This window comes from Chiloscyllium plagiosum, unplaced genomic scaffold (genome assembly GCF_037043375.1).
Source record: "Chiloscyllium plagiosum isolate Xiang-an unplaced genomic scaffold, Cpla_swu_hap1 HiC_scaffold_10, whole genome shotgun sequence".
NCBI classification, from domain to species: Eukaryota; Metazoa; Chordata; class Chondrichthyes; order Orectolobiformes; family Hemiscylliidae; genus Chiloscyllium; species Chiloscyllium plagiosum.
Window position 1 is genome coordinate 49,463,929 of NW_028270148.1, and position 144,179 is coordinate 49,608,107.

The 144,179-nt window shown below is 39.8% G+C and overlaps 1 pseudogene; it reads left to right on the forward strand.

The window, feature by feature from the left end:
• Positions 1-43,894: 43,894 nt before the first annotated feature.
• LOC148148956 (usherin-like) lies at positions 43,895-119,365 on the forward strand (annotated as a pseudogene).
• The last annotated feature ends 24,814 nt before the right edge of the window (positions 119,366-144,179 follow it).

Sequence of the window (144,179 nt, forward strand, 5' to 3'; positions counted from 1 at the left end):
CCGACCAGATATCCCAACCCAATCTAGTCCCAACTGCCAGCACCCGGCCCATATCCCTCCAAACCCTTCCTATTCATATACCCATCCAAATTCCTCTTAAATGTTGCAATTGTACCAGCCTCCAACACATCCTCTGGCAGCTCATTCCATACATGTACCACCCTCTGCATGGAAAAGTTGCCCCTTAGGTCTCTTTTATATCTTTCCCCTCTCACCCTAAACCTATGCCCTCTAGTTCTGGACTCCCCGACCCCAGGGAAAGACTTTGTCTATTTATCCTATCCATGCCCCTCATAATTTTGTAAACCTCTATAAGGTCACCCCTCAGCCTCCGACTCTCCAGGGAAAACAGCCCCAGCCTGTTTAGCCTCCCCCTATAACTCAAATCCTCCAACCCTGGCAACAACCTTGTAAATCTTTTCTGAACCCTTTCAAGTCTCACAACATCTTTCCGATAGGAAGGAGACCAGAATTGCACGCAATATTCCAACAGTGGCCTAACCAATGTCCTGTACAGCAGCAACATGACCTCCCAACTCCTGTACTCAATACTCTGACCAATAAAGGAAAGCATACCAAACGCCTTCTTCACTATCCTATCTACCTGCGACTCCACTTTCAAGGAGCTTTGAACCTGCACTCCGAGGTCGCTTTGTTCAGCAACACTCCCTAGGACCTTACCATTAAGTGTATAAGTCCTGCTAAGATTTGCTTTCCCAAAATGCAGCACCTCACATTTATCTGAATTAAACTCCATCTGCCACTTCTCAGCCCATTGGCCCATCTGGTCCAGATCCTGTTGTAATTTGAGGTAACCCTCTTCGCTGTTCACTACACCACCAATTTCCTGATTAAGGGCTTTTGCCCAAAACGTCAATTTTACTGCTCCTCGGATGCTGCTTGAACTGCTGTGCTTTTCCAGCACCTCTAATCCAGACTCCAATTTTGGTGTCATCTGCAAGCTTACTAACTGTACCTCTTATGCTCGCGTCCAAATAATTTATGTAAATGACAAAAAGTAGAGGACCCAGCACCGATCCTTGTGGCACTCCACTGGTGACAAAAAGTGGCCCGAGGCTGGAATTGAATCTGGGACCCTGGTGCTGTGAGGCTGCAGCGCTAACCACTGACCCTCTGTGCCAATGATAGGTTGGAGTGCAGGGTGGAGTGGATAGGTGGGAAGGAAGATGGATAGGGAGGACAGCTCAAGAATGCGGTGCCGAGTTAGAAGGTTGGATCTGGGATGAGGTGGGGGGAGGGGAGATGAGGAAACTGGTGAAGTCAACATTGATGCCGTGTGGTTAGAGGGTCCCAAGGAAGAAGATGAGGCGTTCCTCCTCCAAGTGTTGGGTGGCTTGAATTTGGCAGTGAAGGAGGCCTCCTCTATATTGGGGAGACAGGATGTCAACTTGTGGAATGGTTCAGGGAACATCTCTGGGACCCACACACACCCAACAATCCCAATGCCATGTGACCGAGCATTTCAATTCCCCCTCCCACTCCACCAAGGACATGCAAGTCCTGGGCCTCCTCCACCGCCAAATCCAAGCCACCCGATACCTGGACGAAGAACGCCTCATCTTCTACCTAGGGATCCTCCAACCACATGGGATCAATGTTGATTTCATCAGTTTCCTCATCTCCCCTCCCCCCACCTTATCCTGGATCCAACCATCCAACTTAGCATCACCTTCTTGAACTATCCCACCTGTCTATCTTCCTTCCCGTCTATCTGCTCCACCTTCAGCTCTGACCTATCACCATCATCCCCCACCTTCATCAACTTATTGCCTTCTAAGGTACCTTCCTCTCAGCCCCACACCCCTCCCATTTATCTTTCAACCCTTTGGACTGCCCCCTACCCTCCCCATGCCCAAAACATTGACTCTCCTGCTCCTCAGATGCTGCCTGACCTACTGTGCTTTTCCAGTGCCACACTTTTTGACTCTGTTCTCCAGCATCTGCAGTCCTCAATTTCTCCGACAAAATTGGCCAAACTAATTTAAACAGCAAGATCATAGAGGTTATAAAACTTCAGGGGAATCAGTTACAACCAGCCCGAGGGTTGTGTATTGGAGAACTTTTGATCAGACTTCCAGGCATCTTGCCTTCCAGCCAATGCCTGAGACCATGCACTTTACACCTCCTCAGAATGGCAACAGTGACTGGTGTTGGTGCGACCCCATTGGATAACTTGAACCCAGCCCATGATCCCATTGGTCAAAGACCAGAGAACATTCCCGAATGTCAGGAGTAAGGGGGTCTAAGAGCACACACCTGGATGTCACTCCCTCAGTACAAACCCAACCTGACCCAGCAATGGAGCTCCAACCATCTGGAGGGAGAGAGAGGCAGAGAGACAGAGACACAGAGACAGAGAGGGAAAGAGAGAATATCCATTCTGACCTGCAAGTGGCACCTTCATAGGAGACAGCCAGCCCTACATTGGAGAGGAAGGAGATTCCAACAGCCCAGCTAAAACGCATGAGTCATTGTAGGTAAAATCTTTCACAGATTGATTGAGCTAGACAAAGAATAAATATTGTGGTAATTTGGGAAAGGCTCACAAAGTGTTTTTAATAAGGAATATTTCATTAATAAAATCGAGTTGACCTGCAAACAAATTTTGTGTTCCCTTGTCTACCTGATTGACAAAACTGCATGGGTAAATTATTTTTAATACATAAACAGGTCAAACTGTCAAGACCACAGACAATAACGTGAAAACAGAAGCAGAGTGAACAGAGTTCCAAGAAAACTCACACTTGACTTGACCCTTTAACTCTTTTTTGCTCAACACAGATGCTACCAGACCTGCTGAGTTTCTACAACGTATCCTGATTTTGTATCCATTGATTGCATTCACCTATGATAGGACAATACATAACTTGGATAATGCTACAACCAATACAAAGATATTCGCAAAATTTTGCCCAGAGAGAGATTACTAGTGTTGAGAATGATTTACAACAACCTTGTAAATCTTTTCTGAACCCTTTCAAGTCTCACAACATCTTTCCGATAGGAAGGAGACCAGAATTGCACGCAATATTCCAACAGTGGCCTAACCAATGTCCTGTACAGCAGCAACATGACCTCCCAACTCCTGTACTCAATACTCTGACCAATAAAGGAAAGCATACCAAACGCCTTCTTCACTATCCTATCTACCTGCGACTCCACTTCCAAGGAGCTTTGAACCTGCACTCCGAGGTCTCTTTGTTCAGCAACACTCCCTAGGACCTTACCATTAAGTGTATAAGTCCTGCTAAGATTTGCTTTCCCAAAATGCAGCACCTTGCATTTATCGGAATTAAACTCCATCTGCCACTTCACAGCCCATTGGCTCATCTGGTCAAGATCCTGTTGTAATCTGAGGTAACCCTCTTTGCTGTCCACTACACCTCCAATTTTGGTGTCATCTGCAAATTTACTAACTGTACCTCTTATGCTCACATCCAAATCATTTATGTAAATGACAAAAAGTAGAGGACCCAGCACCGATCCTTGTGGCACTCCACTGGTCACAGGCCTCCAGTCTGAAAAACAACCCTCCACTACCACCCTCTGTCTTCTACCTTTGAGTCAATTCTGTATCCAAATGGCTCGTTCTCCCTCTATTCTATGAGATCTAACCTCGCTAAACAGTCTCCCATGGGGAACCTTGTCGAACGCCTTACTGAAGTCCATATAAATCACATCTACTGCTCTGCCCTCATCAATCTTCTTTGTTACTTCTTCAAAAAACTCAATCAAGTTTGTGAGACATGATTTCCCACGCACAAAGCCGAGTTGACTATCCCTAATCACTCCTTGCCTTTCCAAATATATGTACATCCCTCCAACAACTTGCCCACCACCGAGGTCAGGCTCACCAGTCTATAGTTCCCTGGCTTGTCTTTACCGCCCTTCTTAAACAGTGGCACCACGTTTGTCAACCTCCAGTCTTCCAAAACCTCACCTGTGACTATCGATGATACAAATATCTCAGGAAGAGGCCCAGCAATCACTTCTCTAGCTTCCCACAGAGTTCACGGGTACACCTGATCAGGTCCTGGGGATTTATCCACCTTTAACTGTTTCAAGACGTTACATACAAGTGCAGAGTAGCTGCTTGGAATGCTTATAGATAGGACATTAGTGACGTCTGCAGAGCTACCACTGTAAAAGTTGTGCCTCAGAGTATGAATCTGCCTGACGGAAGGACAGTAGACAACAGAAATGATATGATCTTGCTAAATTAGAATACTCCTGCACAATCAATGATAAATAAAGTGACACATTAAATAAAGCATTTTTTAATAAGAATATATCCTGCACCAAAACCATATGAATACTAATAAATTCTGAGTCAAAGAGTGTGATGCTGGAAAAGCACAGCTGGTCAGGCAACATCCGAGGAGCAGGAGAATCGACATTTCGGGCATAAATCCTTCTCTTGCTCCTCAGATGCTGTGCTTTTCCAGCACCACACTCGGACTCTGATCTACAACACCTGCAGTCATCACTTTCTCCCAATAAGTTCTGAGCACTGTTTAAACTAATTTACTGTCGAATACAATTGCGAAGTAAAGTCAATAAAATAGGTATTGCAGTACTTCTTGTTGAAATTCCAAAACAAAAATATGCACAGTTTTTATTAATATACTCAACACTGGCCAGATTTTTGTCATGTTTTCAGAGGTGCATTTCAGTCTATGAATGACCATCTTTGGCTTTCTTTCGGGAAATCTGATTTTCTGCTGTATTCCCAATCTAGTGCCAATTTTCTTTAGCCCTTTTTGAAGGTCAGGAAAAACAAGTATGCAAAACAAACCTGGTTCCCCCTGAAGTTGGGTTCACTGTTTTGAATCAGGGATGAAAATTAGTTTTCGTACTGTACACTATTTTCATATGATGGTACAGGGTTTCGGAAGCTCGTTAAAAACATACCAGATTTGAGAATTTATGAGAATAATTCAAGGCCTCTTGAGTAGTTCAGAACATTCTAAAATGTAAATATATAGTGTTTTCACACCTTCAAATGTCACTATTACATGCCTGTAAAATTACCTTTAAATTGAGGAAAAAAAATCACTTGAAGGATTAGTTTATTGGCTCAGAGAAAGGACATTATAGAAGCAGAAATGGGTGGAGGACATAGGAAAACTACAGCAATTATGCTTGATAACTTTAATTTATGTGAACATTAAATTAATCAAATTAGCAAAGGTAATCTAAGTGAGAAGGGCAATTAAAATGGGCGGTAACTAGGAGGTTCAGTCGGCCCCTGTGGGCCCAGCTGAGATGCACGTCGGGAGCATCTGATGCAGTAAACCTGTGTTAACTAGACATGGTCTTCTTTACGTCTGGGAGATCAAACGGAAACTTAGGGAACGGTTCACCGAACATCTCAGCCAGGCCCGCAGGAGTTGACTGCATTCCGAGTCACCCCCCATTTTAATTCCCCTTCCTATTCCCTTTCCAACATGACCATGCTTGGCCTCCTCCATTGCCACAACAAGCCAAACCACAAATTGGCTCATCTTCCACCTTAGCAACCTACAGCCTGGAGGACTCAACATTGAGTTCTCCAACTTCAAATAACCTCTCCTCCCTTCCCCCAACTCCCTTCCTAGACCCTCCTCTTCCCTTCCACTCCTCCCATCTACCTTCCAGATTCATTCCTTCCATTGACCAACATGGTCATACCTCTATCTGTTTTCACCTATCCCCACTTCACCACCCTTCCCCTGCCACCCCCTTTATCTACAGCTTCCCCCAACACCCACTCCTCAGTCCTGAAGAAGGGTTACGCTCGAAATGTCAACTTCTCCATCTTCTGATGCTGCCTGGCTTGCTGTGTTCTTCCAGCGTCCTGCCTGTCGACTTTGGATTACAGCATCTGCAGGGTTTTTTTTTGTCTCAAACCAATCCCAGTGTCTGGATCATTAATGAATTCTTGGAATCAGAAATAGTGCTGCAGGAGTGGAACACTGCCTGTTTAACAGCCTTATTCACTAAAGGAGGGAGAAAAAAAAACAGTGAATTATAAGCTGTTTAGCTTAATGTCTCTCATTGGGAATTATTTGGTGATTATTATTAAGGATATCATAGCAGACAATTGAAAGACACATAATAAAATGAAGCAGACTATGGCTTCATATAGGAAAATTATACCTGACTAATTTATTGTAGTTCTTTGAAGAGGTAACAAGCAGGATAGATGAAGGGGAATCATTAGATGTAATATATTTGAATTTCAAAAAGGCATTAAATAAGGTATTCACATAAATCTATTTATAAATGCATAAGAACCCACCATTTTGGTGGTACTTTATTAGCATGGATAGAGGATTAGCTAGCTAATAGAAAATAGAGTCGGGATAAAAAGGGCATTTTCAACATGGCACACTGTGACTAGCGCACACAGGGACCACAGGGGAGTGCCACACAGCCCACAATTATTTATAGCATATATCAATAACTTGAATGATGGAAGGGAGTATACTATCACCAAGTTTGCAAATTACACAAAAATGGGTAGAAAGGCAAATTATGAAGATGACATAATAAGTCTCCAGAGAGATATTGACAGGGTATAGACAGGAGGAAATTGACAGATGGAATATAATTTGGAAAAATATGTGGTTTTGTATTCAGTCATGAAGAACAGGAGAGCTGAATAACATTTAGATCAGGAAAGACTGCAAAAAGATTCAGCAGACAGGGATTTATGATTCTCAAGCATCAATCACAAAAAGCTGAACATGGATTATGGCAGGCAGAAGGAAGGCAAATGAACTGCTGGTCTTTATTTACAGGAAAATAGAGTATAAAAATAGGGGGGAGGTGTTAAGACTATGCAAGACTACTGCACACTCTGGAATACAATGAATAGTTTTGATCCTCTTATCTAAACAAAGATATTCTGATATTGGTTACAGTCCAGAGGCGATTCATTGGGTTGCTTCTGGGTATGAAAGGATTTTTCTTCAGAGGAAATGTTGAGTGGGCTGGGCTAGTTCTCATTGGAGTTCAGAAGAATGAAAAGAGACCTTACTGAAATAAGGTTTGTGATCCTGACCATAGAGATGGAGTGAGATTGATTCCCTCAAAGTAAGGGGTCACTCATTTAAGGCAAAGATGAAGAGGATTTATTTTCTCAGAAGGTAGGGAATCTGTGTAAATCTTTGCCAAAGAGGATTGTAGACATTGGGTCATTAAGTATTTTCAAGGCTAACATATACAGATTTAAAATCAGTAATGGAATCAAAGGCTATGGGGATTTGGCAAAAAAATTGAGCTGATGAATATCAGATCAGCTATGATCTTCTTGAAGGGCAGAATAGGTTCAGTAGGCCGAATGGTCTGTACCTGTTCCAACATCTTTTGAAGTATAAAAATGAATGGTGTTTGTCACTGTCAGGTTGCTGTGAATAAGCCAGAAAGATATTCTGCCCATAACACAAAATGAGTAATCTGCGATATGAATTTCAATGCCAATGTGATGCTAGGTATGCAGCCTGTACACCTGAAAGACTGGCAGCTCATATCAACACCATATTGTTTATGGCTGTTCACAACAAAGCATTTGCAAAACTCACAACTCAGTGTCCGACATTGGATGTGATTCCATGATGAAGAAACATTTGCCAACGACTCTTGTGTGTGTAAGAATTATTCTGACAACCAATTTAGAATTGTCATTTGGTGCACTTGTGTGTATTGTTTGCTAACACATTAATACACAGGACTATGTTCTTTACGGATAGAAAGAACATACACCTAAACTGCATTCAACAAAATAGGTGACAGTCATTCTCTGGTTCATTTATCAGGCGATGCCTTGACCAATTGATCAATCTTTCATTGTTTAAAATTTAAACAAAACTTAGTCGTTGACTTTCGGTTATCAATAACTGGGTGCATTCTCCATGAAAATGCCTGTATCACTCAGAGTCCACTTCACACCCAATCAGCCGTTTCTTCTCATACAATATGAATGTCCTTCCCCTTTCCATTGATATTTCTTGTGAATGTTCTGATGAGTGCAAGGTAAAATTCTTCAATGAAATGTGTCTTTTCTCAGAATAAGCTCAAAAATTAATCTGTTATCAACAAACTGTGCAAGACATGTTAGAGGAATTAAATATAGGAAAGCTTTTTTATTGCTGCAAATGAGTAATTTACACAAGTCAAAATTGTACAGACTGAACTATGAAACCTGAACACAATTATTGCTTCATACATTCACCTCAGTATTTAAAAAAGTATTTGAATGATTCAAACCAGCTTCACCTAACTCAGTCTGCTTTCAGAGAGATTGGAGAAACATGGATGTCCGGTTCAGGTCACAAGAGGGTTCCATTGTCACCATTCTGGATTATGCTACTGTATGAGTAGATATAGGGCAGCGTGAGGCAACTCCCACAGCACAATATCTACGTGCACAATAGTATAAATGGTAAGATGCTCAGACACTCAGACCACTTTTGGGAATGACTGTTGCCACTGAACTTGCAAAGGTATTTACAGCAGACTTAAATTCATAACATCGGTACTGGACATCATTAGGAAGGACCAGCTGAAGCATGCATCCTGCCCAAGAGCCAGGGGAGTGATTACTGCACAACACAGACACATCTATTTGTATTTCAGAATAGGCTGCAAAAAACCTGGAGCATGCACAGAATTCATTCTTCAGACTTTGCTGATATCATAAAATTGGAAGCAGCTAATGAGAAAACAGCTGCACTCTCCAATCCCAAGAAGTGCATCCTAATGAGGTAAGAACCCAGACCTGGAACTGGTGCATTATGACCATTTAAGCCACTGGTTTAAGTAAAACAATCCTCTGAATAGTGCTGACCATGCCTGCTCTCATAAATTATGGCTGCAGTGACAAGAGGTTCTTTTGTGTAAATTACTAGTTTTCAACTTGCAAAAAAAAACTTTGCTAATGACTTGGCAGAAGCATAAATCATATGAGTGGGTACCACTGGTCTGACCTAAACACAATCAGTATTACTTGCTTAAAACGTGTGGAAGAGAACTTCTGACTTGTGGAAGACAAATTTGTAGCACATTCTGCAATATTGGCATTTCTGAATCATAACAGGTATTCAAGTACAAAACTCAAATCAAATTTGAAGGAAGAGCTGCAATTACTTTATTTGATTAGTGACATGGAAGGATCAATGATACTATTATTTGCTTAGCAACACCAAATAACTGACGATGGCATCATCAGAGGAGAAACAATAAATTTTCGAAATTATTATGACCTCATTTGTTCAGCTAGCATTCCAGCCTCACTATAAAATGGCACCAGGCCAGTTTGTTCATTACTGGCCCCAGGATGCAAGAAATACCGTTATTTAGTCCAAAGCCTACAGAGTGGCTCTATTTTTAATGGAACTGTTTGCAGAAGAGTGAAAAGGTACTAAGAATGACAAAAGCCAGAGATATATTTAAAAGCTGGCTGAGTAATTGCTAGCTCGGAGCAGATTTACAGGGTATTGCATGCTTTTAAGAGTTGCCGTTCAGCTGATTTGTTGCTTTTTTGCATCTAAACAGTATCTCTTATCGAACCAGGCATTATCATACATTACATTGTTCTACGCGATGGGACTGTTTGTTTTTGTGGGACAGGCTTCTGTTTCACGGACACTGGTGGCATTCAGCCATACCAGGAATACACCTAGAACTGAGAGCTTGCACAATTGCTCAGTGTGCAGATAGCAGCAAGGAGGGTGTGCCACATGGAACACTTTGAAGGTCTGATAAACTGTGCATTACATCTGGTAATTTAATATATTATTATTTATCAATAATAATATAGTTCCTTCCTTTCTGCTATCTTAAAGCCACATACCAATTTACATTTCTTCCCTTCCCTGCATCATAAATATACTAACACTTCTTGCATTATTCCCTACACTATTTCAATTTTTCCAGTTCAAAATTAGGAACACCTTAATTCACGCTCGGACTGGATTTTCACAGATACAGATGTGTTCAAAACTCACAGTCGGGATCCAATCCTGAGATTCCAAGACCTATTCCAGCAATTTTCATTGGTGCATATGAAGTGTGTACTCCACTTCGTTAAAGGGCCAGGCATTTCCTAATCTTTCCGCATCCTTCCTCACCCCAACACCCACACAACCACTACTATTGCCTCCACAATTTTCTCCACCATTCATGGTTCTTGGGCCCTAGGATGAGTCTTGAACCAAATTGCATTCAATAACATTTTCAAAGATATGCTCTAAAGATCAGGCCCACAACCTCAGCTATTCCCTATGCTCCCCCGTACTCTTCATGCTGAATTAATAGATGCTGAGGCTCCCCTGCCACTCCCATGACCCCCCAAATTCTCCATGCTAACCTGTTTCAAATTCACACCCCCTAAGACTTCATTTCATAATATTATTTGCTGACAACTACCTTTAAACCCATTAATTGGTGCTTAAATGATAAGGCACAAATTGAACATGTGCCTTACTAGCAGCAAATAAACATGTCCACTGATGAAATTGTCAGGAATTGACAGCTTAGCCATTCCATCTCACATTTGAAGATATTCCTCAATCTTATTGCCACCGAAGAGAAATAACATTTCTCTTAATGCTGTCTTACATTTTGTTTCCTCTTCCCTTGATTTTGAAATAATGCTTATTTTCAAACAAAGAACTGAAACATCATATTTCTACCCTTCCACATCCAAGTTTTCTGATGAAATAAACATGATGTGCTTGTTGTGTAGAAGTCCACACTCTGAAATATTGACATGGACATTGGCTGTCAATAACAGAGACAGCAAACATAATTGCTCACACTACAAATCACCACCACTCCCAAGCCTTCCATTCTCCATGTAACATCTCAATGTCAACTCATCCACTGACAGCTACTTCCCGTGGTCTTTCATATTCTCCATGTCAATGAAATGCTAACTTCAAGTAGATGGTGGGCAAAGGGTGAGAAGTGAAGTCCTACTTTAGTTACGTTTGGGATAAAGTCCCAGTCAACTGAGGTGGGCCATCTAACCAGCCTGTGTCAGCATTGCTCACTTCTGTGGCCAGCTAGGATCTGTTTTCAGTATCAGCAGACTCGACTGTATCCCACACCTGCCTGCCCACTAACTTTACCTTAAAAGGAGCATTGCGTATGACTGGGAAATTTAAACTGCGCTGGGCCTGCCAAATCAGGAAATGTCATAGAACCCCTAGTGTGGAGACAGGCCCTTTGGCCCAACAAGTCCACACTGACCCTCTGAAGGGTAACCCACCAAGATGAATTCCCCTGCCCTATTATCCTATATTTACCCCTGACTAATGCACCTAACCTGCACATCCTTGAACTCAATGGGCAATTTAGCATGCCAATGTACCTAACCTGCACATCTTTGGGTTGTGGGAGGGAACCAGAGCACCCGGAGGAAACCCACACAGACACGTAGAGAATGTGCAAAGTTCACACAGACAGTTGCCTGAGGCTGGAATCGAACCTGAGTCCCTGGTGCTGTGAGGCAGCACTGTGTCGCCTCTGACTCGAGTTATTCAGCTCAGTATCTAAAATCTGGACCTATGTCTTCTTGTGTGTCCTTGTGTGTTTTAAACCCAAGCTTGACAACACATCATCATCAATTCTCAGTTTATCTCATTCAACTCCTCTGTTCTCTTCACCCTTTGCCTCTAAATTAGTATCTCAATTTGAAAGAAAGTCAGCCCACCTACAATTTCAAAATAAATATGCTGTCATGTGTGGAAATTGTAAATATGATCAAAAAATGTGTTTTGAAACAACAAAATAGAAGTTGTGTCTTATCAATGTAACATCAAATGTGTTTCACAAACATAAAAGGTCATTAATCTGAAGTGTTAAACATCATTTTTCTCTCTCCAGATTCTGCCTGACATGCTGAGGATTTCCATCATCTTCTGTTTCTATTGTCTTTCAACTATTGACTTTTTGGATTCTCATATGACTTCTGCATGGCTGTTAATGAATATATCCAGGGAAATCATGAACATGACACTCATTCAGAATGTTTTGTATGAGTTCATGAGCTTATATTCTGGTACATTAACTGATGGTGCGTGATAATTGATAACTGCTGTCAAACTTCTTCTCACGTCATAGGTGGGTGTAGCAACTTTCTAAGGAGTCCCTGAAAGTTTCTACTCTCCAACAGTGGTTGTCTTCAATGCAACTGCTATACAGCTTTTGATGAGATCTCCAGCTAAGTTTAAAGGTGTAATACATAAGAGCCACATCCACCAGACTGAAACATGACTGATCTATACAGACACAACTAATAGGATGAAGTTTATTGCAGTAAGTATAGAATGTCAGGATGTTTAATGGCTAACAATCCAAACTATCTTTTGAATTCTTAGGTTTAAAGTCTAGCAATCCAATTGTATGGAGTAGTGGCATACTATAGGATTGAGTAAGTCTTTGTGAGAGTGGAAGAAGCATGTATGTACTTACTTTTTCTGATTCATACTTTCCATTGAAGTATCTCCAGGCTTATGCAGATAAATTAAAGGGCTATTTATTGGGATAAGTTTGCTTTTTCCCATCCTGCATACAAGCACACAAACTCATACCTGAACGCACATTTAACAGTAATAGATATTAATGTGCCAGAAACTTCAGTTCGAAAAAATTTGCTTAAAGCTTTAGCCTGTTTGGATTGCTCCCTTTCTGATCAAAATTTACTCTGTTTACTACAACTTTGTTATACTAGGCTTCTAAGCAAACTGCTAAACTCAGTTCCCCATGTGAATTTTGTAATTTTCGAAACTACAAACGCGCAATGCACTTAATTAAGATATTTGATCAAATTTCCAGGAACTTTTTAAAGGAATATAAAAGGGTGAAAACGTTAATTTTGATTTATTAGCTGCATTTAAATAAATTTGAATGGTAACCTTGTAATGTTAGTTTATTAAAATGCAGAAAACCCACTATATCCCTTAAGGGTTACAAACAGGGAGATAAAAGTGCAATCTGTTTGAAGTATGACCTCCGGTAATTGCCATACTTTACAGACACTTACTTATTTTCCATAAACATCCCATATATTTTGCTGCTGTCAACCACAAGTGAATTACGTGCACATATTTTTCACATGCAGATAGGTAAAATGTAACTTTTTGCCTTTTGAAGGTTTTAAACAGTTGTCGTAAAATAGTGGATTGTTTCTTTAATCTTTTTCATCATTGTAATATGAGCATCATTTGAAATATTGGTATAAATGGCTTGTAATCCAGTAAATCAATGTACATTTCCTCTGGCATGATTTCTCTTTTTTTTTTGGCTGCTGTGAAGTGTTTTCTGACAGCTTATTTTTAATTACATCTGAGCCTAAGAAACCTGATCTTATAAAGTGTTTCAGGGGGAAAGGGCAGAGTGAGCAGACATGCCATGTGAAATCCAGAAGTCATTCATAATTCTCTTAAGACAAAAAAGCATTAAGTAATTGAGGACAGGAAGTTCTCACTTAATTATTTAGGGGTGTTATCAATGCTTTAAGTAAACTGAAGCATTTTCTACTGTCTCAACGAGCATAATACCTTTGGGACATGGACAGCAGCCATCATCTTCTCATGTTCTTTAATGCAAATAGCAAATGGCAGCTTGTCAATATCGGACCTTTTTATATCATTTATTACTGAACACTTCCAGTATCCTGTAAAAAACAATTTAGATGACAGTTATGGCATTGTTTCACTTTGTGTTATCAGTATTTAACAAATGGGCCAACTAATACTCCAAAGGAGAATTGCAATCATCATTTGTTTTTGATGCTGCTGGAAGAAAGGCTGATACTGCCCCCTTCAGTTCAACTCCCTTCACAAATATTAAAAGGGGACATCACAATCCTGAAAACTGTGGTTCATTTAAGCTTTTTTAAATGCATTGCTTTTGCAAAATTATAACATGATATTGAATTACCTTCTCATCATGCATTACCTTCTCATCATGCATTCTGACAAAAAAAAATGCTTGATGTAGCTTTGGATTCTTTTTCCATTAATGGAAGAATAAAAATATTGCCGTGAAGCTGATAACCTTGCATTTTCAAAACAGTCAAAATGCATTTTCTTGTAATTTTGTAGGTGCATGCAAAATCACCAGAAACCATAAAATATTAACTTTGTTCAATAAAGTAAAAGCACAACAGATTTCAGTAGACAATAAACTTTGGATATGTTTCCCATTGTTCTCTGTTTTCTGATCAGAATGTATGTCTCTGAGGATGAAACTTGTGCCCAACACAGAGAGATTGTATTTCTGGTTGTCCAGTCTCTTTGAAGGTGTTCATTCAGATCTGGGGACCTGTTGCAACAAGAGAAATTGCACTGAGCTTCTGAAAATAAGTTTTGTTTTCTCTACAAAATTTTTGCAGCAAATATCTAACAACAAGAGGTCCTTAACATACGACTCCAACAATCAGGATAAGCTATTGCTACCTGTGGGAAATACAATAAAGGCCACAGTTCCCTCATATTACCTTAGGTGTTCAAGTACATTTTAGGCAGCCCAACAGGAAATGGGAGCAAGTGGGTGTACTTGTAGAGCATACCCCATACTAAGGTTTGGTTCATGGGTGTCTCAAACTATCAAAATAATTGTGAGAAGCAGGTAGAAAATTTGCTCAGTATTTTCAGTAGCATTTGTTAAATGTATTGCATGGCTATGTTACAAACGCCTCTAAAAATAATGACCTACTGCTGCTTCAAAGCTGTTTTGCTCAACCTTGTGAAATGTGGAGTCTCTTTCTCCTGCATGGGATATTGCACTGAAGGGTAGAACCAAAATCTTCCGAATCAAATTACCACAATTTTTAGAATGGAAGGGGACCTTGTATAGTGACTACTGTGCACATGGATATGGATTGACCTCCATAAGGGAATATAAGTGTTGTACTAGTGAGGATGAGGTGAGGCATGTGATCTGGTCTCCTGAAGAGATGTAAATTCTATCTTAACAATTACTCCCAGGTTTGAAAGGGTACCCTGTATAACTGCCATATTGGTGAACTGTCAAATTTACAAAGGTATGCAGAAGAAGATACTTGCATATGTCTTCATTTGCTCTGAGATGCCCTTCCACTAATCCGACAACACTGATAGGATGAACACAAGAAGTTGTTACCAGGCGCCATTTAATGTTACTATTGCAGTTCCATTTTGGGCCTGATGAGACTTATTGGGACCAATTTTAACTCTGAGTGGACTGAGTTTGAATGAGTTAAGATTTTACCAGTGAATGTGAACTCAGCAGTTGAAACTGAACTTAACATATACTGTTTTTCTTGGCAATTCAAAGTCATATTCTGTTAAGTGGAACTCCAAAAGAATAATTTTGATTTAGGCATTAAGATATTATTGCCAAAATCCTCCAACATCAGCAGAGTACAATCATTGGTTGCACTGCTATTACTTCAGTAGGTTAGTGCGCTCAGTGGAAAGGCACCTAATCTGAATAAGCCACGTTTGTGTAAGTTGCACCTTAGTGGCAGTTTGGCCCATGTATGCGTGAAAATTTGACTATTCACTTAGTCCTTGTTGAATTACCCAAGCATCCTTCCTGGCCTACCATGGTATTGATCAGCTTCCAAGAGGGGTAACTGACAGAATTTGTTTTTAAAATTCTGTTAGGGCTCCAGTTTTGGAGTCACATGTGCCTTTGTAAAGGTCAATTTGTCGAATCTGTGTTGGCATTTTGACTATCATTGATGTGGTCAGCACCAGGCACTTTCACTCACTATAACTGCCTTACATGGGTGGTCAGAATATCTGTCCCTTTCAAATCAATACAGAAAGTCTCAAAGTCATGGTGGAGAGTAGTTGAATCCTCTTGGAATTTCAGGAACATTATTTTATATAAAATCTGAAAAGGTAGGAAATTAATATTGTATATTAATTTAATCCTTTTGATCTATATAAAATGATTTAAATTCAAGTGTCTGAAAGTGGGTTTAATTCCATTTGGGTATTGCTTTAGCTCACTTGTTAACCCATTCATATCCATTTATATACATTAATCTGTTTACTTTAAATAGACTACTGTCTATGCCAAAATAGAACAGCAATGAATTTATGCAAATGTGTTAAAAGGGGCTAAAAATAGCATAGCAAGGGAATTAAACACGCTGATCACAAGATGTTTCGTGCTATGAAGTTGAAAGTAGTGTGTAAAATTGATTACAAATTCACGGAAACGTTTGTATTTGTTAGATTTACCTGCAATTGATAAAATAACACTTACAAGTTTCACGCCTATGCATTTAGATTTTAACACTAATATTGTAAAATGCAGTTTTGAACTTAAATCCAACTACTTTAAATGATACCACAGCTACTGTATATTTCCCATGCAAGTCCAGCATGATCTTGACTCTAAGAATTCATAAAATCAGGAAAGTTGTTGTGTAGAATTTTAATCCCTCAGAACAGGACAAAAAGAGTTAGGGGACTGGGGCATTGTTATGTTTATACAAATGGAACCCTGACCCCGATCCACCATGAAAGCAATTACTTCCAGCTTAAACAGGATTGGTTGTGGGGCTGTGCCAATGACCTGATCTCAAAAGGTGACTCTAATTATTTGTTAATAAAGTTACATGCCTCAGATTTTAGCAAGTATCTGGATTTTTTAAATCCTTTCATGGGATACGAGAATCACTGGCAAGGCCAGCAGTGGTTAGCCATCCATGATTGCCCTTCAGAAGACTCTGGTGAGCCACGTTCTTGAATCACTGCAGATCTTGATATGAAGTAAGAGCTGTTAACATAGTCATTTCTGCTGCCCAAAACAATGTCAGGAGGTCAGACTGATTTCATTTCGTTTGAGTTTGGCACAATTGAGTGACTTGCTGAGCTATTTCAGAGGGTAGTTCAAAGTCAGCCACATTGCTGTGATCCTGGAATCATGTGTATATATCAGACTAAGACTGTAGATTGCTTTCCCTATAAGGTATCAGTGCATCAGACAGATCTTTATGATAAAAAAGTAGTTTCTTGGGCACAATTCTTGAGAGTATCTTTTAATTCCGGATTTAGTAACTAATTGAAATGAACTTGCACCAGCTGCCATGATGAGATGTGAACAAAGTGTCTGCAGAGCATTAGTCATGAATTCTGGATCACAAGTCCAGTAATATTACTTATACACCACCAATTTTGAATCAACTTCATAAATCTCAGGAAACCAAACATCCGAAGGGAGGATGTAACTGTCAAGTTCAGTAGTTAAGAGGTTTTCCAACGTTGCTTGTGGGGTAGGAGAAGTAGACATGCTATTCCTTTACATCCCAGGTTAACATGTTGGGATTTCCCTAAATGTGACCGTCATTTTGATCTGTGATCTTTACTCCTGATTTTTTCCCTCCCTCTGAGAACTAATGCATCCATCAATGAACCTTTCCATCCTCCACAAGGTGTCTAATTCACCTGCCTCACTGGGATTTTCTCCCCTCATCTCTAGAAACTAGGACAAAAGGTCATAGCCTCAAAATTAGGGGGAGCAAAGTTAGGACTGAATTGTGAAGGAACCTCTTCACCAATAGGGTTGTGAATCTGTGGAATTCCCTGCCCAGTGAAGTAGTTGATGCCACTTCAGGAAATACTTTTAAAGCTCATGTAGATTTTTTTTGGACCAATAAAATAATTTATGGTTACGATGAGAGGGCAGGGAAGTTGAGTTGAGGCCACGAAAAGATCAGCCATGATCTTATGGAATGACAGAGCAGGCTTGATGAGCCAGATTTCCTACTCCTGCTCCTAGTTCTTATGTTCTTGACTTCAATCTATATTCAACCTACCAACTTCTCCATCAGGCCAGCTACTGAGAATTGTTTTTGACGATATTGGTCATGGCAAAAGTTATTTGAATGTTAACAGAAATGATGGGGTCAACCTGAGTGCCCTTGACTAGTCATAGAATCATAGAATCCTACAGTGTGAAAGCAAGCCATTCAGCCCATTGAATCCACACCAATCCACCCATCTACCTTATACCAGTAGCCCTGCATTTCCCATGGTTAATTCAACTAGCCTAAACATCCCTAGACACTATAAGCAACTTAGCATGGCCAATCCACCTGACTGCATAGTTTTGGACTGTGGGAGGAAACCAGAGCTCCCAGGGGAAATCAGCGCAGACACGGGGTGAATGTACAAACCTCAACAGACAGTTGTCCGAGAGTGGAATCAAACCTTAGTCTATGGTGCTGAGAGGCAGCAGTGCAAACCACTGAGCCACTGTGGCCACCCTTTTGGGGTGATGCCCTCCAGAATTAATACCTGTTAGCATTGCCATATCGGGCAGGTTCCATCTTAAAAGAAACTGACTGTTGGATTTCTAAAACTCACATTTGTTTCAGGCAATAATCCCCCTTTCAGAATGTAAACTGATGTCTCATGCCATTTTAAGTTCAGAACTGGGCAACTCAATGTGATGTGACATAGATGAGATCTTCTAAAAGCAAATAATTAAATGTTTTTACACACTCTGGAACAACAAGAGCATGTGTACTGATCACACAAAAATAAATTGAGCAACATCCATCCCAAAACATGCATCTATTGGATCACACCACCATCACTGAATCCAGAGTCAATCTTCCTGCTGGTAGGTTTCAATCTGCGGGACTGCATTGTTATGGACCAGACCAGAGTCCCCAGAATGTAGTGTGAAGATAGCCTAGACTCTAACTTATGCATTTTTTTCAAAGGCAAGTTTAAGACACTGTGTTCCAGATGTGATTTGATTTGATCTTTAATCAAAACATACTATTTTTCTCATAATGTGATTAAAGTACAACAAAAGGAAGAATTGGCACTTAATGAGATAATGCATTATTTAACCACTAACTACCAACTGTTCCAGTATAGGCAGTATCCCATAAACACACCTTTTGGCAATAAATGCCATTCGGCAGAGCAGTGTAGATTTACACGTGCTGATTCTCTCTAGTCCAATCTGCCCCTTTTGATGTTGAAGAGTAAGCCTCACTCTATCAGCAGATAATTCAAGGTTTTAGCTCCAGCAGCCAGCAGAAACCTTCTCAATTAATGCAAAGCAAAAGTACGTTTTCCTCGATCTGACACTGCCCACTCATGATTCTTTTGTCTTATTTTTTGAAAAAGCCAGGTAGAACTCAAAAACTGTTTACCAACTGCCTGTCTGAAGGAGATATTTCAGTAACCCTGTGACAACACCCTTTGCAAGAGAAACAGGACATAACACATCTTTTAAAGGAGCAGTACCATCACAGCATTGTGATACCTTTTGAATTTAAATAAGAGAAAAACCTTAAATGGCATGAAGTGTCTTTGCCACTGGGTTGTACAGTAAATGGGTGCACAGACTGCATTAAAATTCACAGTTGAGTAATGAAGATTGGAAAATATATGTAACACCCCGCTAAAGGGATTTTTTTTTTCTCTCTCTCACACACACACCCCACTAAAGGGATAGTCTCTTTCTCTCTCTCTCTCACACACACACACACCCACCCTGCTAAAAGAATATTCTCTCTCTTTCACACACACACACACACACACACACACACACATTCATCCTGTCCTGACATCAAACACACACATTCATCCTGTCCTGACATCAAATGAGGCCCCAAGTTTATATTTTTACTTCATTCAAGGGATGCAGCATTCATTGCCAGCACGAACATTAATTGCCCAGCCCTAGTTGTGATTGAGAATGTAATGGTGAACTGGTGCTTTGAACTTCTACAGTCTATTTTGTATACATACACCTACAATGCTGTTAAAAAGGGAATTCCAGGATTTTGATCCAATGACACTGAAAGAACATTGATATATTTCCAAGTCAGAAGGATGAGTGGCTTGCAGGGGAACTTATTGGGGAACCTGCAGGTGGTGATATTCCCATATATTTGCTGCCATTGTCCTTCTAGCTGAAAGTGACTGTGGTTTTGTCAGGTGCTGTCTCAGGAATCTTGGTGAATTTCTGGAGTGCATCTTGTTGATGGTACACAACACAGTCATTGAGCATTGGTAGTGGAGGGAGTGATGTTTTTGTGCATGCGGTGACAATCAAGTGGGCTGATTTGTTCTGCATGGTGTCAAGCTTCTTGAATGTTGTTGGTGCTGTGCTCATCCAGGCAAGTGGGGAGTATTCTATCTCATTCCCAACTCATGCCTGATAGTGAGTGGACAGACTTTGGGGAGACAAGAGGTGTGTATTCATAGCAGAATTCCTAGCCTCTGGTCTACTCTCGTAGCTACAGAACTTATATGGCAAGTCCAATTCAATTTCTGGTCAATGGTAACCACCAGGATATTTATGGTGGGGCATTTAATGATGGTAATTTTACTGAATGTCAAGAAGTGACATCTTGCTGGAGATGATCATTGCCTGACACTTGCATAGTTAGAATGTTTTTTGTCATCTGACAGCCTGAGGTTGGATGCTGTCCAGGTTTCGTTGCATTTGTATATTGACTGCGAATGGTGCTGAACATCAGGCAATTATCAGCCAGCATCGTCATTTCTGATTTTATAATGGAGGGAAGGTCACGATGAAGTAGCTGAAGATGGTTGCATTTAGGATACTATCCTGAGGAACTCATGCAGAAATATTCTGGAACTGAAATTACGAACTTGCAACAACCACAACCACCGTCCTTTGTGTAAGGTGTGACTCCAGTCAGCAGACTTTTCCATGATTCTCATTGCCGCTAGTATTTTTTTATGGCTGCTTGATGCCACATGTGGTCAAAAGTGGCTTTGATATCAAGGGCATTCACTGTTATCTGGCTTTTGGGGTTCAATTGTTCCATCTATGTTTAAACCAAGGGTGTAATGAGGACAGGAGTTGTTTAGACCTCGCCAAATCCAAACTGATTATTAATGAGCATGCCATTGCTAAGCATAAGCTACTTGAGAGCGCTGTTGATGACACCTTCCATCAAATTACTTAGGATGGACAGTGGGCTGATGTGATAATTGGCCATGTTGGATTTGTCCTGCTTTTTGTGTACAGGACATACCATTGTTGGTTAGTTGCCAGGGTTGTAGCTATGCTGGAATGGTGGGCGGCACGGTGGCACAGTGGTTAGCACTGCTGCCTCACAGCGCCGGAGACCCAGGTTCAATTCCCGCCTCAGGCGACTGACTGTGTGGAGTTTGCACATTCTCCCCGTGTCTGCGTGGGTTTCCTCCGGGTGCTCCGGTTTCCTCCCACAGTCCAAAGATGTGCAGGTCAGGTGAATTGGCCATACTAAATTGCCCGTAGTGTTAGGTAAGGGGTAAATGTAGGGGTATGGGTGGGTTGCGCTTCGGCGGGGCGGTGTGGACTTGTTGGGCCGAAGGGCCTGTTTCCACACTGTAAGTAATCTAAAATCTAAGTAATCTAAAGAACAGTTTAGCTAGGGGTATGGCAAGTTCTTCAGTGCTATTGCCAAATGTGGTCAGCACACATAACTTTTGCAGTATCCAGTGCCTTCAGCTGTTTCTTCCCATTATGTGATTGAATTGAATTGGCTGAGGATGATCATCCACTCGGCATTTCTAGCTGTAGATTGTTGCAAATGCTTCAAATGTATCAATTGCACTAAAATTCTGAGTGACTCTGTCATCTGGATGGGGATATTTGTGGAGCTCTTCCTCCACTGAGTTTGTAACTTGTCCATCAATATTCACACCTGGATATGGCAAAACAACAGAGTTTAAATCTGTTGTGGAATTGCTTAATCCAGTCTATCACATGCTGCTTACACGGTTTAGCATGTAAGTAGTCCTGTGTTGTAGCTTCACCAGCTTGACACCTCATTTTTAAGTATGCCTGGTGCTATACCTTGCTAGCACTCCTTATTGAACTAGGATTGATCATCAGGTTTAATGATAATGATAATGTGGGTTATATGATGGGTCATGTGATTGCAGATTATTTTTGAGCACAATTCTATTCTGGCTGATGGCACTCAGTGTTGAGTTGCTAGATCTATTTGAAATTTGCTCCATTTAGCACAGTGATAGAATCATGATACATGATGGAGGGCATTCTCAAGGTGGAGGCAGGATTTCATCTCCACAAAGACTGTGCGGTGGTCTCTCCAACCAATACTGTCATGGGGAGATATGTCTGCAGCAAGCAAGTAAGTGAGGACGATATCATATGTTTTTCCCATATGTTGCTTCCTACACCACCGCAGATGACCAGCTATGTCCTTTAGGACTCGACCAGCTCAGTCAGTAATCATGCTGCTGAGGCACTCTACATCATGGACATTGATGAGGCCCACCTTTTGTGTCCAATGCCACACACAGCACTTCCTTCAAGTGCTTTTCAAAATGGCAGAGAACTAATTCATCAGCCAAAGGTAGGATAGAGGAGGCACATGGTTATCAGCAGGAAATCTCCTTGCCATGTTTAACCTAATGTCATTAAGATTTGATTGGATCTGAATTTAATGTTGAGGGCTTCTTGCATATCCCATGGTCTTTGTAGAATTGTGTTGCCACCTCTGTAAAGTTTGCCCTACCTGGGACAGGAAAGGACCCAGAGGTAGTGATTTTGTTGTCTGGATATTGTCTGTAAGTTACAATTCCTTGAGTTTGATTACGTCAGCTTGTTACTTAATCTGTGTCTTTGAGGCTGTGATGTGATTAGATTATAGCCACGCTTCCCCTATTTGATATGGTTCTGGGGGGAATCTCCATACTGTTAAACCGCCAGGTGAGGAAGGATGAACTGGCGCTTCTTTCTTATTCACCTACCCATTCCATTGGTTGCAGCAGGTTTAATTTGAAAAGGATCTCTCCTAAACTCTGTGACAGCATCACGTTGGTGAGTGATGACTTACTGCCCTGAACTCCCTGTCTTGATAATGTTGGTGAATGGGGACTGATTGTCCTGATCTCCCTATTACAGAGTCATGTCAGTGAATGGGGATTGGCTATCCTGATCTCACTGTGACAGGGTCATGTCAGTGAATGTGGATTAGCCATCCTGATCTCACTGTGGCATAGTCGGGGTTGGCTTGCTATTGACCAGGGAGTCATCAGCCCCTTTGTTATCTTTGTCATCATAAGAGATCATAGTCCAGTTTGTTTGATGTTTCTTTGATGCTTTGGGTGTTACAATCCATCCATCTCTCTCCCGCACGCTCGCTCTCTCTCTCTCTCTCTTTGTACAGCCACATCTGCAGCGATTTTTGACTATATCAGACTCTGTATCAAAATAAAACACATTTTGGAATTCAAATGTTTACAGTACTTTGGAATTCTGACCCATTGTCTTAACAACAGCTGCATCAATTTTTGCACTTATCTCTGATGTTAGTAAGAAGGATTTTACAAGCTCAACAGGGCTGAATTGTTTTGTTATTTCCAGTTGTGGTTTCCAATAATTAACAGTCTCAGCCCAGTGCCACTGGGATTTTACCAGCTACAAGTGGGTCTGTTGCCCTGCTGTGTGTCCAATAGGTCAACCTGTGCAGGCAACTTGTCAGCTTGGGGATCCATGGATCAAAGGCAATCAGTCCACGATTGACAGACTGAATATGGGGCAGGGATATGTACTCTGAGAACCACCTCCTGCTATTGCTTTCAATCCATGTCCTCTCTCCCCATGACCCTAAACTCAGAAACACCCCTCACACAAATCACATCTGACCCCCTTGTCCTCTCCTGGTACTCTCCTGGCAGCGGTCACAGGCTCTTCTGAGGTGCTGTTGTGTGTGCAAGAGATGTTGACCTTGAATGGAAGGCACCTCTCACTGGGTGGGCCATACACTCCCAGGATCTTAATGCCAGGTTGAATGCTATCAGTGGCCTCACCAATGCCTGAACAGCATTAGATCTGGCCGGTCTTCCATGGGACAGGCAGTGCGGGTCTCTTTCCTGCTTTCTGGTCAGTTACCACCACAGAAAGGTTCCCCAAGAAGTCTATTCCAAAGGATTTACTTAGATTTTGTTTTCCAACTGTTAAGTTTTACTCTTTAGAAATTTTAATTCTCTTAAAATTTATTTTTGGAGTTTTCAAACAGGCAACAAACAGAAATCTAAGGAATGAGTAGGAAGAGTTTATGGGCTTGAACAAAGTTACAAAAATAGAGAGGATCTGTCAACGGAGGAATCTCAAATCACAAAGGGCAGAGATAAAGCAATGTGGACACAGAGTCAATGCTGATCAGTGAGGATGAAAAGGAATAGAAATCAGGTTTGGTACAGGATAGGATACAAGCAGTAGAGTTTTTGATGAGCTGAAACAATGAAGTTTGGAAAATCGGCTGTCAGTAAAGAAAGATTTGCGGTAATCTAGTCTGAAGATGACCAAATCATGCTCAAAAATTTCAAGAGCAGATTGATTAATGTGGGGAAGGGGGCAGTGAACAATAAGTGGGTGCAACTCTCTTTCTCTTAACTGGCCAAAATTCAAAGTTGGAAACTTAGTCTAGGGATGAACATAAGATCACTTTCTTTGCACCAATATCCCATTGTTTTAATGAAAAAATAATCAAAGTTTTCATCAACTGGGAATAAAAGACTTAATTGTTTTCACTTTGCTATGGAAAAGTCCATTCTCTCTCATTCTTTTACTGTGAAAGCAACAAAATCTAATTAATCTAATTATGGAATTTGTATTGAGTGTCTTAAAATGATGTTTTATACCACAGAATAGAAAAACTCCTCAACATCATTAGCAAACAAAAGCAGTCATCTCGATAGCTCAGTATTCAACGTACTTGTACAAATATGAAACAAAATCTGAACAACTGCAACACTTAATAGAATTACAAAAAAGCAACATTTCATTCCTTGTTAGTTATTTCTCTTTTTTATTGTAGTGACTAATTTTTCATTTTAAAATTAAGCAACACTGTTTTATAGTCAGCACATTATAAACAGTCTGATAAATTTGTGTCATGGTTCTGACTCTGATTGAAACGATTAGTGAAAATTAAACAAATCTGAGGCCTGAAACAAATTGGATAGAAAAACAGAACATTGATTAAGCATCATTATCACTCTGTAAATCAATGGATATTGCAAGACTGCAATGATTGGAACTTAAAGAAAGTTCAACATATCAGTTTCAGGCTCTATAAAGTAACCTGCATACATGAATGCTGAAAGCAGCTTTAATTTACTTTGAATGTGTTAAAAGCAAAATAAAACATTTGTAGATTTTTATTTATCTATTTAATTTTTTGCATCAAAGGAGGAAATGTATCTGCAGGCAATACTATCCCTGCTTTTTGTCCCTTTGTGAATTTTTCCAATTACCAAATATTTTGATCTGCTTTCTATTTATAAATTCACTGCTAAATTTCATCAGCTTTGCATTCAGTGGGTAGTCTCAGCTTGTTTCTGGAATTAATTTAATATTATGGTCTTGCACAAATCATAAATAAAGTGATTTTCTTTCTGCTTGTCTGCTTTGGATTTGGACTTTACTTTCAGGAGTGAAATGTCACACTGATAGAACCATCATGCAATCTATCCCCATACAACTTCCTGTTAATTAACTACAAGTAGGTAATTGCTGTTGATTGATATAATTTCGTGACATAGTTGAGGTTCCTGTTCTGAACAGATGACCTGCCAAGAAATTCGACAGCTGCCCAAAATGGGCAAGGAAATGTAATGCAACTATTTAAGCTGCTGACACACTCCATCATTAAATCTAAAGTAAGTCAGGCTCAAATGGCCTCTTTTAAGTATTACTGGTGAGATGTGGACTCTAAACATGAACCCTGCACCATTTACGAAAGGGCGGTAAGCTTGATAGGCCCATGCAGATTGGCAGAAGGGTGCGATCAAGGAGTTGGCAAGAGTGCTGGGGACCTCAGATGGGACAGCAACTGATGATTTGTGCTCTGAACTTTGGAAGAGCAATCCAACTTTTTCTTGTGCTCAGAAATTCTACATTTCCTGAACAGCTTTTAAACATGTGTCATGCTGAGATATTTGTATTATCAATAGTCACAGGTGAGGGGCCGGAAGACTGGAGGTTGGCAAACGTGGTGCCACTGTTTAAGAAGGGCAGTAAAGACAAGCCAGGGAACTATAGACCGTTGAGCCTGACCACAGTGGTGGGCAAGTTGTTGGAGGGAATCCTGAGGGACAGGATGTACATGTATTTGAAAAGGCAAGGACTGATTAGGGATAGTCAACATGGCTTTGTGCATGGGAAATCATGTCTCACAAACTTGATTGAGTTTTTTGAAGAAGTAACAAAGAAGTTTGATGAGGGCAGAGCAGTAGATGTGATTTATATGGACTTCAGTAAGGCGTTTGACAAGGTTCCCCATGGGAGACTGATTAACAAGGTTAGATCTCATGGAATACAGGGAGAACTAGCCATTTGGATACAGAACTGGCTCAAAGGTAGAAGATAGAGGGTGGTGGTGGAGGGTTGTTTTTCGGACTGGAGGCCTGTCACCAGTGGAGTGCCACAAGGATCGGTGCTGGGTCCTCTACTTTTTGTCATTTACATAAATTATTTGGACGCGAGCATAAGAGGTACAGTTAGTAAGCTTGCAGATGACACCAAAATTGGAGTCTGGATTAGAGGTGCTGGAAAAGCACAGCAGTTCAAGCAGCATCCGAGGAGCAGTAAAATTGACGTTTCGGGCAAAAGCCCTTAATCAGAAAATTGGTGGTGTAGTGAACAGCGAAGAGGGTTACCTCAAATTACAACAGGTTCTGGACCAGATGGGCCAATGGGCTGAGAAGTGGCAGATGGAGTTTAATTCAGATAAATGTGAGGTGCTGCATTTTGGGAAAGCAAATCTTAGCAGGACTTATACACTTAATGGTAAGGTCCCTAGGGAGTGTTGCTGAACAAAGAGACTTTGGAGTGCAGGTTCATAGCTCCTTGAAAGTGGAGTCGCAGGTAGATAGGATAGTGAAGAAGGCGTTTGGTATGCTTTCCTTTATTGGTCAGAGTATTGAGTACAGGAGTTGGGAGATCAGGTTGCTGCTGTACAGGACATTGGTTAGGCCACTGTTGGAATATTGCGTGCAATTCTGGTCTCCTTCCTATCGGAAAGATGTTGTGAAACTTGAAAGGGTTCAGAAAAGATTTACAAGGATGTTGCTAGGGTTGGAGGATTTGAGCTACACGGAGAGGCTAAACAGGCTGGAGCTGTTTTCCCTGGAGCGTCGGAGGCTGAGGGTTGACCTTATAGATGTTTACAAAATTATGAGGGGCATGGATAGGATAAATAGACAAAGTCTTTTCCCTGGGGTCGGGGAGTCCAGAACTAGAGGGCATATGTTTAGGGTGAGAGGGGAAAGACATAAAAGAGACCTAAGGGGCAACTTTTTCACATAGAGAGTGGTGCGTGTATGGAATGAGCTGCCAGAGGATGTGTTGGAGGCTGATACAATTGCAACATTTAAGAGGAATTTGGATGGGTATATGAATAGGAAGGGTTTGGAGGGATATGGGCTGGGTGCTGGCAGGTGGGACTAGATTGGGTTGGGATATCTGGTCGGCATGGACAGGTTGGACCGAAGGGTCTGTTTCCAGGCTGTAGATCTCTCTGACTCTATGTGAACCACTTTTCAGACAGCTGCCATTATTGTTGAGTTTGAAGACTAAGGACAATGCATTTTAAAGAAAGGAGATCATCCGTGAACAAAATGAAGAGAATATCCTCAAGAGAGCTTACCATCACACATTCCCAAATTCTAAATCTCACCAGAATTGATTGCCAACTGAATACAACATTTCAGGGCCTCGTTTAGGAACATAAATTAGTAGCAAATGTTTGTGCTTCTTTCAGTGCAAATGTTTGGCATCAAATCAGTCTTGTCTTTGTAAATGACATCATAAAGGGGGACCTGCAGAAAAAGTTCACATGAATTTTGTCAGAATCGTGAATTTGACATGGGAGATGTAACACAATTTGGTTTACCTCCAAATTGTTCATTGCTGCTCAGCTTTGAAAAGCTGATGCCAAAAGTTGTATGGAACTTCCAGTCTTAGGTCTACAAATGTCAGTTGACAGCAAAACTATACGCTAGGTTGCAATGTGCAATTAACTGGTACTCATTGTTTCTGATGGAACACCACATCAACCTAGTCCTGCCTGCTCACTACCATGATTGTAGCTTGCATCTAGCACTAACCTGTGCAGTTGAGCAGCAGTGTCACAAGAAAGTAGCCAAAATTGTGAAAGAATAGCACCAGGTATAGCTAGCCTGCACCCCTTCAAGAGAATTGGCAGGAACAAGGATTGGAAGTCAGTGTAAAACCAATTCTAACCTGGAAAATTAACATGAATGGCACACCATGGGAAAGAGACAAGGCTGCAAAAGTTTTAGATGTTGCACTTGATGCATTGGTTGAGAAGGATTAAACGAGAATGCTGTTGAGACATATTATCAGACGTCAATAAGGGCATACAGTCAGAATTAAGTCCTGAAGACTTGCAAGAAATGTTGCAAAATGTTCAGTGACCTCACGTAAGTGACCATGTTTAGTGAATGTATGTTCAAATGCCATAATCTGTCAGTAGCACGCTAGCCTTATATTCAGACCATGCCATTTCACTCAGCTAACCATAATTGCTCTCAGAACTTATACTTGATGTTTATAGTTTTACCTCACCCTCATACATTTAACACTTCAACCAGCCTCATTTCCATATCTCACTACTTACACAAATTGTCTCCCAATGATTGCCAGTTCTGCCTCTGATTATATACTGCCTTATACTGGAAGATAAAGTGATATGACAATATTGCCCAAACAGTTTGAACACATTCATTGGTTCCCTTCTCTCTGTCTTGTAGAATATATTAGCACACGACTAGATGTGACATGTGCTCACCTTTATTGATGTGCCCATGTTAAGATTATATTGTGACAGGGCTGATACAATTTAAAATAATGGTATGTTCATATCCAATCCTCCTTGTTATATTCTATTTCCTCCTCAGTCCACAATCTCTTATGATTTCAAGTTGAGGATGGGTAAGTATGTTACTTACTTGGGCCCCCATTCTACAACACTATCCTTATGCCCTTTTCCATGAAGATACTCAAAAATAGCAATCTGATCAGAGTGCTAGAACAGCAATAAGAGGGAGAGCAGGAAGACTGTAATGATGAAGAAATATCATCAAATGATCTCATACTCAATGCTTCAAGCTCAGATGGCATACATTGCATATTCTTTTGAGAATTGCTTAGAGACAGGATATACAGTGTCTGAACAACTATGCTGGTGTCCTGTACTCACAAACTTTGCTCTCCCACACTCCCATCAACTGCCAACACCTACACGTTAGTTGAAACTAAATGTATTACACCACAATTACTATTCCACAATGACTATTCAGCCCAACTACTGCCATCTTCTATCAGAGCATCCCATATGGCATAATCTTCCTGAGCAAGATCAATCAGTAGATTTCAGTTAATCCTTTGGATCAAAGAACAGGAAGTACAAGAACTCACTAACAAGTTACTTGTGACAAGTCCTATTGATTGAATCTGAGACTTTGTACTCCCACACTGAGAGTAATACTTGCTAAGCAGGTAAAGCCATGGCTCTAATGTGGCCAACCACTGCTGCTGGTGCCTTAGTACAAACCGATTGGGAGAAACAAGCAATGCTGCATAAGATCAAGCAGTGTCCCCTAAACAAACTAATCAGACTGAGCAAATCAGGAGGCTATCACTTGGTTTTGTTGATTTGCATTTGCTAAATAAAAAGAAATAATTAGGTGCAGCTCCCTGGAGCATGAGTTTTCATGCTAGATCTGCTGCAGAAAGCTCAGATGAGCACATTGATGGGACAGATTGCAGAGGAAGGCTAATGGGAGTATGCAAAGATAGAAGGGCTTAATGTATTTGCAGACCAACTAGAATGCCTGCTTTGCAATGGCAAAGAGAGAGGAGGAATCCAGAATTAACTTTGCAAATGACTTCACTTGTATGCTTGGACATAATGGCCAGCTCCATTAGCACAATAATAGACCAAAACATGATGTAGCATCTTATGGCCAAATTCAATTGCAGGACAAGTAGAAACAAATTATTCTCCAGATGGTACCATGCAAGTTCTAGTTTCTGTCTTCCATTTCAGCCTGCTGCCATCATGGTTGCCAATTGCCGTGTGTAAATGGTCTAGAAGTTCAGTAGTCGGCCCTACATAGGTTTGATAGGATCTGCTGAGGTGTTTCCCCAGGCGAGTGGAAGTGGTTCCATGGGAGGATAAACCTACTGTCCTTTCTCAGGGAAGGGTTATTCATTGACCTGCCATGACGAGTGCCCTGGCTATTGTCCCTGAGTCAGTCCAGCACTGCTGTATGGTTAGTTGGTACAGTTTGCAACTGGATCTTCCAGGCTGTTCGATACCATCTTCTGAGATTATCTGCAGTCCCTCTCTGTGAAAGTAAGCAACTTCCTATTTGCCATGTTGCAGCAATTGGCAAAGCATTCTTTGGACTACTAGGAATTACAAATCTACTTGGAAACAGCACTTAGGAGTACTCAACTGTGAAAAGCTAATTATCTGAATATTTCCTTTGCCTATTCAATGGTTTTGATGTTTGCACTGTATTAAGCAGATCCTGTGATGGTCAGGAACAGACATTTGTGAAGATGTTAGGCTCTTGGGGAATGACAAGATGAATTATTCACAAACAGCTTGGTATGAAAGGGATTTTCAAGATTTCATTCTCCGTTCCAACTCCTCTTTCTGTTCCTCAGCTGCTCCTCATGTGGCCAAGCCTGTGGCCTCATGATTTCAAGACTGTGCAACATACAGCAGACCACCATGAACCTTGACTGCCACACTATTGAGCATGGCAAAGCATGCAGAGTTGTCCAAACAGTGGAAGTGTGGTTTTTGTACAATAATGGCTTTCGCTGTCAGATTTTATGTGGAAGCATTGGCTCTGTGCATGCTATCCACGCTTGTGTCTTTTTCACACCAGAGTCATCATTAAGACTGAGATAACAAGAACTGTATTCACCCAGAGGGTGAATCTTTAGAATTCCCAACCTTAGAGATCTGTGGAAGCTCAATCATTGAGTATGGTCAAGACAGAAATTGATATATTTCCTGAGAATAATGACACCAAGGGAAAGGAGAATAATGCAGGAAAGTGGTGTTGAAGTAAATAATCATCAGCTCCTACCAACCATATTCCGGTTTGTGTGATAGTTCAAATGAGATTGGCAGAATGGACTAGTACAGAATGAAGGCAACAGCTGAGATTTTCTTGAAGTTGTGGATAATCCAGGGACTTTAAAAAATAGCAGGCAGAATCAAAAATCCCACCGTCATTTCTGACACATCCTATTTCTGTCAATAAGGGAATGGGGTAAGGACATGAATCACACAGAGGGAAGCTCAAACTCAACAGAGCTGTTTGAACTCAGTGCTGGGTTCCACAGACCAGATTTTCACTCGAGCACAGGCAGTATTCCCCAGTGTAAGAGTTATAATTTTTTAGTACATACATTAACACTCATGAAGGGCAAATACAACATTTCTGTAGAAATGTCAAGTTTTGCATCTTCTCTAGTAGGTACATCCACATACTGAATCAGAAAATTTTCTTCTACACACTTAGCAAATTCCTCTCTATCCACTATCGCAGTCCCAGTCTATGTTTGGAAAGTTGAAATCCCCTACCATAACCACCTTATTATTCTTACAGATAACTGAGTTCTCCTTACAAATTCGTTTTTCAATTCCCCTCTGACTACTGGGGGGGGGGGGGGGGAGGGGGGTCTATAGTACAATCCCAATAAGGTGATCAGCCCTTTCTTATTTCTCAGTTCCCACCCAAATAACTCCCCTGGATGTACTCCAGGAATATCCTCCGTAAGTACAGCTGCAATGTTATTCCTATCAAAAACACCACTCCCCTCCTCTCTTGAACCGCCCCCTCCCCCAATCCTTCCGATAGTATCTGTATCCTGGAACATTAAGCTGCCAGTCCTCTCCATCCCTGAGCCATGTCTCTGTAATTGCTTTGATATCCCAGTCCCATGTTCCCAGCCATGCACTGAGTTCATTTACTTTACCTGTTAGGCCTCTGGCATTGAAATAAATGCAGTTTAATTTATCAGTCCTACTTAGTTCCTTGCTTTGTTCCTCAAAAGTGGAGTTGCAGGTAGATAGGATAGTGAAGAAGGTATTTGGTATGGTTTCCTTTATTGGTCAATGTGTTGAGTATAGGAGTTGGGAGGTCATGTACAGAATATTGGAATACTGCATGCAGTTCTTGTCTCCCTGCTGCAGGAAGGACGTTGTGAAATTTGAAAAAGTTCAGGAAAGATTTACAAGGATGTTGCCAGGATTTGAGGGCTTGAGCTCGGGGGAGAGGTTGAACAGGCTGGGACTATTTTCCCTGGAGGCTGAGGGGCAACCTTATAGAGGTTTATAAAATCATGACGGGCATGGATAGGGTAAATAGACAAGATCTTTGCTCTGGGGTGAGAGAGTCCAAAACTAGATTGCATCGGCCTAAGATAAAAGAGTAAAGATTTAAAAGGGACCTAAGGGGCACCTTTTTCACAAAAAGGGTGGTGCGTGTATGGAATGAGCTGCCAAAGAAAGTGATGCATGCTATCCACGCTTATGTCTTTTTCACACCGGCGTCATCATTAAGACTGAGATAACAAGAAATTTATTCACCCAGAGGGTGAATCCTTGGAATTCTCGACCTTAGAGATCAGTGGCAGCTCAAGATTTGAGCATGGTCAAGACAAAATTGGATATATTTCTTGAGAATAATGACACCAATTACAGCATTTAAAAGGCATCTGGATGGGTATATGAATAGGAAAGGTATGGAGGGATATGAGCCAACTGCTGGCAAATGGGTCTAGATTAGGTTAAGATACCAGGTCGGCATGGATGAGTTGGACTGAAGGGTCTATTTCTGTGCTGCATATTTCTATGACTCTGTGACTGTATGTCAAGCTTCAAGTTATTTCAATTGCCTGTTCTTTAAAAGTTAAAAAGAAAGCCTCTTGTTTCTCTGTTTGAAAAAACGTTGTGCTAGGAGTTTCAATAACTATTATTTGACATTACACTAAGTAGAATTATTATCATAATATTACTTATTGACTGCTTTCCACAACCCATCACTATTATCATAATGATGAACTGTAAGATCAGAGTTTGATTGACAGTTCAAAGAGTTGATGAAAGGATTAACTTTCTTGAATAAGGGGTTATGACTACAAGTATTTGTTTTTATAAAAGATTAAGAACTTGAAGGAATGCAAATATATTGAGTAGGCTTTCATGAATTAGTAGGGGTTTATGCAGTTTAGAACTGTATTTTATTTCATTTCAATATGCTTCCTGAGGTCTGCCAATGGAGGATGCTGAGGGAAAGGATGGTGGGTTGAAGACATTCATTTGCACAAAACTGCTATTGGGGCTAACGGTTAAATTACAATCGGGTAGGTGGGAGGTCATGAGTTGGCTCAGGGGCTATAAGAACTAGTAAGGATTTGTAAGATGCATGGGTCAAACAGAATTATCATGTGTGAGCATAGGGAATAAATAGGTTGTGGTGAGCTTTGAGTAGTGCAGGAGAGAGGTGTTGACAATTAAACAAAATAATTGTACAAAGTCACAGACTTTTAATCCATCTTGGCAACCCACCACCTCCATCGCACCCCCTCCACCCCTCCCCAGACTCACCATGAAACAAAGATCCCATCAATGGGGGCACTTTTTCCCCAGGTGCGGGAATCGAACCAGGAAATTTCCCAACTGTGCACCTGCCTCTGGGCAAATTCCAACATGGCTGCTGCAAGAACACAAAACATTGACCTGCAGAGTGTTTGCATATGACTGGACACCAGCTGGACATTGAGGGAGAAGAATTGCTTCTGATTGCAACAAAGCACAGAACCGATGTGTGGCAAAGCACCATTTGCACTCTACATTCCTGACAAAGTTCACTCTTCCTTTATCTCTGTAGCACAAGAGAAAAACATATAATTAGCTCTGCTCAATTTGAGAATGTCAATGGCGTCCCTTATGCAACAATGGATGATGAACTGTGAGAACAGCAAAAATCTTCCGTTGAATTCCACAGGCTCACTGCTCTCTGGGTGAAGAAAATACATTATCTTAGTTCTGAGTGACTGACCCATATCCTTAGGACACTGTGATTGTGTACATGTGGCCTTCAGCTGTGACCCAACAAACCTGCCTCAGCCCATCTATGCCTCTTAGATTCATAGAATCATAGAATTATACAGCACAGAAACAGACCCTCTGGTCCAATTCATCCACATGAACCAGATATGCTAATCCAATTTGTCAGCATTTGGCCAATATCCATGTAAACCCTTCCTATTCATATACCCATCCAGATGCCTTTTAAGCATTGTAATTGTATCCACTTCAACATTTCCTTGGCAGCTCATTCCGTGCACGCACCACCCTCTGCACGAAAAGGTTACCTCTCAACTTAAATCTATGCCCTTTACTTTTGTACTTCTTTACCCTCGGAAAAAAAGATCTTGGCTATTCATCCAATCCATGCACCTCATGATTTTATAAACCTGTATAAAGTCACCCTTCAGTCTCCAGGGAGGAAAGCTCCAGTGTCTTCAGCCCCCTCCAATCCAAACACCATCCTTGTAAACCTCTTCTGAACTTTTTCAAGTTTAACAATAGCTTTCCTGTAGCAGGTAGGCCAGAATTGAACACAGTATTCTAAAAGTGGCCTCACTAATGTCCTGTACAACTGCAATATGAGTCCAATCCCTATACTCAATGCACTGATCAATGAGCATGAGTGCCAAACCACCCTGTCTACTTGCGACTCCACTTTCAAGGAACTATGAACCTGCACCCCAAGGTCTTTGTTCAGCAACACTCCCCAGAGCCCTACCATTAAGTATATAAGTCCTTTCCTGCTCTGCCCTGGTTTGCCTTACCAAAACGCAGCATCTCACATTTACGTAAATTAAACTCTATGTGCCAATCCTTGGCCTATTAGTCCATCTGATCAAGGTCCCATTTAACTTTGAAGTACCCTTCTTCACTGTCCATACAAATCCAATTTTGGTATCATCTGCAATGTTACTAACCATCCAAATCATTTATATAAATGATATAAACCAGTAGACCCAGCACCGATCTTTGTGGCACAGCACTGGTCACAGACCTCCAGTCCGAAAAACAATCCTCTACCACCACTCTCTGTCTCCTATCTCCAATTGATTAGCTCTCCTTGGATTCCAAGTGACCTAACCTTGCTAACCAGTCTACCATGCAGAATCTTGCTGAATACCTTACGGAAATCCATGTAGACAAAGTCTACTGCTCTTCCTTCATCAATCTTCTTTGTGACCTCTTCAAAACTCAATTAAATTAGTCAGATATGATTTCCCAAGCATAAAGCCGAGTTGGCTATCCTTAACCAGCCCTTGCCTTTCCAAGTGCACATAAATCCTGTCCCTCAGAATTCCACTCCAACAATCTACCCACCTCTGATGTCAGGCTCGCCAGTCTGTAGTTCCCTGATTTTTCCTCATCACCTTTCTTAAATAATGGCACCACATTACCCACCTCAGTCTTCCTCACCCATGACTGTAGACAATACATATATCTCATCAAAGGGCCCAGAAATCTCTTCCTTAGCTTCCCACGAAGCTTTGGAATACACCTAATCAGGTCCCATGGATCTATCTGCTTTTATGCTTTTTAAGACCTCCTGAACCTGCTCGTCTGTAATATGGACACTTTTTAAGACATAGGAGAAAGTGAGGACTGCAGATCTTGGAGAGTCAAACATGAAAAGGGCAGCGCTGGAAAAGCACAGCAGGTAGGGCAGCATCTGAGGAGCAGGACATCAGTAGTTATTTCCCCAAGTTCCTTATCTTCCATGTCCTTGTTCACAGTAAATACTAACATGAAATATTCATTTGGTATCTCACTCATCTCCTGTGGTTCCAGACATAGAGGCCACATTGATCTTTAAGGAGCCCTATTCACTCCCTAATTACTCTTTTGTTTCCTTGACCCCAGCTGCCAATGCCTGACATATGCTTCCTTCTTTTCTTGACCTGAGCCTCAATTTTTTGAGCCATCCAACATTCCCTGCACCTACCAGCCTTCAATAAATCTTCTCACAGCTTGTCTTACTCTGTGTGACCTTTGATCGTTTTCCAAATCATGTTGCATTCCAAAGGAATGTCTACTAGTGCACCTATGTCAGGAGATAACTGACTTGTTCAGAAGCCTTAAAGTCAGAACAACTGCCTTTAAAACCTGCCAAGCCACTCACTGTTTCTGACTTTAGAAATGCAGAAAAACTCTAGAAAGGATAAAATCTTGTAAACTCATAGCAACAACCCGTCACCATCTATCTACAAGTACTAATCCTGTTAAAGTCCTTCCTGATTACTGGACCAATGTTCAGCCATGAATGATGAAGAGTCAGTGTTAGCTGGAGTACTGAGCTCCAAATGGCAGCATTAGCATCAAATCAGAGTGACTTGTTTGTTGAAGCCATGATTTCTCAATTTGCATAATTCCTGCATATGCTAAATGTGTGCTAACTAATTTTGTCACTAATATGGCTTTTGGCATGACTCACATAGGAAGTAACTAAAGGAGCCAAGGACACCATTTTAAACCACTAAGGCTACTTATCACATCCCAAAAGCTAGGTCGAGACATTAGAATTTTGCATCCATTTTTGACCATGCTCTGTATGGACACATATAAATCAAATACCAATGGAGTAATACATTGTCTGATTTATTTCCAACTGTTCGTATTATTTTAAAAACTGTGCACAAATTAAGGATTCAAAGCTCGAAGTCTGAAAAATGTTTGTTACCAAATACCTGTACAAGCACTCAGAATGTGTTTATTGTTTTCAAACCAATCAGGTCGAAAAGGAAGCCAGTTGCAGCCAAAGGTGCAGACTGTCACTCAGAATCAGGGCTAAATTTATAATGGAAAGTTGACTTATCCTTTGGAGATCTTCCAATTTTGGCCACTTGCGCAATCCTAATTTTAATCACTATTATTGACAGCTGTGCTTTCAGCTGCTGTCGCCTTAAACTCTGGTATTCCCACAATAAAATTGTTCTTCTCTCGATCAGTCTCTACTCCATTAAGAAGTTCCTTCAAACACAACCCTTTGACCAAGGATAGGGTCATCTGTTCCAGTATCACATTTGTGGAGTCAAATGTTGTTTTTTGGTAGTGTTATGAAATAGGATATTTTACTGTATTATAGGTAATATATAAATGGTCTTGATATTGCTCGAGAGTTGCAGCTTAATTAAATGCAGCTTAGCAGAGAGTCCAAGCTGTGATCATCACACAATTTCTTGTGTGTCTTCACAACATATTCTATACTGACCTCAAAATATGTTACAGATTTCTCCAAAATGACAGGATCCTGAATTCATCAGTTGTTTCTATATATAATGATTGGAATAAAGGGTTAAATCAAACGTTTATGATGTGATGATAAAAGCACCAGTTGAGGAGGTAAACAGAGTATATGGTAGAAAGTTTACCTCATTTAGATAATTTGAAAATGGTCTGGAAATCCTTAGGTCACTTCTGCATGCTTACACTGGGTAGTGTCACTTTGGCATGAATTAAACTTGAGCAAATGCAGCTTCTTTTGCATTGCTAGTTCATCTGCTTATGCCTGTATGAAATGCTGGCACTCAGCTGCCAGTTGAGGTAGAATGCCAAAATCTGACCACAACCTGACCTCAGAGTCTTATTGCCTCAGGAGGTCCAGACCAGTTGTGCTGTCGGTCTTGCCAGGTTCAGGAGTGGCTTAAGTCTGTCAACAAATTTAGCTTGTGGACAGAAATTCCACCATGAGTGGCAGAATTTTGACAGAATTTCTGTCCCATGGAATATAATACTGGAAGAGGATTACTGATTGGCAAATTTTGCATTCTGTACCAAATAATCCACTGCAGAAATTGAAGACTGATGATAGACAATAGACAATAGGTGCAGGAGTAGGCCATTCAGCCCTTCGAGCCTGCACCGCCATTCAACATGATCATGGCTGATCATTCCTAATCAATATCCTGTTCCTGCCTTATCTCCATAACCCTTGATTCCACTATCTTTGAGAGCTCTATCCAACTCTTTCTTAAATGAATCCAGAGACTGGGCCTCTGGGGCAGAGCATTCCACACAGCCACCACTCTTTGGGTGAAGAAGTTTCTCCTCATCTCTGTCCTAAATGGTCTACCCCGTATTTTTAAGCTGTGTCCTCTGGTTCGGCACTCACCCATCAGCGGAAACATGTTTCCTGCTGCCAGAGTGTCCAATCCTTTCATAATCTTCTCCGTCTCAATCAGATCCCCTCTCAGTCTTCTAAATTCAAGGGTATACAAGCCCAGTCGCTTCAGTCTTTCAGTGTAAGGTAATCCCGCCATTTCAGGAATTGACCTCGTGAACCTACGCTGCACTCCCTCAATAGCTAGAATGTCTTTCCTCAAATTTGGAGACCAGAACTGCACACAGTACTCCAGGTGTGGTCTCTCCAGGGCCCTGTACAGCTGCAGAAGCACCTCTTTGCTTCTATACTCAATTCCTCTTGTTATGAAGGCCAGCATGCTATTAGCCTTCTTCACTACCTGATTTAAAATTTGTTACAAACAGTCCTGACAGAAGTTCGAAGCAGGGAGAATAATATAATTTATACCACAGCACTTGGCTGCAAAGAGAAAAAGTAGCAAGTGTGAGGTGATAATTTAAACATTCAATGTGAAAACTGTCTAAAACTAAAACATTTTATTCATTGATGTTAGGGGAACAGAAATCATCCCCTAGGACCCGATGCACAAATATCAGTACACAAGTTCTTAGACATGCATTACAGACATAATTTAACTTACATCAAACACATGTAGCTACTAAAACATAGAACATACCCATCAAGTTGTTAATCAAAGTAATTATTGTGTAAATGTTCCAATTAGAGTTTACCAGTACAAGGTGATCATTAATTATACGGTTTGGCAAAAGGCTCTAAACCCCAGGATATAAGTTAGATCAGGATATAGATGAATGCCACATCATTCTCCTGCCCCAAACCCTGCCCTCGATCCCCACCATTCCCCCTTTACTTTAGTGGATTGGTTAAAATTCTGAAATCAGAATAACATTCCGTAAATGATATTGTGGTGCTGGCCACTCCCGATGCTTAGAGGACGCAAAATGATTCATGAAGATAAAACTTATGCAGAGAGGGAAGAATTTCTGTTCTCCCAATTATCTGTCATGGATTTGGCAGGAGATCAGAAGAAAGACTTGAGAAGTGGCATAAACTGACTGTGAATGGGCAAATCTCTGGAAATTTTATGCATTTAATAATAAAAATCAATATTTAACTGTAATAAGATAAACATAAATGACTTTATATAAAGGACATGGATTGTCTCTTTGTTTGATACAGGTCTTCAGCCGCACACTGACCACAGTGTCACAGTGATTGTGTGCACTTCTGCTGGAAGCAGCACAAGTCCATTTGCAACAGACCAGACTCTGCAAGCTTCTCCTGAAGGTATGAGAAATCAATTGTATGAGTAAAATCATTCTTACGAGCAGTTTTCAAGTCTAGAACACAGTGCTACATAAACTCATTTTGCAGTTTTCATCCTAGTTCAGTATGTCAAAATAAGGTCAAAACATTCCCCATATGGTATCTATGACATAACCATGTCAGTCTGACAAGCCTGGGTTTTGGTTGACTGAAAGGTGGCATGTACACGCTTTTTTTAAAGACATGCATTCACCTCCAACGTGCACAGTGGGAGATAGGATCAAGAAGAAACTAGGTAAGTAGAACAATTTAACCTTCATTTTACAGGGAGGAACAGCTAAAAAGATAATTTAGGTTAGTTAGGAAGAAAAGTAAAGCAAAAGCTAAAAATGATAGGCCATATGGAGAAAAGAGTGAGCAACCACAAATAATTGGGAATGTGAAGGACATTGTGAACAGAAATAAGGAGTATTTTAACATAAGAGTGATTCCAGCAAGAAAGCAAATTAATTTTCTGTCCATCAATGACAGAAGGATGACTTTGACAATTTTAACCACTGGGCTGTACTTAAATGTCACACGTCTATTTTCAGTCAGGCGGATGAGCTTGCAGATTGTCTACCTGCTACTCCCAATTGGTGTGAATTGGGTAACTGCCAACTTTAGATTCAAAGGCTGAAAAAGAATTTCCTGAGGTCAAGTGAATCAGGAGTAGGAGGGAAGTATCCAAGACACAGTGGCTGCAATTATCCACTTGCTTGAATGATTGCAGCTTCAATAACATGCAAGATGCTTGACACCATACAGGACAAATCAATCCATTAGCACGCTGCCCACCACCTTATATATTCACTGTCTCCACCACTGGTGCACAGTCGCAGTACATACCACAATCAAGACGTACTATCTACAACATGCACAACGCTCTTTCAACGTAACAAGTGAGGACTGCATAGGGTGGAGATGAGAGTCGAAAAGTATGGCACTGGAAAAGCATACCTTATGCTCAAAATGTTGACTCTCCTGCTCCTTGGATGCTGCCTGACCAGCTGTACTTTTCCAGTGCCGCACTTTTTGAAGCTGGAAAAACACAGCAGGTCAGGCAGCATCCAAGGAGCAAGCAAATTGACATTTAGGGCAGAAGCCTGCCACCAGGAATGATGAAGGGCTTATGCCCATGACCTGCTGTGTTTTTCCAGCAACACACTTTTTGGTTCCTTCAACTCAGCCTTCCATGTCAGGATCCTTACCACTTGGAAGATCAAAGGCATCATGCATATAACACCCACAAGTTTTCCTCCAATCCACACAGTATCCTCATTTGGAAGTGAATTGTTATTGTCCTAGAAATGTCTTCCGTATAGCATTATGGATGGAGCTACACCAGATAAATTGTATGATTCAAGAAGGGGGACACACCCTAACTTTCCCAAGAGCAATTGGGAATAGGCAACAAATGTTTGCAATAAACATTTTACAGGAAGGATTTTTTTTTTTAATTATCCTTGTGGGGCTACAGAAGCACTTTCTATGCCCCAAGTTATGGTAAATGGCTGCAAATGCTGAAACTCAGTAGGTCTGGAAGCATTCTGTGGAGACATAAAAAGAGATAATGTTTAGAATTTGATATGGTTTAGTTCACTGTCACTTCACTTCCAGGTCTGCCTACCTTGAAGAAGTTCTCACCTTCTTTCCAATGGGTTTTCTATTTTAATCATTCAGTGTGTTTATTCTCATCTGCCTCTTATGTCAGATAAAATATTTGCTGAAACTTACTTTCAGAGTACAGCTTCTTCCTCTGTAAGCTGTTTGGTTCTAGCTTATCCCACAAGGATTCCAGCTGAAGTTCCATCCTTATGTCTCTAACCCAACCAAGGTTACAGTTATCTCCAAAACATACATGCTCCTCAGACAGCTGCTCTCACATATCCTGGGGTCCACATTTAGTGCCATGTGCCACCACATGCATAAGCTTGACCTCTCTTTTCATCAGCACCCAGTCCCCTGTTCCATTTCATTCTTAGTCTCATCTGATGCTTTCATAATTTTTTTTCTCTTCTTTTCAGCTGTTAAGGAATGGAGTCATGCCATGCTTCTCTCTCCATGGATACTGCCCGACTTGCTGAATTCTCCATGTTTACTTCTTTACCTTTAGCTTCACAAAGGAATGTTTCTGACTAGCCTCAAGGAATTTTTATTCCTTCCTATAGGTGGTTAAACTGCCATAATTTGGCAAAAGAGCCATAGCAGCTTAATTCCTTCACCTAAGGTTAAATAGCACAGGAATAGGTTGTGAATGGTATAAATTCACAAGGCCATCTTTTGTCTTGTGAAAGGACCTCAGTTAGTCAGGTTTTCCATCAAAATCCACCCAAAGTTTTTTTTCAACAATTTTCAGTAACAATTGATTTACCTTTGTATATTTTAGTTCTGTAGAATTAGAATTAGAACAAGAAAACATATTTGATTTTTGAGTAATATTCTTAATCGACCATTAAAGCTCAATCAAAATGTGTGAATTTAAGAAGCAATATTTCAGATTGGCCAGTGGACAGGATTTCTCCAGCCTCAAAGTCAATCTACAGGTTAATTTTTAGAGATCATAAATCATGAAAAATTTCAACATGAGCAAAATGGTCCTTTTCTGCACAAACGTAATGCAAATACAGGTTTCAGAGATTCAGTCATAAAATACTTAATGTACTGTAAACAAAATAATGCTTCCTCAGCAAACAAACTTGTCTTTATTTTTCTTGTAGGTATTTGGCCAAACCCTTATCATATTACTGTAAGCCCCAACATTGTGGAACTCTATTGGACAGTGCCAATAAAGCCAAATGGGTTCACCATTCAATACTATTTACTCCACAATGATACAGTCATCTTCACTGGTGGCAGTGTATGTCTCAACCATATAGATACTGGCTTTCAGCCCAACACAAGGTAAAACTTTTGCAGATCTTTAACAAGCTTTTAAGCAGTGATTATTGGTGATATCCAATCTGTGAGAGTCTGAAAGAATCTTTTGACTTGCTCTTAAAAAGCCAAACAGTGGTGATACTTAATCATTAAAATTAAAAAAAATCTTTAGGAGAGCTCTTAAAAGACAAATATTGGTGATATTCAATCACCTACTGTCTTTTGTGACTCCTCTTGTTTATTGATGTGCTTTAATGATTGTGCTCTATGTCAGCTTCTCTTTTATCTCCTTTATCTGAGTGGGAATTAAAAATACATTGCAAGTTGCTGAGATATACATGAGCTAAACATTAATATAATTGCTAGAGTACCATTTCTACATAGATTACAATCTCATTTTAAATATTATAGGCACAGGAATGATATTTTTATCATACTGTTTGTATTGTGTGCATCAAATTACAAAATAAATGTGTTAATGACTCTTGTAAAATACTCACAAAGGAATTTAATGTTAACACATCAATGTGCTGAAAATAGCATGCAGAAGAATACCAATCCCATTCTCATCTATTTTTAAATTAAAAGTCCAGAACTTGCAGCCAGACATGTTGGGCTGAATTGTACCTTTTTTTGGCTAAGTATCAGTTTTGTCAAGTGTATTGGAGGATTTTCACCATGAGACCTAGCAAGATTTCTCACCATATTTTACCAAATTCACCACATTAACTACTTATACCAGTCGAATGGCACTCCCTTCACATAATTCTAGTCCTATCTTCTCATGTGCTGTTCACAGAACTCATTACTCACCAGGTATCTGCCAAAACACCAGCATTCCTGACACCCAGCATCTTTAAGAGACTGCCAAGTAACCTGACAGGCATTGACAATCTGGCATTGCCCCTCACTGGTGATGTAATTGCAGAGCAGCCACAAAGCCATACTGCTTACAGCACATTACTAATATGCTTGCCAGTCCCTCACAATGCAACCTCATTCTCATATCCTGGTCACTGCTTAATCTCCACAGCACACAGTTACCAGATGTTAGCTAGATTCTGTCTAAACACCCTTTTTCTTGGTCACTGTCCCCCAGTACCCACTGTATGCCCTCATCTTGTCATTGTCCAGTCGGGGACCATCATATAAAGATAAGCAATAACCTTATATTTACAGCTAGCAAAAGGAAACACAAATAAAATGCATAAAGGCTGCAGTTCATCCACAAAATGCAGATCAAATACTGACATGAAGATCACTGACTATTTTACATTCCATGGTGGCCTGCTCTTATCTGCTGGAACCAAGTATGAGTTAGATCCTGTGTGGCTCGTGGTGCCTGTCACAGCTGAGCTCTGTAATGGACAAGGAGAACTTCCTCCTCTGCAGTGTCCTCTTCCTCAGAAGAAGAAAATTCCTATTCTTCCAGTTTCTCAGCATCCATCATGTCGCATGTTGCCTCTTCAATTGTACATAGCACAGAATGCCAGGATGATGCAGCACTAGAGGACAGCCCAGACCGGTCCAAGCAACTGATCCAAATCTTCAGCGGCTCTATTGTCTGCTCCACCATGGCACTGGCCAAAGTATGGGCAATATTGTATCTGTGTTCCATCTTTAAACCTTGAGTTTCTCCCCATCTTTTCTTATTGACCCCACCTCAACACATGACTCTTCTTCCCCATTCCCTTGACTGCCTGATACCCTTTCAGCAATGAGACCATCTTTGTTCCATTTTCAACAATCAACATGCAGACCCTAGGATTGTATTTACCATAGACTTCTGACTGGCGTTGACAAGCAGACCTAGACAAGATGCATCAAACTCTGGACCACTGTCTTTGCAATTCTCCAACTGACAATATGAGGTTCCTCAGGCTGTTAGCCTGGATTGTGGTTAGACATATCCCTTCACCATGACCAGTCTGAGCAAACTACAGACCATGGTCATGGACTCTGGGTGGACTATATTCATGATTGATACAATCATGATTGATACTACAACCCCAACTGGCAACTGCTCTGCCCCCCTATCCTACCTTCCTTTACTCTGACATGGCCATTAGAAGAAATTTGGAATCTGTTTACTGTGCTGACAGCTGGTACATGCTGTAGGTCTTAGACTGTCTTAGATTAGATTACTTACAGTGTGGAAACAGGCCCTTCGGGCCAACAAGTCCACAACGACCAGCCAAAGCACAACCCACCCAGACCCATTCCCCTATATTTATCCCTTCACCTAACACTACGGGCAATTTACCATGGCCAGTTCACCTAACCTGCACATTTTTGGACTATGGGAGGAAATTGGAGCACCCAGAGGAAACCCACACAGACACGGGGAGAATGTGCAAACTCCACATATTCAGTCGCCTGAGGTGGGAATTGAACCCGGGTCTCTGGCGCTGTGAGGCAGCAGTGCTAACCACTGTGCCACCGTGCCACCCACAGTCTTGGGTACATGTTCTTGTGCATGAAGTCTCCTTGCACCAACCTTTCTGTGCCAGCTGTGTGTGCACCCTGCAATGTGGATCTGTGCTTCTTAAGAGTTTTGCAAGTAGACTGGAGAGCTGCCATGAGGATAGTGAAGAGTTGACAAGTATCTTATGACAATGTCCTAGTTTGAGGGTTGCATGCAGCTAGTACCCCTCATTTGTGCCCTAAGATGTTGTCCTGTGCTAAACAAAATGGAGGACCTTCACAGCCAGGGGTGATCTGAAGTCTCACTCTTTGACTTCCATGTTGAGATTTCTCAGTGTCTAATTTGCTCTCGGTGGGTAGTAGGATAGGAAGCTGCATGTTAATGATGTGAGATCTGCAGGCAATAAGTTGTTAACAAGCGATAATCCTTTTAATAGTCAACTTACTGCCCATTAGCAAGGATCTTACACCGATGCCCAGAACTTGCTTAAATGATGCAGTGAATTACTCCCAATATCGACACAGGCCATGCTGGATGTTTTGCACAGTTCTGCCTCAATTTTCGCCATAGGCCATATTGTACAGGCTTCTCTAAGCTTCTGCTCAATTTGTTATGAAATGAAACAAAGAACAGTGGTTGGAAATCTGAAACAAAAAAGGCTGCCAGACTATTTCTTTTATTCATTAATGAGAAGAGGGCATTGCTAGCTTGGCCAGCATTCATTGCCCATCCCTAATTGACCAAAGGACAGTTAAGCGTCCTTTGGGTCTGGAGACCATGTAAGGATGGCAGTTTCCTTCCTTAAAGCACATGGGTTTTTATGATTGTCGAAAATGAATTCATAGTCCCCATTCGATTCATCATTCCAGATTTTCTTTTATTGAATTCAAATTTTCCCATCTGCCATGGTGGGATTCAAACCCAGGTCTCCAAAATATTACCTGGGTTTCTGGATTAATAGTCGAGCATAATATCAGTAGGCCATTGCCTCCCCGATTCAAGATCCTTACTCAAAACATTAGCTCTGCTTACTCCCCACAGATGTTGCCAGATCTGCTGAGTTTTATCAAAAGTTTCTTTTTATGTTATAAAATGACTTAAGTGATGTTACAATAGAACTTTGCTAATCCTTTGATTTATTTTTCTCTAGATAAGTGTATAGATTGCAGACCAACACAAGAGGAGGGAGTGGTAGAAGTGAAATTTATGTTGTTCAAACAGCAGCATCAATGCCAGAGAAAATTCTAGTTCCATATAATGTCACAGTAGTATCCATCTTCATTGTTCACAGCCTGGACTCCACCTGTATATCGGCGTTTAGAGATATGGTGTTTTTCTTCAGGAGCATTTCCAAAAGCAGATATTAGAGAGACATTGTTGGATTAAGTTTTAATTAAATAAAACAAAAATAGAAATCCATTTCACAGCAATGCATAATCCTTGTTCAGTGACCTCAGCCCAGAAGCTGTAAGATTATACTTAGTATGTGTTTCAGTGTAGTATACATAAGTATTATGATTATCTTCCAGGAAGGACTGCCTTGTTCAAGAAAGAGATATGGTTACAGGTTAAATAAACCATTGGATAACTGTAATTTAAAACGCATAGCTGAATAAATTGCTCCTATATTTTGGGTAGAAAAGGTGGGCAAAAACCACCAATTCCGTGTACAAAGGATACCTGATGCAACAGCCATAATGTTGGTTTCAACAATAATCAGATGCCTTCAACAGATATTAGGCTCTTGAATCTGTAAATAATTCCTGAAGTTGCAGATTGTTGATAGAAGCAGTGTAGTTTTGCAGCTATTTGTCCTGGCCTAGCCAATAGCCACCCACAAAGTTTATGTTCCTGGTCAAGATGCCTTTTCATTATAATGCAAATTCTGATGATCAGTTATGAATTTCAATTTGAAATGTTAATTCTGTTTCTCCCGCTGATGCTGCATCTCCTGCTATTTCCAGTTTGTTTTGAATTTATTTTAGATTTCCAGGATCTGAAATATTTTGCATTAATGGTTGCCATTTCTTTCTGATGTTACATTCACATTGGCCAGAGTTTGCACAATCTTCCTTCACTTTCTCCTGCCCGAACCTCCTCACCCCTTTATGACTTGTCTGAAGTCCAAATTGGTGATCTGCCTCAGGAGGCAAAATTGCCATTTCACAGTAATCTGAAATATGTGGGCTTCAGTTCAAATTACCTTCAAATAGGAACGGGTTTATACAAATTTATCATAATAAGCTATTTAAGAGTTAACATGTTTAAAAATGTTGAAAGTGTCTATGAATATTAACCCATCTATTACCAAATATTAATTTAGAATATTTGTCTCTACAAAGGTTAAATTTTACCACCTTTAGACCACAAAGAATGAAGTCTAAAACCATGTATCGTTGTAAGTGATACATGTGCAGTGACATTTTTTTTTAATCAAGGAAGTTTAATAATTTAACTTTTTCCATTTGTAAAGATAAAGTAATAATCAACTTGCTCTCTGCATACATTTCAGCTTCATAAATCTTGAATTAACTATCCATGCTTCATTGTTCTGAATAATGAAAAAGGTCATTACACAGAATGCTAACAAACTAAAGTGTGATGTCTTGGCTAGAGCCAGAATGGATTAAGGCAAATGCTAAATTTGAAAGATTTGTGTTCCTAAATTCCAAAAAATAAGTGGTGGAAGTTACAAATTTGTCAAACCTTATAACTTATGTCTCTCAACTTAAATAATTCAGGTACAATTTGGGAAAGAGATGGGGACAGAGGATGATGGGCATTTGAGGAATTGTTGGGTTACCCTCCAAGTAACGCCTGTGACCTGCTGCCTGTCAAGACGGTGGAAATGGAAACAATCTATTGTTTCAACAGGAAATTAGTTAGGTGCTTACAGGGTCATAGGCTGAGACTTAAGGAATAAAAGTGACTGAATTGCTTCATTGAGAGCCAGCAAAGACTTAATAGGTCAACTGACCTCCTACAATTCTGTAAATGAATGTATAGTCAGAATTTGGTGGAGCCTGCCAGCACAATAATGGGTGCTCTGATGAAGGTAAGTTGGGCAAGAATAGCTAAAGTACCCACATTTGATTCTCCGATGGGAAAACTAATGGAGCAGGAGGTTGGAAGGGCCTAACACGGAAATACTAGCCACTGGTGAGAGGATGTCAATTAGGTTCATCAATGAGCCCCTTAAAGCAAATTTGCTCTGAGCCCACTAGGATTTAGTAATAACTCAGGGATTAACAGGAGACAGACAAGAGTCGCATGACTCCATAAGGCCACCAAGTAGGAGCAAATTACTGGATATAGGTTTGCTCACTGAGCTGGAAGGTTCATGTTCAGATGTTTCATCACCATATTAAGTAACATCTTCAGTGAGCCTCCAGACAAAGCATTGCTGATGATTCCTGCTTTCTATTTATATGTTTTGGCTTCTTTGAATCAGTGATGTCATTTCCTGTGGCAATGTCATTTCCTATGGTGATGTCATTACCCGTTCTTTTTCTCAGGGGGTTGTAAATCGGGTCCAACTCAATACAAATTACTGCAAATGCTGGAGTCTGTGCTGAAAGCAAAAAAAATTGCTGGAAATCACAGTGGGTCAGGTAGATCAGTGGAGAGAGAGCAAACTTACATTTCAAGTCTAGATGATTCTTCATCAGAGCTGGCATGATCAAGTCAAGGCAGTGGAGTACTGGGGGCTTGGTATTTTACAACCTTCTGGACGTAATATTGAGTTCAATACCTTCAGATTGTGAACTCATTTCTTCCCTTTTAGCTTTACTTGCATTCTCTGTCACCATATCCTCTCTTCCCTCCCCCACCCACCCTAAACCCTGGTGGGATCATCTTTTCTTTCAAATCTAGTGGTTAGACACACTATTGTTCTGCCATTCTCATATTCCAATAATTTAATCTGCACTTTGCATCCCCCCCCACCCCCCAGCATTCCATCCCTCCCACAACTGCATAAATTCTGTCGCCTCCACACTGCACGTCAACTCTGATGAGGAGTCCTCTCGACTCAATGTTAGCTTGCTCTCGCTCCACGGGTGCTGCCTGACTTGCTGTGAGTTCCAGCATTTTTTTCGTTGTCATCAAGCAAACTATGTCAGATTAAGTCTAAAGATCACACAACACCAGGTTATAGTCCAACAGGTTTAGTTGGAATCACTAGTTTTCGAAGGATGAAGAAGCAGCACTTAGAAAGCTAGTGCTTCCAAATAAACCTGTTAGACTATAACCTGGTGTTGTGTGATTTTTAACTTTGTCCATCCCAGTCCAACACCGGCTCCTCCAAATTACATCAATTTAGTATGTGGCCTCATTAAGAGGGGAGCTCCCACATTAACAGGCAATAAGTGCGCAATTGAGAGATGATGCATGAAGAAAGGTGATCACTGAAAGCCAATCACACTGCCTTTTGGTTTCTTGTGGCACAGCAGTAGTATCCTGACCTTTGAACCAGGTTACTCAGGTTCAAATCCCACCTGTTCCTACAAGTATGTCTTAACATTTCTGAGCAGGTTAATTAGAAAATATCCCACAGTGTTTGTAACCAACCCCAACACTCCCCGTTTGCTGACCCTTGTCCCCCAGGGGCTGTGTGGTGCTAACAACAATGAACAAGTGACAATCTCTCGCTGACATCTTTCAGGGTGAACTTTCCACTCCATGACAGCCTTGTTCATCTGAGAGGCAAGTTAAGTGCCTAGTTACACCTAAACAGTGATATGATCCCAACTAATAGTACTTCTGGGTATATCTGAATCCAAAGTAAAACCTGGCCTGATAGAACCATATTTATTTATTTTAGTTAATGCGGTGGTCATTTATTGAAACATAGTCACACAAGGCTGCAAAGTTCCTTTAACCATAGAACAGAAGTTATTACAAAACAGATGAAAACAAAAATAAGTTATATTAACATAGAACACAATTAGTAAAAAAAAAACATTTTAACACACTCTAACACAATCTATTTCCCAAAACAATTGCCTTACAGCAATTAAAATTCAGTGAGATTACCATTCTATATCAAATCTTGATGTAGTTGATTCTTTCCAATTCTGTCCTGTAAATTGCAAAGTCATCTTTCATTTATAATCACAAAATTAAGATATCAGACTTTCTCAACTTGTTGTAACTTGCAGATTTCTGCCCAAACACTCCTCATCTGAAAGTTATACATCAGAGGGTTGTACAGCACAGAAACAGACCTTTTGGTCCAACTCATTCATGTTAACCAGATATCCTAAATTAATCTAGTCCCATTTGACAGCATTTTGACCCATATCTCTCTAAACCCATCTTATTCATATACTCATCCAGATGACGTTTAAATGTTGTAACTGTACCAGCCTCCACCACTTCCTCTATCAGTTCATTCCATACATGCAGCACTACACTCTGTGTTAAAAAGTTGGCCCTCAGGTCCCCTTTCATTTTTCCCCTCTCACTTTAATCCCATGCCCCCTAGTTTTGGACTCCCCTATCCTTGAAAAAATAATTTAGTTATTTGCTCTATCTATGCCCCTCAAGATTTTACAAATCTCTATAAGGTCACCTCTCAACCTCCAATGCTCCAGGGAAAATAGACCCAGCCTATTGCTCAACCTCAACAACAGCCTTGTAAATCTTTTCTGCACCTTTCAAGGTTAACAACATATTTTCTAAAGCAGAAGGACCAAAATTGAACACAGTATTCCAAAAGTGGCCTAACAAATGCCCTGTACATCCGCAACGTGACATCCCAACTCCTATACTCGATGCACTGACCAAAAAAGGAAAGTGTGCCAAACCCTTCTCCATTACCCTGTGTACTCATAGCTCCACCTTCAAGGAACTATGAACCTGTGCCCCAAGGTGTCTTTGTTCAGAAACCTTCCCTGGGACCTTACCATTAAGTGTACCATAAGTCCTGCCGTGATTTGCCTGACCAAAATGCAACATCAGACATTTTATTCCTCACAAGTTGCACAAATTAAATGTCTTTGCCCAGGTATCTCTGCTTTCCCTGAAGATTTCTGTACTCTTTCTTTTAAGAGAGACACTATGTTTTCTTCTGATGCAAGTGTGGTCTCCTCCAAACTGCCCGAAACCTTTCAGTATCTGGATTTTCTAAGAAAATATCAATCCTTGATTATTCTGAATCAAAAGCAAGTTAATGTTTGCATCGAGGATTAGTAGTCCCTATGTTAGGTTACCATGATAATACCAATCTTCCATTAACACTCCAGGAGATCCCTGCTGTCTGATACAAGCTGGATTAAATCTCTGCTCTGAAAAAACTGCCTGACCTACTAACTTATTTTTTGAGACCCTAAGAAAAATAACCAAACCAAAATGCCACTATTCTATAATACAAACTCTTCAAAATCATGTCAGACACATTTTATCACAATAATATTAAGTCTTCCAGACAGCAGCAAGGCGTGGGTTACATTGGTTCTCCAACTAGTGGGAGGACTCTGCCATAGATACTGCGTTCTTGCCTATGACTCTAATTTACTTTGAAATAATCTATGGTAGATGCCTTTTTTTTTATCAGGAATGCATGATAGAATTGCTCATAGGAAATTAATCCTTTCACAAGCACTGTTGCACAATAAAACCACAATAAAACCAATTAAACCACAATTTAAATAAAATTGGGTAAACGTTATGTTTATCATGATAAGGAGTTACAATACTGAATAACGGAATATTCTCCCATATGTTTCATTCAATGGCAATACAGAAAAGTCCTAGAAAGCATGTGAACAAAGAGCATCCCTTAACATTAAATTCAGAACATTATCTCTATTGCACAAATGTGAACTTTTCCATTTTCTCCTTCTGCACCCTTTTGTCCTCTCTCTTGATTTGGAGATGCTGGTGTTGGACTGGGGTGTACAAAGTTAAAAATCACACAACACCAGGTTATAGTCCAACAGGTTGATTTGGAAGCACTAGCTTTCGGAGCGCTCTTCCTTCATCTACAACCACCTGATGAAGGAGCAGCGCTTTGAAAGCTAGTGCTTCCAAATCAACCTGTTGGACTATAACCTGGTGTTGTGTGATTTTTAATGTTGTCTCTCTGAATGCGATTTGATATGGCATTGACAAGTAGTGATAAGTTATAGCCTGTAGACTGATGTCATTGTTATAACTTAGAAAACTAAAGTGAAGGGGCAAAATAAAGACTGGAGGTCACTGCTAAGTTTGAAAACAAATAAGTGGGATGAAGGATAAAATACACTGTAATAGGTAATGCTCAGCTAGTACTATCCTTAGAGCTGCTAATGCAGCACCACCATCACCTTTATCAGAAGGTAGGCAGAATTCCTATATAAACAGACTATTCTCCACCCTTCTCAAGTCTGGTGACTGAATGGTAGTTGGTCTTGGGAATACTTCAGGCCCATAAAACCCTGCATAATGGAGCTGGGGAAAAAAGACTGAGAGAAAAAAAAAGCAATTTTGAGTCCGGTTTGGAGATTCAGTTTACTTTGATAACAGCACCATTGAATTTGTTTTGTACTTTTTTTTTCATCACTTTTAGTTGTTTTCAATATCAGAACACCTCACTTTTACAATGTTACTTTAAATCTTGGGACTGCCCAAGCAATTATTTATCCCACTGGTCATAATCATTCCTTATTAGTGAAGAACTGAATCTATTTACAATGAAGAGATAAGAATTCAGACATCTCAGCCAGGTAAGGAACAATTTGTTATCAGTTCCCATTGCTATCTAAGAGCTAATTTAATAACCTTGTCTCTGTGTCTTTTAAAGTAATAACGATCATAGAATCCCTACAGTGTGGAATCAGGCCATTCGGTCCATTGAATCCACACCAGCCCTCCGAAGAGCAATCTATCGAGATCCATCTCCCTCTGACACTATACTTGTAACCCTGCATTTTCCACAGCCAATCCACTTAACCTGCACATCTTTGGAATGTGGGAGAAAACTGGAATACCCAGAGGAAACCGATGGCAACACAGGGAGAACACAAATTCCACACAGACGGTTGCCTGAGGCTGGAATTGAATCCAGGCCCTGGTGCTGTGAGGAAGTAGTGCTAACCACTGAGCCACCATGCCACCCAAGAATGTTGAGAATGGGATATTGAGAAACAACCTTTCTGTTAAATCCTTACTGGTTAGATTGCAGTCAACTTAAAATAACATACATCTTCTTGAATGTGCCAATGTATTTTGCTTTAAAACATTTAACCCATCATGGATTTAAATCAGTTACCACAATCAGACTATAATAGCCATCAAATTGAAATGACAATCAAATTTTTGTAAATGTTATCCCTTGACCCTTCCAATCCAAATGCTTCTAATGGTGAAGCAGTTTCTAGTACTTGAGGAATATAAGTTGAATAGCCTTCAATCTTTGCTTTTTACTTGATGTTTCCCTCTCACAGACTAAATGACTGGACAAATTCACTTCAGAGTTGATGGGAAAATTCTTGTCCAATTATTTTGGAACAGTGAGTTAGAGCACTCTTATGCAGTGTCATTGAGCCACAATCAACTGCCTTTGTCATCACAGAAACATTCTTATTTAGAATTTGTTCTGTTGTTCCATTAACCCTATCACCTATACTTCCCTATAACAGTACGTTCATTCTACCAACTGAAGTGAATGTTTCAGTGGCACCATAACTGCTGATCACTCTCAATCTTCTAATGAACCCAGGAAATAGACATGGTTAAGAGCGATAGTCCCAGGTCCAGCATCTTTCAGCAGAGTAAGGATCCAATCGATGATCGAATCCTAACAGGGTTTAATCAAATTTGAAACATTAACTCTGATTCTCTCTCTCCGTTGATGATAATTGATCTGCTGAGTTTTTTCAGCAATTTCAGTCTTTCTTTAAGATGCATGGATCATTGATGGTCCATGGTACACATTATTTAGTTCATGAAAACTAAAAATTTGGACATTCTCATTTTGCGTAATAAAGCTAATAATTATAATGGAATCAAAGAACATAAATTTAAATACTGAATCTTGACAGTCATCTATGTATGTATGCATACAATGAAGTCTTTAGCAAGATCACAAAAAGGATCGCCTTATTAATATAGATCTGTGCTAGTCAGGTCACCATAAATAGTTCACCATTTGCAAAGAGTCACAAAATAACAGGAGTGCCTAAAGTAAGGAAAGGAAGGTAATTGATGGCTTCAAGGAATGTGAATGTGTAAGTAGTGACCAGCAATCCAGTAGCAGTTTTTAAGAAGCAACCAAGAAGGCCACTTCAAGGCTTCAATAAAAAACATTACTGTCTTCAGATCTGTTTCCCTTTAGCTAAGTGATCATAAGAACATTGGAAAGGAAAAGGCCATTCACCCTTGAGCCTGTGACCTCACTTCATATGTCTGCCTTTAGCCCAAATCCCTGGATATCTTTGCTTAACAAAAAAAAACTATTTATCTCAGATTTAAAATTAATAACTGGTCGAGCATCCACAGAGTCAAAGAGCTTCCTAACATCGCTCCTGAATTAACTGACCCTAATTCTCAGACTATGCTTCCTAGTTCTGGAATATCCGATGAGTGGAAATAATTTATCTTTACTTGCCCTGTCCTTTCCTGTTAATATCTTGAAGACTTCAATCAGATCACCCCTTAATCTTCTAAATTCTAGAGAAAACAAGCCTGATTAGTATGTTTTGTCATAATGAGACAGTATCTTTAATAGACACTGATATAGTGTGTATTATAGATAATGGTGAACTTGGAGAGAACCTGTAAAATTGCTCCAGTAACCCACACATGCCATCACTACTCCTTTGCCCAGTTGAGTATTGGGTGCTAATGGAATAGTATGTAATTATATAGTAACTGCACAGTCTTTGTTGTGTTTACTTGTGGCCAATGCAAACTCTCATTATTAATGGCTGAAGCAGATCATCCCAGTATCTAAGTGGCAACCACACAAATAGCCTTCACCCTCAATTGAAGATGGCACAGATGACAGGGGCACAAATAAAATACAATGGCTGTAACCTCAAAGCAGGCACAGAATGCATTTTCCAGAATAACTGTGCTTTCCATCTTTGACATCAGGATTTGAGGAATCACTTTGTTCAAGCTTGTAAGATTTGATAAATTCAAAATTATGTAGGACAACCACGGGAATGAAGTTCAGCCCAGTAAAAGAGAAAAAGGAAATGATACTATGCCTTTCTCATGCAAAGAGTTATCAATAAATAAAATAGACCTCTGAACATAGTAGTGAAGGTAAAAATGCTGAAATCATGTAAGCAACAATTGATTGCTGTATTGGGAAGAATTTGAGTGTCTTTTTGAATGGATGAACACAAATGGGACAAATAGCCTTAACTGTGACAGAGTGAATTGTCCTTTGGGTCATGTAGGCCATGACATTGTGTTTTCTTACTCGGATGGCCACAGGGATACTATTAGTTATTCTTGGACTTTGAGTATCTCAACAATGCAGTGACATTGGTCAGCTGCCTCATACAGTTGTTATTATTCAGCGAGAGAGAGGAGATGCCTGTAACTTGTTTGATATTCTATATAGAGGCCAAATGCTTGATATAACAGATGCCTCTGTGCTGAATAGAATCAGAAGCTTAAAAACTAAGGGAATGGGATGACCTTGATTGGCACTTGCAGTTCTACCTCTGTGGCAAAAGTTGTCTGCATTCTTTGATATGGTGTAACTCTAAAACTGTCTGAGTATTGGAATAGAGTCTGTGGAGATACTTCATCTCAGTCTAGGCAAGGTATGTATGTCAAAGCATGCACATAATACTGATATAATAATTGTGGGCACAAGAACTTTGGAATATGGCAGAAACTGATCACCTTGCTGTGCCTTATTTGCACTTTTTCACTTGCCACTTTTCAAACATTATTCCGTGAAAACAACTTATTGTAAAATTAGTGGATGCCCATAAACATTTGTGGTGAAATGAGTATCTCTCTAAAAATGGTACTTCTTTAAATCCCCGTCACAGGCTAATCCATCCTTCTATGCTATTCTTCTCATTCTATACCTGTCAGTGACTATCATCTAAATCAAATAATTTTCATCCTACTGTTTCTCTCCATGCCCTACCTTAACCCGATCCCACATTCCACAACTCTCCCCCAGGACATTTTTGTTCCTCTCCTGGCAGTTCCATGCCATATTCCCTTCCCTCCTTCCCATGTTATCTCCCTATCTCATGTTGTCCCCTTTTGTCTCTTATCCTTATGCTGTGTCCCATTCCCATAGTTGCCCTCATCTTGTGCTGTACCTACGTTTCCTTGCACCAATTATTATCATCAATAGCTCAGTAAACATACCAGGGTGTGGCAAGGGATGGAGGCAAGAATATGAGGCCAGGGAATGTGTGGACTCACTGCCAATAACTAGACTTGGGGTGTGTAGGGGTGAGGGGAGATCAATGAGGCTAGAGAGCAGCAGTTGCAGGGACCAGGGGCCTAAAAGCAAGGAACATGCATGAGATGCCAAATCAAACCATCAAGCAAACAGAAAATCTGGACAGGCAGAATCCGTGTCTTATTGCTTTACATTATCATTATCTTAAAAAGAAGCTGTGGCCTTTCAATAGATTCTGATACTGTATTACAAGCAAAATGTTTGTTCTTAATGGCCACGTTGAATGGGCAGACTTAATGCACAAGGTACTGCGACCCAAAATTTGTAAAATTGACCATTGACTGTTAATACTTCTTTTAAGTGAACTTAGTATTCATTCCAAAGCTTTTGCACATTCTGTGTGAGGCCTGTATCAACTGGCAGTCATAAAATAATAAGATGCACTTAGAAGTACATTACAATGGAACAATTTTCTGGCATCTACTGGAGATTAGTGTCAGTAGGATCATTGTAGTAGCTCAGAATTTGATCTAGACACATGATAAAAATATACAAGCATCTGAGGGTTGTTTATATTTTGGTTCTTAGATTTTAGTTGATTTAGATATGATATTTTTGTCATAAGTGGTTGTGGAGCTGGGGAACGAACATACATAAAGACGGTGGAAGTATCAAGTCAATATCAACAGCCTCCTGTCCTAACAACAGTTAGTTTAGCAGTTGTGAAAGTCAAATGGCTTCTGCCTGAAAAGCTTAATGGAATTATCACAAATTAAACTATTTACAGGTAAAAGTTTAACATGGTCATCGTTTTACTTTCATTGATATACTTTGCCCTAGAAGTTCCATTGCACTGTGTAAAATGGTTGCTTGCATGACAACCCCTGTCCACGATGCCTTCCCACAGAGGAGAGAGTGTGCAAGGTCAGCAATGCCTTTCCAATCAGTTCTGAGGAATAGGATTTATGACTATTTGGCAAAGCATAGTGTGATTAAAGACAGTCAGCATGGCTTTGTGAGGGACAAGTCATGCTTCACAAATCTTATTGAGTTCTTTGAGGAAGTGTCAAGACAGGTTGCGACGGTCGAGCAATGGATGTGGTGTATATGGACTTCAGCAAGGCATTTGATAGGGTTCCCCATGGTAGGCTCATTCATAAAGTCGGGAAGTATGGGATACAGGGAGACTGGTATCTGGATTCAGAATTGGCTGGCTGACAGAAGACAGAGAGTGGTTGTGGATGGAAAGTATTCTGCCTAGAGGTCAGTGTTGAGTGGGGTCCCACAGGGCTCTGTTCTTGGGGCTCTGCTCTTTGTAGTTTTTACAAATGACTTGGATGAGGAGGTTGAGGGGTGGGTTAGTAATTTAGCAGATGACACAAAGGTTAGAGGTGCTGTCGATATTATAGAGGGCTACTGCAGGCTGCAGCGTGACATAGATAGGATGCAGAGCTGGGCTGAGAAATGGCAGATGGAGTTCAACCTTGATAAATGTGAAATCATGCATTTTGGAAGGTTGAACTCAAAAGATGAATATAGGATTAAAGACAGGATTCATAGCAGTGTGGAAGAACAGAGTGATCTGTGTGTTCAAGTACATAGATTCCTCAAAGTTGCCACCCAAGTGGATAGGGTTATTAAGAAAGCATATGGTGTTTTGGCTTTCATTAACAGGAGGATCGAGTTTAAAAGCGTGAGGTTTTGCTGCAGCTCTACAAATCCCTGGTGAGACCACACTTGGAATATTGTGTCCAGTTCTGGTGGCCCTACTATAGGAAAGATACAGAGGCTTTGGAGAGGGTGCAAAGAAGGTTTACCAGGATGCTGCCTGGACTGGAGGGCTTGCCTTATGAAGAAAAAGCTCAGACTTTTCTCTCTGGAGTAAAGGAGGAAGAGAGGAGACCTGATTGAGATATACAAAATAATGAGAGGAATAGATAGAGTCAATAGCCATAGACTAGTCAATCCAGGGCAGGATTGACTGGTACAAGAAGTCATAGTTTGAAGATATTAGGAGGAATGTATAAAGTTGAACTTGTCTGAAGCAGTGGGTGGCAAGCACCTTCAGGAGGCCAGAGCTATCTGCCTATTGCATTGATAAAGCAGGTGGCAGCCATGTTCAGAGCTGCTGCCTTAGCTTTGCCAATTAGAGTAGGTGAATCATTGGAAAGTCAGGAGGTCACATGCAGCAGTAAGTGACCATTCATACAAGATCACCAGTGGTGTTGTTGGCAATACTTGACCTCTCAGATTTACTTGCAAAGTAACTCCAGTTGTGCTCAAGGTTCACCACAAGAAATTTGAAAATTCCAATCCTGAACATATTAGTCCCTTAACAAACCTCTTCAGGAGCTTAAGCAGTAATTGGCATTTCCCACTCCATCTGTTGCCAGCTCTTCTAAAATTCAAAACAAATGTGGAGTTGGGATCCATAGACAACTTCAATGTCTAAAGACCATCTACACAGGGTTCCAGTCTTGAGTGTCTTTGAAAATTCGCTCGATATCTTTTTTCTTCCTTACTTTCTTGTTCTCCAATAATTTCTTTGTGCTTTTCTGTTCACTTCTGTTCTTCTTGCTTTTAGAAATGAACAGAAAGCTTTTAAACACAAAACTGACCCTAAAACTTAACAGTACAGAAATGTTTATATGTGTGACAAATCCTTCTTTGCTACTATCAGCACAAACACACAATGCAAAATCATTTTCAAACGAGGTAGCACCAATATGTCACCTGAAATAATCTTCTTTACTCCTCCATCTATTAAAGGCATGTGCTAGGAAATGGAACTAACCTGCCAGCAAGTATCCCAGTTCTGTCATTATAAACATCTGTTTTGTCACTGTCATCAGCGAAAGATTTAATATTGTGGTTGTTTCAATGACTCTAAACTCCAACTAAAATCACTGGCAAGTGATTCATTGTGATATTGCCCAATATAACATTTGTATCTAGTGCCCCAGTGCAGCATTTTCATTACACTTTAAATAAAATCAGTTCTCTATCTCTGTCAATCAGCAACATTCTGCTGTACACAGAGGAATCCAACAATCTACAATTATGATTTTGATTTGATTGTGTCATTTGAACAGAAGGTTTATTACTTTCGACTCGGTTCGGCAGAATGCCTACTATCCACCCTTTTCTAACTGTGCCTCGAATAAGTAACTACATTCCAAGCAGAAATGTTCCCTATTTTTAGCAAGTGTCACATTTTAATGGGAACCAGTGTCCCACTGTGGCAAAAGATTGCTTTAGTCTCTGTCTTCCTATTAAACAGATTCTGAAGAATACATGGGGAATAAATCCTTTCCTTAGCAAATGCTCCATTTAAATTAACATCCTTATTAAAAAAGAATTAATTAAATGCCGTACTCTGCTGTATTCTCCACTGTCTTTCACCATAATAAAAGTTATTTATCCAAGTAAAATAAAGTAGGACATCTGTGCTGGTTAATGTTTATGAAGGGGTTTATAAAACAAGCCAAATCCGACAAGCAGTAAGCAATGTTAATGAAACTGCTCATCATGGCAAGTTATAGGAGGGTGTTCATAGCCTTATCTTGTAGAAGTCACTATCAATCCTATATTCATTTCTAAACTGTTTCTAACTCTTTTAAAATGATGACAGAGTTAGCTTAAAGGAGTTTCACTGTAACTACTGCTGAAACTACTGGCTACAAAGATTGAATAAAAGGAACCCAAAATAAATCAATTTGAGGGAAGTCAAGATGTTCAGAAGTCTCTGTTTCAAAAGATCACTTGCTTATTTTTTTTTTAATTGGACTTTCAATATATTTTCCAGTCTATCGAAATTGTGAGCTGTTCTTCGTAATTTTTAGACACCAACTTCCTGTCTAAATCAAGAACAAGTGGAGTCATAGAGCTGTACCGCACAGAAACAGACCATTCAGTCCAACTTGTCCATGCCAACCAGATATCCTAAATTAGTCTAGTCCCATTTGCCAGCATTTGGACATTATCTCTCTCAACCCTTCCTATTCATACAACTATCCAAATGCATTTAAATGTTGTAATTGTACCAGCCTCTGCCACTTTCACTGCAGCTCATTCCACACACAACACCACCCTCAGTGTGAAACAGTTGTCCCTTAGGTCCCTTTTAAATTTTACCCTCTCACATTAAACCTATGCCCTCTAGTTTTGGGCTCCCCTCCCTGTGAAAAAGACCTTGGCTATTCACCCTATCCATGTCCCAATGTCTATAAGGTCATCACTCCGCCTCTGAAGCTCCAGAGAAAATAGCCCCATGCTACTAAGTCTCTCCTTATAGCTCAAATCCTCTAACCTTGGCACCAGCCTTGTAAATCTTTTCTGAACCCTTTCAAGTTTAACAACATCTTTCCTATAGCAGGGAGACCAGAATTGAATGCAGTATTCCAAAACTGGCCTAACTACCGCCCTGTACAGCTGCAACATGACCTCCCAACTCCTACACAGTTGAAAAGAAAACCAGGAACAGTGGGTGAGAAATTAATTTTGCCTCATTTATGAGATAATAGCCCACAATATAGTTGTGGGTCTTTTAAGGAGATGGCTTAACTCCAATAGTATCTCCAAGAATTATTGGTTTGGCTGCAGGAGAAAGCAATAAACTAAGTGGGGCTGCCCTAGCAACAAGACAAATTTCCACTGGTGGTCCTTACAAAAAGGAATCTATTGTCTACGTTAGGGAACACCAAGGATGCTAACATATTGCCCATCCCTAAATGATATTGAGATGTCCTTAATCATGGGAGGCATAGATGAATGGGCACAATAAGTTCACCTTCTATCCCAAATGTCACAGACACCAGTTGCTAAAGACAAAAACTTTTTACAAGAATATGAGCCATGAGTACAGCCAAACTCTTTAATGTAGGAGTTATAGTGTCAGTATGTGAGTATTATTATAACCAGTAAATATGCCTTACTCATCCTGTCCTCACCAGCCATTGCTGGATGTATGGTATTGTGGGGAACCTTTAACATTGCATGATGGGAAAAAAATGACCAAACTCTCGAGTTATAGATCAGTAAGTTAAAAAGGACTGTGGAAAAAGGTCAGAGATAGTAAACATTACACAGGCTGAAAGCACACAAAATCTCTAACCTTGTAACAGCTCCTTGTATATTTTGAACTGCAGATTTTTGCCTAAACAAAATTTCCATACACAGAAACAAAGTTATGTAATGATGTGAATGATTGATGTATTGGAAAACCAATAAGGCAAAGTTTAGTGTTATGTATTATAAATATTTCATGATTATTTGTCATTTCTCAGCATATTTTAAAGTATACAATCCTTTCTTTTGTAAAGGCGGGAACAATGTGGAGAGCTTGGGATCCTTTGGTTTCTCCCTCTCTTATGTTTTTTTTAGCTGAAGAACTGAATGCTGTGGTTTGTTTAATAAAGACTGAATATGTTTCAGTTCAAGGTTTTTGAATCTTTATCTAAGTGTTGAGTTTCTTCTACAAATCCCTGCTAATTAAAATCCGATTCAACATATGCACTGCCAAACTTTTTTTGTGTTATGGAGCTGTGGCAGACTCTTAATTTCTGACAGGACTACACAGGACAGACCTTTCCCAGTGGTTACCTATACCTGTGATAAATTGTAGCCAATTATGTCCACTAACTGGGAAATTTCAGTTGAACAATGTTAGATTCAAGGGGAATGGGTGGACATATGTCTCAGCATGATATTCTAGCATCTGAAAGTCAAAATCTAGGCCACTAGATTCCTCTTTCCAATTTAGACTTGGTGAAAAACAATCTCTCTTTGAAATTAAAGTGAGTGAGCAGGGTCAGCTGAAGAGAGAGCAAAGAGAGATGAGCAGCTGACAAATGCAGTCTATCATGTGGAGTGAGAGAGAAAGGAAGACGATGAAAGGTGTGGGAGAAATGCATGCAACATCCTCTGTTGCATTTCCACTCAGCATGGCTGAGGCTTCTCCATACCTGCGTGTCAGCTCCAGGACCTGTTGTTTACTATTTATGCAGGAGGCCTCAAGATCTGCCCAATTCCTCATTTGATGTAGTATCTTCTCAAGGAAAGAAAAAAAGGAAGGAAAAAGGCAAGGAAGGATTGAGATGAATTGAACTAGATAGAGTAGTGTGGAAATTTGGGAAATGCTCACATGTTGTTTTTAATGAGGGATTTTTGTTAATAAAATTGAGTTGAACCTCAAATCGAATCCTGTGTCCCTTTATTTGTCTTACCGACAAGAGCACTTGGGTAAAGTGTTTTTAATACATAAACTGGTCAAAGTGGCCAAAGCACAAACAACAGGAGAGCCTCCTAACTCTGAATACACTGAGTAGCTGATTGACCATTTTCAAGTCCCTGGATAGATACTGAAGGCTGCCATTGACTTACTGTGTCAGGACCCCTGACTGAAGGTTGCCTCCCTTGAATTGAATGAAGATGACTGACTGCCATGAGAATCTTCCTGGCATTGCGATGCGCTAAGCAGTACAGCAGTACAGAAATAGCATCAGCCTGGTATCTCTGTCTGAGACGCCAAAGCACAAAGAGTAAAGACATGAAATGCATGCCAGGGAAACTTGGAGCATCCAGATAGTTTCAGAATCAGTGGGCACTATGAGAACAAGCAAACAGATTGGAGGTGCAGCCTTGGTCAGACAATGAACTTGGTGCATGACCCTGCACAGCATCCTTGCAGCCACATTGCAATGATGTTTGGCATGAAGTGCAGAAATATCCTGTAAGTGGATTGGAAATATACCACGAGGATCCTTAGAGCTTGGCACATGCCATTGCTGATAGAGTGTGCCTTGAGATGTTGGTGCCTAGTGTCCAACATTGGAGGTCCTTTGGAGCAAACAGCAAGCTGAAGTTACCAGGTACCTGCTGTCAGTTCCAGGTTGAAATTTCTTGTTGAGCTTGTGCAGCACATTTGGTAAGATAGGAAGCTGAATATCAGTGAGGCAAACTGTGGCATTACAAAAGTATTTAACAAGCTATTAATTGGCAACTCACTGCTGCCGAGTGAGAAATTTGCCTTGTCATTTAGCAAATGCATGAAAGATATAGAGAGTTGCTGCAGGTCTCAAGATATGCCTCACTGGAGTTTTTGCACAATTCTGCCACAAATCTTTCCATAACACACATTGCTCAGACCCTGTAAGATGCTCTTTAAAACACCTAAAGAGAATCCACAGATGTGAGTTCGCAGAATTAACTGTAGTAAGCATGTTCATATCTCATTCTTATCAGAACAAGGATCTTCTATTCTCTTCAATTTTCTACATTCTATTTCTCCTCGACACATCATTTTGTAATTCAGTTCTTTTCAATTTTGTGTTCTGAAAAGCAACAAGACAATGTGTAAGATTCCTAATGATCAAAAAAAAGCAGATGTCATGGTTGACAAAAGGCCATTGGTTCCTTAAAGTCTGATCTCTCCACTGTCCTAAGCCTCCCATTAAAACTTTTAATTTCTTTTTGAACGTCCCTAAAGTTTCTGCCTTTATTATGCTGCCTGGTAGATTGGGTGATTATATAATCACTGAGTAAAGAAGTTCCTCGTTTCTATAATTAAGATATTTTTCACTAACTTTAAATTATGCCTTTTTTTGCTGCTTTCCTGACTCATATTGAAGTATTGCTCTGATCCTACATTATCTGTCTATTCAATATTTTGCATGCTAGGTTTTTGAATTAATTCCCTAACCTGGTACATGCTCTGCAAACTCAGTGTTGAAATATCCCTCTTCTCTGCATCTTTCAGAGAGCTATTGTATAGTTTTTGGACCGTGGTGAACACACTTAAAAATGTAAATTTGCCTATTACAAAACAATAATTATTACTGCACCTTTCATATCACAGCCACTGAATTACTTAATGGAAGTGCAGTTGTTGTTAACAGCAGCTAATTTGAACTCAAAAGGGTTCTCTTTTTCTTAGTTTCATAAGGTACAATGCCCTGGGAGGGCATTAGCAACAATGAACTTCAAATGAACTGGTCCATGATTACGCTTGGCAAAGTATTGCAACGGTTTGTACTGTCTTCTGTAGTCTAGCTGATTGAAAAACCTTTATCGTCCATAATTTGGTGTATAGAATGGTATTACAGGTGGATATTCAGCCTGTTTGGCCCCATTATGAACAAAGCTTCAATAGCCACCTTGCCCTGATGGCTGCCACTGCACCTCAATACCTCAATCAACAGGGCTCTACAAAGACAGAAAGAACGATGAGTGAACTGTTGTAATACATCAGTCAGGTAATTCAATTACAGAAACATTAAACATGAAAGTAGAAAAAGGTGTACACAAGAGAGAACTTTATGATATCTGCAGCTGTTCTTTTAGACTTGTATTGTTTACAGCCCATTCACTCTGAGTATACCAAAGTTAAATAAGTTTGTTCCTCCCTTTACTGATTTCCTTTTTCCTTTTCCTCCATTCATTTTCATTAACAATTGTGAATCTTAAACCTTGAATAATCATTTACCATTTTGTTTTGATGAGCTATTTGCTAAGAACTTGATAGATATCGAAATCAAATCAAGTACATGTTTCCAACTCATTCTACATAGATTCGAGCTCAAACGTCACCTTTCATGTCCAGCCCCATGATTATTGCTATTTCCATAGCATGCAATGCTCTTTTAACTAGTGCTCTCACCACATCATCAAATCCACTCTTTCTACTTTGGGCAAGCATATATTTAGTCATGATTTTGCTGTACCACAGCAAAGATTCACTTTGTTTCAAGCTGAACCGGTGTTCTGTTCTTTTTTGTCTTTGACACATCTGATGGTTTAAAAATAACTTGTTTCCTTCTTCAAGAACTGAAACTCAAACAACACTTGAATATCAGTGTACCTCTAAATCCCACATCTTTCATAAACTTCAAATCTTATTTCTTCTACTAATCATCCCTTGATGGATTTTCACTGCTCCCTTTGATCTTTCCCTCCATGACCCTGAACAATCTGTCCGCAGCAGCGGATTCCATTTAATCCCACTATATCTCCACCTAAATAAGGTCTAGATGCACCTTTATGTCAAATTCTCCTTGCCTTTGACTTTGTGCCTTCTTTTTTTGGGGGGGTCACCATCATGTACCCTGCAGTCTTCATTTAATGGTCCCTTACCTGCTTTACTCTACTTCTAAAATAGCAAACAGCTTCGGGGTTTCTTCATTCTCCTCACACATTCCATCTCCCTCTGAACTTGCAATGCTGCAGTCCCTCATCTCTAACTGAGACATCACCATTATACTTGATAACAACAGGGGCATTGAAGCTCTCATCTCTAATCTGGTAAGATCAGATACCACAGGTAGAATTTAATGTTCCTCCTAGGAATTGGCTGGGAGACATATAGTTGGAAGGCTTAGGGTGGAGACTTCTTCTTTCCACCTCCGTCCTCTTAAAACAAACTGCACCCACACCTCCTCCCTCACCTCCATCCAAGGCCCTAAAGGAGCCTTCCACATCCATCAAAGTTCTACCTGCACATCCACCAATATCATTTATTGTATCCGTTGCTCTCGATGCAGTCTCCTCTACATTAGGGAGACTGGACGCCTCCTTGCAGAGCGCTTTAGGGAACATCTCTGGGACACCCGCACCAATCAACCACACCGCCCTGTGGACCAACATTTCATCTCCCCCTCCCACTCTGCCGAGGACATGGAGGTCCTGGGCCTCCTTCACCGCTGCTCCCTCACCACCCGAAGCCTGGAGGAAGAACGCCTCATCTTCTGCCTCGGAACACTTCAACCCCAGGGCATCAATGTGGACTTCAACGGCTTCCTCATTTCCCCTTCCCCCACCTCACCCCAGTTCCAAATCTCCAGCTCAGCACTGTCACTATGACTTGTCCAGCTGCCTATCTTCTTTTCCACCTATCCACTCCACCCCCCTGACTCATCACCTTCATCCCCTTCCACACTCACCTATTGTACTCTATGCTACTTTCTCCCCACCCCCATCCTACTCTCATTTATCTCTCCACCCTTCAGGTTCTCTGCCTGTATTCCTGATGAAGGGCTTTTGCCCGAAACATCGATTTTATTGCTCCTCAGATGCTGCCAGAGCTGCTATGCTTTTCCAGCACCATTCTAATCTAGACTCTGCTTTCCAGCATCTGCAGTCATTGTTTTTACCTACATTGGGGAATCGCCCAGTGGAACCTCCAATTTCCAGGTAATTCCTGTAAAGAATGCTACGTCAGGTATTCTGCAGGGTCCTAATATACATTATCCTTTCTACATTGCAGAAATTACTATCAGCCATTGGAAAATCCAAACCATAACATCTTAGCATCTTTCCTCATGTGATGTCATATTTACCACTGAGTTTGCTGAATCTTGTGAACAGTTTGGGGTATCCATTCTCAAAGGAACTGTTACACCTTTGCTGTTCCAATTCTTCAACCTTTTGAACAAGTTTGAGGACAAAACACATTTTCTTACTCAAGATTAAGCTTTTTTTGTTTAAGAATTACATGTGCATTCTCTACTTTGTGAAACAATCAATGTTACTTTGCTATCTATCGCATACCATTCATGTTGAAAGTTCTACCTCCTGCACTCTGCTTCAAGTCTGCAGGCTATGATGTCTACTCCTTTATCTGTGGCATTTGATTTGCTAGGGAATTGAAACTCATGCCTGTACCAAGCTTAAAATTTGTGAAATGTTCATTGACAAAATAAACTTGATCAAACTTGGGTCAATTGACTCACCAAATTTACCTTGGAATCCCCTAGCACCTTTCCAATAATAGAAGCTTTAGCTCATTAACACCTTTGTACGAGTAAGCCTTTGGCTTTCCACTACTTGGAAACTATGTCTTCCTTACTGTTACGATCATTGTTAAAATTAACTATCAATGTTTAACTTTCATCATTTATCTTGAATACATGAGATTTTATAAAGGACACTTCGGACCTAAAATGGCTGCAGTGATCTCTTGATAAGTCCACGCAACCACCATGCAATTTACAAGATCACTTGCCTCAGAAGAACCATTTTAATCATGGAGCATTAAAACTCTGAAATACAGTACATATTTTATGTTTTACTCACAGTTGTATGATAACTGTACAAAAAAAAGGAGATTAAAAATTGCCTGCAACTGTCCAGCTTGAAATGAAACAATCATCAGATACGAAAATTTGCAAAGGAACTGTATAACAGCACCCTGAGAGGGAGAACTTAATATGGACTAATAACAGCAGGGATACTAAAAACTCTTTTCTCTCTCTCTCTTAATCACAGAAACCAACGCTAGTTAAAAAACAACCCAGAAACATCATTGTTCACTGAGGACTGAAATCTGTACTTTGTCACTGCTAAAGAAACAGGACAGCATTTGTAGTTTTCCCAGCTAATCACCAAAGGAGGTCACACCACCAGATGCAGTAATCCTGTGGCAACTGTCTCTGTTCACTGTCTCTTGTGAAAAGGCATGAATTGTGAAAGGAAACAACCATTTTCTCTCCCTTACCTCTTACCCACAGGGGTACCACTTGAAATCTGCCATTGCACACACATCTCACCAAGACTAATGGATTACAACATTCACTACTGCATGCATCATATTGACTCATTGCACGATTAGACACCAGAGCACAATCTGATGAGCACGTTCCTGACATGCCTCTGTAGCAGTTCCCTGACACTGAGAGGCCTGCCACAGACTAGACACCTGCTCAACCTCAGGCAAAAGGTGATCAATAGTCTCAGAATAAACAGATTGCTTTCATCAAACTGCATGGACAGATACAGGAGCAACAGGCAGGTATGTCAGAGGCAGTTGGTAAATTAGATCTCAGGACAGAGGAATACACCAATGTTATCAGTGCTGTGTTGGTTCTGACATGTGTCTGACAGTGGCCAGGCTGGCTACTGCCAAGGAGACCAAGGTCCATCAAACTGAGTATTGCCAGATGCACATACGCAGACTCACACAGTTCAGGACATCTAGTGCATGTTCCAGAGTCTTGCATCAAAGATCACAGACAAGCTCAACATTGATGGAGTGGAAGATTTTTCTGTTTACAAACTCCGTTAAGTTGGAAATAGGTACAAGTCATTATGATTAGTTAGGTATAAAATGACGTGAGCCAGAGATGACATGGCTGATGCCATCAGGATCTAGAGTTGCACCCAGTGTGGTCTCCTCTACACTGGGGAGACAGGATGCCAACTTGCAGATCATTTCAGACAGCATCTCTGGGACACTCAGAACAACCAACCCTACTGCCCCATGGCTGAACACTTCAACTCCCCCCCCAACTCCTGGGCCTCCTCCATAGCCAAATCCTAACCACCCGACGCCTGGAGGAAGAATGCCTCATCTTTCGCCTTGGGGCACTTCAACCACATGGGATCAATGTGGATTTCACCAGTTACCCCATTTCCCCTCCACCCACCTTATCCTAGTCCCAACCTCGCAACTCGGCACCGCCCTCTTGAACAGTCCTACCTGTCCATCTTCCTTCCCACCTATCTGCTCCACCTCTTCTCCAATCTATCACTTTCATCCCCATCTTCATCTACATATCCCATTCCCAGTTACCTTCCCACCAGGACCATCCCCCTCCCATTTATTTCTCACAAGCCTCATTCCTGATGAAGGGTTTATGCACATCAACCAGATCTAAACTGATCTAGTCATCTGTCAGAATTGGGACCATATCCATCTAAACCTTCCTAGTCATCTACCTACAGATGCCTTTTAAATGGTGTAATTGTACCAGCCTCCACCACCTCCTCTGGCAGCTTGTTCCATACACACACTACCATCTATGTATAAAAGTTGCCCCTTCGGTCCCTTTTAAATCTTTTCCTTCTCACCTTAAACCTATGCCCTCTAGTTTTGAACACCCCTACCCTGAGAAAAAGACCTTGACAATTCATCCCATTCATGTCTCATGATTTTATAAACCTCTATAAGGCCACCTCTCAGCCTCCAATGCCCCAGCCTATTCAGTCTCTCCTTATAGCCCAAACCCTCCCATTCCAGCAAATTCCTGGTAAATCTTTTCTGATCCCTCTTCAATTTAATAATATCCATCTTAGAACAGAGAGATTGTATTGTATTGTATTAATATTCAAATTCTAGTAGTGTTCTAAAAGTAGATTCACTAATGTCCTGTACAGCTGCAACATGACGTCCTAAATCCTATGTCGGACCAAATTACTGCAAGTACTGGAATCTATTCTGAAAACAAAAAATTGCTGGAAATTACAGTGGGTCAGGCAGCATCCATAGAGAGAAAGAGAGCAAGCTAACATTTCAGGAAGAGATGACTCTTCATCAGTGCCGACATGTCAAGTCGGCATAAGGAGGGAGGAAGTGTTGGATATTCTAAAAGGCATTAAGATGGATAAGTCCCCACGTCCGGATGGGATCTATCCCAGGTTACTGAGGAAGCGTGAGAAGAAATAGTTGGGGCCTTAACAGATATCCTTATTGCATCCTTGAACATGGGTATGGTCCCAGAGGACTGGAGAATAGCTAATGTGGTCCCCTTTTTTTTTATGAAGGGGAGCAGGGATAATCCATGTAACCATAGACTAGTGAACTTGATGTCAGTGGTAGGGAAGCTGCTGGAGAAGATACTGAGGGATAAGATCTATTTACGTTTGGAAGAACATGGGCTTATCAATGATAGGCAACATGGTTTTATGCAGGGAAGGTCATGTCTTATCAATTTAATAGAATTATTTGAGGAAGTGACAAAGTTGATTGATGAGGGAAGAGCTGTAGATATCATATACATGGACTTCAGTAAGTGATTTGATAAGGTTCCCCATGGTAGGCTTATGAAGAAAGTAAAGTCGCATGGGGTCCATGGTGTACTAGCTAAGATGGACAGAAAACTGGCTGAGCAGCAAGAGACAGAGAGTCGTAGTGAGAGGGAGTTTCTCAAAATGGAGAACTGTGACCAGTGGTGTTCCACAGGGATCAATGTTGGAGCCACTGTTGTTTGTGATAGACAAAAATGATTTGGAGGAAGGTATAGTAGTCTCCAAAGTTTGTGCGAAGATTTGTAGCTCGGGTGCTTGTTGTTGTGGTTCTGTTCGCCGAGCTGGAAGTTTTTGTTGCAAACATTTCGTCCCCTGGCTAGGCGACATCATCAGTGCTTGGGAGCCTCCTGCGAAGCGCTTCTTTGATGTTTCCTCCGGTGTTTATAGTGGTCTGTCCCTGCCGCTTCCGGTTGTCAGTTTCAGCTGTCCGCTGTAGTGGTTGGTATATTGGGTCCAGGTCGATGTGTTTGTTGATGGAGTTTGTGGATGAATGCCATGCCTCTAGGAATTCCCTGGCTGTTCTCTGTCTGGCTTGCCCTATGATAGTAGTGTTGTCCCAGTCGAATTCATGTTGCTTGTTGACTGCGTGTGTGGCTACTAAGGATAGCTGGTCGTGTCGTTTCGTGGCTAGTTGACGTTCATGTATGCGGATTGTTAGCTGTCTTCCTGTTTGTCCTATATAGTGTTTTGTGCAGTCCTTGCATGGTATTTTGTACACTACCATGGTATAGTAGTCTGATTAGCAAGTTTGCAGATGACACTCAGATTGGTGGAGTAGCAGGGGACTGTCAAAGAATACAGCAGAATATAGATAGATTGGAGAGTTGAACAGAGAAATAGCAGATGGAGTTCAATCCGGGCAAGTGCGAGGTGATGCATTTTGGAAGATCCAAATTAAGAATGAACTATGCGCTAAATGAAAAAGCCCTGGGGAAAGCTGATGTACAGAGCGATCTAGTGTTCAGGTCCATTATACTCTGGAGGTAGCAATACAGGTCGATAGTGGTCAAGAAGGCATACGGCATGCTTTCCTTCATTGGATGGATATTGCCTGGTATGGGGGGACACTAGCTGTGAAGAGACATTGAGTAGATTGGGATTACTTTCATTAGAAAGATGAAGGTTGAGGGGGGGCTGATTGAGATCTACAAAACCATGAGAGGTTTAGACAGGGTGGATAGCATGAAGCTTTTTCTCACAGTGTTCATGAGTTTAAGGTGAGAGGGGAAAAGTTTAAGAGAGATTGTGTGTGGAAGGTTCTTTATGCAGAAGATGGTGGGTGTCTGGAATGTGTTGCCAGCAGAAGTGATAGAGGCCGGCATGATAGCGCCATTTAGGATGTATCCAGACAGATAATGAATGGGCAGGGAGCAGAGGGATATAGATCTTTAGAAAGTAGGCAGCAGGTTTAGATAGAGGATCTGGATCAGTGCAAGCTTGGAGGGCGGAAGGGCCTGATCTTGTGCTGTAATTTTATTTGTTCTTTGTTCTTTGTTCTATAAAGGGTGGAGGGGACACCATTTATGCAATAGTGGGAGGTGGTGGGGGAGGGCTGCAGTTTGGAGTGCTGAGGGAGAGAATCTGCTGATTGTGCTGATTATGTGATTGGAATGTGAGCTTCATCTCACTGTCAACAGCCTTTCTCGCCTATCCTCCATCCTATCCCACCCCCGCCTATTGCATACATGCCGTTCCCCCCACTCTTCATGTCAGCTCTGATGAAGAGTCATCTAGACTTGAAATGTTTGCCTGCTGTCTCTCCATGGATGCTACCTGACCCGCTGCAATTCCCAGCAATTTTTGTTTCCTGTACTCAATGAACTGATCAATGAAGGTAAGCATGCCAAACACCTTCACCACCCATTAACCCTTTCAGAATCATTGCCTTGTACAACACTATCTACTCACTCCAGGCTCCAAATCATTCAGGGAGAAAGTAAGCATTGCAAATGCTGGAGATCAGAGTCAAAAGAGAGTGGTCTGGAAATCCTCAGCTGGTCAGGCAGCATCCAAGGAGCAAGAGAGTCAATGTTTCGAGCATAAGCTCTTCATCAGGAATGTTTCCAGCACCACAATGTTCAACTCCAAATCCTTAATGCTGTTTCTTTCTTTGCAGCAACATACGCATAGTGAAAATGCTCCTGACTTGTTGTTATGCAGAAAGCTGCAATACAGCCTAAAGTTCCTCACAATTTCCATCAATGAGGTATCATCACTTTATTGGAATTATGATCTAAGCATGCTTACGAACATAAGCTAAATTTATGTCGTATATCTGATGAATTATAATAGTTTCTGTTACACTTGTGACACAGTTACAGCCGCTCAACAATAGAAATCCAAAAACTTTTTCTCCTCCAAGCTGAGGAGTAATTAACCTCTTTTCAAAATTTCATCTTATATAAATCTTATACTTTGAACTTCTTCCAAGTTTGTTTATTGGAAGAGAATACAAATACTGAAGGGAGGCGAACTGACTTCTACATTTTCTTCATAATCAAGCTACAACTTTTTGTGCAAAACAAAGGATAAAAATAGAGACCTGTGTGGTTCACTTTGCCTCATAACTTGTGCTAAAATGTTCATATTCACCCTATTAACTCATAAGTAATAGCAAGCTTTGTCAAATGAAATCAATTGACTGTTCCTAGTAAACGTTAATTGTTCAATACCGTCTGTCATCACAAGCACAGTTCCTCTCTAAATAAATAAAATTAGATATAACCAACCTATTTTCTTCCAGACTTACATATATTAAATGGATGAATGCTTTAACTTATTTCTGATTTACAGATTGCCTGTTGGGACTCAGGAAGAACTGCTGATTTTCGTTTGGTCTGAAGGTGCTTTGGAGTTTATAGATTCTTCAGATATGCGTCACCTTATACTAGATATCAGTATTGTGTCAGAGCTCATAACTCCAGGGGATCAGCAGACAGTCTGTGGACTTTCATGCAAGCTCTTGAAGCAGCTCCTCAAGGCATAGTTGCTCCCTTTGCTCAAACCACAAGTGTATTCTCGGTCATATTGCACTGGACTGTACCAAGCTTTCCTAATGGAGTTATTTTTCAATACTGTGTTGTCTATCAAGAGAGAAACCATGATCCAGCAATTAATAAATCCATCAGTACAGCAGTAACAATACCAATAAGCAAAAAATAAAACATCTAGCTTATTTAACATTTCACATATTTGTTTCTTTTTCATTTATGGTCTTACTCAATGGATTGTTCATGTATTTGATTAGTTCTTTGTCTGGACTTGGATAAGAATAGCCTTCAGGCTGAATATGAGGGTGCCTGTGGCTTAAACCTCGGTTTTGCCATTGCACCATCTCAGATTTCACCAATGTACCATGTGACACATGTGAAGAAATGTCTATAATATTTATATTATATTTTAGGATTTGAAAATTAAAATAGGGGCAAATGAATGTGGGTCTGTTCTGTGAAGATAATATTTTGGTACAGGTCAGGAATTGTGTTTGGAACAGTGACACAAGTGCATCAACTCTAAGAAAAAATGCAATTGCAGTCAAGTGGCAATACTCCCATAGTCTTGATGCTTATACTGCTGAATTGACAATAGATTAGATACCCTATAGATTTAGCCTTGAGTTCAGATCAAAAGAATCAGGAGTGCTGTTCAGAAGGGGTAACAGTTTCTTCTAACAAAAGAATTAAGTTTTTAGTTAAGAGTAACAGTCACCCCAGACAAAGTGTTTTAGTTGTGGAGCTTTAAACTGGGGGAGATTGTACAAAAATCTTCAAGTTGTTAAATTGAGAAAGGTTAGGCCATCAGATTGTGAGAGATTATCCATTCTGGACATCGCTGAAGATAATGAATCCTTGGAGGAGTGCAACAAGAGTGAAGCACCACAGGTGACCTAGCTGTCTAGGGGGAGAGAAAGAAGAGTGGAAGGGAGGCACAGATAGGGGATTCTGCCACAGGACTCAAAAGGGAATTTAAAAATGTTCTACATGGTCCAAAGATAAGAAACTGAGATGAGTTAGTTAAGCAAAATCTTAAAGATTTGAGATAGGATTAGAGCTTCTCTCAAATAGCTGTTCATATAAGTTAGTGGTGACTATTCAATAAAAAGTGAAACAAGCTTCACCTTCACAATTCATCGGATGCATGTCTATGAGCTGGTTGGGAGTTTTGGAGGAACAAAATAACCAAAACTCTCTGATTTCATGCAAAGGCAATCCCCCCTCTTTCAGGAAATGTACACATGGAATTCAGCTGTTTGATAAATATGCTTCTTATTCCAAGTTTGCTGATGCTTGTAGATATTGTGAAGCAAGATGAAAACATAAAGGCTAAATGGATGAAGGGAATCAGCTAATGTTGCAAGAATGGTAGTGCTAAGGATTGTGGAAGTATTATTGTATTGGTAAAGGAAGGATAGTTTAGTTGATGTGCTCTTCTTTGTGCTATCCTGTAAGAGGCACTGGCAGCAAAGGCTGCTGGTGACCTTGCATAGCCAGCATTTGTCCAGCTGCTCCTCCTGCTCTTGTTGCTGTTGACCACAAGCAATGCTTCTGAAATACAGACAGTGTTGCAGCATTGCCAATCGTGAGGGTTCCAAATCTTGTTTGTATGTCACATTATCCACTGATTGGCAGACAATTACACATAAATCATTATTTCATTTTTTATTTTAAAATGTTGTCGGACCTGTTAGCCTTTCCAATGTTTTCTCTTTTTATTTCAGATAGTCAGTATCTGTGGCTATTTTATTCATGAGAAAAATAATCAGAGAAAACAAGTGCAAAAATCGCAAATTCAAATATTTGCTTTTTCCCCCAATAATGTTCAGTAGACCTTGCCCCCAGAGAAGGCAATTGATTGAAAGACAACTGGCAATATCAAAAAAGAACTTAATCAGTTTGGAGTTATAGAGACTTTTAAGAGTTCCCACTTTCAATAGAAATCCCACTTGTTTTCTGCTAACCAAGGTGAGACGTAGAACTTTGGGGGCTGTGGAATTCAACTTCAGCAGGGCATGAGTGAGCATGAAACTTCTGTCCAATATACAGCTTGTCTGAGTGGCCTTTTTGTTATTTTGAAGAGAGAGGAAAATCAGGCAAATGCATTGAAGTTGGCCAGTCCCCTTCTGCGTGATTTGTGTCTCTGCTGATGTTGGATTTCACTTGTTTACTAATCTTTAAAGTAAGCTTCAAAGGGAGAGGCAGAGAAATCTGTATTAGAATAGTTTACAAGGACACAAAATGAATTAAAGCATAATGGATCAGATGTTTTTTTGATACAGACCTTTGTTCTATGTTGAAAAAAAGATAGAGACATGGTGTTTCAGCTCAGCAAGCTCAGATGCCACAGCCCATGCGATATATCACTGCAGGAGCATTCTGCATAAAATATCTTGCCAGATTCCTCCCTCCATAAGTCTTAAATCATGCAACAAAAAAAAAGAATAACAACACCCTTTACAACACTGCTTAATTACTTGGCAAATCTGATGGACATGCATCTCCTTTCAAATTGACACTACGACGTCTAGTAGTCCACTTAGACAGCAAGCCAGTCTAAATATGCTGCCAAAGCTCAGAGAGCATAATGCAACTATTGTAAGGAAAGGAGATATATGGGAATTATGAACAGATGACCACATTTTCATAGTTCAAAGCTAATCAAACTTAATGGAGACTTCAGAGCTAAAAGTCAGCAGCTGTTATGGACAGGTGACTACCCTAACTGTTCTATCATAACCTGTAATGTAATGGGAATATCATTAGGATAGGGGTTACTTGCTGTTATTGGCAGGTGACAGCTTTATTGAAGTTCAGAGACTATTAACCCCAATGGGCTAATCATTTGGACAAGAGGTTAATTACTTCTATGGGCAAATAACCACTCTGTTTTGTGAATGCATAGCGCTAGTTCATAACTACAAAATAATATCTGGATTGGAACGTAACACATAATTAACATTGATCAGTATTTTTTGTACAACATATAAACCACATTCTGGTCAATAAAATTGTGCAAAAAGCAAATTATGTCAAAAAAAAACTCATGACATACAATCATTTTCAAAAGCATTCAATGTCAGAAATGCATTCTAGAGTTTGAAAGGTTTTGAATTATCCTGTTGTTTGTTTGACATTTGCTGCATTGATAAGCAGTATGAACATAATTTGGTTGCGATAGGTTGCTCCTGTTCTGTTTTTAGCTTGTGTTATTTGCTACTTATGAAAACTTTATTTACTTATCAGCAAAAGTATGAATTCAATTGCAATGTTAACTAAACATTATCTTTCAATATTTGAACAAAAATAGTTGATTGCAAAGCTCAAATGGAAAGCAAAAGAAATCTAATGCACTGACAGCTTTTTTTTGTAACTGGAAGATAATTATGGCAATACTATTTTTCCTGAAGCAGTGGCTGATATAATGGCCAGATAACCATGCATGCCAGAGGCAGTCTCTGTATTTTTTTTAGGACGGTATTGATCACCACTGAGCTGAGGTTTCAGCTCCATGCCAGATTGTTTGATTAATGGATTGGTTTCTAAAAGAGGACTGAATGGGGATAGAAAATGCAGGCGGTCTGCACTGCCACTGTATATCCGTCAAGAAGTACACACCTCATTATAAAATGGTTATCAAGTATACATGAAAAATTAATTGGACTCAGTTTGATTCTGAAAAGAATCAGCTTTCAGCACCGCAGTCCCCAGAACTTTCCAGATGTGCTTTGTGGCCCCTAGAGAAGGAGCGATGGGAGATGTATTAATACATCGTATTGATTGGATCAGGACCTCTGACAGTCATTTGTAGAGATACCATCTGTCTGCTGTTCACATTCCTTCACCAGAACAGGACGTGACAGATTATTAATCTCAACTCTTGAAGTATAGACAGTCCCCTTTCTGCTAAACTGCATTCCGATTCTGTAGGAGATGAAGCAGACCTGAAGGGTGCAGAAATTAAGGTTATTACACAAATTGAGCCATATGGTACAAATACTGAAGTGAGAAAATTGCCAGGCAATAAAAATTGTGCTGCCTTCCTAATGGTGTAAATTACAGTTAACCATGGCTCTAATGATGTCCTTCTGCTGCATTTAACTACTGTTACATGAAGGACATTGTTTAAAAAATAAAAAAAAACGTGAATGCCAACAGCATGTGTAACAATCTGTTAGATTTACATTAGGAAAATTGTCAACAGTAGGTAAATATGTGTGCTAGCCAAGAAACCAGAAGTTACAGAAAACAAATTGTTCATAAATCTTTGCCATATCGTTGTACTTAACCTTTTGAAGACTGAACATCCCTTGTAAATTAAACATTCAAATCTTTATGATTGTATAAAATATTTACACAAAGGTACTTTAAATTATAATTCTGAAAATTGCTAAGCATAAAGAGCAAAGTAATATACCCCATGCATGAGAAGTGAACTGTGAAAATATTATCTCAATTTTCAATGTCATCATTATCATTTACAGGAACTTTCTTCTTACTGTTTTTTGGTCCCAAGAACTATCATATGCTATGTTGTACAATATTATATTTCATCTGTTTCTCATAAAGCTGCTTAAAATTTTCAACACCCTTATTATTCTCTATGTTTTAATAAAGCTAATGATGATCAAAAAGTATTTAAATATAACTTATTTCAAGAAGTAAAGAAAGATATACTGGCGCTACACACACACTTTCTAAGCTAAACATCATTGTAATGTGATTTTTACAGAAATTGGATTTAGTTACCTGCTAATGATTTCTCACTTGGCATAAGAAGGAACATTAAACAACTGTCCACTCAAGACTAATTTCATACTAACTAAAACATGAATGTAAATATAAAAATATGTTTTAAAAATCATAACAAGCTTCTTTAAGCACTCATAGGTGTATGATAAACGAATATTTGTACAGAGCCTTCCACTATCATGCTTTCACGATAATCAGCTTGAAGAATAATATGATAAGAATTCTCTTAAAGAAGCTTTTCAAGTTTCTTTTTTATTATGTGCAATAATAGATGTTGTAATCTAGACTGCAATGCAGAATACAAAAGGAAATATACATCAATTGCAATGCAAATCATATTTAACTCTGAAACAAAAAACAAAATTGTTCAATATAAAGAGTGGCATATTTTACATTTTTACCTCTTAAATTAAGATGATTGTCTTCATGTTAAAGTTACACAATGCAAGGAGTGCAAAATTACATAATGCAGCAATATGGTAAAGGGCTATTTCATAATGCTAACACCTCAACTGTCTGAGATACTACATTATTATTTTCCTATTATTCATTAATAATAGCATATGCCACCTCTAACATTAGGATTTTATGCCATCAGTAGCTCATCCACCTAGTTTATGAGGTAAAATTGAACCATTTAATTGAGAGATCTAGCTGATACCTACTCAGATATTATTATCAGAGGAAAAAAACAAAAGCGGGCATGACAATACATGTCAGAATTGAAGAAATATGTAAATTAAAGAAATTCAAAATTTAATATAAGACCCAACTTTAAATTCACAGAAATGAAGCTCTAGTCTCCCTTCCATTGACAAGACCAAATGCAGACTGGGTCATCACTTCATGGATCTGCTGTGTCCTTAAGAATGACCCCACCCTTTCCAGTTGATTCCCATTTCAATAAACCATAATGCTGCCACGCTAATATTTCCATCTGGGCTTGTTACAGTGTTCCAACAAAGATCAACACAAGCTGAAAAAACAACACCTCATTTTCCACTTAAGCAATTTACAGGTTCTAGAAATTTACATAGAGTTCAACAAGTTCAGAGCATGATGTCTGTTCACCAGCTTGATTACAACCCCAAACTGTGCTCTGTTTGTGTTTGTTGACTTTGCTTTCAGCAGAGCTGATCCATTTTCTCCTTTTGATACCTAACATTTACATTCAGGAACCTCGATTATCCAGCATTCAATTTTCCAAATTCTGGATTATCCGGACAAGATCGCAAGGTCTCAATGCTTGGCTAAATTGCATTATCCACCATTCGATTATCTGAACATTCGATTATCTGAACAAAATACTCCCCACCCAAGACAATTGGATAATCGAGGTTCCTTTATACTTTGCATCTCTAGCATCTTTTCATTTAGCATTCCCTTTGTCTTTTGCTGTAGACATCCTCACCATCTGTTTTACTTGTTCCTCCACACCCTACTATCAACAGTAGAAAAACATCATTTTCAAGCCCCTTACAGTTCAAAAGAAAAACCGTATTGAACTCAAAAACAATAGCTGCTTATCTTTCTACAGATGCCATCACAGCTGCTGAGTTTCTCCAGAATTTTCTGCTTTTATTTCAGATTTTCAGCATCTGCAGTACTTTGCTTTTGTTTTACTGTGATTTTGACATTGACTGTAACTTTAATCCAGCACTTTCATTTTGTCAAGCATTGAGGATATTGCATAAGCCTTTCCCATTGCATTCTGACACTAAGATAGAAAACAAAGTGAAAAAGTATGAGAGCAAATCTGGGAATTAACAGTTTAGTTTGTCCCAAATGGTCCAGCCAGAATTGAGTCAATGCAGTACACTTGATCAATGATCCATCCATACTTACTTTGTTATCTGCTCGTTGCTTTTTTTCAAAATCTTAACACATTTTAATGTTTAAGTCAAAGTGAGCAATATGCATGGTTAATGATTGCTGCATTCTGCACATGCATGCAGTTTAGAGAAAATGTGATTGATAAGATTAACAGACAGCATGTGACAGCTCTGCTGTAAATACCGTGAGGTACGATACAAATTTGTCCTTCTTAGTGAATTTGAAATTACAGGTGTAATACAGCAAAGTACATCTAAGTAAATGTATTTTAAAGAAATATTACAGTTATTAGGTGTCCGAGACAAGACCTGTAACTGCAAATGTGTTGATTGATATCTTTATTGTTTCAATGGGCTGGTTCAATATAAACTGAATGACCTAATATGTCCGTTTCTTTCCATTCACCCCAGCATCTTGGAACCCTCAATCTTCCCATCCTTAATCTGTCCCAATTTACCTGTTTAGTGAATTCCAACACTAACATTGTGCAATCATTAAGTGAAGCAAATGTGCTTTCACAAGTAAAATGGTAAATGTCATGTTTTCTGATAAACTATATCTTCAGCTTGAAAGGTGGCAAAAGGTATGACACAAATCCATGGTCACTAAGCTATTGAGTGCCCTTGCATTTATTTCCACTTTGGAAATGTTTATTGATCCAATATTCTACTGCATGATTTAGTTTTTCTTATTGAATGCTATATTACACAAATCAAAATTTTATTGGCACTCCAAAGCTACATGGTTTTCCCATCCTTAAGATCACTTATATTAGATGGGCGATTTTAATTGGTTCATAGTTGGATACAGAATGAAAATTCATGCATGCAAAGAGTTCTACTTCCAAAGATGATGGAGAAATTATACCTTTCCTTTGTTCAGACTGAACCACACATCAGTCAGTAGATTAAGTAGCACAGATTGCAATCATAAAGGTGGCTCAGACGATTCTGATCTCTCACCCAAGATGATTATTCAAAGCGCTTATTACCAAGATGCCATGATATAATTATGTTGGATAAGGCAAAGTAAAATGTGGCACTGGAAATTTTTGGACATCATGATAAATATTTGTACCATAGTTACAAAACAAATGCTGCTGTAAAAACAAGAACATTTTACCAGCATTGTGGTTACACATCACACTTATCTTCCAACAGAGAGAATATCCAAGTGAAAATATTGTTACAGCCATATAAAATCAACAAAAAAAAACATTATCACACATTAGATACTAGTCACTTAAAGTGTAAAAGGTTTAAGAACCAAAGGCAATATGTGCACACATTTCTCTGGAAGCTTCCTGTGTTGCCTCTGTACTTCAGCTCACATCAGCTCTTGACAGCTACAGATCAATGCAAAATTTTGATCATTTTCAGCCTTAGCAGCCTCTTGACCTCTTGACTACGTTTTGAGGTACTTCAAGTAGTTGAATACAATCACAGTAAACTATGTGAAATTGGTACTGTAGCTGGATCTCCCAGCAGTATGCGGTGACCCTGAGGTCAATACTCTTAGGAGTTGACCCTCCCCAGTGTTTTATGAAGAGATTGGAACAACAAGACACCACACTGAATAAGTAAGTACAATGCACTAATATGAGTCATTTTTACAGTTACACAATGCTTTATCGTTTTAAATTTTAACCACTTTTTGAGCCAAAAACAAAAGATCTGTAGTCTTACCACAAATGAAAGTAGAGTAATTATACTTTCCATGTAAGTCTTTTTGAGCAAATATGTTTTATATTTACATGTTTTAGCCACGGCAATCATAGAATTAGTCATTAACTAATGAATTTGAAAAATCAATTATGAAAGTGAAAATTATCAATTAAATAGCATGGCACCTGCTTTTGGATGATAAATGTAAAATGGACTTGGGATAGCGTGATACATTCTGATACTTTCTAAGGGGAGTAATAGAGAAAGATGAATAAGGTTTTTGTGCTGCAACTTCTGTACCTCAATTCAGAATCTATACAGCTGAAAATGAAAAAGATATAGGATAGATTAGGCTTCAATATAAACAGGTGATAATCAACTGGAAATTTGATATATCTGAGTAATTCTGTAAGAGTACTGATATAAATAATTATCCAAGTTCATAACTTTTTAGCAGAGTCGATTTCTTTTATTAAAGCTATAATAAGTTTTCATTATCTTTCTGCACTCTCGCTCCACATATTTCAATTGAACTATTTGTTTTGTCATGTTGATGCCAGCAAGATCAGATATGTAATGTGCAGCAGCCAACACCGAGTGATACCTCCTGTTGGTAATAACTGGGAGCAGTCAGAAATACCACCGAGACCAAGTTGATTTTTGACTTGCCCATCATTTTGGCAGCTGGCTAATACTGCAGCATATAAAAACAGCAAGTGGGAACAGAAACAGAACTCCGAAAGAGTCACACTGGATTCAAAACTCTAACTGATTCTCCTTCCACAGAGGTTGCAAGATCTGCTGAATTTCTCCAATACTTTTTGTTTTTTATTTCACATTTATAACATCCAGAGTGTTTTGCTATTATACTGTAGCACATTCTCCTTTCTTTAGTATCTTCTCGATCTCTACTGCTTTGATTTAAAAACGAAAGATGAATTATATTAATAGCCATGCGCCATCAATATGTTCCTCAATAATTATTGCTATTGGCAAGTACAGAACAAGTCAAAATATATTACTGCATCTTCCACAAAATTTATTTCATTTCCTTGTCGCATCTATTTCTGAATACCAATGGAATGTTCTTTTGGTCAGAGGAGATGCCAGCAGAGCCTCTTATCTTAAAATATTACCAACTACCATTCCACTGAGACAGTCTATTACAATATGCATGGGTCAGAAATGGCAAATATTTGCATCCATTTGTGGGCACTACAAGTGCACTTAGATTTCTAAAATATCATCATTCACATTTTTGGGACAAATTGCAGCACATGGCATGGTGAGCAGAGCTTTCTCATGGATGCCGTGAACAGTTGGTGAAAATATGCGGAACAGACAGATTAGGATGTCAAATAGCTGCTCTATACTGCTTTGAAGTCAGTAGTGCCATTTTGGAGTTCAGTGTTCTAATTAACACTTCTGCATCCTCTCATGGTTGAACATGGTTTTGCAAGCCAGAAAGAATCTCCAGCTAGTAGAACCTTTCGAAGAGATCCTCAACCAGTTCCACATTTGTTGTTGATTGATTTCTTGTGGCTCTTGCTGTAATCCAGCAAGTATTTATTGATTTGTAGTTGTTTCAAGTTTACAAAAATCTACACAGACTGGTCTTACAGGTGTTCAATGAGATTGTGCTGAAGTCAAGACATCTGCACAAATTGGTTGCTCCCAGGCATGGGTGCTATAGTAATCAATCTCCTTGCTATACTACATGACTTCAAGAATTACAGAGGCCATGCAAAAGTGGGACAAGCTATTGGAAGAGGGAGGAGAAGTGAGGGGGATGGTAAAACGATTCTCAGTGGAGGCTATATTTGTTCAGGTAATTCAGGGAGCAATTCTACTCTGAACGTCAGCAAGGAACATTATGAGGTTTCTGTGTTTCAGCAAGGAAACTTTTATTCTTCTTTATTTCTTTCTTTGAAGGAAGACCCATCCAATTGCAAGCCCAACTCATACCTTCACCACAAGTAGGGTAGGAAGGTAAGGCCCAAATCCACTTGAGTCAGAACTGGGATAGAATCTTATCCAATCTGATCCACACTGGCCACGCAGCTAACTGTGTTAACTGGACCTGCAAGGAGATCGGTTTCTCTGAATGTATAATTGTAGTCCAGAACTACCAACTGTAATAGTAGATGTTCCAATTTCATTTCTTTCACACTACTGACTGGAAATCATTCCTGCTCCTACTACCTCCAATCAACACATATTAGAAGGATTTTCAAGTTAATGTTTAACTTGTTCATGTTATGAATAACGTTCCACACTTGGGTATTCAAATTTGGAATGGTACTTGAGCCCAGAGCTTCTGTCTCAGAAGCAGGGACATTATTCACTGCACCTCAAAAACCTTCTTCAGATGGACATGCTCGCTGAAATCTGCCACCCACGTAACTACAACTACAACTTCAAAGGAAAGGAAGGAACACATTGATAGTAGTTGCAAAGGTGGCATTGAAGATTGATCTGTAGGCATCCTTCTTACCAGCTTCCATTACTCAAGGGACTGATGCCCTCTCTATTCATTCAGAGGTAAATATATTGAATTCTGCCTTGCCCAATCTGAAATAAAACATTGTTAGGATTGCCGCCTTCCTTACATCTGAGTGTTCAGTAGAATAGGTGCCAATATTTGTCATAGCATGCTATAATTTATAGCAGTTTGTTATCAAAAGGGAACAGCCTCTTATAATAATCAGCTGAGGAACAGGAGCAACAGATTGCGGATTAAGAAAAAAAAAGAGAAGACGACAAAACCTCTTTCTCCTAGACTGTAGTTGAAGAACTTAACCGAGTGAAATGTCAGTAAAAGAAACAGCAAATTCCCCAAACACAAACAGTGTCGTACCTTACTTTAGCTCTGCCACTGAAAATTACATGGTCATTTGACAGATATGCAAAATTATAAGTCATCGCATAATAAACATTAATAAAGCACAACACAAAATTACTCTGTGTATGAACTAAATAATACTATATTGCACGCAGAAGTCAGAAAATTACTCGTATGGGTTCTTTATCAGTTAATGTCTTCAGTATTCTTTTGCCTGTCTTGGTGCCTTCTACACAGGTTAACCCTAGTGTTTGTACCTTGGCTGTTTGAATTTCAACTGGCTCAGGAGGATGATATTGAGTAGCTGTGGGCTTAGAAGGCTTGATTGAGGATTCCACTGTCTTGGCCTTGGTGAAATCAGTCTGGGTTCACTGCCTGACACTGGAGGAGTGGCAGGATATGCTCCATTGAGCTACTACTGCTCCTCCAGATAACATCTCTGGTATTGTAGTAACTTCTTGGAGGAAGGATTGCTGGGTTGCTGGGGTACTCGCTGTTTTGAAAACTGCAACCCCAACCATGATGGCAGCAGTGAGATGTTGTATTTATATAACTTCATATTGAGATATTACTGTATTGCTCAGACATCTTGAGATACTGCTTGTCCAGTAATAGAAGCTGAGACATCAGATGCTCCATCACGGTCAGACACGGAAGTGTACAAATGGTGTTGGCCACCATAACCAAGATGGAAACGATAGGCTTCAAGCCCTGCACAAAGCTCTCTGCTGTGCTGGTGTTAGAGTCATCCATCTGTCTCCGAATGAACAGATGCACCAAGCAGCATTCTTCTAAAGGCCACTGAAGCGCTCATCTAAAAACTCTATAGCAGGACTTGTGTGTGGCTTCACCCTTCAGTGAGCTGCAATTTGCACTATTCTTCCCTCCTAGTGGCTGCAGGTCACTCATTGTTGTGCTTTAGGTCAACACATGGAGATCCTGGGCTGTAGTTTCTCTTCCAGTGTCTGCACATACAATGTTCCTGAGGTTGCTCATTTCTTACCTCTAAATAAAGCTCTTCAACTCCTTATACACTGAAACACTCTTCAATTTACAACTATACTTGGGAGGTTGTCAAGTATAACTCTGTAGTGTAGTTTCTAAGAGGTTTCCCTCTCTTCGCATGTTCATTCGAGACAGATGTCTTCTCCCTTGCTGATATCAGCATTATATGTTCAGTTATATTATCATGGTTTATATCTCATTGTAGCACAGGTATCTCACCATGTCTGAACTGGTAACTGTGAGTGTGAAATCAATGACAAGACATCGTCATCATGATCATCATTGCCTCCTTGCTGTCCCTCCAATGCAGTCTGTTGATATGTGAAAGGGTAAGATCCCCCCAGAAAGGGAAACATGAAGAGACAATGCTTTACACTATTTAAAACCTGCCTCTGGTCACTAATTAGCTTCACCCCAGGAATATCACAACAAATAAGTATTTCTCACACAATGCAGGTTTCTGACCACATTTGAGCCCAATCATGGAGTTTAAAAGCCCACACTGAAATTCCAAACTGTGTCGAATTTAATTGATCAGCATAAGCAAACTAAAATAAATTGTCTCATAATGGGTGTAGTTTCAGTCCTACTAAATCTGCTGTCACCCAATGATAGGTATATTTAGACCATTATATTTATCTGACATGACCCCTGACCTGAAAATGTTCGTACATGTACACTCAACACTAATTCAGCTCATTCACTGTTTTGGTGCATCTTAGTGCATATTCATTCATCTTACTGTATCACAAAACACACATCAGAAGATTTGTTCTCTAAACTTAAGTGACACAATGTTGAATTGTTATTGAAACTAAAAGTAAAAACATAATTCAAGTAATAATTTTAATGATCTTGCAAAGTTATGGCATGACTCTCCTTCTTATTTAAGTACATTTTAGCTCCCCAGTTAACTTGCAGGCTCATTCGATTAAATGGTGTCCTCTTAGGTTTATTTAATTTTGAAGAATAAAACACAGTACTTTACATGGAAAATACAATAGCATGGTATAACTAGGGTATATTATCTGTGGTGTGAATACAGTGCTAAGGAATTATCAAAATGTCAATCAAAACTGGGCTACATTTGATTTTATGCTTGTTTGAAAATGCATGCACATATTCTGAGGCAATATTATCTTTACCATGTGGGCAGCAATGTGGTGGAATAAACAACCAAATCTTTAGAGAGTCAGCCTATTTTTTTATTTCACTGAACCTAATGGAAAAAACAATGTAATGATGTCTATAAAAGGCAAGCCTACCAGATTTCTGCCCATGCAGTGAAAAGGAAAGTTGGAGATGGGCGTCTATTTATATTTTGCTTCCTGCTTCTATACGTAAGTGATATTCTTTTCTAATACCAATGCATTAAATCTAAATGGCATTCAAATGACATGTCAATAATTAAAACATTTAGAGTGGTTACTGAAAGGATATTGGCTCATGTGGAGAATGTAGAACTAGGGGTCACAGTTTAAAAATAAGGGAGTGCCTATTTAAAACAGAGATGAGGAAACGTTTTTGAGAGGCTTTGCAGTGGATGCAGAATCTTTAAATGTTTTTATGGCAGAGATAGATAGATTCTTGATTATGAGGGATGAAAGTTTATTGGGAACATGCAAGAATGTACAGCTGACATTAAAATCAGATCAGCCATGATCTTAGTGAATGACAGAACATGCTCGTATGGACATATGATCATTTGATCCTAATAATTTTGAGTTGCCCAAGACTGCAGCAAATACAACTCAACACTGCGTGTGAAGGTATTTCTGTAATCCAGTATGGGATCTGGTTTGCACACCCTGAAAAATGTCTCGCAATGATTTGGTTGAGGTGAGATAATTGTTAATAATGCAACTTGTATATTTGCCTTTTTGGGTATCATAATGACGTCAACAGAATTGCTCACTAAAACTAACTCTGCTTTGTTATGGTGAGATTAATAAGTATATAAGCTTATAATTCTTCACAGCACTCTGATTTTTAATAATTAACTGCAGACAAGATGCATTTCCTGAATAGATAGTGTGCCATCTCACCACACCAAATATTTTCACAAATGAGTGGCTTTCAATGCCATTTACAAGTCAGGCAATATGTCATTTAGGCAGGGGCAGACTAGGTAGGGTATCAGCCTTTCGTTTCTGAAGGCTATTACGATACTATTTAGATTTTACAACAACACAATAGCATAATGAGTACATCTTAGCCAAATTGACAGATTTCCTAAATTCAGTTCCACAACATATCAGGCTGAAATTTGAACTCTTTGTGGGGTAACTCTAATTTTGACAATAACTTAAAAAGAATGATATAGCTTTCACTGCTTGTCACACATCTCTTGTGATTTTCTTTCTTATTCACTCCATTGCACCTGCCCTTGTTAACACCAGGTGAAGACAATGAATATTGATTCCATGGAAACCCAGGTTTTGACTGTGCAAATCAGAGATAAGCTCAAATATATTAAAAAAAGGCTCCTAGCTATGTAAAGATTGCAGTCCATCATAGGCCAGGATTGAATGCAAACCTGAGATTTTACAACACTGCCCACAGATAGATCTATCTATTGAAGGCATGTTCCATCTACTGCACACTACATATTAAAAGCTTCATTTGCAACAAAGCTACTTGCGTTACTTTCAATTATTTGAAAGGATTAGTTTTATTACTTAAATTATTTTGGTGTGTGTGGAGTATACAATATCACATTTAGATTGTCACACACATCAGATTCTATCTGCGCTTGATTCTGACATCACTTGTAATTGCTAACAGCAATGTTATGTCCTTCATTATGTTTGTAAGAAAGGATACCAAAACTTCTAAGAGTGATCATGGAATCAACACATTTTAATGTATTATCATTTTAATTTCATTGAAAAATATAATTTCAAAGGTATAAATTTGATATATCCTTATTTCTTAAGGTGTGTATCACGTTTTCTTAATGGTTATATAAAGTATCAGTGCAAAATAATAAGAAATAGAATTCAATTTTCTCCTGTTAAAAATCTACTCTTTCCACCTTCCAAACTGTTGTCAGGTTCTTATGAGCTCAGTCTAACAACAATTAATATCCATTATAGAATCAATTCTGTTATGAATGTCTAACTCTGTCTCTCACGTCTATGATGAATTAGTGCAGGCTATAAGTTATTGACTGTCTCTCTCTGCAAGTGTTTGATAGTATTGCCATCTAGGGGCAGAGTAGAATTCTCTATGCTGAAATAAACTGTAATTAAACATCTGTTGCTATTGACAATGTGCATATGTTTTTCTTTTATAGTCCACATGGTTTCCATATTTCATCTCACAAAAGTGTCTTTAAATAGCCCAGTGTTCCTGATACTGAAATTGTTTTTCCCTTAATCTATTTATTTTTGATTACTGTTTGTATTTAAGCTTGTGTTATGTTTTGACATTTGCTGTTTTACAGCTGGAATGTGAGCAAACAGGATTAACCATGCATTTTAATTACGTTTTTTTTAACAACTGTTAATCCTTGTACGAATTCTTACAACACTATCTCTGTTTCACAACAAAAGTTTCAGTTTATTTCAGATATTAGTAGTCAAAGATGAATGTTTATTTGGTTAAGTGAATTATTTATCTTTGTTACTAAATATCATGAGCACTGAAGAAAAACCTGGGGCCAATTTTAGTTTAAATCATGAAAGCTTCATGAGAACATGAGAACAAAATGCTGAATTACGGTATTCCCATTCAGCATTAATCTTCATTAATTTCAACAAAGAATAAAATTGGACAGAGTGTAAAGGGAGGATCACTCTCCTAATTAAAGCAAAATATTACAGATGCTGGAAATCTGACAGGTAAACAGGAAATGTTGGAGAAACTCAGTAGGTTTGACAGCATTTGTGGAGAGAGAAACAGAGTTAATGTTTAAGTCTGATGTGACTTTTCTTCGGAACTGATGTTCTCTCTCCACAGATATTACCAGACTTGCTGAGATTTTCCGGCATTTTCTGTTTCTGTTTCCCCCTCCATCCTGCTAGGTGAATTCTGTGTTAGGTGAATTAAGCTAGTATCACAATCAACCTTGATTCAGCTTTTCTATTGATAGGTGCTGCAAATTCAGTTTAATTTCCATATTAGCGCCATTTTTTTTAAAAATTTGCTTTATCAAAGATAATGCTTGTTTATCAAAAGACATCACTATAGAAACTCTCTTCTCTGTTTTCCAAGTTGGGGAGAGGTTATGATTGGGAAATCCAGAAGTTCAGGTTTCCCTGAACCCTTAATTCCTGGGGTGTGTTTGAATTTTTGTTTACCTAAACTCCCATCCAACAGTCAGCAGGATTGGAAAGCCGGCTGTTTACCTTCCTCTCCAGTCATAAAGACAGCAAGTAGACTTAGTGGGAAGGAGGAATGTGGAAAGTAAAGAATGGCACATCATGCTGTGGGGTTTAGGGAAGCAAAGACATTGTGAGTGGGAATGAGTGAAGTCAGTATGAGCTATCAGGGAGATCTGGGGTCCATGACAGCATGGTGCAGAGGTCGATGATTGAAAGGAGTTTTTTTGTGAGGACACTGCACAGGTGGATCTGCAATAATATTCTTGTATTATCTAAATGAAATACCAAGGAGATGTGTTATTTACTGTTTGCTTCAAAATTTCTGGTGACTTATACAGAGATTCCTCCTTCTCCACAAGGTTCCGTCCCTGAAAAGCCCTACGAATGATGAAGTTCCCGAGTGGGAAGCTCATTAAATTTAGGGTAAGATGGTCAAAAAATATCTCAGTTTTGTGATTTTCGTCCACAGATCTTGATTTTTTTGTTGTTACTTATGTTTTGCACAGACTGGCAAATTTGTGATTCACAAGTTTGTGGATACAGAGGGTTTACTGTATACTACTGAACTCATATACAGCACACAGAATAATCTCCAGACACAGCCAGTGTCCTGAGTATTATCGTGCAGAGCGATGGTGGTCATGTGATAACATCTGGATACAGCTTATTTGCATGTTAAGGTCTTAAAGGGATATCACTCTAAATGTGATAAGGCAGAATACCCTTTGTTTCCGAAAATAGTTCCCGTAAACCGCCAGTCAAAACTCTGAAGTGTAACCTGATGACACAGAAACCTTGCTTTGTTGTTTTATGCTTCAGGGTGAGTGATTTAACAATGTAAACCTTTCAGTCAATGATGCCAGTTGACCTGGAGTAATGGGGAGAGGGCATCAGGTGGTTCACAGCCCATTTGACACAAATATCCTTGAAAGTTTTGTCTGTATTCTGTGGCCCATTGTCAGAAATGGTTTCTTCAGGTGCACCAACAGACTGAATATGACATTGAGTGCATCTTGAAATATTCTCTATCTATCTGACAATCAAAAAATGAAGAAATAGTAAGTGACTAATATGAGTAATCTTAAATCATAGTAAGTAGCAATATGGAACTAAAGGGCTGATGGAATCTCATGAGGGAGTAGACATTCTCTTTATTGCTGTGGGTGGTGGTTCTGGCATGCTTTTTAAAACCTCACTAAATTTTAAACACACCTACTCAATAGACTGTGTCATGTGCTAATCCACTTTATATGTTCTTGGTGTCTTTGCAGCAATATGTCCTGGTAGAGAACTTCGGCCTTAAATTCCATTTGAAGATAGCACTTCTCTAGATATTGAGTTATCTCTTTAATCGTGTCAGGGCATCCTTCAATGATAAGTATCCACAGTGCTGTCAGTTTCTGGGATGTTAGTCGTTTCCAACTGAAGCTGGTCACAGCTATGCTGACTAAAATATAGTAGATTGATTTTAAGCACCTCTTCCACCTTAATGTCCATGTTGCCTGTTTGTTGATCATGTGGAATATCTATGGTCTGCTCAGCATACCTGTTTGGAGAAGAATTTGCCTCTTATTAACATGGAATTCAGTTGCTCTTGTGTTGGGACCTTGTGAGGGATCTCTTCAGGGAGTGAATTAAACATCTTGAATCCACACATACCCTGATTCCACCATCCTTATTTACTGTACATGTCATTGAATTACACCAGTCTATGCAGTGATCCACACGGCAGATGATGCCCTGTGTTCCATGTCACCCAGCACATACTTAAGCTTTTCTTGTATGTGAATGCTGCACATTCTGGGATGGACAATTGATAGACTTGCACCTTCTCTGAGGCAATATATTTGAAACTTCCCATGGTATTGAAACTGTTTGGGTATGATCATTGTAAATCCTGAACTGACTCAAAGTGAGTACTCTTGATCTTCTCTGCCACCATGCCACTTTGATGGATAGTCACAATGAAGAATGCCACGCAAGCTGGAAATCCTGACACTGCATGTCCACTTTTGTCTTTCAGATTCCAAATTTGTGTCCCATGCCAAATTGCAATTGCTATATTGTAATATTGTTGGCATACCAATGCAAGAGTCAAAAGGTGTGGTGCTGGAGAAAAATACAGCAGGTCAGGCAGCATCTGAGGAGCAGGAGAGTCAATGTGTCAGGAATAAGCCCTTCATCAGGAATGTCTTATGCCCAAAACGTTGACTCTCCTGCTCTTCAGATGCTGCCTGACCTGCTATGCTTTTCCAGCATCACATGTTTTGACTCTGACTCTCCAGCATTTGCAGTCCTCACTTCCTTTCAGTACCAATGGAAGGGATTGGGAATCCATTTTATGCAATGAATTTCAAAGTTGTCAGTTGTACCTTTTCAGTTCCAAATGACTCTGGCACATGTCCTTTCAAATTCAGACCGTTAGGAAATTTACACCATCTGCTATGTTAATATAAGTTTTGAGCGTGTTTGCCAGTTTACTTTGAGCAAATGATGTTAACCATGGCAAAAGCTTCTAAATGAGTAAATTCGTACAAATGTAGGACTGATTCTTACACTTTTTAACATAGTGGAGATATGTCAAGGTTGGTGCAGTGATTTCCACCATAAGGCCTAGACAGTGTTCTTGACGTATCTCACCAAATTTGCTACATTAATTGGTTTTTACTCTTACGATGAGTGCCACATCTGATTTCTACCATATCTTACCACCCACCATTCCCAGTGCAACTCACCATCCACCAGAGATCCCAGAAAAGGCCGATATCCCTGGCTCTAGAGGCATATTGCAAAGACTGCAGGAATATCTGGACAAGTACTGGTCAGTCCCGAACTGCTCTGCATTGTTCCTGACATTTGCCCCAGACATGGCACAAAGGGGGAAATTAGTGCTTGCTTTGTAGGCATCATCTTGGAGGCTCCTGCTGGATGGGATTGTGCACCAACAAGATTTCCTCTTCCCCAAGAGCAACTCATGCCAGTCTGGTTAGGGGATGCCACCCAGGTTAGAGCAGTCACAACTATCTGGAGAATGCCCAACCCTGCAAAATGAAGGCCAATGTCCTTCTCAACGCCATCAGCTTAAGTGCCACCATACTTCTTCCATCATCTCACACTCACTCTATCTCTGCTACTACACAAACCTTCCAACAAGGTTTACACTCTCCACTCTCACTATTGCCTGCAACATGCTTGCTCTGATCCATGCCAACCTGTGACAACACTAACCCTGCATACTCCCTGTACAGCGTACCCGCTTCCTCGGGAAACTATCCCACTTGAACCAACAGTAGTAGCTAAGCCAACTGTGTTCATCTTCCATAATACCTGCCACTCTCAAATTCTAGGATTAAAATAGCACCCAGTAAAACAGAAGAAGTCAAGATGGGTGGTGTGCCTCCAGTCATTTGGCTCCTCATCTTTTATGAGGAAAGGATCCGGACTCTGACTGCCCAGAGTATGGCTTGGAGTTGCATTGAAAGCTGCCCTTGACTGACTATCCCAGGATCCTCTAAGTGAAGGCTATCCCCCTTGACTGGCTGAAGCACTCTGACAACTAATGCAGACTTTGTGTCTGTGCTCACAAAGATAGTAGTAACGTGAGCCTGGTAACTTGAACAAAGGGGAAATGCACAAAAAGGCAAGGCAGGGCAGGGATGCTGTAAGTATCCATTCAGATTCAGAGTGAGTGAAAGCTATGACAACAAGTGGAGAGCCCTGAGATGCAACCTGGTCCAGTCCATGAGCTAGTGTCCCATGAGGACACAGTGTCCTTCCTGCAGCATTACAATGTTAGTCACCGATGCAGCATGAGGTATAGCATTGAAGTGCAGAAACATCCAGTATGAGAAACTGAGATATATGTAATGGTTCATAGAGACTGGCATATGTCAGGTGCATCTGGCTGATACCCATGGAGCATGCCCCAAAACATTAGTGCCTGGTATTCAACATGGATGTTTTTTGGAGCAAGCAAAGAGTTGAACCCACTGAGAATCCACACAGGTTTCCACATTGAGTTTACCCAACAGCTAGTTTGTATGGCAAATTTGGTAAGATTGTAGCCCATAGTGGATCGGACGTTTAAACCAAGTGTTTAATAAGCAATGAGCATCAATGAGGCATTTGCTGCTGGCTAGCTAAAATCTCACTATATTGCTTGAGAAAAGTGTATAAGTGCAACAAGATGACCTCCATGCAGACATGGGCCTCATTAGACATCTCACCACATTCTAAAACTCACCTCATTACTACGCACGTCACTGCAAGCCTGAGAAGATTTCATCCTTTGTATTAGATATACAATGTGGAAAGCTTGTTTGTCCTCTGAATGGGAATTATTCCACTTTGGGTATCTACTTGGCTCTTTGTTGTGGTGAAATCCTTGTATCAGCTGTTGTTTTTACAGGTCTCAGGCTCATGCTGTTGCCATCCTCCTGTGTCTATCTTCTGTTTGGTTCAGCCCTGTTTTAGCCTCTGGCTGCACTTCTTCTGTACTTTCAGCATCTTCTATCGTGTTCCTTTCAGCATCTTCTATCGTGTTCCTTTCTATCTTCTATTGTGTTCCTTTCTATCTTTTAAGTTGAAGCATGTTTTAGGGCTCTGCACTGTTCTTGAATGAAGACCTTTTTTATCGCTTTAATTTCAGTTCATTTTTTCTTTATTCAGTGCAGGGTCGATGTCTGATAGTTGTTCAAATTTGAAACAGCCTTTGAACAGGGTGGGTTCAATTATCTGATTGCCTGGTCAATCCCAGCCAACTCAGAGATACCAAAGTTTATAAAGAAATCTTATTTTCTTGTGTGTTCCATAATATGGAAACTTCTGTTTTCTTGTTATATTTTGTTTGCTGCTGCTCCTCTTGACCTTCAAGATTGTGAGGTTGGTTTCTTCTGATTCTGATAAAAAAAATCCCAGCTGTGCACCATGTAATAATATTCTTCCTTTATCTGAACGTAACATGTGAGTTGTGTGGATTCAGATTACTTGCAGATCTCTAGTAGATCCATTTACAGCTAAACTGATAAATAAAATACAGATTAATTTCCCGTGCCTCGAGTGCTACTGGGCATATAGCTTTGTGCCCTGTGTCATGTGATAACATCTGGCCTATTTGCATATGGGGCTCTCAAAAAGGACATGATACCAAAGATGACAATCCGAGTGGTGAGGTTGCAGAAATCATGGAAGAAGTGCATATTTGCAAGGTTGTTGTTGGTACAGAAAAACCTAGCCCTGCTCTTCCTGGCTTATGAAGACACTGTAGAGACATTTACTTTATAGAGATAGCTCTTCTCACATCCTTTTGTTACCTGTCAATAAAAATCTGACTGACATGATGTAAAAATACAGCTTATTCAGATGGATGCACGTACAGTCTCTCAAGATTTTAATAACCAGTATGCTTCCTGAGAGAAAATTGGTCCCCCAGACTTCATCCTCTTTCCATTAAAACAGTGTATGGGTAACGTTGGGGGTGTAATTTGGAAACTTATGAAGAAATGGTCATTTGACATTATGCAGCTTAATTCCTAACTCGATGTAGACTCCATCTACCACCCCCTGAGAAAAGGAACAGGAATTGACTTCACCACAGGAAATGACTTCACCACAGGAAATAACATCACCACAGGAAATGACATCACCTCCCAAAGAAACCCAAACATATAAATAGAAATCAGGAATTTTCAGCATTGTTTCGTGTGAGGTCCACTGACAATGTTACCTAGTAAGGTAATGAAACGTCTGGAAATTAACCTTTCAGCTCAGCGAGCAAACCTACATCCAAAACCTCAACCTGAGCTACAAATCTTCTGAAAACTCACTAATACTTTAAACTGTCCATATGTTTTCTGTCTCATTCAGAAATGCTGTAAGAGTGGCTACTTTGGGAAATTAAAAATAACACACTAGTGCAGAGGGATTGGAGTCATGGTGCATTGTTGGCAGGTGGTGGAAGGAGCACTATCTTGCATTTGGCTGGCCTTAGCTATATTGCGAATGGTCTCACGTTGCAGAATCCTCAGTAATCCTAAAACCAGTTTGAATAGCAATCATTTGCAAACAGAACCAACACATATAGGTAACTCTGACTTTCCAGTTCGTGCCTTTTATCATACAGCCAGTGGCAACCGTACATTTAATTATAGCCTTTTACAAGAATTATAGAGGATCTTAGTAATTGTTCCATTATTACAATTAAAATTTGGTTTTCTGATTTAAAGTGGTTTTATCACTAAGATTTACATCTTTTTGTTAATAAATTGTTGGAAAAAAAATAAAGTTTTATTCAGGAATGGTGAACCCAATGTTCTGATGTCAGAAAAAGAATTTATTACGAATTTACTTCAATTATCCATATGTCAATAGTTTGGCCACCTAATTTCTGCTACACAAGTACCAAAATCAGTCAGTAAGTAAATTCAATTTTTCTCAGAAACTTTAAGTCGAACATTTTTTATCACGGTGTGAATCATATTAACATAATTTTATGATGCAGCCAAATAAAATTAAATGTGTCATTAAGTATTGCAGGAATATTTATACAATTTCTTGCGACTTGACAAATACATGCTTCCACTGACTTAGCAGTGGCTAAAAGTCTGCTCTTTCAGCCATGGTCAGAAAGTTTTTGAAGGAGGAAGGATAATCACTTATTGCTTGGATGAAGAGCTAGATAGTGAGGTATAAATGAACTGCAACCTGTCAGAATGAATCAAATGCAACAACAAAAACAAGAAAAAAAAGAATTGCTTTCAGACATAGAAATGAATTGAAATGATGTATATGTTGACAAGATGGTTTGCTTTTCAGTCAATGGAATTAGAAAGTCACTCATTCATGGCTCTTGTCCAAGAGAAATTTTCCCTGCCCTGCCCTGCAGTTAGTAAGCATTTTTGTGTGGCTTAATTATTAATTACTCATGTATTTATTACTAAGAATAATAGAGAGAATAGCTGTTGGATACGTGCCCATTTTGTGTTTTTTTTAAAGTTGTCTTTGAATTTCTGTAGGATTATATGCTAGACCCTCTAAATGTGGTTTATTTAGTATCCCACAAGTGTTCCCTTTAGAAATGCCCTTGGCAATAATTATACAAAATACATGAGAAAAGAGGAAATGTAAGTTGATTTTTGTCTCCCACAGGAAATGTTGTAAACTATATAATTGCTGAGTCGATTTATGCTCTCTCCTCCATCTGCTACAGACTCGTGAGTTTGCATTAGAATTTGAATTAAGTATGTGGAACAATTATACTCAAAGCCGAAATTCTGCAACTATTTCAATACTGAGGGGTAGAAATTGGATCTCATTCCAACCTTGTTACAAGTACAATGAGGGCCAGTTTTAGGACCAGTGTCCCACACATAAAGGATACCACAAGGATCTGTGAACCTCTATTCAATCCAGTGTATTCCCAAGCCTCTTAGCAGTTCCCTAGGAATGTGATTAAGTGGCTTAACACCTGTTTTTGGCCTTTGTTTCCCAGTATCAGAGCTGTTCTGCACTGAATTCATAATTAGTTGCCTAGCATCAACAACCAAAAGGCTGTACTGTATTTTCCCAGTTCCTTTGAGCTGCAGTTAACAGTCACACCCTTCCCAAACACACTGTTGTTGCACCTTCAAGTCACTGCTAGCTATATAAGTGGCCTAACAGTTGTTTTTCCAAAAAGTACTGACAGTGGCAAGCTGCCTTCTTGAATTGCTGCAGTCCATGTGCTGCAGATCCTCAATGCCGATAGGTGGAGGGATTTCCAGGATTGTGACCCAATGACACTGAAGGCGTGGTGGCACATTTCTAAGTCTAGATGGCGAGTAACTTGGAAGGGAACATGCAGCTAGTACTGTTCCCATGTATCTGCTAACTTTGTGCTTCCAGGTGATGTTGAAGGAGCTTTGGTGAATTATCTACAAGTGTATCATGTAGATAACACACACCGCGGCTCTTAAGCGTCCTTGGAGGGTTGACTGAATATTTGTTGATGTAGTGCCAATCAAACTGGCTACTTTGTCCTGGATAAATGCACTTATCCAGGCAAGTGGACAGCATTTCATCATACTTCTGGCCTTGCCTTCTGGATGGTGGACAGGTCTTGGAGAGTCAGGATGTGAGTTACTCACTGCAGTGTTCATATTTTGACCAGCTCCTTTGTAGTCACCATATTTATATGGCAAGTCCAACTCAGGTTCTGTAAACTGTTTTAAAAGGACAATAGTCCATTCTAGTCAAGACAGACATTTTCTAATTAATACCACTGTGGGAACAACATCTTCAAGGAACCTAACAGTTGAAGGAATCTGTTGTATAAGGACTTGAGGACCATGGAGCAAGCTTGTGATAATGTCTCAGAGCTGTTCCTCACAGGGTATAAATAGAGCATTGTGGGTGGAATTAAGAAAAAGGAAAAGAGAGTAGAAGAGAGAAACAAAAACAGAACTAGGCTGAAGCTGGAGGTCCAGCCACGTGAATGTGAGAAACATGCAGAGTAACGTGTGGAGCAAAACAACAAGCATTAGGCTGTAGAGTTTATCGAGTAGTCCTTCAATGGTGAAACAGTGAGATTACAGTCTGATACATCAACAAATACAATGGATTGTAGTATTTACTCTTATTATATGACAAGCAGTGTCATATACTTTAAGTTTCTAAAATTCTAAATACTTTACCTTCTGTTCAGCTATGCTGTCAAACTCATGGATCTGAGCACAATACCACACAAAACAGAAACCGCCATCTTTTTGAGTTTCTAAGGCTGAGAAAAGCTGAGAACCAAGCAGTTGTCCTTTAAAATTCTACAATCCTTTTCCTGAGAAGCTTAATAGTCAATGAATTTTCTACATTCTGGAGGCAAACAGGTGTAATCACATCAACACAGAGTAAAGGAATGGATGATACTTCAAAATTCATCATGTATATGTAACACAGCTGATAACAGAACATTAAGAGAATCCCAGCACTAAGAAGCTAACTAAAGTTCAACTCTCCAAAGACACTAAGGAGAAAACATTAACATAAAAGGAGTGGTATTCCTATATTGGTGTTGTAGTGTTCAATATGAGATTATTCAAATTTTATGGATTTTATATTAAAGAACACTAACTGCACTGAAACAAAAATGGTTAAAATCACTTTGAGATATTTTGGAAATGTTATTTACAGGAAAATATTTATCATTTTTTTCCCATTGCCTAATATTTTCGATTTGGCAATGTACTGGACTTCAAACTAGACGCAGTTAACTGGAACATAATTAGGAACAGCTCTCAGGAAGCAGTTTGTTTCAGCATAGTACACCATTGAGATAGCACCAACACACTTGCCTTGTATACTTATGGGCTCAATAAAAAATATTAAATAAAATTGAGATGTTATTTTGTAACACTCTAGGCAATGACTTTCAGTGACATTTACAGCAAATATATTAAATTCTCGATTTGTAATGCACAACCACATTGTGCAATGTCAAACTTTAACATTCCTTCATTGAAGGAGTACATAGATGTTCCCTATCTCCTGTCCTGTCTGCCATGGACAGCCAAGAACCCATTCCACATCACAGAATGTGTTTTGGAATGAACGACTAAACAAAAATGTCACTGCATTCTACTAAGGTATATGTAATCATTGCAATAATCTCATTCTCCAAGATCTTTCTTAACAAAATAATAATAAAATTGGGGTGGGATGTGAAATGCAGCAGTGAATACTTGAAATGAACAATCTACCTATAGAACTGAAATATCAAAGAACTTAGGTGATTCTGACATAAGGCTTTCTAATTTATTCATCTCATCTAGTTAAGATGGGCGATTTTTGATGATCTGATTTTTTTTAAAACAGTGACCACCGATTCTAGATTCTCTCATAAAAGTAAACATCCTCACTGCATCTGCCTTGTTAAGACCCCTCAATCTTATATATTATAATCAATTCCCTCTTGCTCTAAATTACAATGGATACAAACCTAACAATTCAATCTTCATAAGGCAATCCATCCCCCATACACGTTCCAGATATTAGTCGAGTAAACCTTCTCTGAACTGCCTCCACAGCATTGACGTCCTTTCTGAAATAAGAAGGCCAATACTGTGCACAGTACTCCAAATGCAGTCTGACCAGTGCCTTGTATAAGTGGACCATAACCTCCCTACTGTTATATTAAATTTCCCTTGCAAGGAGGGAATCCTGAGGGACAGGATGTACATGTATTTGGAAAGGCAGGACAGATTAGGGATAGTCAACATGACTTTGTGCATGGGAAATCATGTCTCACAAACTTGATTGAGTTTTTTGAAGAAGTAACAAAGAGGATTGATGAGGGCAGAGCAGTAGATGTGATCTATATGGACTTCAGTAAGGCGTTCGACAAGATTCCCCATGGGAGACTGGTTAGCAAGGTTAGATCTCCCAGAATACAGGGAGAACTAGCCATTTGAATACAGAACTGGCTCAAAGGTAGAAGACAGAGGGTGGTGGTGGAGGGTTTTTTTCAGACTGGAGGTCTGTGGCCAGTGGACTGCCACAAGGATTGGTGCTGGGTCCTCTACTTTTTGTCATTTACATAAATTATTTAGATGCGAGCATAAGAGGTACAGTTAGTAAGTTTGCAGATGGCGGCATGGTGGCACAGTGGTTAGCACTGCTGCCTCACAGTGCCAGAGAGACCCGGGTTCAATTCCCGCCTCAGGCGACTGGCTGTGTGGAGTTTGCACATTCTCCCCGTGTCTGCGTGGGTTTCCTCCGGGTGCTCCGGTTTCCTCCCACAGTCCAAAGATGTGCAGGTCAGGTGAATTGGCCATGCTAAATTGCCCGTAGTGTTAGGTAAGGGGTAGGTGTGTAGGGGTATGCGTGGGTTGCGCTTCGGCAGGGTGGTGTGGACTTGTTGGGCCGAAGGGCCTGTTTCCACACTGTAAGTAATCTAATCTAATCTAATCTAAATCTAATCATGACACCAAAATTGGAGGTATAGTGGACAGTGAAGAAGGTTACCTCAGATTACAACAGGATCTTGACCAGATGGGCCAATGGTCTGAGAAGTGGAAGATGGAGTTTAATTCAAATAAATGCAAGGTGCTGCACTTTGGGAAAGCAAATCTTAGCAGGACTTATACACTTAATGGTAAAGTCCTAGGGAGTGTTGCTGAATAAAGAGACCTTGGAGTGCAGGTTCATAGCTCCTTGAAAGTGAAGTCGCAGGTAGATAGGTTAGTGAAGAAGGTGTTCGGTATGCTTTCTTTTATTGGTCAGAGCATTGAGTACAGGAGTTGGGAGGTCATGTTGTGGATGTATAGGATATTGGTTAGGCCACTGTTGGAATATTGTGTGCAAGTCTGGTCTCCTTCCTGTCGGAAAGATTTTGTGAAATTTGAAAGGGTTCAGAAAATGTTTACAAGGACGTTGCCAGGGTTGGAGGATTTGAGCTACAGGGAGAAGCTGAATAGGCTGGAGCTGTTTTCCCTGGAGCATCAGAGGCTGAGGGGTGACCTTATACAGGTTTACAAAATTATGAGGGGCATGAATAGGAGAAATAGACAAAGTCTTTTCCCTGGGGTCGGGGAGTCCAGAACTAGAGGGCGTAGATTTAGGGTGAGAGGAGAAAGATATAAAAGAGACCTAAGGGGCAACGTTTTCACACAGAGGGTGGTACGTGTATAGAATGAGCTGCCAGAGGAAATGGTGGAGGCTGGTACAATTGCAACATTTGAGGCATTTGGATGGGTATATGTAGAGGAAGGGTTTGGAGAGATATGGGCTGGTTGCTGGCAGGTGGGACTAGATTGGGTTGGGATATCTGTCCGGCATGGATGGGTTGGACCGAAGGGTCTGTTTCCGTGCTGTACATCTCTATGACTCTATTAGTTTTCATAATTACTTGTTGTATTGCTAACAAACTTTTTGTGATTCTTGGTCAAGCCAACCCAAATCTCTGCACATTAGACATCTTACTATTTAGAAAATATGCTTTTTTATTCTTCTCATCAAAGTCAACAATTTCAAATCTGACACATCATACTTCATTTGCCACATATTCACCTAGTTACTTAATCTACTTATAACATTTTATATCCTCCTTATGTCTTCTTCACAACTCAATTTTCTACATATCTTTACGTCGTTAGCAAATTTGGCAACCAAACCTTCAATCTCTTAATCAAACTCAATGACATAACTTTAAAACCATTGAAGTACCAGTACTGACCGTTGTGATGCACTTGCTAATTTGCCTCCATCCAATTTCTTCAAGGTATGTTGAGTTAAAATAACCTTCATTACTAGTGCACAGCACTTTTTCTCTTAACCTGCTATGATATATTCTAGAAACAAGCAAAATATTTCAACTCCTAAGCCAAATACTCCTCATATTCCAAGTAAAATAATTCTAAGATGTTGTTATCCATCACTATCAAGCAATAAAATTATAAGGTTGCTTCATAATGTCAATGTGTGTTTCTGTGTTCTTGAGAACTAAATGCAAAATAGAAGTCCTCCTTTACCATCAGCAGTTATTATTCTCCTGAGCATTCGCCCTTCTGCAATAGTGGGTAGTTAATTTGCCCTACTTACATCTTTCAGAAATTGGCCCAGAGGTGTGTTTGAGACATGCTGCAGCATATGTGAGTGAATTGTCAGCTTTTATCTATTTATCCCGCGTATCCAGTTTGAAATGAATACAAAACAGATGTTTGTATCTTCATGTAGAAAAATAGGAACAGAAAGATGGCAAATACAATTTAGCTTTTTTTTTAACTGCTTTTCAATTTCATCCCATTTCCTACTCTTTTCCTTAAACCTCTAATTCCTTGCTGAGAAACAACTCCACAAGGTTTTGAAGATATGGCTGCTTGTAAAATGCAGCATGTGACTTGTTCACCATATATGCACCTATTCTGATTCTATCTCCCATTTTGCTGCGCTGATTGAGGATTTGACCATCTTGTCTGACCTTAAGCTCCTGAATTGTCCTTAAGTGGTCAATTAATGCTGGGGGATGGAGAGCAGCAGCTTCAGTCATGCACTGTGAGGTTGGTCAAGATTTTCAGGAGACCGTCTAGTGTGGAAATTCCTTGACAGATCCCCTGTGCCTTTTTCAGAGAAAACCCTCATCAAGGTTGTAACCAACTGTGATGAAACGTATTTAATATATGTAAAACAAAAATCCAGTTTGGATCTTGAAATAGTAGGATAAAGGTGTTGCTTACTTTTGTGAAGGGTTTTTAAAATAAATAAAATCTGCATCAGACTATTCTTCTGGAATAGTGACCTAATCCAGCATGTGTCAGAGAGCAGTGAATCCCTGGAATGTTCATGGAAAATTATTTGTCTTGTAGGGGTTTATGACCACTAGGGTAAACATTGAAAGATATTCAATTGTATTCAGTTTACAATGATCAAGGATTGATATTTGCCTTAGAAAACCCTAAGACTGAAGATTCTTAGGCCAGTATGGAGGACACCTGACTCGGGTCAGAGCGTGTATAGCTTCATTCCTGGTAAGTGCAATTAAGGTAATAAGATACCTCAGCAGAAAAATTTGGGTTGTGCAACTTCCAGACTACAGTATTTTTTAAAATTTGCAGGTTCTTAGAACCTGAGCTCTCAATCTTATGAGTATTCATGTAAGCAGATTCCATAGTCCACAGGACAGAATAGAAAGAGAATCAGTTCAGTCAAACTTAAAGTTTTGATCTAGAGGTATCATTTATCTGGATTAGCATTATTGTAAAGTGATCAATTTAGGGAAAAAAAGTTGAAGCTTTCTTATGCTTGTTAGTTTAATACTTTACTAATTGTGTTCTATATGTAAGTACATTGGTGTTGTTGTTCTTTGTTTTTATCTGTAGTGCAATCAACTTCTGTTCTGTTCTTGAAGAAATTTGCAACTTCATGTGATGTAATTTCAGTGAGGGACCATCACATTAACTAAAACAGTAAAAAAAATCTCTCAGACCAGGTTTCATTCTGGGATCTAACCTGTCCAATAGTAAAAGCAGCTGGGGTTCACAACATACTCCCTTAACTCATATCCTCTCAAAGCTGAACCACCAATGCCCTCACTTCCCTTGCTCAGGCTTTTCAGCCCACAATATTCGAAACATACCACCAGACCATCCTTCATCAACTCCTTTTCATTTAGGGACTGTCACTTATCCAAATAGTGAGGTAAACTAGCACAAGGGGGAAATGACCAGAGCTGGTCCAAACTGGTCTTGTTAATTCCATTTCTTTTGCTTGATCCTCTATTTCCTTTGTTCCTTCTGTAACTGAGCTTTCATATTAGCTAATTAAAAACTGAAAGAAACAGAGATGCTATAAACCAGAAACGAAAACAGAAGTTGCTGGAAAAGCTCAGCAGGTCTGGCAGCATCTGTGAACAGAAATCAAAGTTAACGTTTCAGATCAGGTGACCCTTCCTCAGAAGGGTTCTGTGGAAAGGTCACTGGACTCTAAATGTTAACTTTGATTTCTGTTCACAGATGCTGCCAGACCTGCTGAGCTTTTCCAGCAACTTCTGTCTTTGCTTCCAAAATAGCTTCCAGTTTCAATATGAGCTGATCACAAGGACTGAGCTTCGAAATGTGATAACCCCTGAAAATGGACACATGGAAGGCAAAACATGATTAATGTAGGACTTTGGAGCAGGAGTATCCATTTGGAACTTTGAACCTGGCCCCTATTCAATCATGGCTGATCTTGTTGCAATCTCATCGCTACCTTCTACTTCTGATCTTCTTCAACAAAAATACATCCACTATGAATAACCCCCTGAGAGAAAAAAGAATCTCTTCATTTTAGTCCTAAAACATTTGGAAGCATGAAGTCCTGTGATTCAGCACCAACCACCAACATTCCCAAAAAAGGCCTTGATCTCAGTCCCTCCTACAGGGATTCTGAACTCACCAGCAAGATCTCTTATACTTCCCCAGTTCTCTCATCTTTCATATTGGGTCTCCATTTATCCCACACCCCAGTCTCTGGTTCTCCATTCTCCTCAAACCTCTCTCCTTGGCCCCTGAATGTCTCCTTTCCACAGGTCTCCTCTCACACCTCTGTTTCCAAAAAGGGCTCCAATTCTTCCCTTTCCCTCAATCCCCCACAAATCTTCAATATCACATGTATCTAAGACCTCAAGATCAGAAGTCATTCTGATCAACCCACTTCTCTAATCAAAGCTCCCCTGTCACATCATTCCCTAATTCCTTTCCCCAGTGTAGAGTTTAACACCTATCCTTCATTAACTGACTTCTCATCTAATTGGAGGTCATTGCTTTCAGATCTTCCCTCTCCCGAGGCTTGGGTACATAAAAATGCAGAGCTGAAAATGTGTTGCTGGAAAAGCGCAGCAGGTCAGGCAGCATCCAGGGAACAGGAGAATCGACGTTTCGGGCATAAGCCCTTCTTCAGGAAGGGCTTATGCCCGAAACGTCGATTCTCCTTTTCCCTGGATGCTGCCTGACCTGCTGCGCTTTTCCAGCAACACATTTTCAGCTCTGATCTCCAGCATCTGCAGTCCTCACTTTCTCCTACATAAAAATGCAGCCTATCTTTCTTCACTGAGGTTCAGGCCAGAACTTAATACCTTAGGTAGATATGACACTGAACAGTATTGTACAATTATTGCAATAGGCAATAAAAATTGCTCAACAACAAACCAGAGAGTAGTTGATAAACACTTCGTGCCGGTAGAGTGCACATTGCAGCAACTTGTGATTAAAATGTGGCTTTAACTTTTGACTTGAGCTCTCAAAAGACAGTGAAAACTTCAAGTCCATGCGGTATACTAAGTAATGACATATTCTACCTGTCATACTTCCAACAGGGACTAACTATTGTTCAGACACTTGTGGTACCCAGAAAACAAGCACCAAGTATCTGAATTTTGCAGTCTTGAAGTATTCCCTCTCACCCTTTCTTCACAGATGCAGTCTGCACCATTGGCATTTCCGCCAAATTTTATTTTCACATCAGATTCCCAGAATCGGTTCCTGGAGTTATTTCTATCAGACAACTATGACTCATGATCTTCTCCCTTGCCCAGTTGCCATTTCTTCACCACAGTTTTAGGTGATTCTGTATTGGCTTAGCACAAAAACAATGTTTCTGAGGCAGAATTTTAGGTATGGTGGGGACGTTTCCCATCTCATCACTCAAATATTTAGAGAAGAATGCATCCCAATTGCCTCACTGCTATTTAAAACTCTGAGGAACACAGTTGGCTGGAGGCAGGATGATTGCCTCACACTCACGTGGAAGTTTTGCCCCAGAGAGCCACTAGCCAACATGCTTAGCTGACACAAACAGAAATTGCTGGAGAAACTTAAAAGGTCTGATAACATCTGTGGAGAAAAGTCCGAGTTAGTGTTTCTAGTCTGGTGGCTCTTTTTCTGAACAGACTGGCAGCTCTGTTGTGCCAGCAGTGCCATGATGAACAATGGCCATTTCTAAAAATACAAGCAGGTACTGGATTCTGAATCCAAGGCACAATATGGATGATATTCCAGCTATCCAAGGAGGGTGACCTGCCAGGGAGAGTGACCTGCCAAACAACCCAAAACCTCAATCATCCCTGAACTCCTCCAGTCCCACAATTGAGGCTGGGTGATAAGCAACCCTTCGATAGCCAATAATTGTCTCTCAAGCCAAGCCTTGCAGAATCCTCAAATTTCTGGACAGGACTGGACAGCAGGAAACCCATCTGAGGAACTTATGGGACATCGTACCTCCAAACCAGCCAGCAGGGGGCTATAAAATTTTGTCCCTGCTTTTCATGCTTCACAGCTGCTTATTGATTCAGTCCCTTGTGCCTTCAAGAGAATGGCAAGTTGTTTCTAGTAAGAAAATTTCTTGGGTTCCTCTGTGTGTGAAACATCCCTGTAATTAGAAATTCCAACCTCTATGAAATGCAATGCTTTCCAAATGAAGACTCCTAGCTGGTCATAAAGGTATGATAACAAACCCATTCCAAGAATTGGAGATGCCGGTGTTGGACTGGGGTGTACAAAGTTAAAAATCACACAACACCAGGTTATAGTCCAACAGGTTTAATTGGAAGCACACTAGCTTTCGGAGCGACGCTCCTTCATCAGGTGATAGTGCAGGGCTTGATCATAACACAGAATTTATAGCAAAAATTTGCAGTGTGATGTAACTGAAATTATACATTGAAAAATTGATTGTCTGTTAAGCCTTTCATCTGTTAGAATACAGTGATAGTTTCACTTCTTTCATGTGTAAATCACAAAATCTTTTTTTTAAAGTTGCATTCTCGGGTTAGCTGTTAACAATGTTAATAGCTAGACAATATGTTGAAGGTGTTAGCCCCCTGTGTTCTCTGTCTATGACCTGATGATTAGATTGATTCTAATCTAAAAAGTGAGATAACAGAGTTTTACATAAATTCATGCAGTTTTGAGCTCAGAGTTCTACATTAATGTATGTAGTTTTTGAGCAAAGTGCAATGTAACTCTGCAAGTACAAATTCACCCCACAAAATATATGTGTGCATGTGGGTCTTTGTCTGTCTGTGTGTGTGTGTCTGTCTGGGGTGGGGATTGTGAGTGTGAGAAAGTGTGTGTATGTATGTGTGTAGTGAGTGCAGAGTGTTTTAAGTCTGTGAGGGGGTGCATGTGTGAGTGTGGGAGTCTGTGTGTCTATAAGGGTGTGTGTGGGTGTCTGTGTGCACGTCTGTGTGTACCTGTGTCCGTGTGTATGTGAGGGTGTGTGTGTGTAGGAATACCTGTGTGTGTGTGTGTATGTGTGTGTAGTGCAATGGTGGTCGCCTGTAATATGACATGAACCCAAGGTCCCGGTTGAGGCCCTCCCTCTGGGTACCGAACTTAGCTATCAGCCTCTGCTCGGCCACTTTCCTCTGCTGTCTGTCTCGAAGTCCACCTTGGAGGATGGTCACCCGAAGGTCCGAGGCTAAATGTCCTGGACCACTGAAGTGTTTCCCAACTGGGAGGGAACCCTCCTGTCTGTTGATTGTTGTGTGGTGCCCATTCATCCATTGTCGTAGCCTTTGCTCGGTTTCCCCAATGTACCATGCCTCCGGGCATCCTTGCCTGCAACGTATAAGATAGACAACATTGGCTGAGTCACATGAGTACCTGCCATGTACAAGGTTCCCACGCGTAATAGTGGTATCTATGTCCACAATCTGACACGTCTTGCAGCGTCCACCGTGACAGGGTTGTATGGAGTTGTCCTGAGAGCCGAGCAGTTTGCTACGAACAACGATCTATTTGAGGTTTGGCGGTTGTTTAAAGGCAAGTAGTGGAGGTGTGGGCAAGGTCTTGGTGAGGTGCTCATCCTCATTGATAATGTGTTGCAGGTCACGAAGAACATGGCATAATTCCAAGAAGGTTTGCTTCATTTGCTTATTTCTACTTTTTATAAGCTTGCAGCTTTAAAAATTAAGCAAACATCCCCTCCATCACATTACAAGCTGAAATTGAAGGTGAATGTCATAACACCAGATTATGGAGATGATTACACCATAAAATCAAAAAATTCCCAAAATAAACTGCAAAATTATTTTTTATATGATTTGCATTTATGTGAAATTGTGATAATAATACTAAGATATGGTTTTGCTAAGATATTGTTTGCTGGTTTGAATGTCACTGACTTATAACAGCAAATGTGTTTTTCTTGTAAGGTAACAGCAGCCAAGCTCACATTTTTGGATTAAAGTCATTCACCATTTATAATTTTCAAAAATAATGTTAATAAAGTAGCAAATCCATGGACGTCTATACTTAACCAAGAAGCATCATCTAGTAGACTCAGTATGCACATAGAGCAAATGACTATGCACTGTTACTGATGTGGTCAGAATCCACTGATCCAAACAGAGTAATCAAGATAAGACAACTTAAAACACAGCTAGCAGATTCCTCTTGAGATTTGGATGTTCACATGCATTTTTTTGATCTTGCAGACAATTATTAAAACAATGCATTTTTCAATTTTATTTTAACTTCAAGCAACACCATGGAAATGAATGTTGGTAAAAAATATGCAGTTAAATTAAAATAGCTGACATGCTGTTTGGGGACTGAAATTAGCAATTAAAACACTTTTCTTAATGGAGTTAAATTGTGAAAGCATCTCAGGAAAAAGTACCTTAGAGTTGGAGGGGGGAGTAGCAAGAACATATACTAACAATTAATTTAAAGCAAATATATAAACCATACAATATAGCAAAATTGGCAGTGCACTACTGACATCCCCATATGTTTGCATATTTGCATATCTGAATGTGAACATTTTTCAGTAAAAAGTAACTGCTCCAACATTTTGAGACTCAGTGATTTAATGCTTGCTGAACTTCACCATGAATTTAACAAAAATGTAAAGTTCTAAAATCATTATACCAAGTCAATTAGCATCTGTAAAGAAAAAGAACAGGCTTTTCAGAACAGATTTTCCCCTTGAATTTGATAATTTAAATAATCAGTTCAGCAGAAAGTAAGGAAAAAATCAGACAGGGAAGATTACTTGTTTGATATGGAACATAGCTGATTGTTCCTTTCATCCATTTATGTGCATAAAAAGTTGGGCGGGCTGTTTTGGGGGCCATTGATACTCTCCACTCAATGCTATCTCTTTGCCAAAGATTATTTCGACATAGGTGAAGAAGTAGAAGAAAAGCTACTCCTTGACATACAACCACATTGAATAGATCAGGCCTGTCAGGGAGTTGAGAATACTTTTCTGGCAGTTTTATCTGAAAGATAAAATGTAGTGAGATAAAATTACCCATGTATTTTTGCAGGAAAGAGTAATTTTAACAACGAACTAGGAAATATAGACTAGATTAGTAATCTAGAATTACACAGCCAAAGGTTCGATGACTGAAAATGAAGAGTACAAATTCTGGGCCAGGTCAGATTCAGTATGGATGAGGGACACACAGGGCTTGCCTATCACCCACTCTCCTTCCTATGTGTTGGAATTTACATACCTATCTGGAATTAATTATCTTTCCTTAAAAGAAAACTTTAAGAAAATAAAATACTTTTAATATGGTGTCTCTTTGGCTATTTTTGGTCTCTTAGACAAAATTATTCTCTCTCCCCTCCTTTACATGTCCTTACAGAAATAAGCTGCCAAATCCAAGTGCTGAAATAGCCTTATCCCTGCAAATTGGAACTGGTTCTACATTCTCTCTTTGAATGATATTGATTTCCATTATTTCACCTTTCTCCAGAGAAGTGAGACTCCTGAAATTTTGGAGTTAACTACTATTTGTGCTGTATAATGAAAAGTCTAAACATAAGTTCTAAAAAGGTATTCAAAGAAAATAGCTAGGATGTTTTTAAAAAAAAAGTTTGCCATTCATGTTTTCATTTTCTGTTGGGTTACCATAATTCTGGCAGAAGGTTCATGGAAATTGGTTTAAATGATGTTCATGCTATGCTTTCAGGAATTCTGTAGATCTACCATGAAGGTTACCACAGGTACTTGGTAGAACCTTCATAAAAATTCAACCTTGGAATCTCCAATTCATAAAGGAAAACCCTTTTATAATTTGTTCAACTGTACTGACATTCAGTTTATACTGAATGCTTAATTAACTTACTGTTGTAATATATTGAAAATCGGCCATTGTCCTGACCACAAGGTGGAAAGGAAAATAGATTTCATAGTTCTATATGCAATTGTTCCCCAGAGATAAAGTACTTTGGATACTAATTTCATCTCCCTTGAAGCACTGGACGATTAAATGTGTGATGGCTATACAGGCCAGCACATTTCTCTACCAGAAAAGTTTGAGATCATTCTTTTCTTTTGATGCTCTTAAAAACAGAACAACCGTGCAATGCTCTTGTTTGGAATGAATGATGGCACGTATGGATATCTAAGTGCTGACTGGGCACCTGAGGCCTCGAGTAGACTCTCGTTGGTATCAAAGCATCGAGATTCTCAACAATATTCTCAACAATCAGATCCAGATCTTTCAAATAAGGCAGCAAAAGTTCACAATGCAGCTCACAGATTTCGTAGAAGCTCCCAAAAGCACCAAATAATATTGAATGCAATCAACAAACCATGCATTAAAAAAATCATTTAAAAAGCACAGCAAGAAAATTAATGGTAAGTAAATCCGAATTTATTAATCTTTTCACTTAATGCAAAAAAGTCTGTCTATTCTATATGGCACAAAAACTATAAAGATAGAAACAATGAAAACAATAACTGTCAAAACTATTTAGAAAATAAAATAAAAGGTATAAATAAACTGATGTGTAAAAATAATAACCATCAGAACAATGAAGATCATAAAAATGATGAGAACCATGAAAATATTTGAACTCAGATTCCCTCTGGTTCTTAATTAGCTACATGTCTCCCATTATTTGACTCTAACCATGCTGGACCTTGCCTCGACTATTGACTTTGGACAGCAATTGGTGATGGTATTGTTAGGGCCCTTGGGGTACAGTGGTAGTGTTCTTACCTCTGAGCCGGGATACATAGATTTAAATCCCAACTGCCCTAAAGATGCGTAATAACAGGTTCATTAGAAAATATCGGTGATGGTGTTGTTGAGTTCAGACTTGCGTTACTCGCACTCCTTTTTTATGATATTGTTGAATTAATCATGCAAAGCTAACAAGTATATACGTCAACTCACCTTCTTGAGTGCTTCCTGTTCCACATCAACCTCTTGCTCCTTCACTGCCGAGAGAGTAGACAGTTCGAGGGGAAGAGATCTGGGCAGGGGAGTGAAAGAGTTCAGGAGAACTGATTGGAGGCAGTCAGAGATATGTGGGAAAATCCCAGGGATTGAAAGATCAGAGAGAATCTGACAGTCAGTGAGGAAGATTTCAGAAAGAAAAGCTCTAAAATGAAGCAAAGTAGATACTGGAGATCTGAAAGAATAATACAGAAATTGCTAGAGAAACTCAGCAGACCTCTGTGGAGAGAGGAACAAAGCTACTATGTTGAATCCAATGTGACTTTTCTTCTGAAGAAGAATTTGTATACTGTATTGAAAGTTAAGAGTCGAAAAGATCTTAAAACCTCTTAATAGAAACTTACCAGATTCCTTTCTCAGTTGTAGAGCAAGAACTGATTCCAATCAGCAATAATGAATATAATTCTGTCTCTAACTGCCTACTTGCCACATAGTCCTTTTCCTGCCTGCTCTTTTCAGTGCTGTTGATTGCTCATCTAGTGCCCACCTTGTCTGTTCCTCTAGGTGACTCTAACTGCCTTTTGCAGCATTCTCTAATGCAAACTACATCAAATTAGATCATGTGATAGGTAAATCTTTGCTTTTAAAATTAAATGAAAACTGTTAAATATTGTCAAATTTTCTCAAAAAACAATTCTGGTAGGCTTCTTTTCCTGCTGGTCACTTCCAGTGAAGGCCACATAATGCTCAATAGTAGAAAGGGTGGCTGGCATCTCCAGCCAGGCCTAAGCTAATGTCACACAGCCTCTTCCCAGCTGATTAAATGCCTATTCCCCTTAGTTAACCAAGCAGGATCAGGCAACAGATCTGGACACCGTTCACTTGAGCTAAGTCGTACTACACCAAGAACTTATTCTGAGCCAATGCTATTTAGAAGCTACTAAATAAGTTGCAGGTATAGTGCTTCTACCATTGCGCTATCTTGGACTGAATTTTATCTGGTTGATCATTCCATTAGCATATGTCTCAAAGATTAAGCTATGTGTGTCCAAGTACACTTGGCCAGTACAGTAAAACTGCAAATAGTTCATTAAATCAGATATGATTCCTTTGATCACTTTAAACATTACTTGGATAACTCTGGTAATTCTGGCGTTAATACATGCAAATGAGCACTGATCCACACGGGGATTTATCAGACCAAAACCAATCATGTGACTGTGTTTGAGGAAGCACTATGCTGAGAATTTGGTAGTTGGTAGTTACAGTTGGTGGGTTACTTGAATACCTTCCCCAGGTTTTGGGGTAGATGTCACAATACCTCTTAGTTAGCAACCTGACCAGGTCATGGAGCAGCAGATGCAAGGAGGGGAAAAGGAGAACAGTTGAGGGGGACACCCTCCCCACCAAGAGAGCAAGTATCTTACCGTCACTTGTCCAAGGAACAACTCATAGGCACCAGAGATTCAAAAGGTTGTACAGATTCTCTGCTACCATCCCTGTTCTGTAAGGTATAAATAAGGTTAGCTCAGTAAAGGCTTCCTGCTGCTGAGCATGTGATGTCATGCTTATGTAATGCGCAACAGAAAATTGAAGATGAGATTGGGTTAGAATTTTCGTTTACAATTCATTTGAGAAATTAAGGATTGACAAACATTGTGAGACATTTTTAAAACTCCTAAAGTTGATTTTGAGGTAGTATGAGTAATTTAAAGATTTGGTGCAGGTGCGCTTTAAATCCAGTACACAGTGAATCAGTACACAATGTCGTTGGACCAATGACATAGAATGCATGTTTGAGGGCAATCAGATAAATCAACTCCAACAAAGAGAACAAGCATAATTAAATGCCAGTGTTCATATTTCACTGAATCACAAACATGTTACAGTGCAGAAAGAGGCCATTCGGCACAATGTCTGTACTGAGTGCCAAACCCTTGCAGTTTTCCCATGTCTTTACTTGTTCTGGAATGCCTCAGTTGGTCATTTGGCTGGAAATGTATCAAATATACGATGAAGATAAAGTAGTGTTATTGAGTGGCAGAGCAGACTTGGTGGAGTGGGAAACTGAGGTTGCTGAATCACCCGCATCTGCTCCTCATTTCTAGATTTTTATGGATATAATTTGTAGCTTGTTTCTCTGTTCACTGATGATTCATTTAATTATGCATTTAGGAATATTAATGCCAATTTAGTTATGATATTCAATCACTTTGATTCAGAATAGCATTATTTTTATAAATACAAGCCAAGAAAGAGCTGTTGGCATTTTTAATAGGTGATTGCTTTCATTTAGCATTCCTCTGTCAACAGCTTAACAAGGCATTATCCAATCAGTCTGTCAGTTGGTTAGCTTGGTTGGCTAGGTGACCAGAGTGCGATGCAGAATAAAGCAAACCATGTCCATTTAATATGCTAGTTCATGAAGGTCTACCTCTTCACCTTACCCCATGCCTGCGGAGTGGTTCTCCTCAAGCCATACGTAACCAATTGTCTCTCCCTGGCGCAGAGAGATGACAATATCTGTAAACATGCACTTGTGTTTAAGTGAACAAAAGCCTCTGCACGCTGAAGAAACATATATGCACATATTATCCAGTTAAACAGTGATATGATCTAGGCTGTGGTCAGTTATAAAATTATCTGCAGAGAGAGCCGAGTTAAACTTCAATCATAGTTAAATAAATTGTGATTGGAGCATAATCTTTATGTAAATATTCACAGTGTACATATTGGTTTGCATAATTTCCTAGCAGAGGTGGTTGGGGGATTAAATACTTAAAATTGAGAATCCTAACCAAGATTAGAATGGTGCTGGAAAAGCACAGCAGGTCAGGCAGCATCCAAGGAGCAGAAAAATCGACGTTTCGGGCAAAAGCCCTTCATCAGGAACGAGGCAGGGAGCCTCCGAGGTGAGGCTAGGGAGAAGGTAGCTAAGAGTGCAATAAGTGGACGGAGTGGGGATGAAGGTGATAGATCGGAGAGGAGGATGGAGCAGATAGATGGGAAAGAAGATTGGCAAGTAGGACAGATCACGAGCTGGCAGGTTGGAACTGGGGTAAGGTGGGAGAAGGAAAAATGAGGAAACTGGTGAAATCCACATTGATGCCCTGGGGTTGAAGTGTTCTGAGGCGGAAGATGAGGCGTTCTTCCTCCAGGCGTCGGTTGGTGAGGGAGTGGCAGTGAAGGAGGCCCAGGACATGCATGTCAAGCACTGAGGAAGCAGATGTGGCTATGGTAGTGAGTCTGTTTCAGGACATGGTTGAAGAGCTTCAGGGCAGAGGAGATGACCTGAGAGTTGCAGTGAGAGAGAGACTCACTGAGATCTTTATAGAGAGAGGAGGAGAAGAATCTCTTCAGCGTAGGCATCCTTGCAAGAGGATTCGCAGTAAGGTTAAAATCAACTCGGCAGAAGTGAGGACTGCAGATGCTGGAGAGATCAGAGTCTGGATTAGAGTGGTGCTGGAAATCCACAGCAGGTCAGGCAGCATCTGAGCAACAGGAAATTCGATGTTTCGGACAAAAGCCCTAAGCTACCTTCTCCCCAGCCCCATCCCCTTTCCATTTGTCGCTCCACCCCAGAGGCTTCCTGCCACATTCCTGATGAAGGGCTTTTGCCTGAAACATCGATTTTCCTGCTCCGCGGATATTGCCTGACCTGCTGTGTTTTTCCAGTACTACTCTAATCTTGACTCTGATCTCCAGCATCTGCAGTCCTCACTTCCACCTGAGAAACCTAACACCAACCCACAAAAAAAACTTGTTTTTTTTTGGTTGAACCTTTTTTTTTAATCTACATGTTCAGAAATGTTATTACACACCTATGGAGTAGGTGGGACTTGACTCCAGGCTGCCCAGTCTAGAGGTAGAGATTTTACCACTGCACCACAAGAGGGCACCTCCATCATTACTTCACTGGGACAACAGCCTCGGGCTTTATGCCAAAATATCTGGAGTAGTCCTTGAACCCACAGCCTTGCTGACTAAGAGGCAAGAATACTACTAATGGAGCCACAGCTCAGTCAAGCAACAATCTTCCTTCTGGCTTAAATGGAGCAGGCAAACAATCTGCTCTTGAAAGATTTGGTATTTAGAATGTGTTAATGAGGCTATATTCTGCAGATTTTAGCAAGTGTGTGGATTTAAAGTCTCTGGGCCTAATTTTCTGGTGTTTGAAACAGTACAATGATAAAGAGAGGTGAGAGTTACATTGCACTTATTACAAAAAGACTGCTCACTGATGTTCAATTTGGGTTCTGGTAGGCCTACACTGTCCCAAATTTCAAAATAGCCTTGGTCCAAACATGAGCAAAGTAGCCAAGGTAAAGTGAGTATATCAACCTTGTTGCTAAGGTAGCAACTGAGTTGGTAACAAGTAGAATTAAGGTCTGTTGAAATTAAGAAAAAAGTCGCTACCGGCAGGCATAATTAGTTGTTCCAGTTCAATCATGTCAGCACCTTCAGACACTGCTAAATTCCTCAGGGCCATGTCTTAGATTCAACCATCAACAGCTGTTTTATTAATGAAATCATAACATCCAAGGTGTTCTGTTCTGTGTGCAACTTCTCAGGTAATGTAGCAACTTTCAAGACTGAGCTGATATGTGGTAAGTAAAATTTGTGGCGCCACATCCTTGCAATTGGCTAAATGCTCCCACCTTTAACTGGGTCCTTGCACAATCAGAAAGCAGTCTCTTCACCCCCAAATCATTGTGATGTTTCACTGCCTTGCAACCTGGTATTTAGCCTCAAGTGATCGTCAGATCCCACTACAAATGGGTCTCCCATGTAATCAGCCAACCTCTCCTTGACAATCTCTTCCTCTTGGGTCCTACCTGCAGACTGGCAGGAAATGAAAAACATGTTAAAATGATATTTTGTTGTTCAATTCAGCACATCTTTCACCTTTCTACTACTTCTAGGTTTCTAGGCCGGTAATGCCTCCACTACCACCACCTTCCTGTAAATATCAAGCTCTTAAAGCTTAAGTAAACTATTGGTCAATAATGAAGTTAACATTGTAGTTGAAAGTGTATGACCACTGGATAAGCATCATGGGAAATGGCCAGCAAACAGACTTGGATTTTTTTTTAAGTAGCCCTTGAGTCAATATTTTCCCATGTTGTGAACCATGTGAGCACCAGTTTCTGTTGGGAACACCAAGTTGGTCCAATAGTGTTAAATGTGATTCATTTTGACAAATCTGTGTTACGATTTCAAAATTCATATTCATGTGTTCCAATCTTCCATGATGCCACCCCTCACTATTTCTGCTATTTCCTCCAGCCCATAAACGTCTGAGATTTCCACACTACTCACTAATTCTGGCCTTTTGAACATCCGCAATTTCAATCATTCAACCATTGTTGCCTTACCGCAATCTGTCAATGCCCTAAATTCTGAAAATTCTGCCTTTAACCTCTTTGAATTTCTACCATGAAATTCTTCTTTATGTTACTCTTTAAAACTTGCCTATTTCATCAAGCTTCAAGTCATGTTCTCCAATATCTTCTTAAGTTGCTCAGTGTCAAATTTTGTTGGATCAAGTCCTTGTGAAAATTTTTCAGACAATTTATCACAATAAATATGCTGTATAAATGTATGTTCTTATCATTGCTGTGATAGCTACAATTAAGTATATCTCAAATTTGATAGAATCTAAAATATTTCAGGTGGACTGAAAGGAATTAGTTTTATTTTTCAAACAACATTTTACAATCTTTGATAAGCAGACATTATTGGACACACCCAGCATGGCAGGTCATGGGAAGATCAGATGAGTTACTATTTTATCAAATCTCTTTTGATAATCCAGAATGTTAACACATTCATTATTCCACAGTTGCTGTCTTAGTTGCTGAGTCCCTCCACAGTTTCTGAATTTGTTTCAGATTTCCACAATTTGCAACCTGTTTTTTTTCAACTACATGTTTTCCCATTCATCAATTATTCAACTTGTATGGCATTAATGATTTTTAAAAGCACGAGTATATGATTTTGGAAGAAGACACAGGGAAATTGGTTTGCAGAAGTAATGCAGGACTATTAATTAAGAATTGATAAGTTGTTATTAGAAAAGGAAATTGGGTGATGGGTTAAACAGACTACCCATTTGTATTTGTACCGTTGCTAAGGGTCAGTTTGACCCTCTTCTTCCTGAGGGTTGAGTAATAGTAAACGTTTGCTGGGATCTCACACAGACACCCTTTTAGAATCCTATTCCTAGCTGCCAGTCAAACTCAATTCTTATTGATGGTTCAACCACATCAGTTTTTAACAAGTTATGAGATTGAAATTTTGTATTGCCTTTTTCCTTGTTAAAGAGTCGGAGTGGAAAGTAATAATGTTAATACCAAGAAAAGCAGTAAAATCTGTATCCCATAAGATTTGTTTTTGTTTTGTTCTACACAGAAACAAGATTCTAAGTTTGTAACTAATATTGCCACAATTAATTTGTTTCACAGACATACAATATTTATAGTGATGGCAATTTGGAGTATAGTGGGTTTGTTCTGTCAGTTCTTATGTTGATGCCTAGAGCCTTACACAGTCTATACACTCAATCTTGAAGCTTATACCAAGGCAGGGTGTAAGCATCTTCCACCACAAGAAGTAAGGACAGACAAAGCATTGCCAACATCTCAGCCTGCACCTACAGTGTGGAAACAGGCCATTTGGCCCAACAAGTCCACACTGACACTCCGAAGTGTAACCCCTCCAGATCCATTACCCTACCCTATTATTCTACATTTATCCCCGACTAATGCACCTAACCTACACATCCCTGAACATTATGGGCAATTTAGTACAGTCAATTCATCTAACTTGCACGTCTTTGTATTGTGGGAGGAAACCAGAGCACCCGGAAGAAACCCATGCAAACACAGGGAGAACATGCAAAGTCTACACAGAAGGTTAACTGAGAATGGAATCAAACTTGGGTCCCTAGCACTGTGAGTCAACAGTACTAACCACTGAGCCAACGTGCCGCCCTTTAGAGAGTCAGTCAGTGAATGCAACACAGTGAATGCACTGGATTGAACCACTTAGTGCAAATGGAAAAAATAATACAATATGATGTGTTTCATAAAGTTAATAGACAATCTTTGAGCTGATAGAAAAAGAGATTATATTCAGAGACTATGAGACTGACAAAAATGAATATGTATTTATTGATAACAATTTAATACTACATACAAGGTATGAGTACAAAGTACCTAGTTGGAATTCTGTTGGACATGCAGGCAGTCTGTGGGTGGTTGTGAAAACCAGTCAGGATGCACCTATTGGCCTTCCTGCTCCTGAGGTTCAACATGTACCAGATAATCCACATAAGCTAGTAATCTCCTGGTCTCCTCCAGAAAAGATCAATAGTGTTCTTCAGTCCTATAGACTACAAAGGAATGAACTTCCTTTTTGTTTCAGTTTTCATACTGTAATGTGTAATTATATAGATGAAGGCCTGCTTACAAACACTGTTTACAGCTATCCAGTGATTGCTGGTAGAGCAGGAGGCTGCTGTACCAGTAAAACAACTAAAACACCAACACTTGAAACTGCTCCAGCTTTTGTGAGCTCTCCAATACTTCAGACTATTACTGCAACATAAATCAATGCTTCAGGAATAGCACCAATAATACAAACTGGAAGTATTTCTGAATACGGATTACTTATTAATAATGAATCTGACCTGTTCTGGGCAGGGGCTAACTATTGTAGTTTATGGTCTAAAACCATATATGCAGTACTTTTTTTTATCTTAATTGCCTTCACTAATGGTGGTATCTCCAGCTCATTTATAAATAATTGGACACTGGACACACCTTCATCTAATATAAAACCCAAGCTACAACTTATATGGAAGAAACCAACCAATCCTAATGGGCAGATCAGAGTTTATGAACTCAGGCAGGATGGGCTGCTCATTCATACAAGCCTAGAAACTCGGTATCATGACTTCACTCTGACACCAGCTGTGGAGTACAGTTATACAGTTGCTGCCAATAATAACCAAGGAAACTCCATCAGCCCTCCTTCCAAAGCTAGGACTAATCCTTCAGGTTTTTCTGGAATGGCTCCTCCAAAACTATGTGTATTGCCTTCTAGTGATATCATTGTAAATTGGCAACCACTTGCTCAGACCAATGAACTGACTGTCAACTGCACGATGATCTGCCGTGATCTCGCCACAATTGATCTTCAAGCTTTCATGTTTTCTCCACCTTACACATTTTTAAGAGGCAATCTTTCATGTCAACAGGTCAACATCATACTGTAGGTGTGTGGTAATAAACCTTCAAAATCCATGTAATGTTTGTTATCAAGGTCCAACCAGTACCAACCACTGTTGACTTCATTAAAGCATTCATTTAATAAAAAGCAGGTGGAGACAAAATGGTATTATATTGTTAAATAAGAAAAAAATAATACCTGTACATGAATCTATGCAAACAAGAGGAGTTAAGTGCACACAGTTCTGGATTATATAAAATTTCTAGCAATTCTGAAAGTGTTTTCAACAAATTATAAACATTCACAGTGACATTTTGTGAAGAATATAATCTATGAAACAATAATGATAGCAGCAGAGTTTTGAGTATTTCATCTAATAATAATTGTTTTTCGAATGAGATGTTTTTCTCAGAACAGAGGTTCAAGCAAGAGATACACATACAAAACAAGCTAACTAGGCATTTACTGATACACAATCCACCACAACAAACATTTGTTGTCTGAGGATTCATTCTATGCACCGTCAACTACTTAATTTAGAAATGTACCTTGGGAATTCTAGTTTGTGTAAAATGGGGAAAAACAGCGGATTGCACTGTTGCAGTGTTAACTGCTTTGAAATACAATTTACTCCAGATATTTAGAGTTTGCATGTTTTTCCTATTAGTTTCAAGCTCCCCTCTGGATAGTTTGCAGCTCTGTGAAACTGTCTCAGCAATTCCACAACTGCTGCTGATTTTTACAAGCGACATCAAATATTCTAACATTGGCATTCTCACAACAGAGAATAAGTGGTTAGGGCCTGGATAATTTTGAGGCAGTGAAGAATTTACCATTGAAGATACAGCTGTGAAGCTATAAGTCAGGTTGCAGATATTGAAAAGAATTATTGCCACTGGCCCAGAAAGGTGTTCTCCTGAGAAGATGCTTGTACAATAAACATGATAGCTAACATGTTAGATACTCTCACCACCATCTTTCAGTGAAATTTTCCCTCTGAGTTCAGAGAATAATTCTGAGCATGATGACTTAATTGGGCAGTTTTATAAAAGATCGCATTGTCAACCTTAAGAAAAACTCATGTGATTATATCCTCAAGCTTTCAGTGGTGAGTTCATAATCCTGCTGTCAGGTGATGAGAAACATACCTCCATGCAATTGCATCACATTAGTAGTCAATTGTGGTGTATTAATATCACACTTTCAATCTTCCTCTTCACAATCTATAAACTCAATGGTTCAAAAAGCTGATTGACAAAACAGGCAGTACCTTGTCTCATTAGCAACTTGTGGAATGGCTATGCAGGCCTTGGTTAAAGAATACACTTTTCTTGGAACATAATGCATGCAATTTGGCATCAGAGAAGCAGGGGGCTATCAATTGCAGCCATGTTGTTATGTGACTGCCCTATGACCAAACAGCAGTGTTTATAAACAGAAAGAAAATTACACTCCCTTAATCTTCGACTGATTTGTCACCAATGAAGCAACATTTTGGTGATCTGTGCCAGATACCCCAGGGGCTGCCAATGCTGGTAATGAACTGGAGTACTGGGGTTCCTGCCGCTTACCAAGATCCCTGGGATGGCTGATAGAAAATAAGGGGCAACTCCTCCAAATGTGTTCATGATACCTGTAGGAAATGCACAGAGAGGCAAAGAATGAAGGTATACTGGGGCTACAGTGCAACAGGTTATCAGGCTCCTGACAATAACTAGGCCTCTCCAGCAAGGTTTTTCATGTAGCCCTGATGACATGTCCTGCATTATTGTAGTATGCTGTGAGCTTCACAACTTGAGCAGAGAAAAGGGTCTGCAACCTAGTGCTTCCAAACAAACCTATTGAGCAATAACCTGGTGTTGTGTGATTTTTAACTTTAGACAAAAGGGTGACATCTTGGGTGATGACAAATGGAGGAATGAGAGCAATCCTTTGAGGGTGGGGATGAAGCTGAGTATCAGGAGGTTGACCATGAGTGGTGTCCACATGAGAAAGACAGCGCAATGTTTCAGCGAGCCCAAGAAGTCAGATACAACCTTATTGTCACCCACTTTCAGGATGCAAGAATGAGGTTGACATTTTGTTCATTGTTTGCACATCTAAGTAGCTCATCTGTTTAGTGTAAAGAACATGTCTAACTTGTTGGACTTGCTGGTTACAGGATACATTTTACATGTTAACATGTAAGTGATATCTTTAGTTGAACAAAGATTGAAATTGTGATGTATAACTATCCCTAAGATAACTGTTAGGGGAAAAGCATATGTGAGCGTGCAATTACATCACATAGCACTACATTTATGTGGCTCTGAAAGCTTTGTTGAAAGCTCTGAATGTGTCATATATAGTCTGGTTCCTCATTATATCCACCAGTTTGGCATGAATTCTGTGAAAGCTCCTTCAGACTCTTCCTTCATCAGCATCCTGTCAATGGTTTAGAGTACACAGAGACTGTTCAATTGCCTTGATACATTTGAACACCCTTTATGATAGCATTTAACCTGGGAGAGGCAGAATTTTGTGTAACTTTTCTCTGAAGACTGGTGGATAATGAGAGACAACTGACATAGCAGCTTCCCATTGTACATTGTGTAGAACACTCCCTTGAAAAGCTCACACCTGGGAACAGCCTTCCCACTGAGATGAGTAGAATCATCACTGATTCCATATCCTCACCCATAAAGGTGGGTGGAAATGGTGAAAACGGTGTGCGGAAATGGTGAAAACGGTGTGCAGTCCAGGCACTGGGTTATTCCCTGGACTTTGCCATTAGCTCCAGTGTCCTCCATATTAATGTACAATGGCTTGGCTGGACTCCTTTAAAGCTAATGTTCAAGGATATGCAATGTCTAAGGTTATCTGCATTCAAAGATTCAGATGCTCACCGAGAGATGCGCAATGCAAATTGATGACAATGCTTACTCCTTGCAATACATGAAAAGCTCATAATCTCTCACATGAGTATGACTTAAACATGTTCCACATTGAAAACTGATATTACAGCAGGCATTAAAGCAGTGCAAGTTAAAATATATTGAGGCAAGCTATGGATTATTTACAATAATGTAACACTGTAGCAAAAATGTGCCTCAGTATGTTTTTCCCTCTTCTCCCTCCATTACAGCTAGGCACAGGCCCAACAGTGGGGTGTGCAGAGGACTTGCTCCGTGATTGACTTCTAAGATTTGGTAATCACCCCCCTGGTGCATTTGGACCCAGAAGGCCCCATCCAGCCGAGAGTGTCCTGCCCAGATGCCGGTTGCCTGTCTCTCTGAGAGGAAGGGACACCTGGATTGAGCTGAAAGTGCCTCATTCCCCTCTTGCCTTGTCATTGTTTCTGAGAATCCTTGCCTGGAGCAATGGAATGCAGGTGTGTCTGCATGTCCAGGAGCCACTGGATATTCTGCTGAACCTGGATCTCCAAGGCAGCCGACACTGCTTCCTTGGTGACAGCCCAGCAAATATGTGCTGGAACCACCATGTCACTGAGAATGTTTAAGGATTCCTGCATCTTTCACTCCAGCCTCCCAAGTGTCCCTGATACTCCTGCCCGATGTCCCTGTGCCTGTCTCTGCTGGTTGAGTAAGTCTTTATGGCAAGAACAAGAACACATCTTTTGCCTGTGGCTAAGCTGCCTAGGCTCCAGCAATGGTCCCTCTAGGTTGCAATGGCAATTGGCTATGCCATTGACTTCCAGTTCCAGATATTGCTCAGAGCTCCACACCACCAGTGAGAAAATTAGAGGGAACACTGGTCTCCCAGCAGTCTTCTGAGTGCCAGAAAACTTGGACATTTCATTTTTCACTAAGCTGCAGAGTTGCATCAATGTGTGCCAACCAGATTATGCCCATAAGTCTTATCTAGACAGAAATGTGAAAGTCTTTGAGTCAGTGCAGTTGAACACGTTGTTGGTGCATTCTCTGAGGATCCTTAAGAACTAGGAGCAGGAGCAGGCAATTCAGCCCCTCAAGTCGAGTCAGTCACTTCATAAAATCATGGCTGATCTCATCTTGGCCTCAACTCGACTTTCCTGCCCACCTTCCCTAACTCTTCACTAAATAAAGATCTGTCTATCCCCTGCTTTAACCTATTACTAAGTAAAGATCTAAATAAATAAAAATAAATATCTCCTACCTAACTTTATTCAGCAATCACCACACTCTATGATAGTGAATTCCATAGATTCACAACCCTTTGAGAGATGTGATTCCTCCTCACCTCTGTTTTAAAATTGCCACCCTTTAGCCTCAACCTAGGACCTCTTTCTTTTGAGATAGTTGCACAAGGGAAAACATCTCTATGTCTCCTTTGTCCATTCCCTTTCGCATCAATTAGATCTCCTTTCATCTTTCTAAATTCTAGCAAAAACAGGGCTTCTTCCTCTGAGATGGGGAGCTGAGGGGATGCATGCTACAGCCTCTTACTTGCAGATGTGTCCTGGGTGCTGCTTGTGTCTATATTAGTGAAGAAATTAGTTGGGAAAGATAGATGCAGAAAAATCTTGTGCAGAAACGAATAAGTGTTGTTGGTAATTGAAGAGGACCATAGCACACTGCAGATTATTGAATTGTGATGCTGAGAGTTGTACCTTTGTGAGATATGTGTGCAGTGGCAGAGTTAAAATAAGGTAGCAAAGAGGATATAGTGCCAAATATTTTTACAGAATGCAGGATATCATTGACCCTCTTCTTGTAATGCTGGCCATTATTTTTAATGGCAGAGAGAGCACTGACCTGTGCAACAATGTCTGCCCAGGTTGGATGCAATTGTTGGCATTGTCTGTTGTTGTAGTCAGCCAGTAAGAAGACTGACATTCAGTCCATCACCCAATTCACTAGCACCTTGAGATCTTTCTCCATGAAGCGAGGAACTAGTTCATTTTTCTTTGTGCCATGCATTGGGATAGTAGAGGTGAGTAGAGTCATAGAGTCATAGAGATGTACAGCGTGGAAACAGACCCTTCGGTCCAACCTGTCCGTGCCGACCAGATATCCCAACCCAATCTAGTCCCACCTGCCAGCACCCGGCCCATATCCCTCCAAACCCTTCCTATTCATATACCCATCCAAATGCCTCTTAAATGTTGCAATTGTACCAGCCTCCACCACTTCCTCTGGCAGCTCATTCCATACGCGTATCACCCGCTGCGTGAAAAAGTTGCCCCTTAGGTCTCTTTTATATCTTTCCCCTCTCACCCTAAACCTATGCCCTCTAGTTCTGGACCCCTGAACCAAGGAAAAAGACTTTGCCTACTTACCCTATCCATGCCCCTCATAATTTTGTAAACCTCTATAAGGTCACCCCTCAGCCTCCAATGCTCCAGGGAAAACAGCCCCAGCCTGTTAAGCCTCTCCATATAGCTCAAATCCTCCAACCCTGGCAACATCCTTGTAAATCTTTTCTGAACCCTTTCAAGCTTCACAACACCTTTCTGATAGGAAGGAGACCAGAATTGCATGCAATATTCCAACAGTGGCCTAACTAATGTCCTATACATCCACAACATGACCTCCCAATTCCTGTACTCAATGCTCTGACCAATAAAGGAAAGCATACCAAATGCCTTCTTCACTATCCTATTTACCTGTGACTCCACTTTCAAGGAGCTGTGAACCTGCACTCCAATGTCTCTTTGTTCATCAATACTCCCTAGGACCTTACCATTAAGTGTATAAGTCCTGCTAAGATTGGCTTTCCCAAAATGCAGCACTTCGCATTTATCTGAATTAAACTCCATCTGCCACGTCTCAGCCCATTGGCCCATCTGGTCCAGAACCTGTTGTAATCTGAGGTAACCCTCTTCGCTGTCTACTACACCTCCAATTTTGATATCATCTGTAAACCTACTAACTGTACCTCTTATGCTCGCATCCAATCATTTATATAAATGACAAAAAGTAGAGGACCCAGCACCAATTCTGGAAGTTCCTAGTTTGCAGTGCTTGAACTGATGATTAGTTGGACTTTGAATATTGAATCGAAGCCTTAGAAATCAGAAGTCCCAGTAGCGATGAACACTTCTTTTTGCTAACTATGTGATTTGCCAAGTAATACACCTAACATCTTGCTTACATATATAATGAGGTGTGAATTATGTGGATAACTAGCCCTGGGCAATGGCAAAAATGATGCCAATGTACTCACTTGTTAGCATTCTTTAACTTCAAATGGGAAAATCACAGCCCTAATTTTCACTACAGGAAAATATGGCAGACCTAATGACAAAGCCGCTGAGATTAGTTTCCTCAACTGATAGTTATCCTGAGTATGCATGTCACAAAGTGTTTCCAGTTAACTTGATATTGTTTTATTCTGCCCCAGCTATTCATTCAGACAAATGTATAGATTTTCAAATCCTTACCTGTACAAATGATGATGGGCACTCCCTATTTCGGATACAAATGTTTGACGTTCATCATCTTACTCCATTGGGTACTCAAGACATAATGCCAGGCAGTAATTTCACTGAGTAATGGGAATCTGTGTACTAGCGTCACAGCAGGCTTCAAGAAAATTTGGTAGCTTTCCTCTAATGTCATTTATGCATCTGAACAGTAATATACCTGTGTGCCTCCATTGTTGCTGTCCATGTCTCCTCCTAGCCACCACTAAAAACACACACACACACTCCAGCTTATAGCAACAATTACATTTAAAAGTACTTTATAAGCTGTCAGGTGGTTTGGGATGTGCCAAAGTTGTGATGGGGGCTACATAAATACATATTTTCCTTTTTATTGGTTCTCATCTCATATTTTCATTGCTGCCATCCTATCCACCCTTTTCTCTGTGCTACAGAACTGCCCAGCGCACAATGATCAGTCAGCAGTCTTACATTAACAACATTTGGCACTCCATAGGTGACATGCTCAGAGCACAAGATAATTAGGGGAATGAGCTGATGTGATGTCTTCTGGCAAGGTCAGTTCACTTGTTTGGAGCTGCTGGTGAAGCTGTACACAGGGTGAATAACCAGCACCTACAGTCTATTGTGAAGTGTTTTCACACTGAAAAATCATTGAGTGCGACCTCGCTGCATGATGAATATAAATGTACTGAGGTAGGATGAACTGTATGTTGCACAGGAGTCTGTTACTGTAAGCATACTTTAAACTTGTAACATTTTAATAGTACAGCTGTGGTGGCAGGACACCGTGGCACATAATGAAATGGAGCATTTCAGATTTGTGGGAAAGGTCAGAATTTCAAGACCTTAATGCCATATTCAAATTCATCATCATGTGTGTCAAGAATACAAGGAATAATGGGACCTCAGAAACACCTCTCCCCCTTGTCAGTAGGTACATTGCCTGTGTTTTTATCACCAAATTGACAATATATAAATTTAAAAAAATTTTGTATCAGCTCCTTGCTGGTGGCAATATATTATCACTGTAATATATGTAGAGAAAGTGGTGTTCAGAAATTCAGTGAAAAATTATCACAACCATTAAATTAATTTTTATATACTATATGTTAGTAAATATTTCCTTTCACAACTAAATTAGAATTAGGATGTATTGAAGTTGTGAAAAATTAGGAAGACTTAATTTTCAGTATGGAACTGAAAGAATTTGTTGTTTCAAAATAATTTCCTATTATTTTAGAAACATGCAAAAAATGCCCATTATGAATTTTGATTTAATATCCAGCAATGAAATTGTAAGAACTTGTGAAGAGTTTAGTTTTAGACTCTTCAAAATAAGGAAACATCTGCATCTGCAATGTCAGGTGCAGAATATTTTAATGAGATCACATCATTCTTCTGAACTCTGGAGAGTATAGGTCCATTCTGTGCAATGAGGACAATACTATCAACCGAAGAGTCAATGTAGTGGACACTTGTTGCATCTCCTTTAATATATCCCTCATTACGTAGAGAGATGAAAGCTGTATTCTGTACTCTTGGTGTGGTCTCAGCAAATACTTGTACATTGCAAGTTGACTTCTTAATTCTTAAACGTTTGCATTTCTTGCATTCTTCTTGATGTGGTTGACCCTTAACTGCCCTCTGGGTTATTAGGGATGGGCAATAAATGCTGCCTAGTCAGCAACCTTTTCATCCTGCAAATGAATGAAACAAACTCTACCTCTTGCACAAAGACCAACATATCATTTGCTTTTTTAATTGTTTGCTGTATCCTCATGCTTACTTTCTGTATTTGTTTCACAAGCACACCCAAATCCCTGAGAACACCAACATGATTTTTTTTTTTCTCACCATTTAAAGGATATCCAGTTTTTCTACTCTTCCTACCAAGATCACGTGGCTTTGAATTTCTTCACTTCTGACTCCTTTCAAGGATCAGCTATAGCCCTCAATGACATTTGCAAATGGTTACACAGCTTTGTAGCTCACAGGTTACTGATACCCTATATTCCGTACTTGAGCAATACATTGAATTCCAGGTTGATGAGATATCACAGGGACAGAGGGCAATGGGTTTCACTGGCATCACTGGTTTGCCTCATGTACTTGCTGGGCCTCATGTACTTGCTGGGCCTCACCAATTGCACCCATGTATCCACCAGTGTGCCCAGTGACTGCCTCTTCAAATTTATCAGCAGGAAAGACTTCCATTTCCTCAAAGTCTATTTGTCTGCGACCATAATATTAAGGTAACTGTTGTATCTCTGGTCTTTGTGCAAGAGGTAGAATTTGTTTTATTCATTTGCAGGATGGAAAAGTTGCCGGCTAGGCAGCACTTATTGCCCACCCCTAATAGCCCAGAGGGCAGTTAAGGGTCAATTATGTTATTCATAAAGTTATGGCAGTGAACTGTTTTCTGAATATTTTCCCTGGATTAATTGTCACACTGCCATCATGTGCTGATTAACAATGGATCAGTCTATTACTCTGCCAATCACATGGAGAGATGCAATAAAAACATGCAATGAAACTTCAGGAGAAATGTTTATCCAAATTAATGTGAAAGAAAGAAGAACTGGAGTGAATCATGCTGAACTGAAATAGAAGAGGGTGAAAAGGGAGTTGAGGGGAAAAGATTGAGATCAGAACACAGAGTAGCATCACTCTGTTCAAACAATACTGACAGATTGTTCCTGAAAATATGAAAGAAATTGGTTATGCAGAGAAAGCTGTTCTGAAACCAAGCAATATCTTGGTAGAACCAAGATTTGACAGGTAGGAACAAATCAAATCAATGAGGCACAGAAAGGAAAAGAAGCAAACTGAATATCCTATGCCATTGAAACCGATGGTCTTGCTTTCCTGGGGTTGCACAGCTGCAAAGATCTGCAACTGGTCTCAGTAAATCATAAGGTAAAAGATCAAGATGGAAAGATCCATCATGTACTGTATAATACTACCAAAATAGAATCAGATGACATATATTAGACCAACCAAGATGAAGAGTTACAGATGCTCTCTCAGCAAGTGATCCAGAGATGGCCTGACAAGATACATCAACACAACAAGCAATATGGCCATACTGGTCTATCAGAGATAAAATCTCACTGGAAGGTACCAGTCAGAATGAGAATAATCATTCCCAAAATGTTGCAGGAAGCATTCCTCTAAAACAAATATGAAGTCTACATGGGAACAGAGAATTGTTAACTCAAAGCCAAATCAGTTCTTTACTGCAAAATCTTCTCCATAAAAAATGCTGAAATAATAGTATCTACATGCAATGTATGCCAGAAGTGCAGAAATACACAACAGAAGGAAGAAATAATAGCTTCTAAAGTGCCATTAAGATCAAGGCATTCCATAGGAACAATTCAGTCACACGCAATCAAGAATAGTATCCTGTTATTGCAGACTTCTATTCAAAGTGTCATTTTATCCAAAAGGTGAAAGAACTGAGAGATACAAGTTACCTTAATATTATGAGTTTGATTCAGTGAGCATGTGATTTGTGAAAGAGTAATATATGTTATAAAATGCAAAGCAATTCACATCAAGAGAATGGAAGGCATTTGCTGAGCAGTATGTGTTCAACATCATCAGCTCATCCTCACATTACTCAAGGGGAGAGCAGTTTATAGAAAGACATGTACTGTGGTCTTTTGGCATTTAAATAATATTTAAGATCTCAACTATTCCTGCCAAAATGCATAAACTTACACCTTCCCACATTATATTCTATCAGGTTAGTTTTTGTCCACTCACCTAAACTGCCATATCCCTCTGTAGACCCTGTGTCATCTTACCACTTGAGGAGAAAGTGAGGTCTGCAGATGCTGGAGATCAGAGCTGAAAATGTGTTGCTGGAAAAGCGCAGCAGGTCAGGCAGCATCCAGGGAACAGGAGAATCGATGTTTCGGGCATAAGAAGGGCTGAAGAAGGGCTTATGCCCGAAACGTCGATTCTCCTGTTCCCTGGATGCTGCCTAACCTGCTGCGCTTTTCCAGCAACACATTTTCAGCTCATCTTACCACTTGCCTTCCCACAATTTTTGTGGCATCTACAAACCTGGCTTTAGTACATTCACTTTCCTCATCCAAGTCACAAATTCATTGTAAATAATTGTTGCCCCAGCATTGATCCCTGCAGCACTACACTTAACACAGATTGCCATCCTGAAAATGACCCCTTTATCTCAACTCTCTGTCTTTGTTAGTTCACCAGTTGTTTATCCTAATATATAATAAACTACCTTCAGCACCATGGAATCTTACCATTGTGTCCTAATTTTCATTACCTTGTCAAATGCTTTCTGGAAATCCAAATATATCACATCCACAACATAGGAACAGAGAAGCAGGAAGAGGCCATTCAGCCCCTCAAGTCATTCAATGTGATCATGTCTGATTTCCCCTTTATCTATCCTATTTGTTACTTCCTCAAAGAACTGTAATAAATTTATAGGGGATGAGTTTCCTTTCAGGAGGCTGTGCTGACTTAGCTTGATCATATTATATAATTCTAAATGCTCTGCTTTTACATCATATTAAGCACATACAGCCCTGCCACTACACAATTTAATAAAAGTCATTTCCTTGTAATTCTTTCATTGTGAGATAAACAAAGCATGTGCAAAAAGCAAAAAGAAACTAATTTTGAAGGATCCACATGATTTTAATCAAAACCTATATGGTTATTTGAAGACTTTTCAAGGACTACTCCTCCTTCAGTTGGCCATTGTAGTGCTTGTATTTCCTGGGGTAGGATAGGCTGTTTGTTGTGCCTTCCTATCTCTTCTCTGTTCTCAGGCTGCTGTTCACTTTTCCTCTTCCTATTACACTACCATGTACTCTACCAATGACCACCTTATCCTTATTTTCCAACTACTCTCTCAATATTTATCATTCACTCAACACCAGCAATAAAAAAACAGAATATTTGGTCATTATCACATTGCTGTTTGAGGGCTTGCTGTACACTTTTTAGTTGCTGCCTTTCCTGCATTATAAAAGCGATCATTCTTCGAAAGCACCTCACTGGTTGTAAAGCACTTTGATAGTACCAGGCTCTATAAAAATGCCAATTATTTTCTTTCTTCTCTTTTCCACTTTTATCACCACAATATTGTTACTTCAAAATCTTTCCTCTCCATAAACTGGCCGTATAGATTTTCCACATTTGAGGAATTATGCTTCATCTTCAGTTGTGCCACAGTGATGGGTCCCTGACCTGTACTGAATGTCTTTGGGTGAAGTTTATTTGTACTTCATGTGGTAACTTCTCTGCATTCACCTGAAGCTATTGGCATAAAGGCTAGGAAATGGGAAACACATTGTATGGCATATTCCATCAATTGAATATAATTATGACATTTACGTAACCTCACTTCTTCTAAAATACTGGAAATGGCGGAGGAAGCAGGAAACTGGTAAAACAGCTCCTAAAGAAGTTCTGTCATATTTTTAAAAGTCAACATGAGCCAGTGCACAACTTAAGCCGTACTGATTTGTTTCCTTAGATACTACTCAGTTTTTAACTTCTGCTAACTTTATTGCAAAGTATTAAAGAGAACAAAATATTTGATTGACTCACTGTCTCAAGGCTGATTGGAAAGCATTCTCTTTTGAGATTAGAAATGTCCCCAAAACTTCAAAAAGAGAGAAATTATGCATGCTCTGCCTGCATATAAGTTTAACAATCATGAGGTCGTAGAACAGAAAGTATTGGAAATAAATCAATTTGTTCAAAGATGTGTTCTTTATCTAAACTAAACTTTGCTATTTTCTACATGTCAATGGAAGGAAGTGCAAATTGAAGCTTGCATGACCGTTGGTTATGCTTCCAGCGAATGGGCCTAAGCACAAACTCTAAAAGCTCACCTATTATGCAACCCAGGCCTGTCACTGAGCTGCAGACTGACAGAAAAGGAGTGTTTTTAATATCATGGAGTAAGCCCACACAGCCCAATAGTGAAATATTGTGTATTTATGGGTGAGGTGCCTGATGACTGGAGGGTAGCTAATGTTGTACCTTTGTTTAAGAAAGGTTGTAAGGAGAAACTGGGGAACCATAGACCTGTGAGTCTGACTTCAGTTGTGGGTAGATTGTTGGAGGTGATCATAAAAGATAGGATTTAAGGACTTTTAGAGAAGCAAAAATCGATTAGGGATAGTCAGCATGGTTTTGTGTAAGGAAAATCATGCCTCACAAACTTGATTGAGGTTTTTGAGGCAATTACCAAAAAGGCTGATGATGGCAGAGCAGTAGGCGTTATTTATTTGGATCTTAGTGAAGCCTTTGACCAGGTTCCACACGATAGACTAATTAGTAAAATTAGGTCACATGGGATTCAGAATACATAATTGCTTCATGGCTGGAGACAGAAAAATGGTGGAGGATTGCTTTTCGGACTGGAGACCTGTGTCCAGCAGCATTCCACAGAAATCGGTTCTGGGTCCTCTTTTGTTTGTCATTTATGTAAATGATTTGGATGAAAACATAGAAGGCATGGTTAGTAACTTTGTAGATGACACAAAATTGGTGATATAGCAGCTAGTGAAGAAGATTATCAAAGATTACAAAGGGATCTTGATCAAAAGGGTCAATGGGCTGAAAAATGGCAGATGGAGTTCAATCTGGACAAATGCAAGATATTGCATTTTGTATAACAAACAAGGATACAGTTTATACAATTAATGCTAGGGCCTTGGGAAGTGTTGTAGAACAGAGGGACCTAGGTGTGCAGATACATAATTCTTTAAAGTTTGCAATATATAGTCAGGTTGGTCAAAAAGGCATTTGGCACACTTGCCTTCATTGCTCAGTCCTTTGACGATAGGAGTTGGGAAGTCATGCTGAAGTTGTACAGGGCCTTCTTGGGGCCTCTTCTGCAATATTGTGTCCAGTTCTGGTAGCCTAGTTATAGGAAGGATATTATCAAGCTGAGGAGAGTTCGGAAGATATTTGCCAGGATGTTGCCAGATATGAAAGGTCTGCGTTATAAAGAAAGGCTGGATAGGCTCGGACTTTTTCACTCGAGCATAACAGGTTGAGAGGCGACCTGATAGAAGTTCATAAAATAATGAGAGGTACAAATAGAGTTGATGGTAGTTGTCTTTTCCCTAAGATGGGGACTTTCAAGACTAGGGAGCACATTTTTAAGGTAAGGGGAGAGAGATTTTAACAAGACATATAAGGCAAATATTTTACACAGAGGGTGATTCGCATGTGGAATGAACCTCCTGAAGAAGTGGTGGATGCGGGTACAATGACAACATATAAAAACATTATAGGAAAGGTTTGGAGGGATATTGACCAGGAGCTGGCAGGTGGAACCAGTTTAGTTTGGGATTATGTTCGGCATGGACCAGTTGGACCGAGAGGTCTATTTCCATGCTGTATAACTCTTTGACTCTATCAACTATACAGAAGAAAAGAAATGCATTCCTCAAGGGATATAGCATTGGTTTTTATTTACAATGGTTCCTCCATGTTATTTCCAGATACAATGTTACTTCCTTAAACTGCATATTAATATCAGGTAAAAAGCACTTCTTAAAACAAAAATCAGAAGCATTGTCATTTGAATGTTGACTCCATATATTTTGCATGTTTCATTTAGCACTAATTAAAATAAGGTCTTCTACATCAGGTGCCTTGAACGCCTACAAAGTGGAGAAATGAAGATCAGACGCATAAACATTAAATGTCTTCTTCAAAAAAAAACTTGGTTCTAAAAATCACCATCACAAAGGTAGCCAGATTGTCAAAGATCTCTCTCAGGAACTATCTGATTCCTTGATGTATTTATTTTATGGCAATTTGTTTTCTTTGTTCTCAGGTGCAAAATATAAAATGTTCTTCTTCTTTGTAGGAAGGAATTAGAAACAGACCATAAAAACCTGAGATCAGTAATCCTATTATTGATTGTACCATAGCTCATATAAAACAGAAAATGAAAAATATTGAAAAATGAGAGACATTGTAGCATCTTAATCTCAACAACATGCTCTGTGTTGATTAATTTGTCTTCAGGACAAATTGGTTGCCTTTTAATGCTTGCAAACTCATGATCTAGATAGGGAATGATTTTATGTCCAGTGCAATATTAATGCAGTCTTTCTTGATATTTCTTGAACATTGAAAAGGGTTGTAGCATCTCTGGTTCATTGAGAACATGTTATTTTGTGACAAGTCTCAGCAATATTTATCCTTTAATCAATATAAAACTAAAACATATTTCTGATCATTATATAGCTTCGCTGTTTGTAAGAGTAGCTGTGTGCAAATTGGCTGACATGTTTCCCATGCTGATTACTTTTCCAGAGATCTTAGTTGGTGGTACAGCACTTTGAGACATCCACACAAAAAAAATGGTTTTTTTTTAAAGTCTGGTTATTTCTGAATTCTCAGACAATACAACTACTGGGTCATGAGAACTGAATGTTCATCACAAAAAATAATATAAAATGAAAATCTATTTTTTTAAAGTCTGGTTATTTTTGAATTCTCAGACAATACAACTATTGGGTCATGAGAACTGAATGTTCATCAATTTGTAGCATCTACCCGTAGGGGCCTATTTGAGAAAATATTTGTTCTTACTTTATTTGTTTCCATCAGCGTTTGGTAGATGTTATCAACAGCAGTGTTTTTTTCTGTTAAGTTATAACACTGCACTTTAAGGAATGATTAATTTGAAAAAAAAAACTATGCTGATGGTGACAATGTAGCCACTGTTAGTTATCATAAAGATCCAACTGTTTATTAATGTTCTTTAGGGAGCACAATCTGCCTTACTTATCTGGTCTGGCATGCGTATGACTCCAGACCCACAGCAATGTGATTGGCTTTTAACTGCGGACTAAGCCATGACAGTCTCACCCCATGAACAAATTCATTTTTAAGAATCACCTACTCCAAGTCATGGAGAATGCGAGGGTGGGGGGTGGGTGGAGGAGGCAGGAAAAGGGATTGTGGTTAAATTTTATATAATTGTTTAATTTATTGTGTAATGAGTTAAATAAGGGGAAAGCAAACTTGGGCAGAGTGTAGTAAGACGTTCCCTAAGGCAGTTTGCTTGGAACGATTAACTTGGAGGTTCGGGAATATCTCTGCCTGCTGATATATAAATGATGGTCTCTGGGAGGAGCTAGTCAGTTTGTTGTTTGTTTTCAGTTCTACAGTCCACAGCCATAATGCATAGAGCCATTTACTACTTCTTTAGAGATAATGTCTCTTTCTAGGGTTAATGTAGTTAACTAGCCTTAAGCTTTTAAAATTTATTTTGCAGTATGTAATAAACTTCACCTTGATAATAAATTGTATGCCTCCTCCTCTGAAGACTTCTTTGTGGTTAACTCTTCACCACTTAATGCTAGTAAGCCTTGTAAATAGATATTAAAGCAAGAAGTAATGGCAACAACAACAAAGAAGATCCTACCATAACCAACAGCCACAAGCACCTCTTACAACATCCTCATCTCCAATGCCTAAAGATATATAAGGTCAGAATTAATAATGGCCACATTCTGTGTTGCAATTACTAAATCAGTCACTTTGTTAAAAGAAAGATCACTTTCATGTTGACTACACCTATTCTATAAAGGGTGCATTATGGTAATTAATACATACATTTCTCTCTTTATATTGAGGCCCACATCTAGTGACAAAAAATCATAAAGATGACCGGAAAAGCTCGTCAAAGAATTTAATCTTCTATAAATTGGACTTAACTCTGAAATTAAATTATTGAAATCCTATCTGGAAGGATTCAGTTTTTTAAAAAAACTCCTGAATTCTGTACAATCCAAAATCATAACCGTACTGAAAAGAATAAAGATGTTCTACTCTGTGGCAGAATATAGTAACTGCGACATCGGGACTCTACCTTTTTTATGCAGAAACCCAGATCTATGAAGAGAGACAGAAGCTAACTTAAAGTTGTTGAAGTATGAAATGTTTCCATTATCAGCTAAATGCAAATTTTCTAATTCTTCCTTTGCTCCAAAAACCAATATAAATCAAATTTATGAAACACACAAAAGGAACATGGCTGATCATTTACCTGATTTTCTCGCCTTATCTCTATGTCACTATCCATATCCTAGTGTCCAGAAACACATTGAGCACGTTCAAGACAAAACTCAATGATTAAGTTTCCACTGCCCTCACAGTAGAAAATGCCAAAGATTCCTCATCCTCTGAGTAAAGAAATACCTCCATGTCTTAATTCATCCACCTTTTATTCTGAGATTATGCCCCAATTATATCCCCATCCAGATGAAACATCACATTTAAATCCACCCTTCAGGCACTAAAAGATTTTGCAAATTTCAATGTGATCGCCTCTCGCCTTCAAAACTGAAAAATATGCAGGTCTGATTTTATCAAGTTAAAAATCACACAACACCAGGTTATAGTCCAATAGGTTTAATTGGACTCCTTCTTCAGGTGGTTGTCCGTTCCGAAAGCTAGTGGGCTTTAACCTGGTGTTGTGTGATTTTTAACTTTGTGCACCCCAGTCCAACACCAGCATCTCCAAATCATGATTTTATCAATCTCTCCTCATAAGATGAACCCACCATCCCAGGACTTATTTTAGTGGGCCTCCATTGCTCTCCTCTACGGCAAATGCATCTTTTACTAGTTAAGTGACCAAAACTGTACTTAATACTCAAGGTGCAGTCTCACCAAGATATATAATTGCAGCAAAACTCCTTTACTGCTGTACTCAAATCTCCATGCACTGAAGACTAACAAAACATTTGTCTTTCTAATTGCTGACTGTACCTCTATGCTACCTTTTAGTGATTGATGAAAAAAGACATTTGAGTCCCTTTTGACATCAACACTTCCCAATCTCTCAACATTTCAGAAATATCCTGTCTTTCTGGTTTTTTTGCACCACGTTCACACATATTCACAGTAGAATGCATCTGTCATATTCATCCTTATTCACATAGTCTGTCCAAGTGTCATTGAAATCTTCTTGCATCCTCCTTGTAACTTAAATTATCACCTAGTTTTGTGCCATCAGCAAACTTGGGAAATATTACATTCGGTCCTCAAGTCTAAGTCATTTATATAGATTTGGAACAGCCATGGTTCTAGCACTGATTTATGTTGTACTCCACGAGTAACAGCCAGACATCATGACAACTTCCTGTTCATTCCTAAACTATGATTATATTTTTCTCTGTTAATCAAATCTCAATCCATAAGTTTATCAACACTATTCTGTGTGTTCTAACTTTATCTAAAAATCTTTTCTGTGGGACCTTATCAAAAGCTTTCTGAAAATCCAAATACAACCACATCCATTAATTCTCCTTTATCTATATAGCAAGTAACAATTTCAAATTACAGAGGAAACTTGATTATCCGAAAGACACAGTTAATTGAATTCCGAATAGTGAAATGCTAGAAAACATAGTTTAGCCAAGCATCGGCACATTGTGATCTTGCTGAATAATCTGTTATTCGGATAATCGAATGCAGGATAATGAAATTCTTCTGTACTCCAATAGGTTTGTCGAACATAATTTCCCTTACATATTTCCATGTTTACTCTGCTCAACAATAGTATTTTCCAAGTTTCTATAATCATACCTTTAATTGTTTTAAACGTTTTCTCTTCTACCAAATGCAAACTCACATGTTTGTAATTCTCCATTTTCTCTCTCCCTTCCTTTTCACAAAATGAGATTACACTTGCTATTTCCAGTCTACAGGGAACTTTCCAGAATCTAAAGGATATTGAAAGATAACTAAGAGTGTACCCATTAATTCTATTGCTACCACTTTCAACTCTCTGTGATGTAGCTTATCTGTTCCAGTGGATTTGTCAACCATCAATCCAGTTAATTTTACTCGTACTAACTCTTAAATATTATTAATTTTATTCAAATTCCTCATTTTCACAAGTCCTTAGCTTTCTGAGCATTCCTGAGAGATTTTCCATATCAATCTCTATGAAGATGAATATAAACTAATTGTTTTGTTTCTTTGCCCTTTCTCTGTTCTCCATTACACATGTTCCTGCCTCCACCAATAATTGAACCACGATATTCCTTGCTAGTATTTTCCTTTTCCACAAACTTAAAGAAGCTTTTACAGTTCACCTTTATCATTCATGCTAGCTTACATTCATGTTCTCTTTTCCCTCTATCAGTTTCTTGGTCACCATTTGCTGGATTCTAAAATGATCTCAATCCTTGGGTTTACCACTTTTTCTGGCAAATGTGAGAAATTGTTTGATCTAATGCAATCTTTAACTTTTTGTAAGCTAGTTGACTCACCTTTACTGTTGGGTTTCTGTGGTAGGAGTAATGCATTTTTTTTGTAAGTCATCCAATGCTTCTTACTATCATCTTTTTGTTTATTTTCCAATTCATCACAGCAATTTGTCTCATCTTTATTATACTCTTCTGTCAGGCTGAATCCTGCTGTATGCTATTCAGTGCATAAGTAAAACTATGTTTAGTCTATATTATGCTGTTAAATCTTCAGACAGTGGATTAGTCCAGATGCTGTAAATCTTAAATAATACTGTCATAATTGGCCCTTAACTGACCTGTTCATAAATAGATTTGTGCAGTGGACAATTAACCTCCTTTTTTTTCTGTTGCAGATAACATAACTCAAACCATTGAAATCTGCAAGTATCAATTAAACCTGAAATACAGTAACCTGCAATAATCATAATCATTTTGATATTTATTTTGATTGCAACTCCCTTTGTATTTAGCTTTTAATATTTAATATGGACAAAGCTGAATTTGTAAAATAATGTATTATAAACTAGAATTAATAAAATATCAGGCAAGTGGATAAACTGTTGCATCACTTTTAAAATATTTTAAAAATACCCTTGTAGATGTCAAGCCTTTCCCAGAAGAGTTTGGGTAATTTTCTGACTAAGGTGGTTAAAGGTGCAGGGGAAAATTGGATTAAATCCATTTTCTAGCACACCACTCATGATGCACAATTACCTAATGCCAGATTTCATTGAGGTGATTGGCACAAGCCCATGAGGAACCTGTTGATGACTGACTGCAAACGTGGAAGAGAATCCAGCAGTGTGTGTGTGTGGCCAGTGCATACTTCAGTTACCTGGACATCTTAAGCGCAGCTTCTCCTTCGAGAAAGGAAGTAGCATTATTTACTCAGAAACTGCTATTGACTGTCTATGAGGAAACTGGTAATACAAAGAAGCCTACCAAATGGAGCCACGGTCCAGGGAGAGGACTCACAGGTTTTCTGATGTGGCACTGGATTCATCAGTGCAGAAGGTGGAAGGAAGGGAGAAGCAATGTTTCTGAAGGTAGCAAGGTGACCCTCAAGACAAACCCTGAGAAGGAAATGGGAGCAGCTGGCCAAGGAAGTTAATTCTCCAAGAGATAACCTTAGAATTCTTGAGTGGTGACAGAAGCCTGTAAGTCTTAAACATGTGGTTAAATGACTTCATTTTCACATGACATCTCTTAATCATCATTCCACCTAACCTCATGATGCTCAATATACCTTATCACCATCACCTCCCTATCAGGAATGTCCAGCAATCTGAATTCAGGCCTAACATTCAGATACTCCATTTTATGCTTATGTACTTTACAATTCTGTCAACCTCAAACTGCCCTCTTGCTGTTTCCACATGTCTCCAGTTATTGATCCAAGACAGGTACAACACCCAAAGACATTTCAGACAATAATAAGCATTCTTCCTTGTCTCTTGGAGGACAATGTGTCCAAGAACAAAGGGAGTCAAATAGATCCAGATCAGGACAGGCACACCTCCACTAACAGAGGCCTATGGAGAAGATGGTACTCCCCATCATGGGATGACTGATGCCATTGAATCTGGCACTGTCAAGAATAGTCAAGATGATGATGCTGCTTTTCAAATCATACCTCACCCTCATCCTTACTTCTGACAGGAAGTGCAAGCCGTAGATAGGGTGACCATGCACCTCTAGCTTTCCAACCCTTTCATTAACCCACTCTTCTTTTCTGCTTGTGAATTTCCAAATAGCCAAGAACTACCATCCAGGAACCCACTGTAGCTTCATGTGTAGTTCAGGATCTACACCTGACTAAGGGTTGAGTTACAATGGCTAGCTCAGATACAGTGTGGTACATAACTTCAAAGGTGATATAGAAATGGGGACCTGCATGGATGGAGTCACTGGGCACAAACAGGCTTCAGCCAGTCTACAGAGAAAGGAGGGTTAGTGTGCTAAACCATCAGACAGTGTGTTCTCAGGCAAGGAGTCCCAGACAAGGAATGTCAGGTGAGGACTACAATTGGGTGATGTACAGGAGATCATTGATAGTCACATACACCAAAATGCTTGGTGCACTGATAGATCTGCCAGATAGGGAAGATCATCAACTTACCACAAAAAGACATGACCCACTCTCACTAGTATCTTGACATATAGATGAGGAAGGATACCACTTCGACTGGGACAACACATTCATCCTAGAACAAACCAAATAGAGACATGCGCGAGAATTCCTAGAAGCATGGCACTCCAACCAGAACTCTATCAACAAACACATTGACTTGGATCCCATTTACCACCCTCTGAGAAAATGAACAGGAAATGAGATCACTGCAGGAGATTACATCACCACAGGAAGTGACATCACTGACTCAAGGAAACCTAAATGCATAAATAAAAAGCAGGCCATACCACCAGTGCTTTACCGGAGGCTCACTGATGAAGCTACCTAGTATGATGATGAAACATCTGAAAATGAACCTTCCAGCTCAACGAGCAAACTTACATCCAGAATCTCAACCTGAGATACAAATCTCAAAACTCGCCAGATAGGGAAGTGTTTCACGGACTATCAGGGTGAGTCCAGGATGGTATGTTGGCTCCCTGGTGCCAGCATTAAGGATATCACAGAATGGCTACAGTACATGTTGTTGGGGGAAGGGATAAAAGCCATATGTCATGATCAACATCTGTACTAATGATAAGGTAGCAGAAAGGGGTATGTGATCCTGCAATCAAAATTTATGGAACTGGGTTGAAAATTTAGCCAGCAAGGCTTTAAAAGTAGTAAGCTACTGATTATTTGCCGTGACTACAGAAATAGGACGAAAAGGCAGAAGAATACAGAGCTGAAAAATGGTGGAGGGGCAGCACGGTGGCTCAGTGGTTAGCACTGCTGCCTCACAGAGCCAGACACCTGGGTTCAATTCCCGCCTCAGGCGACTGACTGTGTGGAGTTTGCACATTCTCCCCGTGTCTGCATGGGTTTCCTCCGGGTGCTCCGGTTTCCTCCCACAGTCCAAAGATGTGCAGATTAGGTGAATTGGCCATGCTAAATTGCCCGTAGTGTTAGGTAAAGGGGTAAATGTAGGGGAATGGGTGGGTTGCGCTTCGGCGGGTCGGTGTGGACTTGTTGGGCCGAAGGGCCTGTTTCCACACTGTAAGTAATCTAATCTAATCTAATCTAAAAGTTTCAGATTCATTGGAAAAGGTTTGAAGCCTTGAAAGGTTTATACCCGAAACTTGGATTCTGCAGCTCCTCAGAAGCTGCCTGACCTGCTGTGCTTTTCCAGCACTACACTCTCGACTCTGATCATCAGCATCTCTCAATCCTCACAGTCTCCCAGGATACAGGTAGTGTAAACAGTATGGTGAAAGCATTTGTAGATTATGTTTATGAGAAATTCTTACAGCAACAAGGCAGGAAACATTGTTAAACCTGTTTTTTGGGAATGATATGGGCCAAATACATCACACATCAGTGGGGAGACCATCTAAGAGATGGTGTTCATTATATCATCATTGGGATGATGGTGGAAAATAACAGTGGTCATCCACTATAGGCATCCACTATAGGAAAATAACAGTGTTCATCCAGTAAAAGGAGCAGTTGAACCAATTAATGACCAAAGATATGATTTACACATGGAGATAAGAGGTGTGGCTGTATTATCATGGCTGAATGCTTCGAATCTGTCTCTATATATGAGGCAGATAACTCCCTAGCCACAGTAGCACAGGAGGAAACCCAGTCACAAGAAGAATTTTAAATTGATAAAGAGTTTATTGGATAAGCTATTGATACTTAATGTTGACAAGGCACCAGGACCAGATGAAGTGCATTCAATTATATTGAAGCGAGTGAGAGGGGAAATTGAAAACCTCCGATCAACAATTTTTCAATCTCCCTCAGATTTAGATGCTGCCAGAAGACTGGAGAATTGTGAATATTTTACCTTTGTTCGAGAAACAAATCAGTCTATTTAACTTAGTTGGTGGGGTAACTGGAACAATTATTCAAGATAGAATTAATAGACAAATGGCAAGATATTGGTTGATTCAGAAATACCAGCATTGATTTGATAAGGGAAAATCCTATTGGACTAATTTGCTTCCGAAGGCAAATACTGCCAATCTCTCAGTGTCACAGTAGAGCTCAATTTGAGATTATGAGATCCAGGTTGGCTGCCATCCTGTCAGGGAATGGCTGTGAAGTGCAAAAAGCCATCAGACCTCTACCCCGGCTCAGAAAGCTGCCTTCCAACAGGTTTGTTGTGGTTCTGTTTGCCGAGCTGGGAATTTGTGTTGCAGACGTTCGTCCCCTGTCTAGGTGACATCCTCAGTGCTTGGAAGCCTCCTGTGAAGCACTTCTGTGATATTTCCTCTGGCATTTATAGTGGTAATCATTAAAAACACAGAAATAGAGAACACACACCGGATCATCAATGCCACACTCTCAGGAATCCGATTCACTAGAGAGGAAGAAAAGGACAACCAACTCCCATTCATAGACGTGATGGTACAGAGAACACCGAACGGAGAATTCACCACAAAGGTATACAGGAAAGCCACACACACAGACCAAGTCCTGAACTACGAAAGCAACCACCCCAACACACACAAAAAAAGTTGCATCAAGACACTGTTGAAAAGGGCCACAACACACTGCAGTACACCAGAACTGCAAAAAGAGGAAGAAGAACACCTATACAATGTATTCGCCAAAAATGGATACCCGCGCAATTTCATCAACAGATGCCTAAGGGAAAGACAACGGAACGAGGGCATGCCGCAACCTAAAGGACTAGCCACACTACCATACATCAAGAGCATTTCCGAACTGACAGCCAGACTACTGCGACCACTAGAACTCATAACAGCACACAAACCAACAGCCAGTCTCAGACAACAACTCACCAGAACGAAGGACCCAATACCCAGCATAAGCAAAACCAATATAGTGTACAAAATCCCATGCAAGGACTGCACAAAACACTACATAGGACAAACAGGAAGACAGCTAACAATCTGCATCCATGAACACCAACTAGCCACGAAACGACACGACCAGCTATCCTTAGTAGCCACACACACAGATGACAAGCAACATGAGTTCGATTGGGACAACACTACTATCATAGGACAAGCCAAACAGAGAACAGCCAGGGAATTCCTAGAGGCATGGCACTCATCCACAGATTCAATCAATAAGCACATCGACCTGGACCCAATATACCGACCACTGCAACGGACAGCTGGAACTGACAACTGGAAGCGGCAGGGACAAACCACTATAAATGCCGGAGGAAATATCACAGAAGCGCTTCACAGAAGGCTCCCAAGCACTGAGGATGTCACCGAGACAGGGGACAAAACGTCTGCAACACAAATTCCCAGCTCGGCGAACAGAACCACAACAATGAGCACCCAAGCTACAAATCTTCTCACAAACTTCCAACAGGTTTCGAATATTGCTGACCTGCTCCCCTGGGAGAGTGGCAAGTGGTATTGGTTGCAAGAGGGAGTTAGTATCTAAAATGTCTAACTTATATCATGAGATTAGCTCCACATATTTCCTGTTCCTAGGAAGAGCAAACCTATGTTAAAGTCCAAGTTGTTCTAGTTATAAATCCATGCAGTTAACTGTGATGTGAACTTAGTCTTAAGTTGAGACTGATGTCTCACAAGAGACAACCACTTTTCCCTGATGTAATGGAACTAGCTATTAAGTATTACGTAATGAACCATTAATGTGTATGAAGATTGAGTTTTTTTTCTGCGAAAGATTTCATATGGGAGAAAGTGAGGACTGCAGATGCTGGAAATCAGAGCTGAAAATGTGTTGCTGGAAAAGCGCAGCAGGTCAGGCAGCATCCAAGGAGCAGGAGAATCGACGTTTCGGGCATGAGCCCTTCTTCAGGAATCATCTTCAAGATTTCATATGGGGAACCTTCCCCATAATACCCAAGGCATCCCAGATAATTCTTGAGAACACACCTTTAATGTAGTAGTATCCTTGTACATGAAACACAGAAAGTTAATTTGCTGGTAGAGCAAGAAATTGAATGCATATGATACGTTAACTTTTGATACAACAGGATTAAAATATGAGTAAAGAAGTCTTATTATAATTATGCAAGGCATTGATGAGCCTACATCTGGGGTCCTGAATGAAGTTATGGTCTCCTGATCTAAGAGTCATAGAG